Genomic DNA, 144,179 nt, shown 5'->3' with positions numbered 1-144,179 from the left:
CAGGGTCCTGTTCATGCTAGCAGAGTCCCACAGCATTGCAGCCTGTCCTTACCTACCTTTCCTCCTCCTCCAGATGAGAGGACAGCTCCTGCAATGTGCCCACAAGGATGTGCTGGATTCTTCAAGGTCAGATTTCCAAAGTGGCTGCGGGATGTGAGGATGAATACAAGCCTACTCAGAGCCTAAATAACTGAACACTTCGGCAAATCCCACTAATCCCACCTTGCTTTTATAGCTCATATGCATATCAAATCTATTCCTAGGAAAACCCATCCCCCAGAAGTCACTATTCTTATGCAAACTCTCACACCAAGGGTTCCCTTTTCCTTACAGCAGTGGGTCTGCAGGTCAGGCAAATCCATTAACCTCAGCTAGAACAGCCCTCACCCTGACGCTGCATACAGATAAGTACCCAGAGCTGAGAAGATATCAGCATTGTCTCTCATTGATAAACCTGGCCTTCCCCCCCTCCCCCCCATGAAATCATTCACATTTTACAGGTTTATGCTATCTAAAGTGCAAATGGGACACACAGGTGCCTCCAGCCCTTTGTGAGGTCCTATAAACTCTCTGCTCCCTGTGGAAAGTGTGGGGTTTGTGCTGTTAGATCAGCACAGCCACAGGTGAGTCCTGGTCTCCAATGTAAAAAGAGCTATCAGAATTCCATGGTCTGGATCAGATGCCAGGCTTCTTGCAGATAAATATCATTACCTTTTTTTTTTTGCCTTACAAATGCATGAAATATTTTCTAAGCATAGTTCTCAGTAAAACTTTTCCCCCTCTCAGTAGGGGAGTCACAAATTCCTCACTGAAAAAAATGGCATTTTTTCAGAAATGCAAGCAAATATTGGCAGAAATTTTATGTACTTTTCCCACTATCCATTCCCCCTCCCCCCAAACACCCCAGCATTTAAACCTAGCACTTCTTGCTGTTCATATCATAGAGTCAATAAGGTTGGAAAAGACCTCCAAGATCATCAAGTCCAACCTGTCACCCAACACCTCATGACTATTAAACCATGGCTCCAAGTGCCATGTCCAATCCCCTCTTGAACACCTCCAGGGATGGTGACTCCACCACCTCCCTGGGCAGCACATCCCAATGGCTAACAACTCTCTCTGTGAAGAACTTTCTCCTCACCTCAAGCCTAAACTTCCCCTGGAGCAGCTTGAGACTGTGTCCTCTTGTTCTGGTGCTGATTGCCTGGGAGAAGAGACCTCCTTTCTCCTCCTTTCTCTTTTAGCTTCTTCCACTGTAAAGAGAAGGGAAATGGAATTGCTGAGAAGGGAGAGTAAGAATTATGCAGAAAAATTCTCATGGAAGTTTTTAAAATCCAAAGTTGGGTTTGGTTTTTTTACTCCTTCCCTGATACATGTTTGGTAGATTGAAGCGTTGGCCTGTAGATCAACTTGTTCTTTGGACTTTGTATGCAAAGAGCACATTCAGCCAGCGGTGAGCATCCAAGGTACCTGGCAGAAAACAGCATCAGACAGAACAGATGGCAGCTCCTGGCCATGCCAGAGAGAAGAAATGGCATTGCCAAAAGTGCAAAGAGTTCATTCAGGTCTATTGCATGCTTTGTGCCAATCTTCCCAAACCGTTGCCAGAAGAGTCCTAATTCTCTGCAAAGTCATGTCCAGTGACCTACAGCTGATCCACAGGATTGTGCCACTCTTCCTACTCATTTCAATTAAAAGTCTGATGGTCACATAGAAAAAAAAAACTTACAGAGATTGTTGGTTTCAGGGGTGTGCAACATGAAAATAAGATGGTGAGCCATGGAAAAAGGTCTGACATTGGTTAACAGTCCTGCAGGCTTTAGGTGTAGTTGCACAAAGCGCTGATCTCTCAGGAACCAGTTACAGAGCACCCACCACAGAAAGGAACAAGTGTCACCTTCAGGCTCTTTGTACAGAGGAAAGGGACTAAATTAGCTGAAACATGCCACCAAGTAGGAAATCTAAGCCAGAGGTGGAGATGAGCAAGCAGGATTTGGGTATATCCTACAGGAATTAGCTCTTTTAAATACCATGGTCATTAGACAGGACTACAAACAGCCTTAGGACTATCAAAGAGGAGATTATAGAAATCAGTATGAGGAGCTGTCTGGGAAAAATAAGAGCCCAGAGGTACAAGATGGGTGAGGACAGAAGGCTGCATGCAGAGTGCCCACTCAGGCTGGGTGGACCCAGGAGGATGCAGACACCAGGGCACAGGGCACAATGAATGGATGGAGGGATGAGGGGAGCAATTGAGTCCTGAGGTCTCAGCAGGGCAGAATCACCTCCCTTGATCTGCTGGCCCTGTTTCTTTTGATGCAGCCTGGGATACAGCACACATTGCCAGCTCATGTCCAGTTTTTCATTCACCAAGTATCTCAAATCCTTCTTTAGAGGGCTGCTCTCAATCCTATCATCCCCTAGCCTGTATTGATACCAAAGATTGCCATAACCCAGGTGCAGGGCTTTGCACTTAGCTTACACATTAAGAGGGGGAAAGATGTAGGGAACACTAATGAGCTACTTCAGCAAGCCCCCTTATTAATATATTGGTTTCTTTTACTACTAGTTGTACCTGCTTTCATAAAGAATGGACTTTCTAAGGTTAATTCTATTCTATTCTATTCTATTCTATTCTATTCTATTCTATTCTATTCTATTCTATTCTATGTTAAAGTGAAGTTATTCTGAAGCTTTCCTTTCCAATTTCTGCTTTGGATTTCACTTTGGAAATCTAACAATTTAAAAAGAAACAAAAGCCTCTCTCAGAACGATAGCAAAGGGCAAAGTTATTTTAGGAATACAATTTTAATCAGTGCAGTGCCAGCATTTAAATCTACTGCTGTACTGACATCAGTGGGGGGAGGGAGAAAAATTAATTAAAAGCAAGGAGTCCAGAGGGACTGGCAGTTTTGGAAATGAATCCACACCTGTGTCACCTTAAACGTAGGATTACTGCAATTCACCCTCCGTGCGGAAATTGTGGGGGGAGCAAGAGCTGTCAGCTGGCTTGTTAGGAAGATTTTCACAGCTAGAGCGTGACACCTCTGCTCTGTGATGTATAATGGCTAACAACTGATTTCCATCTGACTCCCTGCATTAGGGACTCAGCAAATGAGTCACCTCACTCTTTATTTCCACGAGGCCGTGGTGTCCAGATTACTGAGGTGAGAAGACAAATGAAATCAATAGCGTCTCTGCTCCTAAACAGATTCACTATTAAAACACAGCATCATGGGAATGGAAAGGGTACAGCAAACAAGGGTAACCGCTCACCAGATGTGGGTGACATGTGCTGCCTACACTCCCTTGTCACTCAGGGCCAGGAAAGCAGCTCCTCTGAACTGCACTAGTATCTTATCTCTGTGTGCCTGGCATTTCCCTGCCCTAGAGGCAGACAACACCTCATGTTTAGCATCCACAGGGAGCAAGAGCCATGGGCAAGGACCATCCCTTGGCTCTCCAGGCAGGAAAGTTTGCTTCAAAAGCATCTCCCATCCCACACCAGCCCCCTGTTACCCATCAGCTCCTGGGGAAGAAGCAGCCACCAGCCAGGCTAGAAGAACCACAAGAACCACTTGGACATGCAAAAGCAGCATCACACTGCAGTGTAGGAAGCTCAGGAGATTCAATCTCAGCCTTTGCTACCACGTGTGCTGGTGCTTCTTAAGCAGCTATGCAAATCAGGACAGCATTTGGGTGACATTTCAGAACTCCTTGCCTAAACCACTGGCCTTCCACGAGACAAAAATCACTCTGCAAGCCTGAGGACACTTCTGCTCATCAGAAAAAGTTTCTTGTTTCTCTTTGCTACATGTTGTTAGGAAAGGAATTCTTTATCCCTCTCTTCAGCCCATAACTCTGTAGTAAATGGTTGGTGATGTTTTCCAACATAAACTCAGCAGTCATTGCTGTTTCAGAGAAATTTGATTTCAAACTGAACCTGAAAAAGAAAACCACTTAAAGTTTCCTAAACCTTGAAAATATTTTCCTAGACAGCTCAAAATGAAACATTTCTTTGTAAAATCCTTCTGAGGCATCTATCTACCCATTTCTAACAGGCTTGAACAGACCACAAGTGAAGTAAAAAGTTGCACTCTGTATCAAAACCCAAGATGATGGTAATATTGCACTAAACTATTGTTTTTCTACCCAGTTTTTTAGCAGGGCCATCACTCAACCGTGGGATATTCCTCTAGGGCAAAAACCAGAGTTGTATCTGCTAGGGGCAAGGTATCAAAGTAAAACCATCTCTGAGAGTGAAAGGACCTGTAAGAATAGTTTGATGCCCCAAAACTCCTTCCATCAGAGCTGCATCAGCCCACTGCAGTCTGGGGAGCACTTTGCATGCTCCTGCACAGACAGGAGCTGAACACATGTTGGTGTGTGAGCAGCCAGGTGAACCACTGCTGCAGCTGATGGGAGCAAGAGAGCTCCTCCATGGGATTTTCTTCTCAGAGAGATGCAAACATCTCCAAACAGAACCCAACCTACACTGACAAAATCAGAATCATAGAGCCATTTCAGCTGGCAAAGACCTTTAATATCATTGAGGTCAACCATTATCCACTATCTAAATTATTCTTTCACAGACCAGCTCAAAGTCCTGTTTCCCTGGTAGAGGAACTGGAGGCATCTATGTGTCTGCAGCATCTTTGTAACCCATCTCCTTGCTGCCAAGTACAATATTGCTGCAGCCAATAATAATACTCAGACACATTTCTAACGCAGATCACGAGCACTTCAAGCATGAATCTGTCTTCACAGCACCTCTGAAAGAGAAGGGAAAGATGGAAACAGCAAAGCAAAGTGAACCTGTGGAGGTCACGGAAGCAGCCTGCAGTGAGGGCTGCAATCAAGCAGCTCCAATCTCTCTGTCATGCAGCCTGATCATGCTGTCCTGTGTTCTGGGTGTGCAGAGGAGCAGGCTCACTGAACAGAATTTACCACACAGTGGCTTTTGTAGCACAAGGAAAATCTCCACCTACCCTGATACTAGGGCTGTGATAGACTATTTTTAACTCAATATTGTTCAATCTGACAGCTTCTTTGGAGAGTGCTTGAGTATTTAACCATCTTGGATTCAACATTTTCATACAGGAATTGGCAGGAGGCAGCAACTATTAGAAGCCCTTGAGTCTTAACATATTTGGAGGAGTCAAAGGAGAGCTGGAAGTTTTCCATTACCCACTGTCCCTCTACCCAGGATGACCTCCCCAGCCTGCTCCTTGGCACTACCACAGCTGCATTGGCTGCCAGAGGATGAGCTCTAAAGCTATAAACCACATGCAGAGTCTCACATGGAGACCTGTACAAACAACAGGACAGGAGAAACTCAGACAGGTGCCCTTTCTGCACAAGCACATGATGCGACCAGAAGCTGCAGGCGAGAGGTCTGAAGCTCTGGCCAGCATTACTTAAAATTCACAGGCAGCTGGCTAGCTGTTACCAGTCTGGTTGCTTTTATGCTAACTTCTGTTAAATTACCTCCCTGGTGCCAGATAACACCAGAGATTTCACATGCCATTTAAACAGAGGAGACTCAAAAGTCAGCTGGCAGAGCTGATGAAAAGCAAATCACTGAGTCAGTTTACTACCAATGAGCTCTATTAAGTGACTGTAATGCAGTTCATAGCCCTGGAGTACTCACTGTCCCTCACTAATCTAATGGTAGTATTGACAAGGATCATTTACACAGCTTCCCTTAAAGGTTACCACTATTTGTCAGGGACTCTCTGTGCTCCGGACGCATGTACAGTCCTCATTCAGATCCTAGGCTTGTCCATTCTCACCGCAGAGCCACCATTGCAGGCAGCACCAACTCCTTTCCACACAAGGTCACACTGCTGCAGCCAGGTGCTAGGCACCAACATCTTCTAAACATCTGCTAGGGATTAACAGCAGGTGGCCCAAACCTATCCTAAGGGTCAAACTAGTGCAGAGAAATTGGCTGTTCGACAGCAGTACTTTGCCACCAGGTATCAGTAAATCTGCATAAATGCTACCCAGCTGTTTCTTGTGGTCAGTGGACATATCCTCCAATGATCTGGCCATATCACAGCGTTGTAGTTTTATGTCCTTGATCATTAAGTGCAACCACAGTTTCATTTTACATCTTCTATGTTAAAAAAAAATAGTGAAATATATCAGTAGTCCCTCAGGCATCATCTCTGAGCTTTAACAAGCAAGAACTAGCCTTGGGACTTTAAATACATGGATCTTTCTGGCTAAAATGCCTGCTTTTCAGTGCTGTTCCTTCTGGTTTATAGTGATGATCTCAACTGTCCAACCATCACTACCTCTATTTGGAGGCAGTCTTCTCTCTTCAACATGCAGCTCTGTCCAGAAAATGAAGGAAAACCACCGCAACAAAGCCTTCCCAATGCAGATGAGAGCAAAGACAAGAAGAGCTAACACAGACAACAGGCACTTTAATCCCTATCTATACTTCCAATGCAAACAGATAAATTACAGAGAGCTATTTGAAGCATAGATTGATCTTGATCATTTTAAAACAGCTTAAACTGTTTTAAACCCCCAAAAGCTGCTAATGCTCTATTCAACTTCCCACCTCATTTCACAGATACAGCCAGAAGCTCCAAAGTGGTGGGAGCCACTTCTTGGGATAGTCTTGCCGTGAGGGAGGATCAAAGGCTCAGAGAAGTCCTTGGGATGTAATCTCCAGCAAAGAGGGATGAGATTAGGAGAGAGGCAGATAGGGAAAGACTCACACTTCTGACTCCCTCCAGCCTCTCATCTTTGCTCTGTTCTCCAGGGAACAAACAATTTGAGCAACTTGCTTCTCGAGGCAGAAAGTGGCTGGATTTGCCCCTTCCTTAGAGGCATTTGCTGGAGAATCCCTGAAACCAGTGTGCAACGGAGCTTGCTCACGCCAGCCCCAAAGCAGCTATTATGTACCTGGTCCTGCCCAGCCCGGGGGCCTCTGGCTGCTTCGGAAGCTCCAGATCCGCCAGTAGCCTCGTGGTGGAGCTACACCGGGTTTGTGGTGTTCAGTGTCTCCATCTAGTGGACAAGTAAATAAAATTAACGTACCACTGCGAGGCCTTTAACCATGAGCAACCTGAAATCCCAAACACTCCTCTCTGGAAAAACTATGGCACCATCAAAAAGAAGGAAAGACAGCAACAGCAGAAAGGCAGGTAAATCAAAATCAAAGGCTGGCAATAACAACTAGCAATAATCCCCCTCAAAAATGTGTGCACATCCAATGTGAGTGAAATTTCCATGAGGAGGCAACCACAGGGACCAGAAACCCAGGGCCAGCATGCTGTCACCATGACTGGGACAAATTGGAGACAGAAGGCCAAGCCAAGATGATTTTTACTCGAAAAACTCCATGGTCTATGAATGCATGTAAGAAGGTGGCCTCACCCTTCTGAGAAAGCATCTGCCTGGATTCATCACACCTCCCAGCCTCTTTACTACGTTTTTCTGTGCAAAAGCACCATCTCCCCATCACAAAGTCAGCACAGGCACAGGGAAGTGGGTTAGGACCTGTCTAACGTGGAGACTTCAACTGGCTGGTTGCTACACCATGAAATCTGCCTTTATGGCCAAAGCCTTGATTTTCTGTACCTGTCAGACTTCTGAGGCATTCTTGTGAAGAGTTTTGTGTGCTGATGAGAGCAAAAAACGGAGGCTCTGGGAGCAGTCAAGCTATGTTCCTCCCCTGTTAGGAGAGGGAAACTGTACAAGGTCCGCACACAGTCCCATGGAAAGAAGCTTTTCCCAACGTCGTTGCTGTGTCACAGTGACAAATGCTGCCTGCACAAGGGCAGAAAAGCACAGGGTGCCAAGGAGGGCAGGAGAGATGTCCAAGGACTGCAGAACAAGGTGGTGTTTGATGCTGCTTTCCAGAGGTGGCTTTGTAGTCCCACTGAATGGGTTCAGTCAAAGCAAGCTACAAAATATAGAGCAGATATGAAGCTTCAAGCCAGACTGGCTGAGCAGAAGAAATAGCCAGCCTGCCCCAGGCTGTGCACAGTGGTAATCCCTGCTCACAGTGGGATTCAAACCTCTCCACATCTTCTGCACAGCCTTGGGGAACAAACCAAGTCCTGAAGCTGCCCTCATTTGCACCAGGGCCCAGCAGTCCATGATTGCTCCTTCCCAACAGGTGCAGAAGGGTTATTATTTTGTCATTATTTCTCTTTTTTCTCTTCCATACCACAAGCAGCCTGCAAGATCACACCAAGGAGACAGAACACATCCCCACAGAAAGCTGAGGAAATCCACTCAGACCATGGCAGCTTAACAGGAGGCAGTCATTGCTGATTCTGCTCCCATTGAGCAGAATATAGGAATAGCCATTAAGTTCAATAGAGCAGGACCACACAATTAAAGGAGAAAAGATTACCTCCCTTTTCATTTTCTTCTGCCAACAGAGAAAATGATAAAAAAACATTTCTCTTTTTCTTGCTATTCCCAGAATTTCCATAAATCTGTGCTCTAATGACCAATGCACAGACCTATGACCCAGAAGCTTTCGGGCCAGATGTTCACCAACAATGAATCAAACCTTCACAGCCTCGATGAGGAGCCCCAGTACAAGAGAAGGTCTTCTGGTCCCCAAACTGGGACAGCTGGTGCAATTGTATCCCAGATTCCCTCCACAGGGAAAGAGCAGGGTAGGATATCCCACCTTCCCTTCACTGATAGTATAACCTCTGCTCCGCAGCAGCAGCTGAGAAGATTAGGATGTCTGGAACCTCTAGTACTGGGGAACTGCTTGTGTATCCTTTGAGTACTGGAAACATGAGTTGAGCACAGCTGAGACACCAGCTATTGGCTTCCGGTCACTAAACCAGCCCACACCCTTTTTACCCCCTGGAAAAACAGGGTACTTGCCCACTTACCTCACGTGGTGTTGGGGCGGTTAGTTTCAGGAACACAAACACATCCATGGCCCTCTCCAAATAGCCTCTACCTAATCTATCAGTCAGTACATTTCTAAGTTATTGCAAAACAGAGCTGCTGATACTGCCAAGTCAAACCCTCCAAGGATAGGAAATGCAGAATTAAAGCTGGTCAGTCACATGCTATTTTATTGCATATACAATTGGTGCTTCAGTCTGTGCACCTGGAAAGAGCTGGGTTACACCGTGAATGCAAATGTTGTCCATGGCAGGCTTCCCATGCTTGCTGCAGAAACCAAGAACAACACAGAAGATTAAAGAAAGAGGAAAAATACTTCCACTGCTTAAAAATAAATGCTGTTTAGAGATACTATTCTTTCTGAGTATATGCCAGAAGGACCCTTTCTGATACCAGTGCCTTCAGACCAAGACACATGGGAATGGTTGATAACCCACTGAACCATCCTAGCTTTCCAGACACAGGTGGATATTCAGTAGCTGCTGGGGAGTGCTGGGATGGATGTACAGCAGCATGGTGTACTCATAGCTGCTCTTGTGGGTGAAGATTTGACCCAGGCTGGCTCTCAGAGCCTCAGAAAAGGCAATAAGCTTCAGAAGGTACTTTCAGCAAGCTTGTACGTATTTTCTCTCTTGCAGCATGGGAATAATAAGATCACCCAAACTCACAGCAAAGCTGGGAAGATAAATTAATGCTTGCAATGTTTTTGCAATATCATAAAAATGTCCAAATAACACACACACACACATATATATATATATATATATGTGGTTACATGGGTTAGTTGATTAGGTGGTGTTGGGTGATAGGTTGGACGCGATGATCTTGAAGGTCTCTTCCAACCTGGTCTGGTCTATTCTATTCTATTCTATTCTATTCTATTCTATTCTATTCTATTCTATTCTATTCTATTCTATATAAAAATCCAGTTCTTCAGAGTGAAGCAAAAGCAATGGAAATTGCAATGTGCAGTCAAGCAATGTAGCCTTGGAAGCCAGGGCAGCCAGGTCTGGATTCCCACAAGAGCACCCAGGCTGCAGGCAGCAGGTCCATCTCTCCCTGGTCAGCTAAACTCCCCCAGCTCCCAGCTGCTGCTGGGCAGCCCCTGCCACGATGGCCATTCCAGGTATCCAGCATCAGTGCCTAAGCAGCCACATCAAATATTCACTGGACCAGATTCAGGCTGTGGCTAGACCTGGGGCACATGGTTGTGCTAAATCAGGAAGCAATTCAATATATCCACGAGTGCAATATACACTAAGCACCACCAAGCTCACAGTTCAAGGACCTAAACTCTGTCCATTGTCTGCAGAGTGCTGTGAAGAGGAGAAACGTGAGGACATTCTTTTGGCAGAGAGTAGAATCCTGAACATAACTCCACTTTTCCCTACTTTGTGTTGAAGCTGTTAAAATTCCCTGAATAGTTAATGTCCAGCCCTGCTTTCAGGGCTGACTTCAATGTGGTTTCCAAAAAAAAAGAAAAAAAGTAAATGTGCTGAATATTATTCATTTCTCAGAGAATCAAAAAGCTAGAGGCCCTTTGATGGGGTTGCTTGCATTTTTAAATCATCTACACGCACACTGGTTAGGAGAATTTGACAAATGTGGTTATATATGTCAGTCTCTCAGACCAAAAAAAATGCATGATCTGAATGCAAAAGTCTAAATGTTTGGAAAGTTTTCTTTATTTCTCGTGTCTTTAACCTGAGTCTCTCCTCCCACGTTACACAGCGTTATGCCACTGCCTGAAGAAGCATAAAAATGAAGCACAGAATACCCAATAACCAAAAGAAACCAAGGAACTGATGTCTGCAACCTTCCAAAAATCAACTTCTGTTACATGCAGTAAAGAAAACAAGAAAGTAAGTTCTCCCCAGTGTGGAGTGGAGTGGAGTGGAATGGAATGGAATGGAATGGAATGGAATGGAATGGAATGGAATGGAATGGAATGGAGTGGAGTGGAGTGGAGTGGAGTGGAGTGGAGTGGAGTGGAGTGGAATGGAATAGAATAGAATAGAATAGAATAGAATAGAATAGAATAGAATAGAATAGAATAGAATAGAATAGAATAGAATAGAATAGAATAGAATAGAATAGAATTAACTAGGCTGGAAAAGACCTTTGAGATCATCAAGTCCAACCTACCACCCAACACCATCTAATCAACTAAACCATGGCACCAAACACCCCATCCAGTCTCTTCCTAAACACCTCCAGTGATGGTGACTCCACCACCTCCCCAGGCAGCACATTCCACTGGCCAATCTCTCTTTCTGGGAAGAACTCTTTCCTAACAGCCAGCCTAAACCTCCCCTGGCACATCTTGAGACTGTGTCCTCTTATTCTGGCGCTGGTTGCCTGGGAGAAGAGACCAACCCCCACCTAGCTACAACCTCCCTTCAGGTAGCTGTAGACAGCAATAAGTTCTCCTCTGAGCCTCCTCTTCTCCAGGCTAAGCACCCCCAGCTCCCTCAGCCTCTCCTCATAGGGAGGATGTAATATAAATAAGGATCTTTCCCTCTACCTGGGTTCTAGGACAAAGAATTCAGTGACTTTTTGGAGAAATGTTTATACCTCAGTGTTTGTCATCTGAGCTGGTGTTAGTGAACTAAACTTGTAGGAGCTGATGGTGAATAAATTCTGACTTAATCAGAACACTTGCTCATAGAAACAACATACTTAAAGACAACAAACAAACCTGAACACAAGTCACAATACAGGCTTATGTCTTGGAGTATTTAGTCAACGTTCAGGTGAGAGTCATGCTCCATGCTGAAAAATTGCTGGTGGTGACAGATCATAGCATCCACAACAGAGGATTTCTGATATTCTGGAAGTTCCAATGCAGTCTTCAGACCAGCTCAGACCTGGCTCTTCTGTAAATTGGAAGTTAAACACCCACAGGTATAACACATACCACTGCAGCACCCAACACTTTGTCAGGCAGACTGCTTAGAGCAAGCAGAGAGCTGGGCACTAATTAATAACCACATTTAGACAGGAAGGTGTAGGATGACCCAGGCTCCCCTGACTGGGGTCTTTGCTGGCTGGATGCAAGCCAGTTGCAGTTCAGAGGCAGTTTAGCAGTGTGGCTGCTGAGCAAACATGCCCTGCCTTTCAGCTAAAGGTATTGATTCCAGCAATGCACTAATATCACATGTACAGCTGTTGACTCACAGCTGGCTCTCATCTGGCCAGCTCATACCACAGGCGGAACGGATATGTCTGTCTGCGCCTCTCTTCAGAGGCATCCTCTGGTTTGCACGCTGGATAGGGACCCACCTAAATTATCTCAGACAAGGCATGGAAAGATGCAAAGCACTTTAGAGAGTCTAGGTGATCCCATGCCAGAGAACATTATCTCCTGCTAACAGTGCACTCTGCCACAAATGCTCTTTTGGCATTCAACACCTAAGACAGGCTTTTCCCACAAAATGCAGCAAGAACACAATGCTCCCTCCTCACCCACACTGCCTTTTATCTATAATCTTGTGATTAAAGACTTCATGTGAGAGGTGGAAGAACTCTTTTTCTTTTTTTTTTGCCTGAAGGTTTTTAACAACCAGCTTCTAATATTCAGCACAGCAGTCTAGCCATGAAGGTACCACAGTGAGTATTTGGAGGGTTTGCTCTGTCCCTCCTCCTAAAAATTGCTCCACTTTTCTTGAAGCCGTTGGGCGAAGCAGTTGGGCAAAGCTGAAGAAGAGTCAAGTGGTTTCACACTCAGCTGAGGGTAGGGGGAGCTTTACAATAAAAACATTTAGCCAGTGTTGAAAAACCTAAAGGGGAGATTTTGAGACCATTTGTCCCAGAATACCCTGAAGTGGAGTAATGAAGCTTTCCTGGGAGACAGACAAGCACTTTGAGCGCCAGCCAGCAGGGAAATGGATGCAAGTTTCTCATATCTCAGATAAGTGCTTTGGACTAATGTTCAAGTATCTCAATGAAGGACAGTGTGGCTAAGACTCCCTGCTCTCCTGCACATGGCAAGAGGAGGCTCTGAGAGCACCTTGGGGGCAGGACTCAAAAGCTGGGAATACACAAATCATCTTGCTTGTCACGCAAATAAAGTCCAAACACACACTGGGGCAAAAAATTTAGGATACACTCAGCCTGAGCACAGGTATGAGAGAGAAAGTTGTTCCAGGCCAGCGCTTCAGGCAGCCCCTTGGGGTCCAATAGTCAGTGTGTGCCTTTACTGTAAACAGCATCAGATAAAACATATTTCTTCTCCTTTCTCTTGTGCTCTCTTTCTTTTCTGACTAGCCCATGAATTTTGAACCCTTTCTGCTCAGTGTCTGTCTGAGCAGCAAGAGGAGGCACCAAGAATAACCCTCTAATCTCTATCCACTTCTTATCCCCTGATACCTTCAGAGGGAATTGAGGATGCCTTTAGTTTCCTTTTATCCCCTGCCCAGACACTCTCATATGAAGCTGAAGCTGTATCTCTCTTCTGCTGTAGAAAATGCTAATGGCTTGGTTTGTCTTGTTTTCTCAGAGTCAACCATCATATTAATTTTAAATGACAGAGTTGGGCCATGTGAAAGAGCATGTCACATTCTTTATTTTTAGCAGCATCGCCCATTCAGGTCCACAGAGCCGCTTCTTACCGAGGCTGTTAGGAAGTTCTGAGTTGGAGATAATTCCCCTGCAACTCCAAAAGTTTCCATTTTAAGATAACTTGTTTCCAGGGATTTGTATAACTTGCGAGGGAACAAAAGAAGCAGCCAGAAACATGGAATTTGGCATTGACCCAGCCTTTCATTCATAATAAACCTTTAGAAGGAAAAAAACCCAGAAGACAGCGATGACTCAGCAGAGGCATAATTCACAAACCAGAAAGGCCTGCTTCCCTGCCTCACAATTGCATTGGGAGGTACTTAATCACAGCAAATAACATAGTGGATATTTTAGTTTTGGAAACATACGCTGTTATATTCGGCTCTTGAAATTGCTGTAACACATGGTGTCTCATCTGAAATATCCTTGTCAGATGTAATTGGCAGAAGTCATCAGATGAAGCCCACGTCATGTAATTAGGTGTATTATGTTAGGCTGAACCGGTTACCTCAGTAGCAATGCCACAACGTATGCTAACAAGATGTTTTAAGACACAAGCGGCTTCCATGACCTTCTCCAGGCAGTAACTCTCATCCCCTGTCATTTATTTTTGGCAATAATCTATTAAAAATATGTTGGCCAACTGGTCTGGGCCCTTCTAAGCCTCTGCTTCCAAGCACTGCTGGTGGTGCAGATCCCTACACCTACACAGCCCAGCTCAGATCTCTGCTTGAGCACCAACGCTGGCACGGGATAGGGGGTGGAGGTTAGGGGCTGTGTCCCTGCACCCCACCTCCAGCATCACGCTGGGCGTTCGCGGCGTCACATAGCCGAGCTGCTGCACAGACTTGCTGGCCACATTGTGAAACACCTCCTCCATTCCTGCAAGCCAAGAACCCAACACCCAGATCCTTTGGATGCTCCTCCATCACATCAGCAACCAATGTATTTTCTTCCTCTCCATTCTGTGCGGTAGTACTGTCAATATGTGGGATAAGGCTTTTGCTCCCACGGTGGCACCAGGTACTTCGTCTAAAGGGAAGAAGGAGCCTAAATTTTACACTCAGGAAACACCATAATGAAGAAGGGCAATGGCCACAGGATGACTCACTACTTCCTGATGATATTCTGGTTTTTGAATAACAGTGTGGGGTGGGTGTGGGTGTCTGGTTTTTGGGTGGGTTTTTTCAGGTTAACAATCTGAAGACGCCCCTCCGCTCACCCTGTGGTGCTCCTGGTTTCCTGTCAGTGTCACGTGCGAGATGAGTTTATGATGTCTTATGTGCCTTGGTTTCTCTAGCACCTGTGGTGCAATAGCAATACTAGCAACTGAATTGAAATGCTAGGAGGAAAGATATGGCCACCTATTTCCAGGGTTATACATTGCCAAGCTGTATCCACACACAGGAATTTTTGGCACTAAAGAGATACAAGCCATACACTCTGGACTTCATTTTATGAGTGAAAGGTTATTATTTCTCTCCTAGTTCATTCCCCAGGAAAGCAGTGCCTATTCACTAGGCTAATTATTAGAGTAAACAGTCACACCCTTAACTGACCCAGTTACACCGCTGGAAAACCTGGGGGTAATTTCCAATGCAATTTAGTGCACTTGCAGATGCAGTGGCCCTGCTCTCTGCCACTACAAGGAGGTGTGAGTCTGAGTAGGGCTCTCTTGGGTTTAGAACTGGCAGCTACCCTCTGCTAGAGCTGCCTGCAGGATATTCTGGGGATTCACCTACAGATGCTGCCATGTTACATGCAGGTGACAAGCTTGAAGGAGAATCCTAAGTTTCGTAACTCTCCTTTGAAGCTGAAGGGATTGCCAAAGTCTGCTTTTCCCACTTACATCTTGACAGCTAGACTGGTGTTCAGGCCCTAAATTACTGCCTACAGCTCATACTCAGGTGAGTAATAGTATCACATAGGGTCAAAAATATAACACACAACTTTGTCTGGCTTCAGAGAGAAACTTATTTACTACTAAAGACAAACTTCCACCCTAAAAACTCACTGATTCCTTTTCAACACAGCCTGGCTCCCTCCTCGATGCAAATAACACTGATTCATGTCACACAAAGCCAAGATGGTCTGTCCCACAGGAAATTATAACTCTCCCTGATCTGATTTTATTAAATCAGTAAGCAAATCTGAGTTTGCAAAATGAAAGCTTGGACACAGAAATACAGAAGTAGCCGACCCCAAAATGGGAGAGGTGGAATTTAAGATGTGCTACACTGGCCAGTTCCTGTCTCCAGTGGCTGCTGTTGGTTCTCATGGGGGGAGATATTGAATACAGCAACTCAGAATAATCCTTTCCCCAGTCCAGCCATCCATGACTTAGAGACCTGAGTATTTGTTTGCTGCAGGGAGACTAATTTTCCCTTTTTCATTTAACACCTTTGAAATGATTGATATTATTTTTCCCCATGCCATTCAGTAACAATTAATTCTACATAATTATATAGTGCATGAAGCAGATTTTCCTTGTGTTTATATTGCACTCTATTTAACAATTTCTAGGTGCCTCTGAATCCATTGGACTGAGAGAACAGCATGCAAGCTGAATAATTTTCTTGCTTATACCTCTAAGATTCTATTTTAAAATTGCATTATTTGGGGCACATTACTTTATCTTTTCCAAGCCAAAGAATGTCAAACTACTGTGATTGGCTTGGAGGTATTTTTAATTTCCCCCAATTCAGCCTTGAATTGGACCAATCAGAACTACTTCTAGTTGATAGGGTGGGTATATGAATTCATACAGTGGTATTATTATGCTCTTCTCTTCTCTTCTCTTCTCTTCTCTTCTCTTCTCTTCTCTTCTCTTCTCTTCTCTTCTCTTCTCTTCTCTTCTCTTCTCTTCTCTTCTCTTCTCTTCTCTTCTCTTCTCTTCTCTTCTCTTCTCTTCTCTTCTCTTCTCTTCTCTTCTCTTCTCTTCTCTTCTCTTCTCTTCTCTTCTCTCTTCTCTCTCTTCTCTTCTCTTCCTAATAATTTGTAAGGTGATGCTTACCTTTAGAACCCTTCTCAATAACAATGTGAGATTTCCCTGATAATTATCTGCATCGTTTCCAAGCTTTTTTTTTTTGTCTGAACAGTAGCAACCAAAATAAACCTCCTCATTATCCAATTAAAATTAAGGGTATTTTGTTTAAGTCTTGGTTTCCTCTATTCTAACAAACAACAACCACAAAAAAACGCTGTCCCCTTGCTCTGTCCTGATTATTTATGATTGTGTGTAACACCAACCCTAGCAGGAGTTGTGTGAAAATTAAACTAAGAGTAATTTCACCAAAGCTTCTTTTCAGGATACTGAGCAGCCTCACAGTTGCATCTTTCAGTGAGAATCAGTTTTGTGATGTTCTGAAATGTTAACAACCCAAACCCTTGCCTAGCTGCAGTCCAGCATTAAACTGTGTGTGTTAACACAGTGCCTCACGGCTCTGTGGTGCATGTATTTGAGCAGCCTGACCCTTCTCAAACACTGCCAGATGCCAGTGATACTGGGGTGCTTTGTTAATGGCTCTGCTAGTTTAGGCCACTTCTATTTAAACCAAGTCCAACCCTGTGGTTCTCGCTGTGGGACATACTCAAAATACACCAAGCTAAAGTGAAACTAAAAGGGTAGAAATCAGTGTAAAACAAAAATAGCTTTCAGAGTTTCATACAAACAGAAACCTTTAATTCTCATGTATTATGAAACATCTTAACCATTAGCCCCTACCTTTTCTGGAGCAATTACCCTGTGTGTTAAAAAACAACTATCTCAATACCTTCTAAAGGAAGGAAACTGATTATTTAATGTATACTCCTCTGACACTACTATTGCTTCTTGAATTCTCAGGGAACAGCTTCATTTTTCAGCAACAGGAATGAGCAGGAATCACAAGGAAAGCTGATGACCCTGTGGCAGTGGCAGGGTACTTCTAGTCCCTGTTAGCCTGGGATGTGACCAGTTCCCTCACCATCAGAAATGAAGCCTTGCCCTGTGTGCAAGAAAACCTAGAAATACAGCCAACACCCAGGGGAGTGTTACCCACTCCCTCACTCCTGCACTCTCCATCACACTCCTCCTCAGCTCTGCTCCCAGGTCAACATGTAAACATTGAATTACTAATGCTGGGGCAGACACTGCAACTTCACCTCCAACCATGCCAAGTGTTCAGCGTTTACTTTCTGGTTATGATGGACTGAAGATATTTCTGTCAGGTCCACAGCTCAGCAGGTATGGGAGGGGCACTGAAATAGGTTGGGTCCATAAGACACTGCAACATATGGCTGTGCAGAGCCCTTCAACTGCTGTCAGTATCAGTTTGGACTGTTATTATTTAATTTTATGGGATTTTTTTTACACAAACCTTAATATTAGGTTTCTGTGCAAAGGATTGTTGGTCATGGTTCAGAGCAGTGATAACAATACATAGTTGAATCAATGGAAATGGCAACCACTTTCTTTCTAGATTTCTCTCTTCCCTTCACTCGATGTTATTCCTTCCTCAAGCACAGTGACATCCTGGCCCTGCTAAAATGAACATGAGAACTCTGTGTGGTTTCAGCAGAAGCAGACTTCACCTTGCCCAGGATCTGGGAGAGAGTTGGCATGAGCCCTCAACTTAAAATGCAGGAGTTCCTGGTTCTTCTTTGAAGTGCACATTATTACCCTGCTCCCCTGCCCACAGCCATCCATCAGCCCTACAGCCTACTTATTCTGCAAGCACTCTGTGAAGGCTTCTCTTTTTTTTGAAGCAAACTTCTGCTTCCTCATCCAGCCTCCACATTTGAAGTGTTTGAGCACCTTTAGCAGATTTCTGTCCAACTTTGGCAGCCTCTGTTGGAAGCTGCACAGAGTTAGTCACCTGCCAAAGAGAAATTAATCACTGTGCTGCTGCCTCCCTCCTGTGTGATGGCAGAACTTCAAGCCTTTGGCTCCACCAGCAGCGCCCGTGTGCCTGTTTCAGACCTTTTCAACTCCCCCCATCATGTCTCCCACCTTCCCTCTGCTTGTAGTTAAACTCAGGTTATTGTTAATTGGTATTAGTGATGAAATACACTTGCTCTTCTCCCTGCCCTTTCTGCCAACAAGGAAGCACTGTGATTAATACCATCTTCAGCTCCAGGCTGAGTTACTCTGATTGAACTACATGGGTAGGCCATGCCAAGGCTCTGGCTTCACTGTCATGGGACAGGCTCTGTTCCAAGCAGAGTGGATAATGCCCTGGGAACTACTTACTGGACTAAATGATCTCAAAGGTCTCTTCCAACCTGGTTAATTCTATTCTATTCTATTCTATTCTATTCTATTCTATTCTATTCTATTCTATTCTATTCTATTCTATTCTATTCTATTCTATTCTATCCTATCCTATCCTATCCTATCCTATCCTATTCTATTCTTTTTTTCATAAAGCAATTGTGAAGTTGCAGCTACCTGGTAGAGAACTGAGACTACCCCAGTCTGGAGCACAGCAGAAGAGCAGACAAAAGATCTGAGTGTCAGGCTAGTAGTAGAAGTAATAGCACACAACAGATTTACGGGAAGTAGATCATAGTAAAAAATGTTGATAACATTTTAAATTCAGATTAGAAGTCTTGTTGATAAAGGCAGCAGCACTGCAATATAATTCCCAACTTCTCTAAGACTTTCAGCTTTGAGTCTTGTAAGAAATGACTAAAACTAAATGCAGCTTCACATGCATTAGAAGAGAAAGGAATTTAGCTCTTTGATAGGTTTTAAAAGATAAAGGGAATGAGAGAGGCAGCAGTGTCTCTAGTATCTGTTCTCTGGGACTGGGTCATAGCTCTTTGCCATTTAATATTTTAGCAAAATGAAGGAAAGATAAAACCATTTCAGAGAAATGGCACAAGCATTAGAAGAGTATTGTGTAATCAAGAGGTGAATTAACTGTCCCTCAGTAAAGGACTGTGCAGGTAAATAACTATTTTTGAAAGGAAGGGGAATCATCAGTGGGATAAAAATGAGAGAGCTCAACTTCAGTGAAGAAGATGGTGAGGAGGAGTTAAAAAATATAGCCCCAGAATGGGGATTTCAAATCTCAACAGAACTGGAACAGAGTCAGTCATCAGTTCACCCTTTAGCCACTTTGTCTTCCAGACCAAAGCAGGAGCAAGTGCTAAACAGAGAAAGGCAAGAGAAAAGAAACAATTTCTCATGTGAGATCACTGCAAGAGAGACAGAAGAACTGCTTAGAAGTTTACATATATTTTTAAGAGTAAATCCACCACACACTCCCCAGCCAAGAGGAAACCATTGTGGAGCAAAGTCTGGTGCCAGGCACTGGTTTGATGTAGTAGAGGCCCAGCAGGGCTCTGGCAGGTGCTCCTTGGAAAATCTACTGACATTTGTACATGTTCAGCACTCCCACAGAGAGACCCTGGCTCTGCAAACTCGCACTTGGCAAACTTGCATTTCACTTGAAAAATGCAAGAAATTTGGACGGTATAAAGAGGTGCATGATTTGGGGAACACAGAGAAGCTTAAGAGAGTCTAAGCAGCTTTGGAAAGAGGTGCTAGGCTATGTATTGGGGGGGAATGGTAATTTAAAAATAAATATCATCTCTCAGAGAACAAAAAACATAAAGAAGGGAGAGGAAAAGAAAAACCAAACCCACATCAAACCATGCACAGAAGGACCACAGCAATGGTACAATCATCTGTAGCATACCTTCTCCAATGAGTCCAGAGAAGAGCAACAAAGTTGGTGAGGGGTTTGGAACACAAGCCCTATGAGGAAAGACTGAGGGCGCTGGGATTGCTCAGCCTGGAGAAGAGGAGACTCAGGGGTGACCTTATCACTCTCTACAACTACCTGAAGGGAGATTGTAGACAGGCGGATGATGGTCTCTTCTCCCAGGCAGCCAGTACCAGAACAAAAGGACACAGTCTCAGGCTGCACCAGGGGAGGTTCAGGTTGGATGTTAGGAAGAAGTTCTATACAGAAAGAGTGATTGCCCATTGGAATGGGCTGCCCAAGGAGGTGGTGGAGTCGCCGTCATTGGAGGTGTTCAGGAGGAGACTTGATGGGGTTCTTGGTGCCATGGGTTAGCTGTTTGGGTGGGTTGGATTGGTTGATGGGTTGGACACGATGATCTTGAAGGTCTCTTCCAACCTGGTTTGGTTTATTCTAAAAAAAGGTTTATTCAACATGCATGAGATGAGTACAACAATTCCTCGGCATCCCAGACTATGGGAAAAAAAATCCCATCCATAAACTGTCTAAAGCAACAAGCTTGTGAAAAGTGCCCAGTGAGGATGGTATAAATAATCTTTTAGAAGTCTGAGTAAAAGAATAGAGAGGTCTAGCACCGAGCACATACAAGAGTGAGGGGGAAACACAGTTGTTCACAGATGTCCTGAAGGATGGTATTGGCACGGGCTTCTTACAATCACATAGCCAAAATTAGAAACCCGAGAGCTCTCCACTTCTCTGCAGGTGTTATTAAAAAAAAAAAAGAAAATAAGAAAAGAAGTACACTCATCTAGGGAAGCAGGCTGTGCACTCAGTGAGGGCACCAAAAGGTTCACGCCTTGATTACAGCCCGTGTTAACTGAAGCAAACCACAAAACATTGCTGCTCTTTCTGAAGGGGCCTGGCAAACCTCGCTTTACCACAAAAACATGGAGCTCATTTTTCAGCTTCAGATGTTCAATTTGTAAATTGAATGCAAACCTCAGAAAGGCTCAGTTGCTGCAGAGATGCTTGAAAGAGCTAGAAATATGCTGCAGAGAAAAACAAAACGAAGCAAAACAAAAGGCAGGCAAACCAAGAGCTAGATATCAAACCCAACTGCTGCAAGTCACATTTAATGAGAACTGTGATTTTGAGAGCTACTGCTCAAGGTACAACCTTGTAGGCAAGGTTTGGGCCTTATTTTCAGTTCAATGAAATGATCTTGTAATCTGAAAAGAGATAAAAAACATATGTTGCCCAGGGAGGTGGTTGAGTCATCGTCCCTGGAGGCGTTCAAGAGGAGATTGGACATGGCTCTTGGTGCCATGGTCTAGTCATGGGGTCTGTGTTGATAGGTTGGACTCGATGATCCTCAAGGTCCTTTCCAACCTAAGTTATACTGTGATACTGTGATACTGTTTAAAGGCACGTAGATGGTTAATCCTCAGACACAGTAGGAAGGTATTGTGAAAGTATGAATGAAGCTTCTTTGGAGGTTAAGGAATCCAGGAAAAACAGAGGGTAAGCAGGATGGGGATGCTCATGTTTGTTTCACTAAACAAGTAAAACAAAAGCATCAACTCTTGACCAGATACAGCTCTTGACTCTTCAATCTTCCTAAGCAGCTGCCCCACACCTTTGGACTGAAATCCATCTCCTGGAAAGCACCAGCTGAGAGCAGCAAGCCTGAGGCACATCACCAGGATGAAGAAGGTCAGCCCACGTGGTCACACCTCAGCACAGTGCCTTCCAGCCAAAACCACCTCAGAGAGTAAAGTATCCAAGCTGCTGACAAAAAAGGCTTCTCTTTACAGGCAGTTGCAATACAAAAGCAGTACCATGGAGGGTAAAAAAGAAGAAGTTGACTATTGGAATTTATTAAATTCACCACCAGTGAGACTTTCTCAGAGGGAAGGAAACTGTGTGTGCACTAAATGCTTACCTCCTTTGTGGTAGCAGTAAATTAGGTGTTTACCCCTTCAAGCAGCAAGTGGAGCCAACACACCTGTTCCTTCCAGATTGTGCCTGCTTTTTTTTTGGCATGCGATACCTTGAAAATGGCTCCAGTGATCTGCTGTGGGAGGGCCAGGAGGTTTGCTAAAGCAGGCTGAAGCATTTGTTTCTCAAGGAAAATTAACAAAAAAGGAAAAAAGCAGCCAGGCAATGGTTGTGCTGGCTAGGAGGACACAATGCTCTTTGCTGCATTTTATTATTGTTGGTATTGGTTCCATGATGTACTGAAATGGGATTAAAAGGAAAACTGAGGAAATGGGTGTAAAAGCAAACATGTCCTATGCATTGACTATAAAGCCATAAATCCTGTGTGGATATGGCTGTACCTTTCCTCATGGAGCAAGTGGTGGCTTCAAAGAGACATTATGTGTGGCTGGCTCTATCACTGTCCTGTGTGCCACTATCACCCACTACCCATCCCTGGGGAGGACAGGGAAACGGATGTGGACAGACTGACTGTGAAGGACAACTAAAACACATTCCCTGACCTGCCAAGTGCAAGCATGTACACCCTCCCTGCATGAAGATAACAAGGCAAGACCAGGGGATGGAGATGGTGTAAACATGGAAGCTTCATTTTGAGCATTTGCATTTCTCCAGTTGGAGCTCGCATGAGGAGTCACCAAGCTGCCATGGACTGGCAGGTGAAATTCAGTATGTGGTGAAAGCCACAGCTGGATTCAAACAACTTTGCCTGCAAAAATGATGGGCTGAGAGGGAGGGACATTAAAACCTGAGGTTTTAATTCAAAGCCCTGTGAAAATATCACTGCTTTTCTCAGTATCAGTCAAAAACTGCCTTCAGTGTCAGAACTGGTGTTAGGGTGTGCAGGCAAGCCAGCTCAGTCCTAGACAAAAAAACCTGCAGAGTGAAGACACAGACTTAACAACATAAAGGGTTCCTGTAAAGAAGCCAGACTGAAAGGTGGATTGAAATTCCCATTTGGCCCATCAGCCATCACATGCCTCCTCATCCCTTGGGTGTACAGAGTACCTCAGCCCTCAACAACAAGTGGGAAAACAGCAGCTTGTCCTCCAGGCACTTCAGCACCCAATGGAGCTACAGCACTGGTCCTGCAACAGCCAACACCCTGAGTGCAGAAACAGCTTATACCAGCAAAAAAAAGTTGTTTTGCTGGTAGGAATTAAACCAGTTTGCTGAACAGATTACATTATAACAACAACAAAAAGGCCTTTTGATGGTAGGACTGAACTCACAGTAGGGATTGTGCTGTTGTAATTATACCACTGCCATGCCAACAAAACTTTTTAAGTATAGGCCAACTCCCTACATTTTTATCTTTTCAGCTAAAACGATTACACCAAGGCAGAAGTTAGGAAATGGGTTGGCAGCAGGCATGGGGAACTGTCTTGGCCCCTTAGAATGGACCTTGTCTTGCAGTGAAGAAGTCCCACAAGGGCAATTTCCCTGGGGAATCACAGTGACACACCAGCTCTGGAGGTGTGCTGGGGGGACTGAAAGTTGTGGTCCAAGGGGCATGTCTGGGTGGCAAATATATATATATATATATTAATGAAGATTTAGGTGAGGGGTGTTTTTTAGAGCACCTATTTTGAAATGTTAGCAGCAACTGTGTTAACCAAGCTCGATGGTTTTCAATTGTCTGGAAGGGATTTTGCTACTTGCACAATGACTAAATGGTGTGCACATGCAGATACAATCAAATCGTAATCCTTCAGGAAAATCTGATACTTAACTGCTCACTATTCTGGATATGCCAATTCAACAGCATACATGCAAGACTCAGATACTTGAGACACGTTTAAGGAGGAAAAAAAAAAAGGGTGGAACACCTTGGCAACAGCTCTAATCCTTTTGAAGGCTCCGGCATCTGCTGAGTCAGGCTCTCGCTCCCTACGTTGTAGTTTACAATCAGCCAATGAGTCACAGCAAATTCCTGACTTCACTATTTCACATACTACAGTAACCTATTTTTAGGGTTCGGATCCTTTTAATTAACCCTCTTTTTTAGTTGCTGTTGCTTAATAAATAAATAAAATAATAATAAATAGTTAAAAAAAAATAAATAAGTAAAAAGGAAATAAAAACAAAGGACCTCTGAGCTCCCAGCTCTGAGCTCAGCTGTAGGAATCCTATCCTCAGAAACACTATTCTCAAGCCACAAGGTGTACTTCACTCAGACAGTCCTTGGAGCCTGAGAAGAGACTATGGGGATGCAAAAAACTTTGCAGAGGAGCCATGGGACCCCTACATGAGGAGTCTGGAGGCAGGATTGCATTAGCAAGGCGCTCTGCCCCACCGGATAGACCTTGCTCCCCAGCAGACTAATTAGCCAGGGTGGAGCCCCGTTCTGACACAAATCCATGCCAGCCCTGGTATGTTTCTACAGTGCTTCCCAGTGCCATGCAGGCACGGTGGTGTGGCCTGGAGCCAGTCACCAATTCTGCCTGATTTCCTCATCCAAAAATTGATGATGCAGCCTACCTGCCAGCAGAAACTCCCGTTGTGAAACTGAGTTTGCTGATATTTGCAAAGCATTTAAAGGTGTGTCTTCATGGGGAAAAGTGTGCTCAAACTCCAGGTAGGTCATAGGAGTAAACCTATTTCTCATTCCAGCAGAGAAACACCAGTGAGCAGCATTTCACACACACAGAGTCAGGCTAGGATTTCTCTTCAATCAAGTTAAGTCAGGTTTCATTCCTGGCCTTGCCAATTATTTAAATCCCATCTACCCACAAAAGCCTCCAACCCTGCTAAGGTGGAGTTGTTTGTTCTCATTGCCTGGTGGGAAAGGGGGTTACACTGCACTTAGCTGCAGTCATCACCTGTGTGGACAGGGATTCACTCTATGGGAATGGGGCAGTGCATCCTCTGGCACATCCCTGTGCCGCCATGGTGCGCACTGAGCCCATGGAGAGATCCCAGAGGAGTCTCCTGGGAAGAATTAATGTGGTGTGTCAGGCAGGAACTGCTCCAGCCACCACAGGGCATGCCACTAGAAACCTTAGGGGAGAGCTGTGTAATGCAGGTATAGACACCAAGGCACTCTCTTATGCTTGTCCAACAAAAGGGGATTAGCTCCAGGGAATTCTGCATCAAAATATGCCCTGCATTAACCCAAACCAGGGAACTGAAACCAAGACCACATCTCTCTGCTTCATGAGAACACTAGAAGGGAAACGCTGAAGAAATGCAGTGTGACTATTCATGGAAGAATGATTTCTGTCTTTTATCCAGAATGTTTCTAAAGTTTAGTATAAGCATCAGCGCACTTAGCCATTACGGATCCCCTTTGCTCATCAGCAGCTTTTCTGTCTCTAGGCAGAACTTGGTATCTGCTTAACAGTGCAGAGCAAATTTACAGGACAGCTTAAGGTAGGAAACAATGAATCTCACTTCAGCAACTGATAGCACGTAATTGTGTGCAGCTAGAGATTGTCACACTGAAGTGCACCACAATATGCGAGTGCTGGGGCTCAAATCTGTTATTGTTTAAATAAACAGCAAAAAATTAGAAATGTTTAAAAGTTGAAATAAATTCCATGAACTACTTCCACTTCAGTGAGACAGTGAGATTCTCTATTACTATTTTTTTCAGTGCCCTTAACCTGTAGTTCTTAAACTGCTATTTTCTGTGCTTCCTTCCTATTTTCCTCCCACGATCGTTCTGTGTTTTGTTTTTATTTCCAGCTTCATTATGTGATGCTCGAGTCAGGGGGTTCTCACCTCACTTTGTTTTCTGCAACTTCTCAACATTAATACAGCTTTGGAAATGTTACAGAATGCCAGATGAAAATGAGAAATATGCATGTTTTAAAACAAAACTAAAACCCCTCTAAACTTTCAACGTGTAGGTAATGCCTTTCAGTAACAGGAAAGCGTACAAGCAGAGAGCGGAGTTCAGAAATGCTAACGTTTTACCCCTAATTTTGTCTTTAAATGAAAATCCCCCAAATCTGACAAAGCCCAGCGTTCCACTTCAGATTTTGATCTCTAAAAACACATATTTTCATTGGGGAAAAAAAAACCAACTAATATCTGAAGGGAAGCATTAAAAACAATGCTGTTTATTGCTGAGGGGATGGAAATGAAATGCAGTCATGTTTACCGAGGAGCTGACTGCAAGGGGGCAAGGTCATAATTTACACATAATTACTGGTTTGCACTATCGTTTAACCACTACTGAGATAAATATGTTTTTCTTCCTCCCCTCTTCCTATGCAAAAGTAGTGTTCAGCACACTTGTTATGCATTAGCTGTTCTGGTGCAAATCACTGTTTTCTGTGGTTTGTGATTCGATAGTAAACAGTGCTGTCAAAAACAAGGTCTGCATCTAGAGATAGCTCTGCTTTTTCTTTTCTCTTTTTTTTTTGTTCTTCTAGATAATATTTTTGGTTAGTAAGAATGTGCCATCAGCACATAATTACAGACATACCCACTGTGACAAACAAACGTGGAAATATGATTGACTACAGTAAAACAGGAATATTTTAAATATGGGGTGTGTCTGCCTTTGTATAGCGCATGCAGTCACACCAGACTCCTTTGTAGCAACTCACACAAAGAATATCCAGCCAAGTATTCTGGGCAAGCCTATAAATTATTCTTCTTTTCCCAAGGCTTCCTGGGTAACCTTTGAAGAGTTTCAGTCAAGATTTTCAGAACTGGCCAAGGCCTCTGCTTACTTTGGTAGTGCCCACTTCGAAAACACAGGGTGTCCAAAATTAGCTGAGCATCCCCACTCTAGGATTCAGTCCTTGGCTAAGGGGAGAGTTGGGTGCCAGGAAACAGAGGGACACAAACTCACTAATGATGCCAGAACTATCTCCTCTGCTTCAAAGCTATTTTAAAAATAGCAATATTTTGTGTTCTAGCATTTGGTGGTGGCATCCCAAACACTCCAGCTAGCACAGAGCTATACAAACTGGAATCAAATTTTGTTGTGGCCAGGGATGAGTTATTGCTGGCCACCTAAGGAGTTATAACTCACCTTAAATATGCTGGACTGGTCACACTCATTTCAGGGCATGGCACACAGTTCTGTAACTAGTTTCTAAAAATGCTGACAAAATGTTTTCTGCCTCATTGATATCCCCAGGTTTTGTTCCAAACTCTTTTTGTTCCAAGCTTGCTTGTTTCAAGAAAACTGCAAGGTTTGAAATGAGTGTGGGCTCCTGGGACTGCACCTGCTCCACCTTGGCAGTCTGTGTAGTGGCTCTGAGATCAGACTCAAAGCCTGATCTTCACACCCAAAGCCTGAGCTTCACAACCAAACCCAACTACACCTCCAAATTCACAGGGAGGATAGTTTGCACAGACTACTCAGTCATCTTGGCTCAACAGCCAGCATTTTTAATCACTCCTCCAGCTTGCATTTATAGAGACTTTCTAGAGACAAGATTAGACTGAAGCTGGAACAAAATAAATTTCCAGTTTCACCACAAGACAGAACACTATTCTCTGCTTGGCTCTGAGAGGCTGATTGTGGGTGAGCTGGTGTAACCCTCCCATTCTTCCCCCACCACATGTGCCAAGGGCAGAGTACTGTGGGGGTTATTCACACAGCATACTCTGGAGCATCTCCCCACAGCCAGGCTGGAGGGATAGGAGGGTGGTTGGTTATTTGAATATGTCCAGGCAGTCCCTCCTGCCTTCTGGGAGAAGAATCGTGCCAGAACTTCCACAGTCCGACAACCACCTCCATGCCATGCATGAAGAAGGTTTCCCCTGGCTGTAAATCAGGTACAACTGGGCTGTGTGCAGATGTGGGTAGTTAATGGGCCAGCTGCACATGAAAAAAAAACCCTAATCCTAGTCCTTGATGCTGGAAAGACATAAGGAAAGGCTCGTGCAACTTTAATTCAGCCCTTTTCTAATCTTCAATTACAAAATCACATACAGTATTTTCCATGGGACCCTGCCTCATTCAGTTCACGGAATAGATGGTGTTCACTTAATGAGCAGCTATTCAATATTTTATTTTCCTCTCACTCAGTGTGTTGCCTTAGGCATGATTTACTACATGTAATTCAAACCTAGCTGTGCAGCCAAAATTATTAATTTCAGTGCAGCTTTTTTTTTTTCCTTTGGTACTCATCCTCACAGCACTCCTGAGTACTACACAAATAGTAAATATTGTATTCTCATAATACCACAGCCAGGGCCTTTTCACAATACCCCAGCGTGAGTAAATGGGAAAGAATGGTGGAATTATCTTCTGTATTTCACAGGTGCATAGAAGAAGCAGAGAGAGACATTACTGTCCAAAGAATCAAAAATTTGGGGCACTTCCTCGACAATTTGAGTCCTACCTTTTAAAAGGCCTTTATATAACGCAGAATATTTATATACTGAATATGTGAGGCAGGATTCTCAGTGAGTTAACCTGCATCCATCAATGCTTGGGGACAGAGAAGACCTTCTAAGCTGTGGACTAGTCCCATCCTATCACAGTCAGCTTTTTAATAATCTTATCAAATTGGACTGAATAGAAATTTGGTTTCTTGAATTCCTATTAAAAAGCTGAGAACTCACTCCTCTGATAGTCAGAAACCATTTTCTAATGTTCAGCCTACATTTATTCATAGCCAGATTACACTCATTTGTTCTTATGCCAACATTGTCCTTCACCTTAAACAGTTCCTCTTCCTCTCTGGCATTTGCCTCTGCTGATAAATTTAGAGCGAGCAATCACTTTTTCCCTCTCAGCATTTGTCTTGAGGAACTAAATGAGCTACAGTCCCTAAGCTGTCTCTCTCAAATTAAGCTGCCAGGTCCCCTGCTTACCCAAGGAATTGCTTTCCATACCTGCTGCAGCTTGTGTTTATCTGCTCTGAGCATGGCTGACCGGGCTTGTATGCACTGCCAGGCTGGTCTGTGTTCACCCAGAGGAGACTCAAGCAATGAAATGGTAGCTGGTGGTAGCTAGAGCGGTTATGAGCACTTCCCTGGTTGTCCTGGGAATGGTCATTTGTACCACTGGATTTCACCTCACTCCTCTCCTCCCAGTCCTCTGGATTATCACTGTGTACCTCTGCTCCAGGATCCTAACCCCAACCTGTGAGGATGATGCTGCCCACACTTTCATTGCAGACTAGTGAATGTGTATACACATATGTATGTATGTGAAGGAGCTTTGTGAATGTGTCTGCTCTAGACATCAATTTTAAAGACCCCCACCAGAGGGGGAAAAAAATAAAAATGAGAGCAACTGTTAGGAAAGCACAACAGTTAGATCTGCAGGTGCAGATCATTAGACATCCTGATTTGATACCTTTTGAAAAATCCCAGTACTCAGTGGCTGTCAAATGTTGGTCACCTGTTTGACATGAAATAAATTGTATTTTGGTTTCTGAGAAGATTACACTCATTATTACAAGTAAGGCCACTTCAGTTATGACTTATATAGGTACCTTTTGGGGATTCATGTGCTTTTCTCTAACGGGTGACTTGATGCATGCAAGGCTATTTGTAGTCACCTTTATTTCTTCAGTAAAACATCTGTCTTACATTCACATAAACACCTGGTGAATAATGACCAGACAAATTGAACACAAGTGGAGAAACATAACACAAATTTGACAACAAAGAGAAAGCTGAGGCAAGAAATCCAAGGAAGGAAAACAAAAGTGAGGTAGTGACTGTGTGACACCATGACTTGGCTGAAATAAATCATTCCTAGCTCCACAGACTGCTTGCTTTTCTGGCTGAAAATTCTACATACTTCAAGGCATTAATATCACTAGGAGGAGGAGGATGTTCCTTTCCCAGGGGCCAGAGGCAGGTACAAGTGCATAGGAGTTGATGAGAGAAAAGGTGTAGGGAAGAGCAATGTTAGTGAAGACATTGAGGGTAAGAGAATGGAGGACCTACACTGGAGCAGGGTACTGGAGAAGGGAGAACCCAGCTTATAGGTCCTTCGCTGCTACCTTCTCTGAAGGACAGACCTGTTTGTCAGTTACCTGGCTGAGTTCACTGTGGCACCATTGCAAGCACAAACTGAACAGATCCAACTATTTCCTTTTTAAAGGAGACAGTTTTGCCTGCACAAAGGTTTGCATCAGCTTCACCAGATCAGGCTTTTCAAATATTTTAGGTAAAGTGCTGCTGCCTGCTGACAAGATCTGATGAGGAGAGAAAACGTCTGGTCTTGTGTTATTCCATTGTGTCCAACAGAAGCATATTTAGTTTCTCTCCAGTGGCTGATACCTATTTTGGGGCCAGCAAAAACCAACTGCCTGACAAACTCATACTTCCTATGCCCCTTATTCTTCCTTGGGAAGTATCTTCAGCTGTGAATATGTATATATACTCTAACGACAGTCAGCTGTCAGGTCTGTAAACATACATTTACCTCCCATTAAGGGCTATTTGCCCCTTTTTGTGACCTTTCACCAGCTTTCCATACCCTGGCCATGTGGCACAGATGGTATAATCCTGTCAGGCTAAGGCAGGTGACAGTGCTGCTCAGTGTTTAGTAATCAGTGACTGTAATTAGCCAGACTGGACGCAGGCTCAGATAATAGGGCAGTCAACCAGCTGCCAGTCATCAGGCTTTTCCTGAGGACACAGGAGATGGAAGAGGGAATAGTATAAAGAGGCTGTGCATTTTTCCAGCACACTTTATGCAGACACACTGGTAATGCTTTATATGGTGTTTGTCAATTAAAAAAAAAAACTGGAAGAGAGAGAGAGAAAAAAATCCATTTTATTCCAGAGTGACTCACAAAGTGTGGTTTACATTATGTGGGCATGCAGAGCTTTCAGCTGGATGTTAAACCTGATGGAGGTGCTTGGAGAGCGTTTAGTAGCACCAAGGCTTTCTCCTTGGAGATATCTTGTCAAGGTTTCCTTACACAGATATGTTCACAAGCACACAAACTGCATGGAGGAAGCGTTCCAAGCCTCCAAGTTCACGATCCCTAAACCGCCTTGTTTAACACAGGAAAGCGCTGTACAAGCTGTCTGCCTTCAGAGAGGAGGATTTAGACAAACACATTTAAACTCAGTTGTAGTGAAAGTCAAGAAAAACTTTAATTAATTTTAATTGCATAATTACTGTTAAAAAAATATGGTGGGCTATTGAAACTACTGCCTTTGGGGAGCTGCTAGAAGAAAGATTTTGGTTTGGTTTGGTTATTTTGGGGAGCTAGGTGACAGAAGTTTTACTGGGTTTAGTTCTTTTTTTAGGGAGGGAGGTGACAGAAATATTTGTACTAGTTTTAGTTCTTTTTAGGGAGTTAGGTGACCACCCTTATTAAAGTACACATTTAGCTGAGATGTGAGCTGTACATGCTGTATTTAGGAGAAGTAAGCAGTGGGCTGAAGCGACCATCTTTTCATGTGAGAAATGACTCATGGTCTCCTGGATGGTAGAAGATTCTCCATGATGAGCAGATGCTGGTGCTTACAGTTTGTTGGGTGAAAGAGGTTTTATCACCCCAGAGATAACCAGTCATCTCTCACTGAGCGAAGGCTGCCTTTCATTGCCCTAGAAGTGCTCTTTTTCCCTCTATCACTATTTCCTTCCTATTTTTAAACATGTGGCTGTAATTACAAAGACCCTAACAATGAAATACACTTAATTAAAAAAAAAAAAAAGAAAGAAAGAAAATTAAAAAAGACATGAAGAAACAAATGCACAAATCACAATAAATCCACTTCTCCCCATTTTTTATTACATCTATTCCAATGGCTTCTCTCCCTCTTCCCCTCCCAAAATGACACTATTTATCTGTACAGAGCAGATACCGTAATCTTTGGGGGGAACTGCTGAGAATAATTTCAATTTCCATGCATTTATGAAAAGACATTCTTAAATAGGCCAGAGAGAGAGAGAGAGAGTGAGAGATATTGCATCTATAAATAAATTATTCCGAGGCGGGCGGCGGGATGGGGTTACACATTGCCATTGTGCGGGGAGGCTTCGAAGCCTGACCCGGGAGTGCAGCTGTTGTCTTTGTGCCGGGCACTCTGCCTCTGCCATTGTTCCCCCGATTACAACAGGCACGTCGGGGGCGCGGGGAGGGCAGGCGGGGCTGAAAGGATGGCTGTGCATTGATAACGCCTGGCACTATCACCGAGGGCAGCGGCAGGCTTCTTAGCTGCGGCGCTATCGGGGTGCGGGTCTTTTGAGTCACACCCCCACCCCCCCGCCACCCCCACCTCCCCTCCCTGAATCAGCAGTTTCGGGAGATGTGAATGCGTTCACCTCCTGCATGTGCCAGCTGGATCTTACCCGCACACACACACACACAGAGGCTTGTGTCAACAGATGGTGTAAAAGGGGACAAAAAGGACAGTATTTGCAAATGGAATATGTAATATCAAACAGGTGTGGAGGTAAGAAGATGGTAATGAATAAGGAAAAGAGTGCTGCAGAGATGGGCACGCAGAGCGGCACGGAAAGAACTCATCACTTTTAACATGCTCTGCTCAACAGGAGGAGAAAATGGCCACAATCTCTGCCACAGTCATTGTCCCCAGTAATGTAGATAGGTCTCCACCACCAGACAGCCCAGCCCCAAGGAGCTGGTGGAGGTGGCATTCCTGCTGCCCTTTCATCCCTTGCATCACTGCCTGGCTTCCAGTGGCGCCTGCCAAAGCCTGACCTCTCACCCCCTGCTACAGCTAGGGTGGAAGGAGGCTGGGAAGCCCAGACACCAATATCAGTGATCTTTCCACCACTTGCTACCCGCCTGCTCAGGGCAGTGGGGAGAAATACTCCAGGAGAGCAAACTCCAAATCAGTTGTACTAATCTAGGGCCATGCTGTCATTGCAGATGCAATGGTGACATCTGAGCTGGGGTTACTGAGAGTCAGCACGAAAGGCATTCGTGTTGCAGGAGGTGTTGTGGGGCCTGCACCTAGATGTAACAATGTGATCAATGTCTGCTGCCTTCTGCGGACCTGCCGGCGCCTAGGACGGCTGTCACTCGTGCCATGCCAATGAGTCTGCCCATCTGACATTTAGGGCTACAGAGCACATGTGGTACCACGAGCCAGGCCACGGAGGAGGGATATGAGAAGCCTGCCTGGCATGCAAAACTCAGCAGGGCCATTCGCCCCCAAAAGTCAACAAAGGCATGGAGTACGTCATGGCCAGTTACCTGTTTGTTTGTACCCCAAGATGTGCACCCCAGTTCACAAAACAGTGTGGGGGGGGAAAGCCATGATCTGCTTTTCCTGACACAACATCTCCCCATTACTTTGGAGAATTTCCCCTTCCTAAAATCCAGGGAAAATCTTCCCGTTTCTCAGCAGACTGCTGTCTGGTCTTTCTGAGCTCCCCCAGTTGATGAAGCAAAGCAGTCTTAATTTTTCTATCTCTGTCCAGTTTCTCCATTTATTTCCAATTAGTATTGGTCTCGCTATGTGACAGAGATAGGAACATGTCAGTGTCTCTGTAAAGACTTCTAACAGAGACCAGGAGTTAGGGATTTCTGATGTCAAAGCCATGGCCACCTTCTGCAAGCAGAAGCAGAAACTAAGGTGTCTGTTACTGTGAGACTGGGACTCACACACTTGATGCTGCATTGGTGGTTTCAGCTGTTGTCTGCAAACTGGTGTCCACATTGTTCTGTTGTAGGTAGCTAACTTCTATTCTCTCTTTGGTTTATCCCAAAGTTATAGTGTCTGTGGTGTATGCATTATGTACAAATTCATCTTACAGATATTTGTATATTTTATTTGCAAACTGGTATGCATTTGTTTTATGTAAAAGATGAGTTTCCTGCTCTCATCACCTTCACACTGTTCTCTCCAGAAGTGTGTTCAGCCATAACAGCATTGTTATTTCCTCATTTGTCAGCCGCATACAACACAATTAACTCCCCTGTTCATCTTGCCATCTTGACCTCATGTACTCAGCTTGGTCATTTTCTCCTTCCTCTCCCCCAAATGAGTCAGTCAGAGGATCTTCTTGATTCCTCCTCCAGTTTTCCATGGAGGTTCCAGCAGGTCCTCACTATGACCCCATTTTATTTTCCAGATCCACGATACCAGCCTCCACCATAGGCAATTGTATTTTAATCACCCTTCTCCCAACACATTCTAGTTTAACATCTCTCTGTGACTCAAGTAATCAAATGTAAGTTGCTGGAGAGCCTGCCTTAATTCCTTCTTCCTCCAATGTGGCTACAAAAGATGTAAGAAGATGCAACTACAGTGAGGCTGCCATCCAGTACACTGATCAGTACTGTCTCAGTTTTAACTTGTACCCTTTCACTTGCACATCCCTCTCTTGTATGACATGTGAAGGTCTCTGTACATCACAGCTGGGACCTCTGTCCCCCATTGTCTTAATTATGGACTCGATGTGCTGCAGATATATAAATCATGGAAATTTAATCAGGCTTATTGCATCCCTCATCTGCCAGCACAGAATGAATTGAAAGCTGTGGCGAAATAAAGGCTATTCCAAAGGAGAGGGAGCAGCAGTGCTACATTATGCTCTTGAGCATTTTCCCAAGACAAAGAATGTCTGGTGGACCTCTTCCCTCACACACACCCAGATGTAATCCCCAGCTCAGGCTAAATCTTTTATTTAAAAGTTATATTCAACGTGAAAGACTCAGGAGCCAGGCTGACAAGCTGCTGTGGTTTGAAGGCACAGAAGATGGGAAGGGAGGAAAGCCCACTCCTTTCCAGGCTGCAGTGATCCCTGCTTCCTTAACAACACCACCACCACGGTGATCCTGTTCGCAGCCTTTGCTCACCTGCTCCGTGCTGGTGGCAGGAAAAGGGGAGGAGTCAGTCTCTGCGTTTAAGCCAACCTCGATAAAAGCCTCGTCCATGAAACAGCAAGCTGCCATCTTCGTATCCAGCTCTACCAGTTAGGGCACAGTAAATACTACCACTGGAGTAAGAGTTTAAGCAGACATGTGGGGCGACTTGTCAGGCAATTTCCAGCTGATTAATCAGATCCTGTAATAGGTGTTAAATAGTAACATCTCCTTACAGTGCTGAGAATCTGACTTATCCACAGGCTATTTCCTAATAGGAAATTGTGGCTGATAAAGTGAATCTGCTCAGCATAGGGTGCAGCTATAGAAAAGCCAAATACATGTCCAAACCAGGATGGAAAATCATTCTTATCTTGACATGAGGATCTGGGTGAACTGCACTAAGCATTTGCTGTCTGAAGGACACAGCACACTGAAGTTTTTCATCACTGTTCATTGCCAGAGCCTGTATGATTAGCACCTATTGAAATCAATTAGTTTAATCACGGTAATATCCTCCAGATCTGGATGGGTTTGTAAGACAAGCCCCAAAACCTTGTCCCTACTGGGAAAATTATCCACTACTGACGTTGGCTACACCCTAACAGATGCAGATGAATAAGTAAACATATTAAGCTGCTGAGGTAGACTAGGACAAACAGCACTCGGCACTGCTTAGTAACCACTCTGTGTTACTCATCTGCCAATGTGTTGGCTGCTATTTAACTTGTTATGTCCTGATTGACACTTGGAGCTAAACAGCATTCAGCCTTTGTTCCTTTTGCGAGGAAGGTATGAAGTCTGAGTATCTGTGGTTTCCAAAATGGCATTTCAAAACAAAGATGAAAGAGTCATTAGAGTACAGCAGAGTACAAAATCGATGCTGGAAAATTATTTTAACTTCCAAACACTCCTATGAGCATAGCTGCATGGGATGGAATACAACACAGATTATAGCCAGTACTAATAAGTAAAGATGAAAGCAGATACTGTGCAAAAACTTGGGGAGGGGAGAGGGAAGGCAGAATTAAGCACTAAATCAGACCAGCAGAACTGTCAAATGTGTTAGACTATATTCACAAGCATTCATGTGTGACATGCAGGCACAAAACATAAACATTTGTTTGGTTTGTAAAATTTGGCTTTGTAGACTGAAGGGTTTTGTTGTGCTTTATGGTTTGGGGTTTTGCTTTTGGTTGTTGTTTCTTTTTTTAGGAGAAGGGCTTTTATCTACACGCTGGAATTTTAAATGTCTTATATCCTGCAAGGACTGTTTGAAGCAGTTCCAGAAGAACTGCTTTGCATTAGCAAGTGCTGACTCAACAATCTGTAGAAATGTATTGAGTTCATGACAAAAAAAAAAACCCAACCAAAATAGAATTATTTGGGTTTACTTCTAAAAGGTTACATAATTTCACGTAGATTTGCATCGCTTCAGTCCCTACATGCTATAAAAGTTAATGTCTCAAATATGTTATCACTTGAAAATCACAATAAGAAAGCCAAAACAAACTGGTTTGATTTCAGTGAAGTCTTTGATAACAGTTCTTTTGATGACTTCAAGTACAGCAATTCCCAAATGTAATTTCTCACTAAATCTTGAAATTTCAAGGTTCTCTTTAAATTTGGGGGGGGATTTCTTAAGGAACATAAACATTGAGCTTAGGCAAATGCTGATATTATTGTGCCTAGCAGACCAGGGGTTTACTTGAACCTTTGCCTGTGTAGTTCTGTGTGACATAGGTTTGGATATAAGTTTGGACACAAAGTCTGTAGAGCTGCCAGAGCACGGCACTGGAAGCTTTTTGGGCTGCTCTAATATATTCCAGAATCACATTTAGTGCTTTTCTGCAAAATAAGCAAGTCTCCACTTACACTTTTTCCCACTCAGCTCAGCTGTGTAGAAGGGTTTAAAAAGACACTGAAAAGACATTCTGGCTGCACATTGGTAAACAGCAGGCTCAGGCACATCCACTGACCTTGGGGCTCTGCAGTATGGTGACATCCCTGCTCTTGGCCTTTTTCACACATCAGAAGAGAATGGTGTGAGAAATAAGCACCTATCTATATCAGCTGGCATGTAAAAGATATGATTTATTTACATTTCCACAGTGCTGTAGACATGGCTCTTTATGGACTTTTCCATAGCCCCTAATTACTAAGTTAAGAGCAGGGGGCTAAAATCATGTGCTTTCACCACAGGCTACAAGGGAGTTTGAAGCCAGCAGCTATGTCAGAGAGATTTACTCTTCTTGCCCATGCCCCTGGTTTTTCTGTTCAGCCAGCCTGCAGCAATAGCCTTGAGAAGGACAGACTCTCCCTTTCATCCCTTGTTCACCCTCAGTTCTTTAGACTTAGTTCATATCAAGTATCAAGATCTGAGCAGATAAGATTATCCTACAGTCACAAACTCTTCAAACTCAATAAGCATCATCTGCTCTGAGTAAGATCCTAACTCCTCCACTGTCAAATCCTTCCAGTGCTGCTATATACGGTAGGAATAGTTGTACTCAGCCCAAAGTCTACCTGGCTCAGGAGCCAGGCTCCAACAATAATCAACAGCAGATGCCTAGGGAAGAACATGAAAACTCATTGGAATATGCTGCCCAGGGAGGTGGTGGAGTCACTGTCCCTGGAGGTGTTCAATAAAGGATTGGACATGGCACTTGAAGCTATTGTTTAGTTAGTCATGAGGTGATGGGTAACAGGTTGGACTTGATGATCTCTGAGGTCTTTTCCAACCTTATTGATTCTATGATTCTATGAACACACACTTATGGTTTTCCCAAAAGATGTATTAGGGGTCTTCTGTACCAGCAGTCACATCTTTGTAGATCCAAAAGGGGATATCCCTCCATGGATTTTTTCGTGCTCTTTACACCTGTGCTAACCCTCCGCATTCATAACACACACCAACGCGTTCCACACCTAATTACAGACTGTGTATGGAAAAAGGTCGTTTTGAACTGCTTATGTGCCAGGCTCAGACACCTAGAACTTGTTGGAAAGAGGCATGGAACAATCAGTCTCACTATACTTTTCCCTCGAAACTGAAGTCTTACAAGTCACTCTTTGTATGAAGGCATTCCCATACTTTTCTTCCTTCCTTCCTTCCTCTGAACTCTCTCCAGTTCTCCACTACCCTTTTGAAGAAAAGGGTACGTGAATGCTGTCAGGATTTATGCATTTTATTTTGTTCTCCATTTATTTTCTAATAATTCCTAGCATTCAATCTACATGTTTATTGCTACTGAGCATTAAACTGATGCTTTCATAACAAGTCATTATCATTCCGAGATCTCATTCCTAAGTGCTAACATTCAATTCAGAGCCCATCACTCTACGTGGAGAGTCAAGATTGCTTTTTTTCCAAGGTATCACTTATATTTATCTACATTAGACTTGTGATACCAAAATTTGCAACACAGTCAAAACTTCAAGTTCAGCCATAAAATAAATAGTTTAAATAATAACAATAAATTGTGTTTTATTAAGAAATAATCATTTGAATCTATTTCACTGAAGCATTTTGTCGTAGGGTTGGAAGGGTAAGGCCAAGAAGCCTCCTCCCTTCCCCCTTGTAAAGTAAAGGGAAAGAAAATTGAAGGGAAGGGGAAAAAAACTCACAGCTGAATTAGCAAAGCAGTGGAGCTGTATATTTACAAAGCAATGTAGGATATGCAGGGAAATATATACAGATTTACAATATTTACAATATATACAATGATATACAATAAAGTAGCACAGAAATGAGAGTTCCCCCCTCTGCTGATGGGGTTGCCCACCTCCGCTCTCCCCCTCTCTCCCCCTCTTCCCCAGAGCAGGTTAGAAAGAGAGAGAGAAAGAGAAAAGGTTAGAAGCAGTTTTGTGTTAATTGGAAAGCAGTTAATACAGGCCTTTATCAGTTTTCAAGGCCAAAGCCTTGGCCAAAAGCCCAGGAGCTGCAAGCTGCTGCCCGAAGGAGAAGCGGAAGCAAGACTGAAGATAAAGTGCTGGAATGCCCAGGATACCCTCCTGCACTCCCAGTTCAGAAGGTGCTTCCTCCCACTTTACCAATGAAATTAGTTTAGATTGTTCTTTTCGTATACCAACTTCTGTCCACCATATTCCCTTTCTTAAGGGGACAGCCCCAACCGGTGACACATTTCCCACCAATGGCACCAAGACAATGTAGCATCAAGAGACCTCTGCACATCATTTCTTTGCCACTTTTCTTTGAGCAACATCATTCTCTCTTAATATTCTAAGGAGACATCGTGTTATCTCAAAGCCCAAATTCCTACAGACAAGGGAGCAGAAGAAAATCCCACTTTTCATTAACAACAATCAAATACATTTCAAGCTTTAAGTAAAAAATTAAAGCTTAAAAATGTCTTACAATGGGATGGCCAAGAGTAAGAATAAACAGCTGAAAAAGACTTCACTTTTTTATTTTTTCATTTTTCCATCAATTTTAAGCTTATTTCATGCATAGTTTTTAACTGGATAACAGAGTTATAATGGCAAACACGGGATGCATATATATTTAGAGTCTATCATTCAGAATGGCAACGTGTGATGTATTACTGAAACAGCCTAGAGGTAATTGAGGTTTTCTTTCTTCTTCTTCTTTTTTTCTTAATCTTGAGAAATCATCTAGAAATGCTGTCAAATGAATCATATCATCAAGATCATACTAGTTCTTGAGAACACCTTGGTGAGAAAAGATTTAATATGTTCAGGAAAAGACCAAACAGACCACAAATCTTTAATAGCAGTCTGATGTTGGAGACTCCTATTTAAGACTCGATGGTGGTATTATCTCATTACCCAAATGAGAGCTCTGCCCCAGAGGCTCTTGACTTCCAGTCTCTTTGCAAAGAGCTGTTCCACCATCAGACACCAAGATCCTGATCTGATGCACTCCAAGTTAGGAAAAACAAAGCCTGAAAAACACAAGCATTAAGGGAAAAAAAAAATCCCACTGATTTCATATAAAAACTTTATGACATAAATCTACATAAACCTACCTATGACATAAACCTTTGTGACTCCCTTATTTTCTTTTGTGGTTTTTCTTTTTACTGTAGTCAGATATGTAAACAAATAAATACGGATCAGGAATGCAAATACTATTGTTTATAGAAGCTGTTAGACATTGTTAACCATCCAAAACATACAGAGTTTGAACAATTTTGAGTGCAAGTTCTACTCTTCTCCTCTTAATTTTCCAAGTTAAATTCTTTGAAAGTACCACTTTTGTTAAAGAGTATTAAAGAAAAATACTTTAAAGCCATCTTGAGAATGAATAGCTTCTCTTCTATGTGCTCAGAAGCTGTGAGCATTATAACAGAATATATATGCACACACTCAGTGCTCACAAAATCTGTTATTTTCATAGCTTCCCTGGCATGATATAATCTGCTTTTAAATTATGACAAAGGAAAGACTTTTATTTTTTTTTTCAGATGATCATTACATTATGTGGCATACAATAAATGTAAATCACCTTATTCCCCTCCAAGATTCACGTATTCTGCCAGGAGCACTGGATAGGATCTTACCCAGTACAAACTCAAGAATTCATGTTTCAGGTCTTTTATTTATAGTAGAAGGCAAATTACCTCTTACCATGCTGTACTCCTCTTTTCATTTTATAAAAGCAACCCTTCTTTAATCTGTCAATTAAGTTATGAAGTATGAATTGTCACATTACTAGTACATGTTATAGTCCCTGCTCTAATAGCTTTATCAGTTGCACTTTTAATAGTGCATCCCTGCAGAGAAGCAGGCATGAAGACCAGTAAACCTTGGCAAAGCATTCAGAACATACAATGTATTTAGAATGGAATGGAATGGAATGGAATGGAATGGAATGGAATGGAATAGAATAGAATAGAATAGAATAGAATAGAATAGAATAGAATAGAATAGAATAGAATAGAATAGAATAGAATAGAATAGACTTGGTTGCAAGAGACCTTCAAGATCATCGCGTCCAACCCATCATCCAACACCACCTAATCAACTAAACCACGCAACCAAGCACCCCATCAAGTCTCCTCCTAAATACCTCTAATGATGCCAACTCCACCACCTCCCCAGGCAGCCCATTCCAATGGACAATCACTCTCTCTATGAAGAATTTCTTCCTAACATCTTCCTAACATTACCTCCTGGCTCTTGGACCCAGTGGTGGGTAATAACTGAGTTTGATAACCAGACAAATTAGTGAGGGCGAACACCTCTCATCTTTTTCACACAGTGGGATCTGTCTGCTGGACACTTGTCTGCCACCTGAAAGAGAAGACACATGGCTTGCTGCACTGGGATAAGGAATAAGGAAGACACTCCTGTCTACATTATGAAGGTAAAATCTTATTTTGGTGAGATTCTTTGCAGGGGAACAACCTACCATAACTGCCCCACCCCAAAAGTCCTGTCCTCTCCTGCTCAAACACCAGTGTGTGGAGATACGTTAAATGATTTCTGTTTGCCAGAGATGTCTTCAGCAAGTCAACCTGAAACTCACTGTTGTAATATTTTCATTAACCACTTTGTTGCTGAGAGTTTATTTAGATTGGTTTAGTGGGTAAATGTGAGATACTGCATGACTTTAATTTGCCCCAGCTACCCTATTGTGAGAAACTTCATGACTTTAATATGTCCCAGCTACCTTACTTCCTCTTAGGTGGCTTCTGGTCCACCCAAGATAACCACTGTTCCTGTTGTGGGTTCATAAAGCACTATCACCACCCAGGCACAAATAGCATACATTATCTACACAACCCTTCTCTCATCAACCACTGCCTCCTGTTCTGCTCTAGGACTTTGGCTATCCTCCAATTTACAATATCATCATTAGATTATATTTAAACTCTGTATACAAAGTTCTCAGTCATTTCCTCTCAGGTTGAGAGGTTTTGAGATCATGTTTTTGAGAGCTAAATGGCTCTATGGATTTTTTAGTGTTTGCACTTTCTGACTTCAACACTGCTTAGGAGTCCTGACCAGGCCAACAGACAATGACTGACTGTGGTCAGCACTCCTACTATCCCCTGCTATGGGACATACACTGGGCAAGAGACTTTACAGACCCGCAGCAAGTCCAGTGAGCCAGTGGCACAGCAGATTGCTCCTCCACAAGAGAAGCTATTGCAAGCACAACACACTGGGTTTCAGATTTCTTTCCCAGCTTCCTACAGAATGATGAATGAACCAAGTCCGGCTCTGTAAAGCATTTTGTGGCCTGGGACCAAGATCAATAAATTAACAGAGAAAAGACCATGGTCAACAATCACACTACAGAGGTTACACAGTAAAATTAAAGCTTACAGTGGAGAAGTTTAGGCTTCTCCTGAGGAGCAGTCCTGAAGATCTAACAAAAATTAGGGAAGTGCCTGACCCCCTTTTCTCCCAAATGCAAAGCATATGACTTCAGTTACACATACATTTGCATAGCACAGTGTATGTTATTGGAAAACAACTCATCAGGACTAGCCCACATTATTCTAACATGCACATTTCTTCCGCTGTCAAAGGGATGGGGGAAAAAAAAAACAGATGAGTAGTCATGCTTTGCTTTTAACCTTATGATAAGGTTTTCAGATACTGGGGTAGTAAGCCTATTTTGAATAGCAAGCATTTGCTCAATTCTATTATTCTACAGTTTCTGTGGGAGATTTCTTGTCACCTTGGAAATTATACACTTGGTTCTAGAAAGAAAAATTAGCTTTACTCAGAGACCTAAGTAATTCAGATATATGGCATGCAGCATCTAAACCAAAAGTCTAATACCAACAAACTCAGAAGTAGATTTTATGACTGTTAAATATAAATGCTGCAAAGGATTAGATTTACTGTTTTGCTCATATTGTGCTAGTCATTTATAACATTCTGGCACTGAGCAACATAAACTTATTTTATGGTTCTTTTCATCCATTCTCAGAAGGATTCCAGGCTCCTAGGTAGGCAAATTCAGCACAAGGTTTTCTGGGATATAGGCACTGCACATACAAAGGTGTTATTTCTGATGGATAACACTCTTTTAAGGTCTTTTCATGATCCATTAATTTACGAATTACACGGCAGAGTAGGGATTGTGAAGGGCTTCATTTCAGTTATATGTTGATCTTTTTCCCTTGAAGCAGCTTTTTATCCAAAAAGTAAGGACTAAAAATAACATGTTCTCTTAGATTGACTGTGGCAGGCCTGATAGAATTTAACTATTTTATTCTTTACTAATCAAAAGGTGGGGAGTTGAGCCCATCCCTATCTATAAATAGGAATACACATAGGGAAAAAAAAAAAAGAAACAAACAGCAAAGAATACTTCTTTAGGCTTGCTTCATTCACAGCACAGTTACAAAAAGCAATGCAGTCATTGTGGAAGGCAATTTACAGTAAGGGATGAATTATGTAAATATTGCCACAAAAAGATTAAGGTTAAAAAAAAAAAAAAAAAACAAAAAACCACTCAGAAAAACTTTTTGACAATGTACTGGCAAAGTGGCTTTGTGGGACTCAGATTTCTGCAAAGCATCCTACCTCCATCTGGTCAGTCCTAATCCAATTCAGGTAAACCAGAAGTAAGTTGCTACTGGCAGGTTATTTAGAGGTCGCTCAGAAGTTGGTCTCAAGGTCTGTCTTGTTTGTAGAGTATTTGTGGTTTCCCTCATGACTTTAAGAGACCAACTAGCAATGAATGTAATTATGGAAGTATTCCTACCCCCTCAATGCTACTTTCCTCAAAAACTGAAGCACAAGGGAAATTTCCACTGCTAGCCTAAGTCAGCTTTATAGCTAATACCTCAACATGTAGACCTATTATTTATTTAGAATCCTAGAATCATTTCAGTTGGAAAAGTCCTTTATGATCATCTAGTCCAGCTCTTACCAAACGCTGCCAAGACTGGTGCTAGACCATGTGCCTCAGCACCACATCTCTGTGTATTTTAAACACTGCCAAGGATGAAGACGCAACCACCTTCCTGGGGAGAAGTGGTCAAATTTCTCTTTTTCTCCTATTTCCTGTTCTTACAGAAGATCAAAATGAGAATCTGCCAGTGAGCTAAAGAAGTGATGATGAAATTCAGACCTCAGGAGCTTTTTGATCCAAGCAGCAACTGTGAATATTTTTCAGAATTTGGCTGAGTGCTACAGAACAGAACAGAACAGAATAGAACAGAATAGAATAGAATAGAATAGAATAGAATAGAATAGAATAGAATAGAATAGAATAGAATAGAATAGAATAGAATAGAACAGAACAGAACAGAACTGGACTAGACCAGAACAGGCTGGAAAAGACCTTTGAGATCATCAAGTCTAACCTATCACCCAACACCATCTAATCAACTAAACCATGGCACCAAGCACCCCATCCAGTCTCTTCCTAAACACCTCCAGTGATGGTGACTCCACCACCTCCCTGGGCAGCACATTCCAATGGCCAATCTCTCTTTCTATGAAGTGCTTCTTCCTAACATCCAGCCTAAACCTCCCCTGGAACATCTTGAGACTGTGTCCTCTTGTTCTGTTGGTGGTTGCCTGGGAGAAGAGACCAACCCCCACCTGGCTACAACCTCCCTTCAGGGAGTTGTAGATAGCAATAAGGTCTCCCCTGAGCCTCCTCTTCTCCAGGCTAAGCACCCCCAGCTCCCTCAGCCTCTCCTCATAGGGTTTGTGCTCCAAACCCCTACCCAGCTTTGTTGCCCTTCTCTGGACATGTTCCAGCAATTCAACATCTTTCCTAAACTGAGTTATTTCAAGAAATCCAGATTAGCTACAGTTAAGAGACCTGTTTATTTATCTGACAGGGTGTGGCAGTATTGAAGAAACCCAGGGTGCCTTGAGAGGGAGTTTCTTCACTTCCTTCTCATGACATTCAGAGGTTTCTGTTTCACAATGAAAAAAAATATGTGACAAAAATGCTGACAATACCTACAATCAAAATTCTCTTGCAAATTACACTGGTCTTTCAGTATCAGCTAAGAGGAAGCTAACATAACTTTAATATGACCACAATCACTCTTAATTCTGAAAAAGCAGAACCCTCTTCTTCTTCCACACGTTGCCCCAGAGGCAGTCGATGAACAGTCAGATCTTGGTTTCTTTGAAGTTTCCGTAACATTTTCAGGCATTACAACTGATGGAAACGTTCTTGCCACAAGCATAATTGTCATCAAGAGATGAGATACCCATTTAACATTTGTCTAATAATGCTTTTAACAAAACTTAGGAAACAAAAAAGCAAAGGTTTGTTGAGAATCAAACCCAAACATAGTTGCCTGCTCAATAGTGTCACGGTTTAGCTCTCCAAAGGGGCTTCTTTACATGTCAGTACATCTGTGACATTTGGAGAAGAACAAAAATATGAAGATTCATTATGAAGGTAAAACTGCCTGAAATCCAAATATCAAGACCAATTTGCTCAAATTAAGCACACAGAGGAAATTTTAGGGATAAATGGCAGAAAGCTGCTTAAGCTTACCTCAAAACACTGGAAATGAAAATCGTGGATTCTAAGCTACTGCTTCATTTTACTCACACTCAGAAACTGTTCTTCAAAAGGATTTTATAGTTTAAATTTCCAGTAGGGTGCAACATGGAAACTGGACATATCAGCCACTTAAAACTTATCTTCATAACTTCAGTCAAGTGGTGGGAAAGGGGAGGGTTGGGGGGGGGGGGGGGTGCAGGACGTTCATCTAGTCTGGGTGGATCATCTAAGCGGATAATTTAGTCTCTGTGATATCTAAACCATGGATGGCCTATTTATTTTAAATTCCAATGAAGGGCTAATTAGCTCTAATTACAGTAGCAGGAACACTGATGTTGCCATTCACACACAAAGAACTTGGCAGAGACCAAACCCCGCTTACACGCCGGTCAGCAAAAAGAAAAGAACGCGCTGCACTTTGTCACATCTCATTTGGGTTGCCTTCGAAATGCTGAGCTAGAGGCAAAAGATACCACGGTTCATTTCCAATTCCCTGTCTAATCCTCTCAGCCTTAATTTATTTTAAAAGTTTAATCAGAAGTTCATAAAGCCCAGCTATAAATTTTTAAATTAAAATGTATAAAAAAAAACCCGAAGCACCTGCAGGTAAGCTTTTTGGGAAGTCACGGCTGGCCCAAGTTTCATTATGAACAGGGACGTTAGCAGTTCGCTTTACTGTGGTGAAATGTAACTTTCATTCCCTCACCGTTGCTTCAGGGATGTGTCATTTGTGGGAAATAAATAGAAGGCTTCTCCTGCACAGAAACCATGCTCCATTCAGGGTCAATGAAAATCTGCACCTCGCTCCGGAGTTTGCTGGCAGTGTAGTAATAACTTTGCTGTAGAAATCATCACAAACTGCAAGAAGCCTTGGCACTAATCATGAAATTACTTGTAGATATTTTTAATGCACAAACAATGTGAGATGTGCAGAAGGAGAAACCTCACGAGATGTGCAGAAGGAGAAACCTCACTAAATCTGGGCTTTTGAATTTACTGTTGGTTGATGCAACTGATGGTATTCATAGTTCTTTAAAGAAGTCAGCCAGCTTGGGAATGCAGATTGCTATAATGTTCTAGGATTTCCAGAAGTCGAAATGTTTTGACAAGATCTCTCTCTGAAGGCTCTTAAAGAAATGAAGTTATCAGAAGGATGAAAATTCTTTAGCAGATTAATGATGTGTTGGAGCACAGTAAAAAATTGTTTTCACCATGGGAGAGAAGCTCTCAGATATCTGCACTTGAACTTGTTCTCTTCAGTATATTCATAAATGATCAGGAAAAGGGAATTAATAATGAGATGGCAAAGTTCGCTGATGATGCAAATTACTCAGAACAGTCAATACTTCAAAAGGTGTCATTATACTGAACACAGTGATTCAGCAACAATGCAGACATTATTTAATATCAATAAATGCAAAGCAATACACACGAGGGGGAGAAAAAGGCCTAACTGCACACACAGAGTGCTAAACAATACATTATTTATTATCACTTCAGGAAGACTCTTGGACTCCTTCTTGAGATCTTTCTGCAAACATCTATCCAGTGCTTGCTGGCAGGCAGAAAATGCAAACTAAATGTTATAAATCGTTATGTAAGGATGAAAGGTCCAAATATTATAACACAGTATAAAGCCAGACCATATCTGCATCCAAAAGGCTTCATCAAGGTCTGGTTGATCCATGCCCAAAGGTATATTAGAAGAAGGAATGGTGCAGGCTGGACAGCACAGATGAATAGCAGTATACTACTACAACTGTATGAGGATGGATGAAAGTACTTTTCAACCTGGAAAAGAAATGACTCAGAGGAAATAACTGTATATAAAAGCGAGAATAGCAGAGGTGGTAAGAAACAATTGTTCACTATTTCTCACATCACCAGACTTAGCAGGCACCCAATATCAGAGTTTAAATCAAACAGATATATTATTTCCATACAATTCATAGCTACACTGTACAGTTTATTGTTACAAGAATGTTGTGGCTAACGACAGTATAAGGGGAGTAAATAAATAATTAGAACAATCTATAGCAAAAGGATTCAGCAGGGGTTAATAAATATATAATGCTCTTAAATCTACAGTTAAAGTAGTATATGCATTGCACAGAGCTAGAAACTGGGGAAAATATCACTCTGGGCTTGTCCTATTCTCAATCCTAAGAAACAGTTAAGATATTGTAGCCTGTTCTGATTTACTGTGGCCATTCTTATCCTATTATTTAGACCCAAAAGCCAGAAGTTTCATGATCTAATTATATCTGCCTTCAAGAAACAACTTAAATTTGGCTTCTATTTTCAGCATCAGTCAGGAAAGCCATTAATTCTCTCTTGCAATAAATAGGGGCTGAGCATTGCTGGCACAATTATTAACTCCTTCCTTCAGCAAGCATAAACTGCACTGCTGCAGCAATCCTTTCTGACTTCAGAACAAACTCTGCTCCCTCATCCTCCTTCATCTGACTCTGCAACAGTTGATCTCTTGTCTTGCTCTTCATTGTATTTATCATATTGTACTTCACTGATTCTGCATATAGAGGAAGCTTTTGTGTTCTGTTAGACATCTGACAGTACAGTACATGTAACCTTTAGTCACATTGGATTGTATTTGAAAGCAATATATCAAATTCTTTCACATCCTGCAGCACAGTTCTGTTTTTCTGAACTCCCTTTCATTGAGCTTTGCCTCCCTGAGCATTTCAGAGCATGAAAAATTACAAACCATTCCCAGGATGTCACACATGTATGGATCATATCTTTTCAACATCATATTTGCCAAACAATTTCTATCAACACTTTCATTGATTAGATCCTTCCATTCATGTCTGTGGTTATGAAAATATGGTTTTAATTCTAAAATCAGTTGGTGGGTGGGTACATGAAGCTGCAGCTGAAAAAGGAAGAGGTGAGGGTGCTCCATCATGCCCAAGCTCTAAGGCAGTTTGCACCTCAGCACTACTGTGAAGGCAAGGTGTGCAAAACCAGCTCTCCCCTAAGCAGGTTTGTGCACAAATTAAACCAGAGAATAAACAAGAGTAATAGATAATGACTGAGCTTTTTAATAGAATTTGTATGCTTCACTTCCACAGCATTTTAATGAAATATGAATATCTAGTTCTTCTGGGCTCTCTCAAAATCACCAGTCTGCATCACCAGATGCATAAACTATGACTGAATGCTTTCTTTTCGCATTTCCTAGTCACAGGGCAGATGAACCACAGTCTATATAAACTATAAACTGCACTTAAAACAACTGAGTAAAGTGCAGAAATGTCTGGATTCACCCAAAATACAAGGGATAATTTGTAAAAGCTGTAATTCCCAACTAGCCTCCAGAAGGTAGACAGCAAGTGAGTAAACACCAGAAGGCTGGTTCTAAGAATAAATCACAAATCCATTTCTAGACACTCTAGAGCCTTCAAAACACTGATTTCACAGCAACAGACACAGTGGTACAAGAAATGCATATTTTATTTCTTCATCTTTTTGCATCAATGAATCCAAAACTGCTCTGCAAAGCGTGCATAGATATGTCTGTCACAGGGCAGAAGCTCTGTAAGCAACAAAGGCTGAGAGGAAAGGTTGGCAGGAGACCTTGCAGAGCAGCAGCCCTCCAAAGATGCTGAGCCCCATGAGCACCAGGAACGTGGGCGCTCCAAAGAATGTCACCATAATTCAGGCTGACCTAGTTCAATTTACTTATTCTGAATAAACAACCTTAAAGACAGAGGTTCTTTAACACCTTTGGAATAAAATGTTCCTTCTAAATTCTCTAAATCCTGTAGAGTTTGGGTAAAGGAGGCTGATTTTTCAGGCTAGAGGCTGTTATGACAAGGGCAGATGCAGAAGCTAAAAAGGAATGTCACACAGCACACAAGACTGATGTGCTTTATGTGTTTTTTTTAAGGAGGTCTATTTATTGAGAGATTTATTCTGATGGTTGTTCTGTGTTAGCACACTCTGCTTCTTCATGTTGATAATTAATGGCAAGCTTCTCAAATGCTGGCTGAAAATTTTCTTAGGTAGATATTTTTTTTAGCTTGGTTTCCCGAGGAAACGAAGCTTGCGTGCATCACACTGTCTCTCTGTCATGTCTGCTCAGCTTCAACTAAATTGAACAGTATAGTCATTTTTAAAATAGTAAGATCTTACAACAGACCTGTACAACATTCAGCACATCATGGGAGGCAGCTCACAAAGTCATTAATTTTGTTGCCAGCAGAGGAGAAGGGCAGTCGATTAGATTTGGCTGCTGGCAGCTACTGACCATGCTGGACACGTACAGGTTGGCCACCATGCATGCATGGATCAAAATAACTTCAACACCATGGCAGAGGAGCTAAGGGGAAGTGAAGCATCTCACTACAAGGACACAGAAAGATTGGAAGGTACCCTGGTAGGAGGCATTTTGATGTCATGAACATGAGTGTACCATACTTCAAGAAATACAAAGCCTGAGCAAAGCAGTCCTCATTAGCTCTGCCACTCAGGGAATTACCTGGATCTGTTGGGTTTTTCACTTCAGCTCTCTCAGTCCATCTATCTCCAATGTTCCAGGTGGACTGACACTTGCAGACCCTGTGTTCAAATCCCTGTATAAGCACAAAGAGCCCCAGACAGCTGCTCAGGCATGTTAGATGATGGCTGCAGCATAAGCCCATAAACACATACATATCGTAAGTCAATGCTATATGTGATGCAAATCAATGACATGTGATAAACCATATGATAGATGATACGTGAGATGACTGATGTAATAAGCCAATACATTTATTTACAGAAGCAACTGTCAGTTCCGCTTGCAAACAACAAGCATCAAATGGAAATGTGACTCTCCATTGGACCCACAAAGAGAATACATAAGGGCTCACATAAAGCAGAGGCTGCCTTTCCTTCACATGCTTGAGGAGAAAACATGCTGATATTGATGATACAGCCACTTTCTTTTCAGAGCTTCACAAGATGATAATAGGTGTCTGTTGACAGCCTCAGCCTCCCATATGGGAAGGAGGATGGTAGCAAAGCATGTGAGTACTTTCACATGTGTGCAACAGATAGTAGAGTAAGACCAGAGCCATCTACCAGCATGTCCACCACACAAAACCTTGGCAGAACTGTTTGCCTCTTAGATGATGACAGCAAATCATCTTAGCCTGGCTTCCAGTAACTCCTGACATCCCTCTTTCCGTTACAGCTATTTCAAATTCAATAAGAAAAGCTACTGCATCCTCCCTCTCTAGTACTGCAATATTATCAAGGTTTCTTATTTTTGCTTTGGAGGGGCAGGGTTTTTAAACAAAAGGTTGGGAGGGCTGCAGAAGGCAAGCTGGACTCAGAGTCAGCACTGCTGCAAGCACAACAAACCCTTTGTTAGCTGCTGCAGGCAGCCAGCAAGCAAAGTGGCACTTGAGCAGCCTGCATGGCAGCTCTGCAACTCCATCAAGCATCACAACTGGCACCAGCTCATTTTGGAAAAAGAAACAGTTTTTATCACCTATAACTCTTACTGTAGCAAAATTGAGAAGGCAGGACTGCTACAAATCAGTAGAATTTAAACCAGAACAGGGAACCTGCTCTCTTGTGTATGACATAATGCTTAACTCATTTACCACAGCTTTCCCCAGTGAGTTGGGTTATGCAAAAAAAAAAAAGGAGAAAAAAAAAAATCAATCTTGAAGAAATTAAGTTAATATGAATGCCAAAAACGACTGTGCTGCCTCTGCCCCAGGCTGCAGTAATGATAGGTGATTATATGAGATATGCCCAAATGACCATAATTACGATCTCATATATGCCTGGATGTCATAAAGAAGAGGAAAGCAAAAAGACCTCAAAGTCCTTGTACCCTGAGTTAGGGAGGAAACCATCTGATCCCCTAGAGAGCTGGAAGATAGCAGCTGTCTGACGTAGAGGACACCAGTGCAGAGAACTGGATCCATCTCTCCAAGGTTTTGTAGCCAGCCATGCCTTTTCCTAAGGCTTCAAAGAAAAATGAAATTAAAAACACTGGAATTAACCTAGGGAACCAGTCTCTCTCTTTCTGCAGGCAGCCAGCTGTAGCCCTGAAGAGCAAGACCACTTTTTTTTAGCCATTGTCTTAACGCTGAGCTGAGCGCGTGGAACATGTTAAGGGCAATGAGAGCTCTCTGTTCTCCTCAACAGTTTAAAAAAGAAAGGAGAGATAAAGAACAAATATAAATTCACAGATGTACAGATTGTACACAAGAAATTACCTTCACAGCCATCTAAAGAGATGCTCATAAGCCTGTTCCTATAGTCAGATTAAAGTGTATCCAATTGGATTAAATTCCTAGCAATGGCAATCTTACCACCTACCTACACTGGGAAATTATTCCTGTGTGTAATCACCCTCACTGCACCTTTACAGCGATTGAAGTTTTCAGCCATTGGATCTGTTCTGCTTTTTTCTGCAAGACTGAAATCTACACTTGATTTAGTTGTTCTTTTGTTCCTCGTACCACTGGTAATGTCTTATTGTCTTAAGTGCTACTGGCCAGTAGTAATTCCTTATTACCTGTATCTTCCCTAAAAGTAATTTACATTTTGTAGATTCAATTTTCCTTCCCAGTTATGCCCCCCCCTTTTCCATACTTAACATTGATTTCTTGTTTAATTATCACCTTTGTGCCTTCTTGACTAAGCTAGCTTTCCTCTCCAAGGTAACTTACTTCTGTGCTCATTAAAGTGTAGCCTTTAGAATACCCAGCAGGATTTCCCTGAGAAGACCCATTTTCCATTAAAACTTCCCCTTTTAGCACTCAGTTAAGGAAACAAGTTGTTCTGATGAGCCAGTTGATTTTATGTTTCACATAATATCACCTGGTGCCAAAGTTTGTTTCCCACAAAGCAGAGGGGGACTGCAATACCCTTGAGTTTTTGGCAATCCGTGGCTGACACTGCTTGGTGCATCAGAAGTCCAACTATGATTTGTCTCATGCTTAATGCAGACATTTCCATCTTACAATATCTGAATTAGCCTTTTTGAAATTCTTTTTTAAGTTTTCAAGGCCAGGCTGGATGTGGCTCTGAGCAACCTGATCTCAGTATCACAGTATCACAGTATAACTAAGGTTGGAAGAGACCTCGAGGATCATCGAGTCCAACCTATCAACACAGACCTCAGGACTAAACCATGGCACCAAGTGCCACGTCCAATCTCCTCTTGAACACCTCCAGGGATGGTGACTCCACCACCTCCCTGGGCAGCACATTCCAATGATGAACAACTCGCTCGGTGATGAACTTTCTCCTCACCTTGAGTCTAAACTTCCCCTGGCGCAGCTTGAGACTATGTCCCCTTGTTCTGGTGCTGGTTGCCTGGGAGAAGAGACCAACCCCTTCCTGGCTACAACCACCTTTCAGGTAGTTGTAGAGGGCAATGAGGTCACCCCTGAGCCTCCTCTTCCCCAGGCTAAACAATCCCAGCTCCCTCAGCCTCTCCTCATAGGGCTTGTGTTCAAGGCCTCTCCCCAGCCTTGTTGCCCTTCTCTGGACACGTTCAAGTGTTTCGATGTCCTTCTTTAACTGAGGGGCCCAGAACTGGACACACACACTCTCGTGTGAGGTGTCCCTGCCCAGGGCAGGGGGACTGGAACTAGGATGATCCTTGAGGTCCCTTCTAACCCTAACAATTCTGTGATACTATGGAAATATTATTTCCCTTTAACATTCTAAATAAATTAAAATGATCACTGTTTTTTCATAGCTTGATATCTGCATGTGCAATATAATCCTGAGATGCCAGTTGCTATTGTGCAGGCAAACTGGAAGTGTTAATGGTGGTGGCTTTGTTTGGTAGGTTTGGGTTTTTTTCTCATTCTGGCACCTGGATTACAAAATAAAAAGAGAGTAGCAATGAATATTGATCAACTTTTTATTACCAGGTACATCAAAAATTATGCCCCAGTCATCCTTGTTAAAAAACTGCAGCACTTGAAAATATTTGTAGATACCTCCTGGCTCCCCTAATCCAAAACAAATATATTTCTTATCCCACCACAAGTTACTCTGTTGTACAGATGAAGCTATGTGCTGTACAAAAAGAACAAAAAGGCCCAAGTGCCTCCATATTCAAAGAAAAACAAAATTATGGTAAGTACCTTCTTTAAAAATTAAATTCAGGTAGCCCCACTTACTCACCAGAACTACCAAGGTGAAGCCATTCAAGTCATGACTAATCACTTAACTCCAGGCAAGTTCGTTCACATCAAAGGAAAGAAACCAAACACAAAGACCTAGTATGTTGTAAGGATCACAGTGGAACTGGGCAAACACAGTTTCTTCTCAGAATTTTGAGGGAATACCTCTGGACTTTTCTATTTCTGAACCGAAACAAGAAGCAAAGAGAGTGCACAAATGACAAACAACCCCCAAGAAGGTATGACACCTACAGTCCCCAGTCTGAGAAACATCAAAACTATACTAAACAAAAATATCACTGTGGCAACATGGGAGTTTGAAGGAACCCCAGAATATGTTGTGGCTTGTTACTGCCTCCTCCCAAGGGCTCCACTCAGGGTTGTGAGCAACATGGGGCCAACTGTTCCAAAGAAGGGAAGAACTGAACCCAGGTTTCCTGCAGGTGAAGGCTAAAGTCATTGGGTTTTAAGGTAAAATATGGAGAGCACCTCCTTTTTGCTCCACAAGCTTTGGGAATGTCTGTGCTTTGCTTTCATTATATCTAGCCCCAAATGAAATAGTATTATTTAGAGTAATAGGACCTGGGATTGCTGGTGGATCACAAGCTGAACATGAGCCAGCCTGGTGCTCTTGCAGCATGGAAGGCAGATGGTATTGTGGGCTGCCGCAGTAACTGCAGCCAGCAGACCAAAGGACATGGTAATTTTACTCTCCTCAGTTATTTTTTAGGCCACATCTGGCATACTATGTCTAGCTCAAAAGAGACATTTAAACATGGGAGAGGTCTAGCAGAGGGCCATCAAGACAATTAGAGGACTAGAGAACTTAACAGATTAAGAAAGATTGAAAGAACTTGGTTTGTTCTGCATGAAGAAGAAGAAGAAGCTAGGGGTTGAACACAATCTTCCTACACTTAAATGGTTGTTACAGAGATGATGGAGATTCTTTCCAAAAGATTTCCAGTGACATGAGGCAACAGGCACAAGCTGCTCCAGGGGAAGTCCCAAATCAGAAGAAATTCTTCACCCATAAGAGCAACCAAACTTTAAACAGATTGCCCAGAGAGGTGAGAAAACTCCCTGGAAATCACCGGACTTGACACATCTCTGATGATTTCATTTAATGTCCTGCTTTCAAGAGGAGCTGGGGAATGATTATCTCCAGAGTTCCATTGCCACCCAGGCTTTTCTATATGACTCTTCAATTATCAAAGTTTTGTTCTGACTAGAAAACACAAACCAAACAAAACTACTCAGTGACTCGGTGCCACTAGAAATGCATCATTTTCACTTTGGACTCTCGACTGAGAAGCAAATTTGTGGTGTAGCTTTAGATCAGCTTCATCAATGGATTCTCTCTCTATTCACCTTCACTGAGGACCTGCTTTTGATGTCTTGTACGTTATGCCTTGAAGTGTTGATAGGCACATTCATTGCACTCCTCTCTATTTACAAACCAAGCATACTATATGCTGTTTCCCTCCTCGAAGAACATTTACTTATCTACTGCATGATAGTGTCAGCACTATGCAAACCCCTCTGTATTCTACATCCATTACAAAATAGATAACTTACAGAGCTCTATTGGTAGCCATCTTCCATTTGCAACACTAGACTTTTTAGACCAATTCTCCTCAGTATCTTCGGTGACTACGTTGGGTGACCACAGGGCCATCTCTGAAGCAAGAAATCAGTACAAGGAAACTTAACAGGTGAAAAACTGGCAAAGGAAGAAATAAAACAGCACAGCCATGCTACTGTGTAACCTGTTTCACTTTAATTCATGTCCATGTGACAAATTTATATTTTATTAATGGTGAAAAAAGTTTGGTTTATATGTTAGAATAAAAAGCAAGTATTTCTCCACCAAATTGGAGACTGTATTTTCACCTCTAAATGAAATCCTAGCAGATGAAAAGAATATGAAGCAGGAGAGAAGCACTACCATTGTACGCAGCATCACCCAAGGCAAAACTGAATATTCTGGTTGTCACAGCAAGGTATCATCTAGCTGCATCCTCCTAATAAGGCTGTCTTGAAAATATATAATATCCAATGGACCTCTTATAAAAGGACTGTGACAAGAAATATGAAAACCTAGAATTTTGGCAGAAGCAATACATTTGCCCTTATGCCTTCTTCCACGCTTCTAAAACAGAAAGAGAGCGTGCTTCTATCCTGCTCCTGCTGTAATTCTCTCATTAGTAATATCATTGCTGACAGCACTGATGTCCTTACTTATGAGGGATGTTTGAAGACTTGAAAGAAGCTACAGGAAAAACTGGTGATACAGAAGTTTTGCCTTACGGTTAGAAACCGAAGCACCTCATGGAGATTTGCTTAACAACAAAAGAGGGCTGAGATGCCTTGATCCCAGCCTTTAAGTATGTTCATTGAATAATGTCCAGCGCTAAAGGCTTTTTTGAACCAGCAAAGATTCAACAAGTTAAGTCAAAGCTAAAGTCAGACCACAAATAAAACACTTCACCTGAGCACTGAGTGTTGGCATAGATGCTGTGGACTCTTTGTTCTCTGAACTCCTTAATATGAACCAGACATCTTTCTAATAAAGTTCACCTTGAAATAATGGTCTTCAAGCAAGACCTACAGAGCTCTGTAGTCAGTGCTAAGGTTGGGCTGGATTACATCACCCAAATGATTGGGCTCTTCTTGTCTTAAAGTCTGTGCAGCAATTACATAGAGACATGCTCGTAATTCACCCTCAGCACATTTTGTAAATAATTATTAAAGTGTTGCTACAGCCTTGCTGACATATTGGAAGTTATTTTCATGTAAATGGGTTGCTTCTGTGGAGAACATTTTGACCACTCTCCTAGGACGCACGTGTTTAAGGAATTACAATTTAACTAGGACACAGGAAAATTCACGCGCAGAAATTCAGCGGCTGATCTGCTCAGTGCTTAGCTGCAGAGGTCCTACAGAGACCAAAAAGTATTCAAGTAATTCTCCAGTGTCACATCTCCTTGAAACCACAAATGCTTTTTATGAGAGCTTAAGAACCTCTCATATCCTACCAGTGTTTAGCTGTTGGGTATATTAGTTTATGAGACTCAGCAAAGAACAGACCTTGTTTGTCAACCTTTCAATAAACCCCTCACCAACTCAAACACTAGCAAGAAAATAAGAACAAAACCTCCCATAGCTGTTATCAGGAAGCATATATATTTATTACTTTCCGATTTCCCCACCACTTGACAGCCTACTTGACAACCATTGAATTTTCATTACTTTCATTGATTTGATCAACTCCTTTTAGTTCCGAACATGAATAAGCTGCGAAGTGAAGAGCTAAAATGAAATTCCCTTTCATAAAGCATTTGTCTTCATACAGAATTCACCAGCATAATTACACCCCTATAGCTCTGATGGTATAACTCCCCATGTGGATGCTTGAATTCTACAGGCATTCATGCAAGATTAAAAAGCATCCACAAGGCATAATTACACTACTATAGTCTCTGGTAAATTTCCTCATATAAAGAAGACCTTTCAACGTTGAAAGGAGAGGTTATTTTGGAGGGGGGGTGGGGGGGGTGGGTATGGAAAAAAGAAGGAAAATTAAAAGGAAGAGCTCTTTGATTTCCTAATGCAGAAATGTCATGAGGTTCCCTGTTCTTCAGTTACAACATACTATATAAGCACACACCAAGAAAAAGATTACAAATATGAAAACAAAAGTTCCTCGGATGATTAATTTTGACCGACCTCTGGTCAAAGCACATTGACCCAAAATGATATCACAATTACTCAAGGATATTTACCAAGGTTTGGGAATTTTTAAAGATCTAGGTAATTTTCCCTTTTAATATCAAGGGTACAATTGATTTGTGGCATATGTGATCATCAGTTCTGCAAAGCAGCTTCTGTAAGCTATACTTAAGCAGCAAACTGTTTTCTGCCACTGCATAAAAATGGATCTGAGCTCTCAATAGCATAATGAGAGAGGAAATGACAGAATTACAGTGGCTTCTGCATTCTCTGTACAGAAGATGAACATAATAGGTCTGATCTTACCCTAGTTCCTTCACCTTGTAGCTATGTGGTTTAGAAAGCAAAACTTCCAGTGGCCAGAGTTGAACTTACCCGAAAAAACCCTAAACATTTGAGTGTAGAGGAGTTAAGGATTAAAGCAACCATAATTCTTTTCAGTAAAGCTGTGCATAAAGGGTTAAAAAAAATAAGAGTCTGCAGAAATAAACTAAATTTAACTCCACATTTCCCTCAGGTTCTCATTACAGAAGAAAATTAAGGTTGTCTGGATGACTTCAACAGTGCGCTTTCTCTTTCAATATATTTCACTTTATTGAAGTGCAATATTTTCAATACATTTCCTAGCTTTCAATTATTATATTTTTTTTTGTACAGCTAATGCACTTCTCAAGTATTTTAACATGGATAGTCTGATACATTCAACTTTTATGTAGCTCCTTGGCAGGGATTGCTCTTGGATTTCTCTTTTTCTTCTTTACAATTATTAAAAATGTTCTATGGGAGCACTAAGAAAGAACCACACAGATATTACAGTGTTAGCAATCAAAATATACAAGGTGAAAAAAGGGCATATTGCTTCTCAATGTCTGCATTTAATCGTAATAGCAGGAACGGTCAGAAGTGACAAAGCTTAACATTGATTTACAATTGATCATCTGAGATGTAAATTGTTACGAGAGGACTCAAGACTTCTTGTTTCTGAGTTCCAACCAGAGCTAGGCATATTCAGAATAAGGAGAAAAAAAGAGACCAGCACAAAAAAACAAGTGAAAGCTTCAGTATGAGTCACCCTGCACTGTTCACAAATACAATAAGTTAAATATAGATATGAGATATATATTTATTTATTTTATATACATATACACATATATATATCATATATAGATATATTTACTTATTTATCATATATATATGATAAAAATGCCAGGGGTGGGAAAGATACCTGGGACATAACTGAAAACCAGTCAGGTGTTGAGATGTTCCTCTGCTCATGACAGAGTCAAGTCAAATTTGCATGGTGTCCAGGCCTGCCTCTTCTGCCTCCCAAGGGCACAGCCTCATCACTGAGCCAGTCCCAGCATTCCTGCCATGGATGCACAGACTCAGCAAATGGACAGGAGAGCATCCCCTGCTTGAGCAGCCTTGCTGCTCGACTGGCTGAGCTCTGCTATGGCAATGGCTGGGTTCTTTCAAGTTGTTGGCCCCACCTGGGTTACAAGAGATATACTCACAGTTAGGCACAATTCTGTGGTTAATGGTTTTCTTCACTTTAATCTACTCTAGTCTGTATGTAAAATGTTGATTATGAATTTTAGTTCTATGAGGAATTTGAAGGGTTTATACTGCTAATTTCTGAGATAATTCCATATTAATTAAAGCATCAAATTTCTCACGGAGTCTGCTGAAAATAATTTTATGGGAACAGTGGGTGGTGGTGTAAAATTAGGGATCATCCATCTTCCATTCAAAGAGGAAATACAGTCAAGCACAAGAGAATATGTTTTCACATATAAATCAGAGAGGTTGCCTTTGCTTTCACTACAACACAGATGCTATGTCTCAGAAGGGGAATCTGCTCCTCTATCACCTTTCTGAGGCTTAATAAGAAAACTTTAATAAATCCTGTAGCAATTTAAAGCACTTCCTTGAACAGCTTGACAAGGTGCAAACGCGTACTCCTGTTCAACCTGCTATGTGGTCCATACGCTCTTGCAGAGGAGCAGACCTAGCTGCAGACAAATGCTTGTTTTTCCCCCCTGCATCTGCACTAAGGGCTAACTCCAGGATTCAACGAACTTAACTTCAAAGCCTCCTTGCTCCATGTGTCCAGGGTCTCCTTGGGTCTGCAAATACAATCAGACTACAGTACACAGCTATTCAGAAAAGACTATCCCAACATTAGGAGCGTAACACAGTTATTCTTTGCTTAAGAACCCCAAATTTCTAGAGGCCTATACAATGATCACTGAGATCATTCCTTAAAATTTCCAGGAGCCACCCACACCACAATATTCAGGTATGCAAATATACAATGAATATTCATGCAAGTGGTGGAGACATCTCCAATCTTTAAAGCAGAACCCAAACTTACCCCCAGGGCCATGATAGACATCTTCATGTTTGGTAAATAGTGGGAGCTGCATCTGTGCTGTTCATAGAAGAGAAAAGACTGTATTCTGACAATAGTGGCTCACACTGATGGACAAAAACTCTTCTGCATACAGCACGTAGGAAAACATCAGCAGTAAAACCTCAGCATTCTCTGTCCTCAGAACAATTTTGGGTTATGTCCTAGAAATAGAATTAAATTAAGCAGCCACGTTCTAAGGACTGTTAAAATGCTATCTGATACCTGAATGCACCAGCAACAGCACAAGCTTTAAAATCCTACATGCCATTTTTAGAATTAAATAGAGATTGACAGTATCTCTATTTTGTAGTGCCAACTTTTTGAACACTTTGCATTTGTCATGAAACATATGATGGTGTTGGCAGCAGTTCCAAGTTAGCACTGCTGCCCTTTGTGAAAGCCTAAACAACGCATTAGAGATGGTCTTCTCCTCAACAAATTAGAAGTGAATTATTGCTATTCTGGACAGGAGGTGGAAAGCATACAGGATTCTGTGGGACACACAAAACAAGCACTTCATAGTTTTGTAGGCTGTACACACGGAGCTCTTCTATCACTTTTCAGCAACTCCAGCTTACGTTGTATCTACAGACTTAACACTGAGATGAGATAGTCACAGTATTTAAACCTTCAAACAATCTACACTGCATATCTGCCAGCCTCCTGTTCCTCAGAATGTTTCATCTCAGCTAAAAATTATCAGTTCACAGGGATAAGAGCGCAGAGGTATACAGCTGACTGTAATGCATTTCACCAGACAGCCTTTATGATTTTTTTATAGCTGAACTTTCTCCTATCCTTGTTGTTCTTGCCAGACACATGCAGAACATTTTGGAGACAATAGCAATGCCCTGGAGGTTTACATGCAGTGTTCAATTCCCAACAATTTTTAATATATATATACACACACACACACATATATACACACACTTCTTCTAAACTGAGTTTCATCTCATGTTTTCCTTCACCCTAAATTACAACTAACGTCCAGAACTTGCACTGCATAGCTGAGAAAACTAGCAGAAATTGCCACACTCAATTAGCACAGCAGAGGCAGCAAAACTAGAAATAGGATTTAATTCACTTTAATTCACTAGTTGGTTGCCATAAATACTTGTCTGTTAAACATGGAATTCTGAATACTCCACAGACATTATTTTCCTTTCATGAAGATGTTTGTTTACTTTGGCAGTGATTCTCTTGGGAGAAACTCTAATGACTTCCACTACCATAAAAAACCCAAAACAAAAAAGAAACAGAAACTGCCACTAGCAAGCAAGAAAATATTAGTCTAATGTGCTGGTTAAACTCCAGGGCAAAAAGGAGTAAAAACAGAGTAAATCACTGCTTTGCATGCTTGCGACCAGAGCCCATATCCTTCAAGCTGGGCAGGCATCCTAGCTCTCATGATGGAATTGAGGCTTTGAATAAAAGAAAGCTGCCCATCTCTTGTGAATTTTAATATTTTTAGCTCTAAAAACAAACAAACAAAACCATAACATGGGCATGGGAAGAACAGAATAAAGTAAACTCTCTCAATCCCTGCTGTTAAATATTCCCAATTCAACACACAGTGACCTAAGAAAGGCTTCTTTCCCAATTTTGTTAGCCTTGGTCAATTAATGTTATGTTTTTTTCTTTTAATGAGAAAAAAAGCACCAGGGAAAAAAACAAAAAGGTAAACTACTGTGACTCAATGGACTGCTCAGTGCCTACCTGCTTCCCAGGAACACATGATTATTATTTTCAGAGTTCAAAAAAAAAACACAAGAAACCAAAACAAAACCAGAAAAACAGTAAATTGATGTAAATCTTCAGACCTCTTTTTCCTGTGAAATGTCAAACCTCATCATCTCCCTTTCTACATGAATAACCTGCAGTGCCAGACTGCTTTCCACATTTCCATGGGAGGAAAAAGTCATTAAGAAAAATCAATTTTAAGATTAAGAGGAAGCAGCTCTAGCAAAAATATGTGAATTGTATATTTTTGTTACAAGCTAGAACAATGTGCTGTTCCTGGAAGGCATTTGCAAGCCCATTTCAAAGCTTAAACAGAGGAATGAAGCAGACACATGTCACAGACCACAGGACAGCAGACTGTGTGCTTCCCTAAACAGCCTGATCCTAGGGCAGATTGAGGCAGATCTCTTGGCAGAGCCCTTGTGATGAGCACAGACAGAGTTACCTAAATACAGAGCGCTGACAAAGAGCCTAGGAAGAGGAGAAGATGTGGAAAGGGAGAAGAAAAGGCAAAATAGTAATTATAAAACAAGCAACTGATATCAAATCCCCTGATTTTCTTGTAGCTGTAGAGCCTTAGAAGAGGGGTCAAACGGAGCAGTAAATCACTGTAAATGGTGAAAGGCCTATAAATATTGTGGGCTGTGGAAAGAACCATTTGTTGCACTACAAGGAGCCGATGAATCTCTACACTGAGCCACTTCACAAAAAACCAGTTTTCCAAAGCCAGGACTATCTGTAGCCATGAAACTATAACCTGCAAAAATAAATCAGAGAAGTTTGGTTTAGTATATTTCAGTGAAAGCAAAGATAATTTTCATGTGCACATGTTATTTGCAGCTGTGCCTGGTAATTTATAGAAGAGATGATAACCACTCAGGGACAAAATTCAGAAGCCACTGCCTTGGTGAACCCTTTCATGTCACCCAAAATGGCAGCCAGAAGAGTTTCTCTGCAATCCTTAGAATTTATTTGATTTGTCTTTATACAGCATTATTTTATACAGATTATTGTGATTTGTCTTTGTATTTTCTCTTCCACAGCACTGCTGGGGCAATTTGCCGCACAAAATTTAGCATGCAGTGGATGATGCAGAACACCAGTCAAAGAAGATGATCATTGTCTTTCAGGCACTGACAGACCCAGGAGCGTTGTCAGCCCCAGCTCCACCACAGGCCTCCCAGGTGAAGCTGATGCCTGGCACGTTTGTTACAACGAGTACACAGAAGCAGGTTGATTAATGGCTGCAAGAACCATAACTTAGGTATATTCGGGTTCACTGCAATGACAACTTGTTTTGCAACATCTGTTCTTTTTCAATTCACCTATGATGTAGTGATACTGCATACAGCTTGGCAACTGCTTCTTATAACTGTTGTCTAGTCCAAGCAACTCATCCCAGCTCTCTGACTCTCCAGCTTCCTTAAGTCGCATGCTCTCTTCCTCAGGCCCAAGAACATGGTCACTCTCCATTAACAAACAGGGAATATGGAGTCCAAGCATCCCCTAAAGTCTGGAAAGGGAAATCTAGGAACTCCTGATTTACAAATGGTTGAGGTAACTAAAGGAAGCATTATGTATGCTTAGCATGTTCTTACACATTTGTTTAGGCACCCATTCTCAGACACTATTACCTTCCTACTAGCCCAATCCAAAAAAGCTCTCCAACTTTCCTTGGAATGAGCCAGCTAAGATAAAAGAAAGCAGGAAGGAATTAAGGGATTTTGAGGGAGAAAAAAACAAAAACAAAACCCCACAACATTAAAGCAAGAGGGTGAGAAGGCCAAATGGTCAAAAATCAAGAAACTGGGAACTGAAGAGAGAAAACAAACAGCACCAAGGACAGGACTCAGCACTTCCTGATAGCACCAAGTTAGGAGACTTGATTTGGTGGAGAAGGTAGAATATGTGGCCCAAACACACATCAAGCAGTCTTGCATCAGAGGCAGAAGAGACAGGGTATACAGCCCAAACGATTCTTGGTTTAACTTGGTGCAGCTGTTCTTGCTTGCATCAAAGTCAAGAAGTATATTCTGCAAGACCAAGGAGCAACAAAGACCTCCTAGATTTTGCAGCAAGATATAGCCAGAAGTATTCCTCAGAATCAGCTGAAAGCAAGCTAAATTTTCTCTCTAAAGGGTATCTGCATTTGGGTAAGTCAAATCATCTTTTGACGGCACCTGTCTTGTGTTTGTAAAAGATTAGGCAGCTAATGTAGAGCAGATGATTATTTTTTTCATTGTTAAAAACAGGTAAGATTCACCCCATGAAAGTCATTTCAGTGAACATGCATGACTGGGGTACGTAGCTACCATGGCAGAGATCAGCTGTCTCAGAGGATCTGAGCACCCTCATGTTTTAGTCAGTTTTAAAGATCTACTTAGACTACTTTGAAGGAAGAGTTGCTAGAATTGGAGCTCGATTTAAAGGTGAGAGTCACAGAATTGTCTCTTACATAAGAACCAACTCAATGAGTTCCTACACACTTTGTAGAAACCTGCAGCCAGTTACAGGAGAGACACTGTGCAGCGTTGCTTCCACCTTTGCAAGATGCCTGAGAACGCCCCAGATAGAGGACAGCTTTTGTTCAGGCTTGCACATAACCTAATGTCAGGCATATGACACGAATGCAAAGGGAAGCCAGATGCTACCAGTTCTGCAGCTCACAAAGCTAATGTTTATGAGGACCATGCTGTGATGCAACTCGCTATTCAGACAGGAACCATTACTCGGCCAGCAACATTTACTCAGCGTGCAATCATCTGCACGGCCTTGGTCTGCACTCTTATTTTTTACCACTTGTAAATGACAGCGGCTGCAGAATTCCTGAAACAGATGCCAATATAATGAATAACTCTGGAGTACTAAGCCATAAACCAGCAAAGATAAATATGTATCAGTTACTCTCCTATGCGGCAAATGTATTATCATCTTAACCCTGCAAGGCATGGATACCCAAATTTGGACACCCATACAAGCTCATGATCACAAGAGAGAGAACTGCAGATGCTGAACCATTTTTTTTGTTCCCTCTATGTTTTTTATGTATATAACAAACATACAGATTGAACAAATAAGAATTGTTACACCAGGTCAGACCAAAGGTCCATGGGCCAAATGGAAAGCAGTCATCCAGTCTTTGACAGTGGCCACTAATGGATACCTAGAGAAAAGTACAATAGGGTCAAGCATATAATGGCACTTCCCCAATGTACTCTCGCATTCAGTAGCTGTGTACCAATTCTCTCACTGCAGAACTACATCTTTTGCAGAGAACAAAGGGAGCAGACTTCTTTTTGCCTTTTCAGGGATATCTATGTCTGTAATAGTGTCACATTTACTGTTGCCTAACTATTTATTTGGTTGCATTAAGCATTTCCCAAGAGCTGTGCTTCAGGTAGAAACTTCACCTCTAATATTGTCTGCCCAGGAAATACCTCAGGAGGCATCACCACGTGCCACCACACCTCAGTATGACCTTCATCTGAGCTCTTGTGGCTCTCCGAAGGGGTTCAATAAATGAATGGTATAGTTTAATGGTAGGATTTGGGTGGACAGAAAGGAGTGACTGACTCAGCTTCATCTTGGGTCTCTGACACGCTCCACAGGGCCAGGCGTGCCCCTACATTACTATCACATAAGGAACGGGAGGCCACAGCTGTGTCACCTTGGGCCTGTCACCCCGGCCCCACGCAGGCAGAGCAGATGTCTAGGGGACATGGAAACCCCACACCATAGCGACCAACCCCACATCAGCTGCCGAGGGTAGGCGCACCGGGCGCGGGGCGGGGCATGAAGAGGGGCGGGGCTCCGCCGGCTGCGTCTCGACATTCACAGCACGCCTACCGCGCGCTCCTGCCTCCTCGCTCGCGCCCCGCCCGCCCATGGTGCGCGGCCTGCGTCAATGCAAATGAGAGGCGAGGAAGATAGGGGCGGGGCGTCCCTCCTCCCTGAGCCGCACGCATACAGCAGGAGAAACCACCCCGCGGGCCCTATCTGAGGACGTAAAAGCCGGTCGCACTGCCGCGAAACGAAATAAAAACACTATGTCACCTATTTCCCATCGTCGAAGCCCAGTGAGTGTCCTCCTCACCCAAAAGGCCAGCAGATCTTCAGGACATTGTTTAAAGACCGTCGCCTACACCCCCAACTCTTGCTTAATTGGTAGCGCTCACCCTTGGTCGCCTGCGCCGTGCGTGCGGGCGTTGGTCAGCCCCCACCCCACCTCGCCCGAAGCAGCAGGGGCCGGGCACAGTGGGAGGGGTCCTGATGCATTATTCATGAGGGGCCGCCCCGGCGGCTCATCACTGGGGTTGGCCGGGCGGGGAAGGGGCTGGGTGCTGTGACGTAGATATGACGAATGTTCCGGCATTCTTAAGGGCGTTGCAGCCGGCTTCGCGCCAGTAGTAGGGGGCTGGGGAGGCGGCTGGGGCTTAAGGGGAGCCTAGGTACGGAAATCAGGTCTGTCAGCGGTGTGGGGGTGCCGGCAGCCTGCCTCCCTCCCTGCCAGTGCCAAGCCTGGAAAAGCCGTGCTTTGCCCCTGCGTTACGGTGTAGCGGCGAGGGGGGTAGGCAGGGGGGAGGTGTTCGGATGGAGGAGCGACCAGGATCAGGGGGCAGCTGTCAGGGGGAGAACGACCTGTCCAGGGGCATTTGTGGTGATCTAGCGGATTACTGTGGGTGAGGCCGTAGACGGGAAGGGCTGCCCTACCGGGGGTCCCGCTAGAGTAAGAAAGAAAGCGGGGAGGGGTAGGGGGGGCGGGGAAGCCCTGATGAAAATACGATCTATTAAAAGGCTCGGGTGTTTTTTTTAAATACGTAGTGGAGATTCTGGCAAGGAAGAAGGCTTTATTCTAGAACGAGGCTATTTTTTTATTCGTACGAAGGTTCGCGATTGGCGGGTGTTTAACCCCCACCCCTCAAAGATTATTAATTATCTTTGTCTCTTCAGAGTCCCGGGGTGGGGGTGTTCGCCCCTCTGCTGAGCCGGTGTCAAGGGAAGCCCCCCCCACCCCCGTTGCCTGGGGGACCACTGCCTCAGGCTCCCATAGAAGGCGACCCCCAGTCCACCGTTGGGTCTAAGAAGCACCGGGTCTTTGCCCTCACCAGCAGCAACGGCAGCCGCTTCTCATTCCTCCTCCTGCCCCTTCTCACCCGCTGTAACAGGCACCTTTGGCGGCAGCGGCGGCGCGTCGCCGCCGCCTTCTCTGTTCCCCTCGGCGGCCGCTGCTGCGCATCATCAAAACATGCAGGATGAGCTGCTCCTGGGGGTGACACAGCAACAGCCAGGCAACGAGAGGCTGGGCAGCAGCCCTACATCAGGACACCCCCCTCTCGGCCACCCCTCCTCTGACTTTAAACCTAGTCTCAGCCCCCATCAGGATTTAAACAAGCAGCAACCGCAGCAGCAACAGCCGCCGCCTCCTCAGCTGAGCCAGAAGAGGAAAGAGTTTAAGCAGCAGCAGCTCAGCAGCCCAGCCCAGCTCGGCAGCAGCCACCCCCTGAATAACCACCACCCCCCAGACTATCATCACCACCCCCCTCAGCAGCAGCAGCAGCAGTTCAGCCACCCCACTGACAAGTACCAGCAGCAGGAGCACAGGCAACAGCAGCAGCTCCAGCTCCTCAGCGCTCACCCCCTGGAGCCGCCGCGGACGGGGGACTACCCGCACCACCGGCCCGTGAGCCCCGCTGAGCACAAGGGCGGCGCGGACAGGGGGGGTTCAGAGCGGCTCGCCCCTTCCTGCCCGGGGGGATCGGTGTCCGCGGACCCCAATGTGGGGGTGGCCGCCGCCTCCTGCGTGAATCCGCCTCCGTCTCCTCCTCATCTGCAGGCGAGAGCCAAGCTGCCCCCCATGGAGTCCCCCCCGAACAGCCACTTGCTGGGCAGCCCCGGGAACCTACTGCCCGGCGGGCTAGGCTCTGGCTTTAGCAGCTTGCAGAGCCCGGAGATCCCCAGCCCCCATCACCAGAGCGGGGGCGGCTCCTCCTCGGCGGCTTCCCCTCCTCCTCCGCCGCTGCCCGGCTTCGGCACCCCCTGGTCGGTGCAGACCTCGTCGCCGCCTCCGCAGCAGACGCAGCAGCCTCCAGTCTCCAGCGGCGGCGGCGGGCAGATCAGCGCGATGCCACCCCCAAGCCCGGAATCCGAGACCAGCTTCTACCCGGGGATCCCGTCATCGATCAACCCCGCTTTTTTCCAGAGCTTCTCGCCGGTGTCTCCTCACAACCCCTGCGCCGGGCCTTTCAGCAGCCCCTTCTCGGCCGCCGCCCCCCCGCCGCCGCCGCAGATGAATTTACCTCAGCAGCAGCAGCAGCAACAGCAGAACCGGAGATCCCCTGTGAGCCCCCAGCTCCAGCACCAACACCAGGCGGCGGCTGCCGCCGCCGCCTTCCTGCAGCAAAGAAACTCCTACAACCACCACCAGGTACCGGGCTGAGTCGGGAGGGCCCGGCAGCCGCGGCGGGGCGGCAGGGAGGCCGGGCGAACCGGCTCCGGAAGGGAGCCCGGGGCGCGAAGGGGGAGACTGGGGCGACGGGGAGCCCCGGGGCGGGGACGGGATCGGGAGGAGGACGCAAGAACGTGAGGAGGGGGGACTTCGTTCCCCTCATTTCGCTGGTCGCAGGACCTGGGAGGCTTCTCTCTCCCCGCTGCCGGCGCCGGGTGAGGCTGTGCGGCGGTGACAGCCGGCGAGGCCGTGGGGGCAGGGCGGGGCCGGGCTCGGCCGCTGTCGCCCCGCCACGCTCGGCGGACTGAGGGCCGCTGGTGACCGGGCACCTGCACCCCCTGCCCGGCGCGGAAACGGCCGTAGGGGTCGCGCCGCGAGGCTGTTGGCAGCAGCTCGCCCCGCTCCCGGCCGCTGCCCTCCGGCCGTTCCGGGTGGCAGGTGGTGGGGCGGCCGTTTCGACCGCGTCTCCTTGGCTGTGACCGGCCCTCCTTCGTGCGCCGTTGGCTACCCGGAGTCGTCGTTTCTTTTCGGGATTAGAGGAGGGAGTGACCGTTCCTTTTCCTGTCAAGGAGTGTCACTGTGGAAATATCCCACTGGCCTCGCCGCAGGTGCCTGTAGCGAGTGCAGTGTTCGCGAAACAATGAGCCTGACAGGTCCGGCCGGCGCCGCCGGTGCCTCATCCTCGGGAAGCCCCTTCCCCAGCCTCAGGTCTTCCTTCGCACCCCATGGGCGTGTTCGTTTCGATGGACACAGGACACCGAAAGTAGATTCAGACGGGAAAGCTGTCAACCTTGTTGCCTTTTGGGGGTTTTACCCGAAATTGCTTTGGCTTCTGCCCAAAGACAGCGCAGTGTTTTGGGTTACCATAGTTCTGGTGCCGGTGTCAATTGACATGATGACCCCGTGTTAAGATGGAAGTTTACCTTTCTTCCCGGAAGAAAATACTCCTAACAGATTGGGGGCAGGCAGATCCGAGTTAATATTATTATAGTTACATCTTGCTCCGGACATACACTGGGTTATAAAAGGCCAATGTTATATAGGCCTCATCTTAATTTTCTTGCATTGTAGTATTAAATCCAGTCAGTTTTGATGTGTAGAGTTGAATTTGTGAAGGATTTCTGTCGGAAATAGATTTTCACGTTAAATGTGTGTATGTGTGTTCAAGAGCTCAACTGGATGCATCATGATTAGGAGCTAGTTGTCCTTAACAATACGTAATAACCTGCTTCAAACAAATTCCAAAGCAATTCTCCAACAGTGAGGTGTACGTGAATATTCTCTGTTACAAGTTGTAGGTAAACAGTGCCATGACAGCATAGATGGCAATATTAAAGGCTTGTTAATATTTGGCATTATCTCCTAATGCTTGTTTCACAATAGAGTGCCTGCCTCTCCCAAATGTCCAACCAAAGTATTCAAGTTTTACAACATAATTATCTGTAATTATATAGAATATGATGTTTTCCTGATTACTTGACAAAAAAAAAAAAATTACTTTAGTGGGGGAGTGGTTTGTTTTCTAGGAGGGTTTTGTTAGAATGACAACTTTCTTCAGAAAGTTATATTTTACCTAATGGATAATGTATTGATGAGCTTCACATTTTTAAGTTATTAGAACTGCAAGCTGAGGGCTGCTTGCAGCTAAGCTTAAAGTACTGCATTTTGACTCCACAGAAGAGCTGAATTTAGAATACATACACACACGTGCTGTTTCTCTTTGAGGAAAACGCCTGTCCAAAACCAGTCAGATTTGAGAACACTAAAGATAAACCCTGTTCTTCACTGTCAGGCTCAATGGGTCCACCTCTTGGTAGTATGGTAACGGCTGTAGGTCACTTCTTAGCACAAGTTGTGGTTTAAGAATAAAAACTTGTCATTCTGTAAAATATTCCCTCTAGAGACGGCTTACATTTTCATATTGTGAAGTACAGTGCACTTGTTTAAGTACAGAAGCGCTTTATATACCGTGTCTAAATAGGAAACAAAAAATCCTCAAGAAAACCCCCAGGTTCCACCCTGCAGAATTCCACAGATAGTCCCATTCATTGCTCCAGAAACGTTTGAGCAGTAGCTTCAGAATAATACATTTTAATGTGGAAACGGAAGATGACTCCTTCAGACCGATTCTCGCGGCAGTAATCGGTGCTCTTTTTGCTCTTGCGTGGTAGTGCTGAGACAATGATGCTCAAAAATCAATCTACAATCTCATTTTTTTAATCTTAAAATTTCTACTCACTGTAGTGAACTACTACTCACTGAGTAGAAATAATTATCACTAGTTTAATCGTTATCTTAATGAGAAACGAAGACAAATGGACCTCTGAGCTTCTTGTGTTATTTTTATGGAGCTGTCACTGTATGATAACAAGTAGCGTGTAACAAAGTGATCTCAGGGATTTTTGTGACATGGTTATACACCTTAGGATGGGTTGACTGCATAGCCTTAAAGAATTCTGCTTATTACTAAAATGATAATCTAAAGGGCTTGTACAAGTACTGTGGGGTTTTTCTGGGGGGGAGGCAGGATATATGCGGGAATCAGAACTACAGGATTTTTATGATGCTGTATTTTCTTCCTGCCTCAGTAATTAATTTACTTGTTATCAGGAAAAGAGTGGGTTATAGAAATCTTTGAGCATTGATTACTTGATGGTGGGTTGGTTGTTTTGGTGGGGAGGTGAAGCAGAAAAAAATTTACAGGTATTCTCAAAATAATATACACTAATCTTTCTTTTTAGCCTCTCCTGAAGCAGTCACCCTGGAGCAATCAGAGTAGTGGCTGGAGCACAGGAAATATATCCTGGGGAGGAATGCATGGCAGAGACCATCGTAGAACTGGAAACATGGGAATTCCAGGAACTATGAACCAGATCTCACCTTTGAAGAAGCCCTTTTCTGGTAATGTCATAGCTCCTCCTAAATTCACTCGCTCCACTCCATCACTGACACCAAAATCCTGGATTGAAGATAATGTTTTCCGAACTGACAACAACAGTAATACTCTCCTTCCTTTGCAGGTAAGGATGGTGTGTAACTGGTGTGCTCATAGTCTTGCATATCACTTTGGCTTCATTTCGCTTTAAAGGAGAACGAAAGAGTGGTTACAACCCTGATGCTTGGTTTGAAAATTTGACATCTATTATTTTAAGTCCAAAATTGCAACTGAGGTCAACCTTTTCAGTGTATTCAACAGTACATGATTCTCATAGTTAGTTGTAATAGTGGCTGTCAGGAAAGATAAAATCTGCAGCTACTGATGCAGCAGTGGAGCAAAATGTGCAAGCCAGCAGGTATTTTCTGCCAGTGGTAATGCTTATGTGCTTATAAATCCCTTTGAAGCTTAGGAATTTATGTTTTTTACTGCTTGTACGTAAGTTTTCTTAGTTTTGTAGATGGCTTGTGAGTCTTTCTCATGTTTATCTTCCACTGTTATTCTAGGCTCATATTTGCATGTTAGTGAGATTTTATTTTTCCTCCACATTCTAGCAGCTTTTATGTTATTTGTTTTTGCTGGATGCTGTGTGATTTAAAGCTGTTAAGAAGGAGGATGTGTCTTAGAACTAAAAAGCTGGGTTCACCCCTGAGTTTTGACATCTGTGTGACTTTGTCACTTAATGCCAGCTTCAGTATTGGTAAAATGCTATTTTCCCCATTCTTGCCTATATTCATTTAGTTATAACATTTTTTGTTAGGAAGACGTTCAGTGTTTTGGATCCCTCTTGCAGCATTTGGGTTTCTTTCCCTTGTTACGAAAAAAGATTGGACAACTTGTTTTAGAAGCGGAGCATTTGAAAACAGGAAGCAAATTACTCCATTAGTTCTTCATGTTGCTTAGTTTTCACTACTCCTCTGTCAACTTCCAATTTTTGTCTCATGCTGAGCAAAAGTAAAAAAATAAAAATATAATCTGCAGAGAAAATAATTGGAAGATACTTTACCTCCACATAAAGCTGTTGCAGTTGGGTTTTGTTAGATTTCACACAGACTAACCTTAGCGTTTCGTTTGTTGTACCATATTTGAGTTTGTGCAGCTGTATTTGCATTAATTAGCAAGCTAATCCTTATGTAGCTGTAATAATGACAAAAGGGTGATCCCCAGTACCAGGTTTCCCACTAGAATTTCTGTTCTTCTTACCATTCTACTATGACTGGTAGAGTTCCATTTGGCACAGGAGGCCAAGTCCCGACTTTGTGCAAGTGAGCTCTGATACGGCAGTGTTCTTGAGGCTAATGGTGACTTTTTTTGACATACCTAAATTCTGCTCCAGGTGTATGCATTGGACCTGAAAATTTGAAATAAGTATTTTTCTATACTGTAAAGACTGTTCTATTGAGTTTCCTTGCTAATTGGAATATCATCACCAATCATTTTAGTGTGAGAGGAAAGATAGGGAAAAAAGGTGCCACCTTTATGTATTCAGCTTCATCTGTTAAGAACTGATCGCAGAGAGGTAATACTTCTTGGTGGGGAGCTCCAAGAATAGGTGAAAGCAAAGACTGAGATGTCTCCTGGAGATGTTAGCCTAAGGAACAGGGTTAAAAATATTAATGCCATCATACATTGAAACCGCAGTGTCATGGACATTGGAGTTTGTATGCAGCTAAGCACCAACTGTGAATATAATGACTCCTTCAATACACCTTGTGAGTTGCCATGGCTGCTACTTTGAACTTTCAGAAGCTTCTACATTGGTCATCTAACATAGATTAAGTCATTTTACGTCTAAACAAAAGTCTTGTCCATTCAAACTATAAATAATTTCTATGTAGGAGAGCAGGAAAAAACCCACTTGCAATCTAACTGTACAATAAATGACATTAAATGTTTCTATTTGGTGATTGTTGGGATTTTTATGACAAGGTCTTTTCAAAGCGAGAAGGTGGGCATACTTAATTGTTGTTGGTCTTACTATGAATGGCAGAGCCACCAATTAAATAGGCCTATTTGGCTATATTTATGCTGCAGGTCTATCTTAAATCTCCTTTACGTGTATGTAGTTATAGTTACAGGACACAGAAATAAGTCTCTTTGAAGGGTTGCAGTGTTATCTACTGCTATTGTGGAAACAATAGATGTTTCTGTAAATTACTTTGCTATGCTGAAATCATGTCCTTATTTTTCAATTATTATTCTGTTTTTATGTGGTTAATTCCTTGTGGTGACTGCTGCATTTTGCAAGTCATAATGAAAAAGTTAAATAGAGCTTGGAACTCCTGCTTCTTTTCATCAGGACTCGTGTTGGCAATTGCAATGCTGTTAAACGCCCATCTTGCTAATTTGTGCTGTGCTTGTCTCCTTCCATAAAAGGCTGAGGTATTTAGATTGAGGATTCTTAAAGATACAGTAGCAATTTCAGAAGATACTAATAGTAATTAAATTTGTGCCATTTGGAAAGTCTGCATATGTAGAAGTTACCTATTTCTTCCGAGCTTCCATGGAGCAAACACATCTTGGCACGCGCGTTGGATTCACACTGCGTCGTTCACAGTTCTGCAGGATACTTCTCTGTGTGGTCACACATCTCTGGGGACAAAGCACCTCTCCTCTGAACTTTAGCTAGCTCGAGCTTAGCAAATGAAAACAGCTTAGAACAGCCAGTGTCCTCATGACTGACTTTCTGTAGATCATTAATGCTCTGCTACTACTTTCTGAAATGAGTATTTCTTGCTAAGTCTGAATGGCATTCAGCCGTGTTAGCTTTTCATCCAGTGTCTGTAAAACATGTACATGATGCAAATAAGTTACAGAGGAATCATAGAAATTCAAAGCTTCTTCCATTCAATGAAACTTCTTTATCCTTTGGTGTTTGCACTGATGGATGGGTCCCCAGTATAGAGCTGACATCAGTTCTGATGGAAAAGAACATTTCTTGCTATTAAACTAACATACCAGTGACAATGATGCCATTGCTGGCAACCAGACAAGTACTCCTGTTTGTTACCTGCAGGGGTGAATGCAGATTTTTCTGTACTTCATCATTGTATCTGAAACAACCTATGTGAAACTGGATTCACAGTGGCCACATTAGTTACAGCAAAACTGCTTTTGCTTAGAGCAGTTACAAAGGCCATTTCTCAGGGGGATTTTCCAAAGTTCAGGAGTTTTTGTTTTGAAGTAAGTGTAGTTAAACATTGTGGCAACCCCGATTTAAACACAAGGAAAATAAGTCAATACCCAACTTTTTCTTGTGTGTCTCTCAGCAGCTTTTTTCCTTTTCCCTCCATCAGGTTTGTAAGATAAAACAAACATCAATTAAAGTTCTTTCATAGACAACATTCTGTTTACAAGTTCTGCCACAGTGCTCACAGCATTTTAGATACTTCATACAGGGAAGGGATTGTTCCCTTGTACCAGAGTCCTTAAGGAAAAATTAGAAATCTTGTCAGGTATTCGCACCATCTAACTTAAGCATTTAATTGAGGAGCCTGTTTCTCTCTCCTTAGAGAGAATCTAGGCTCCTTACTTAGATAATCTAATTCTCCAGAAGAACATACCTGACAGCACTGACCTTATACAGCCCCTGGGATTCCAGCTTAGGCACTTGCATTGCATATCAAGAAGTTAGTCAACATGAATATTCTCTTGCTCCCTGCTCTAAAGTGTTTTCTAAAAGAGGGTACAGGGTGCAAAGCTAAAAATGTTTCTAACCCAGATACTGTTGTTTTCCTGAAAAAAAAAAACCTATTCTTCAGGCATCTCTGTGGCCAAAACAGAAGCACAGAAATCAGTGTGCATTTATTTTTAATTTGCATTCCTTGGCTGAGAAAAACCTTAAGCATTTCTAAATTATTTTCCTTTAAATTGCAGTGTCCGCTAACTCTCTTTTGATTGCAAGCTTAATGTTTCTTAATATCTTGCCAATAAGCTTACTAAAGCCTATTACAACAGTTTAATAATGCAATTCAGTATTATACACTTCAGCATTGGAAGTATTTTCGTTCTAGTGAAAGCAGAGCATTCTATGAATGTGGGTTTAGTTTCTGTGTCGCTTTTGAGTTAAGGAAATGCACTGCGTGTCCGGGTGTTTGTCACCTTGATTTGTCCTTCCTGTTTGTTCAAATGAGCAGTGTGTGCAATGTTGCCCTAAAAGCTGGGCTTTTTTTTCTTCAGTATTTGAATACAGCTCTCCCATCTGTAGGTTTGTGTGGTAAGGTACCGTCTCCCTCAAATCCAAACTTTTTTTCTTTCTCTATTCTTTTTTCAAATGTGCTAAAGCTTTTATTTTTAAAAACCCCAAATGCTTACAAAGCAAAATGGAATTTGAAAGCTCTGCATCACAACAGGGGTTTAGTTTGGGCTATTTAGTTTGAACTGCTGTCATGTTGCCTCTGTCTTACAATGCTTCCCCTTCAGAGGGTTTCAGATTCTCTATATGACCGTTCTGGTGCAATTTGATAAACACATCTCATACAGCTGAAATGGCTAATCCAGGTGATACACATGCTGATCAATATGACACCAAGAGCAAGTTGCTCAAGTTGAGTTAGTAATGCAGCGGTTAGACTCCCATACAGGTGGTCTGCTTCTTTAGAAATGCTGAGCATTTGGCAGTTGATACGAAATATGGAGGCATTGGGAGTATCTAGCTTCTAAGTACTCTTAATCTTCAGACTAGTGTAATTGTCCATGCACTGATTTATAAGCCAGGCTTTACCAGTTTATTTTTACTGAGGCAGTACCTGCAGCAGAGGAGTGTCTAAAGGGTTTTTAATGTGTTACATTGATTAACCAAGGCTGATTAAATGACATGCAAAACCAGTTATTTGTGTCTGAGGACCATACTGGGGATATCTTTAACTTGAGAAAGTTGTCTACTGCCATACTTTAAAATTCAGGATCAGGACCTTTGGATGTTTGTGGGAGATTCACAGATGCACGATTCATAGGAATCTGTTAGCAGATAGTTTGTAAGGCTTTCCATACAAATGTTTTCATGACTTTTTATGAATTAAGGATTCTCTCCTGCTGTTAAAATTTGCTTCAGTTACACAGCTCTTGCTATTAATGCAAGTCAAAATCGGAGTGGGGAAAATTCAGCAAAATATTTGCAGCTGCAAGAGTATAGCAATGATGTACACGCTGAGTAGCATATCTCATCTGTCTGCCAAAGCACAGTTGTTCTCCAAGTTAAAATGAGTATGTTCCCAGCTAAGATCTATCAAAAAATGTGCATTTAATGTATGGGCTGATGTACTGTATAGCTATTTGTAGATGGGGATGGGTGAAGTGGGTTAAAAAAGAAAAAGGAAGAAAAACCAGACAAACCCAACAAACAACACTTCAAACAGCTTCCCCTTCAAATGTCTAATTTTTCCTTTAGATATTTTGTTCAAGCTATTCATATCCAAACCTTCTAAATCTGCCTCATAAATCATTCTTGCAAAGCCTTTAATCATCTCCATAATGTGTCTGGTTTGTTTCCAGTTTATGGATGTATATTCTTGAGCTGAAATACTCCAGTATGGGCATGGTACAGGCTGTTGGGATTTTTTCTTTTTATGCTTATGTATTTGGGAAGTAGGTGTTTCTTTGCCACTGAAGCTGTTCTTGGTGCAATTTAGGCTCAGTTTAGCTAGATTACATAGCTGGTTGTGCCATTTTAACTTTGAAACACTTTTTTGTCAAGTTGACCATTCACAGATGTCTACCAGATTCTTTACCACTAATGACACCATGGAAAGTAACCAAGCAATTTCATGTGTCTACTTTAAGCCTGCCTTCCTTGCTTTTTTTGTAGAGCTAAAGTGTAGCTGTCATAGACTTCCCTATTAAATTTTTCATTTACACAATTTATGGTTTCAGCAGGGGGGGGGCTTATGGTTATAGTATGTCCTCGATAAAATGAGGAAGACTTGATGTTCAGATGCAAAGGTGATATTTTAGACTATGTAATACACTAATTGTTAGGTTATTACTGCTAACAGTAACACTGAATACTTTTTAAAGGTATTTCAGATACTTTCTAAAGTCTGTGAATGCTTTATTAGTGCATCAGCTGTCACATTTTTATTCAGGTCACCTTTAAGGCTAAAACATTGAACTTGTTTACACTTTAATTTGGGAAGTGATTCTTTTATAGAGTTTGTCTAATTGAGCTTGCATAAAACTGAGTTAATTCAGTAAGGTCAGAGGTAGAGAGTCATCTTTGCAGGCAGCTAAGACCGTACTGCCCAGGAGCTTTGATTTTTGTGTCCAGCCTTTCTGACTTTCTGTAGGATATGAAAGGATGTTTAAAGGGGCATATTTCATAGCTTATATTCATATTTCAAAGTTTTGCTGAGTCTACACCATGTTGAAAGTCTCTTTTTTTAATTCAAGCTGTCCTGGAGATTAGTAAAGCACAGTATCACAGTATAACTTAGGTTGGAGAGGACCTCGAGGATCATCGAGTCCAACCTATCAACACAGACCCCATGACTAGACACAGACCCCATTACTATGTCTGAAATTCAAAGTTGTTTAATTTTTTAACTATGAATATCTATTTTTAGTGTTTGTGGTTAAAGAGGAGCAAAATTGTCTTCACTGTCAAAGAGTTTCTGTCCTTGTATTTGCTTTATGTGTAATTGACAATATATAAGCTTTGAGATGTGACTGCACTGAGTCTGCAAATGCTCAAACAGGATAGTCTTTGCATAAATTGCATGGATATATTTAGAAGCCCCAAATAGATTATGCCAAGACAAATGATTTGTCCAACAGTTTACTGTTGAAACTTGATCTTCAGAGAGAGCTGCCCCTCTCCCATTCTTTCCACACTTAGGTGTAGGGGCAGAGGACTTCTGAAATGCACACTCTGTAGATGCGTTTTGCATGACACTGTGAGCAAGTCCTTCTAGCTCTAACTGTACTCTGGGTAGAATACTTCATCCCTCTCCTAGGTTGTATAAATTTGTAAAAATGCAGAAATTACAATTTTTCTGCAAAATTCCCTGCATAGTCTTAACTTTTAAAGTTGAGGTGACAACGGGCTGCGCAGCCATGTACCTCTGAATGTGTAGACAGTTACACCACACTCGCATTTTCAATTCTGTGTATGAATGCAGTTGTGATTTGGGTGTTGGAAAGGTGAGTTGAGCAGGGTTCAAACCTTTATGCAGTTAAAAAGATGTTAAAAGCTACTCTGAGAATTTGTAGTGCTTGGGGGAAGCGAACCGCTGGCTCTGAGATAAAAGCTATCATTATGTTGTGACATTCCACTGAGACGTGGACCTTCTGACACAGTAAGAGTTCACTTGCTTAGCACAGGGCTGATGAGCCACAGAACTGAGGGAAATGCAGAATATTTTATGGGAAGTCAGCCTTGACAAAAGGGCCTTTTGGAGTCAGGATGGTACAAAACTTGTACTAACATACATGATGTGTCAATGCCTTCATGCTGCTGCTGAGCCTCAGTTTCATTATTTCAACGTGATTGATAAGCAGTTCTCTTGTAAACCAAACTGGAACTACCCTTAAAACAACATGGAAATAGTTCTAATTCCTGGGACTATTACCATGTTGTTTTAGAGGTAGTTCCAGGTTGTTTTAGAAGATAACTGCTTATCAAATATGTTGAAATAATGAAACAAAAGATAGTCCAAGAATTAGGACTATTTCCATGTGCATTGAAAACTCCAAAAGAATCACATTCAGCAGTAGTACTTTTCATGCTTGTCCCAAAGGTCAAGGGAAATCACAGTGGAAGTTTTCTTATCAAGTAGAGCATGCTAGTCAAACTGTCCCCTTTCAAACCATTGTGGATTTTTTTTTCCTGTGGTAGAAGTTTCTAGAAAATCTGTGTGACCTACATTGTTGGAATACTTTTAAGTTCTGCTTTGAAACGAATGCTTCGTATTTGCATAGATAGCTGTGCTCATTAAAGATACACACATATTTGGGGAGCACAAAGCAGTGGTTTAGCATTATAAAGCCTAGTTGTACAAAGGTTTAAAGTGAGCCTTGTACTCAAAGAATTATCTATTCCTTTTGAGATACTAACATTTAAGATAATGCTGCTTTATGCTATGTACTTCATCAGTGTGAATTGGAATAGAAGCTGAAAGTCTGAAGCACTTACTGTGTGTATATACTACCCAAACTCACAAGTGGATGGTGAGATAGCAGAGTACAGTTTCCATATTTAAATCCTGCTGTATTGTAGCGCATTCATGCTTTTTTATATGTACAGTGCACTCCTATTGCATGTTTCCAAAGCCAGAAGAGAAGTAATGCAATTCAAAGAAATAAACCTCTTTTTCTTTAAAAAAAAAACCAAAACCACACAAAATAAACAAAAACCCCACCTTTATAGACATGATCTTTCTAAGGTGTAGAGAGGATGGGAAAAGTGTATTCTTCTGGGGTTGTTCAGCCTGGAGAAAAGGAGACTCTGGGGAGACCTAAGTAGAACAGCCTTCCAGTACCTGAAGGGGGACTGCAGGAAGGATGGAGAGAGGCTGTTTGCTAAAGTCTGCAGTGACAGGATGAGGGGCAATGGGTTCAAACTAGATAAGTGCAGATTTAGATTGGATATTAGGAACAGGTTCTTTACTATGAGGGTAGTTGAACGCTGGAACAGGTTGCCCAGGGAGGTGGTTGGGGCCTCATTCCTGGAGATATTCAGGGTGAGGTTTGACAGGGCTCTGGGCAGTCTGATCTAGTTCAGGATGCCCCTGCTCACTGCAGAGGGCATTGGACTAGGTGACCTTCAGAAGTCCCTTCCAACCCAGACCATTCTATGATTCCAGCAGCACAAGGTCTTTCACTTTGAATACACAGAATATGCAAAACAGAATGATGCAAGGTTGAAGTTACAATCATTGCACCACGTCAGCCAAGTGAAGCTGTTTACAAATGAATCACAGACACCTTACATGTTTTGCTTTCCCATTTCTCTGTAAGACCCACAACCAAATGGGCTGCTTTTAGGAACTGACCACGATGGAGCCCACCCTTACAGGCTTCTGCTTCTCAGATCAAAATTAAGCTTACAGTAATGACTGTCAGATAGTCAGGTGTTACTTCAACATACATCTATAGCAACATTTAAAAAGAAAGTGTTATTTCATGAGTCTGCAGCAGTGTCACACATACAGTTCAGTCCAGTTTTTACCATTGCTAGTTCTTTTCCCCTGTCAACTGCAGAGGTAGCAAAGTGTCTTCTGTTTATTCAGCACTGGTTTTTGCAAGAGCACTTACTACCTACCATGTACTGACTTCAGCTGAATTTAAGACATCATTAAAAATCCTGATGAGTTACCTTCTGAATGTGAGGGGACAGAAGGAAACAGATCCGGCTTTGTTACTGCTCCCACCTTCTATAGAAAGCAAGTTTGCTGTTGTAAGCAGGTTCTTTTCATTGTGCTGTTGAGAAATACACCTGCAAGGGCGTGGAAGCAGATTAGTCACTGTGGTTTCATTCTGCTGCTACTCAGGCCAGTGAGAAAACTGAATAAAAGCCAACCAGTCCCAAAATAAGGCTGCTGTGAGCTAAAATAGTACTGGTGACTTGTTGGCACTCAAACCCAGTTGGAGGTTGCCTCACAAAGTGTCAAAGGCATTTGTTCTGGGACGCAGAGGAGAGAAGAGGAACCTGTTTTAATGTATCATTTAAATTATGTGAGAAAATAAATTTTGCTTACCCAACATGAAGTCATTGCTCTTTGTAGTTGTTTGAGGGGGAGAGAGCTGAAAAAAAGCTTCTCTTTCTTCATCCTGATGTCTATCACTGGCTAAACTTTCTAAGAAAGACTAAAATAAAACTCTAGTTGCCTTGTGCCTTGTTTTACAGAACTGTTTAGTAAGCCACAGACCCTGACTCATAGAAAACCTCTTTTTCAGAGCTTGCTTTTTCACTTCCCAAACACAATGACTACCTGCCTTCTGAGGGACATAGTTTGAAATTGTTCTATATTTCGCTGAACTGTCCTGTAGAATCAGTGAGTGTGGGTCAGATGCTGCTGGCTCATGTTCAACTGGCTGTCAAGCAGTACTCCCAGGTCCTTTTCCATCAGACACCTTTCCAGCCACATTTCCCCAAGCCTCTAGCATGGGGTTGTACAGGATGCAGCACTTGGCTTTGTTGAACCTCATACTGTTGGCCTCAGCCCATCAATCCAGTCTGTCTAGATCTCTCTGGAGAGCTTCCCTACCCTCCAGCAGATCAACATTCCCACTCAATTTTGTGTCATTTGCACACTTAACCGAGGGTGCCCTTGATCGCCTTGTCCAGATGAACAATAAAGATGCTAAATAGAGCTGGCTGTGATACTGAGCCCTAGAGAGCACCACTAGTGACTGGTCACCAGCTGGATTTAAGTCAGTTCACTACTGCTCTTTGGGCCCAGCCATTCATCCAGTTTTTTACTCAACAAAATGTGTGCCCATCCAAGCCATAAGCAGCCATTTTCTCCAGGAGAATAGCATAGGAAGGAGTGTCAAAAGCTTTGCTAAAGTCTGGGTAGACAACATCCACAGCCTTTCTCATGTCCAATGAGAAGGTCACCTTGCCTTAGAAGGTCAGGTTAGTCAGGACTTGGCTTTCGTAAACCTATGCTGACTGGGAAAGAGCACTTGGTTGTCCTTTATGTCTGTGATGGCACTCAAGATGATCTATGTCATAACCTTCCCCAGCACCAATGTTAGGCTGACAAGATTGTAGTTCCCTGGATCCTTCTGGTCCTTCTTGTAGATAAGCATTACATTTGCCAATCCCCACTCAATTGGGCCTTCCCCAGTTAAGACTTCTGGTAAATGATGGAAAGTGTGTTGTTATCACTTCTGGCTCCCTCAGTACCCTTGTGTGACTACACCCTACTCTGCTGAAGTACTGCAGTGCAATCAGAGAGAAGACAACAACAAAATTAAGGCATAATTACAGGATTCTTTTAAGTGTAATACAGCTCAGCCAGGAGCCTTGCAAGTAGAAGTGATTAAGGTTTTACCCAAACTATTTTAGTCTCTGAAGGTGTCCCAGAAAGGCCAAAGAACTTAGAAGTAACTTTTTTTATCTCCTTGTAACTTGAATTAGTTTGTATTAGAAAACATGGGAGAAAATACCTTATTTGAGCAGAAAATCAGTGAAAACAGTTATGATTTATTACAACTTTTATTACTTTTAGTGAAAATAATTTTAAGACATTGTGGTAACTCTTCCTAATCTTCATGTGCCAAAAAATTTGTTCTGTGTCGGGCTGATAATGTATTAGTAGTCTTTGTGACAGTTTCTTTTCATACTTTAGTTGTATTTTTCCAACCCTTAACCATTTAGTGCTGACCATTTGTGACAGGCTTTGTATACAAAGGGTCTCAGGTTAGTCACTCAGAAGTCAGAAGTGCAGTCTCAGCAGAGGCCTGAGGGCCTTTGTCAAGCACCAAGAAAATGCTGGTTTTTGTATGAGGTGACTGTCCTCCTTGTCCTGCAGTTCCCCTTCTTACTCACTATTTAACTTCTACATGACATGAAATTGAGTTCTTACAGACATTAGTCTCCTTCATTTAACAGCTTAATGCTTAACTGTGCTGTGGATCACTAGAACTGATTCAAGCAGTTCTTCTGAAGGAGATGGGCAACCACAGGTTATCAAAGTGCTTACACAGAAGTTCTGCATGGTGCATCTCTATTTTTATAGTTGGGTGCTGTTAAACTTACTGTTAATAAACTAAGGTTTCTTAAGCTTTTGTATCATTGTCTATCTCCAGAGTGTCTGAGCATACAGCCTTCATGAGGCACCTTTGTCTTCCTGTTGAGTTTCCTGCAAGTTTAAGTACAGAATTTGTCTTCCAGTACTAAGGATTTTGTTCTCTTTTAGGATCGAAATAGAATGTATGACAGTCTGAATATGCACTCTTTGGAAAACTCCCTTATTGACATTATGAGAGCAGAGCATGATCCACTTAAAGGTATGTTGTTATGCTAAATTAAGAAAAAAGGGTCATCCATTCTGCATATTAATACTGATTAATTCTGATTGCTAATTTAGATTCTAGGTTCGATTAAAATAGCAAATGAATTCGCAACTCACATGAAAGGTCAATCTTGAGCTGTGTTTTATTGAACACCTTGGTTTACAGTGGTTTAAAACTTGAGATTCAGTTTTTTTTTCTCCCTCTCCCTTCTATCCTTCCCTCTTTTTTCCCAAGAAATTAGTAGTTCTATTTGAAATTTCCTAACCTGCTGGAGGACATTCTACCTCGGTTTGTGCAGGCATGTTCTGGTAGAGGTAGCCAAAAGAGGGTGGGTGAGGAATCAAGCCACTAGCAGTGTTAGCCTGTTAATTTTCCTTTTCTTTGCAGTGGAAGCTGAAAAGGAAAGTAAGTCCACTGATAAATTCAAGTTTTGTGCTTTCAGATACTTTTTTTTAACAGCTTCTAGGATAGTAATGCATCTAATCATGTCATTCCATTTTGTCTGAAGAAGTCCAGCAATAGGCTTTTCTTTAGAATGCTGCTTCTTCTTACCCTTCTGGGCTCTGTCAAATCATTTCACTACAGAAGTAAGCATGTAGCTAATATTTTTGGGCATTAATTTTAAGTCCTCTCTTCACTGTGCATTAATTGACTCTTGAATTCTGTTTTTCCATACTTAGGTGGTGTTTACTGTTGACCTTTAGGGTGGGGAGCCCAAGCCATTTAATTTGGCCTGGTCAAATATTACTTCATTTGTAATTAAACAATCCAGCTTTAAAATTGTGCAAGACTTCAGGTTTGCTGTCAGAAAATTAATCTTGGTATGGAAGCAATTGAAAATAATAAAAAAAAAATGTTTCTTTTTATATTGTTATTTACTTCCATCCATTCTCCATTTCTAGAAGCTTCTGTACTTCATCCATATTACTCACGTTCTTCTAATTTGAAAGACACTTTGCTAGAAGTCTGCTCATGCTTCCCTTAAGATCTACAATGATGTGCAATAGTGTTGTAAAATTTAAAATGTAAAGTCAGAAGTTCAGGATTTTTTCAAGCTGAAAAGCTCTACAGAGCATTAGTAAGTAGTTAGCATTTAGTCAGCCAGTAAATTTTCCTCCTCTTTAGAGTGGAAGCTGAAATTAAATGTTCTTACATCTGATTTCTTGGGTTTTACTGCCTACAGAGAATTAATTCCAGTTTTAACAATTGTATCATTTAAGTCCATTATTAATTCAGTTTCTGTCTATTCTGCCTGTTGTAAAACATTACTAAGTAACACAAAGGGGTTGAAACCTGTGAATATGTCATCAAAGACAAGGTAATGAATTAGACCATCCCTGTTTCAAAGCACCGTTGCTTCAATTTGGCACACTCAGGTGGTGACTAATACTTCTTTGGTTATTTGAACCCAAATCTACCATCAGGTAAAGCTACTGTGAGGCATAAAATTAGAAAAGGAAGATCTTGTGTGTCAAAATACTGTCATTGGCACCTCTCCCATTCCTGAAAACCAGTCTTGTTTCTGCACTTTTTTTCTGTGCACTCTGCTATGAGAAATGGAAGGGGTTGCTCTCTCCCCCTGCCATCCTGCTGTTTGCCTTTTGGCTTTATCGTGCAGACGAGTTTTTCAGAGCCACAGCAAGCACAGAAAAGGCCCAATTTTATTCTTCACATTTTATTCTGATACAAGAGATGCCAACAGTGGATTACCAATAATAATTTTCCAGTAGAGGAAAAGACAAGACAGGGCTTTAAGACTTCTTCAGTGAATTGAAAAACTCAGGGAAGTTCTGATAATCATTCTGTTCTTTCCAGGGACATGAGTGTGAGGTTTCAGTCTGTGGTTAATGGACTTATTTTTAATTTATTATTTCTTTTTCACCATCAAACTCCTTGGGGTGAAAATTCAGCTAAGTTTTCTGTTTGAACCAGGACAGATGGAGGCCATACATACTCATGTATGCAAAGGAAATGCATTTTTTTTTGTTCGAGTGCCAGAGAACAATGCACACGCCAGCTGAACTGAAACAGAGTAATTGTGTGCTGTTATTTCAATTGATTGATTAAGGATTTATTTTTTTTGTTCCCCCCCCTTTTTGCAAGTTGTTATTTTAGCTGAAACAGCTACATTATTAACAGTAAAGGTGGTGGAAATGTTCCTTATGGTCCCTGGAGGTGTTTTAAGACCAGGCTGGACGAGGCTCTGGCCAGCCTGATCTATTGTGGGGTGTCCCTGCCCATGGCAGGGGGGTTGGAACTGGATGATCCTTGTGGTCCCTTCCAACCCTGACTGATACTATGATACTAAAAGTGGGTAGAAGAGCTCACATCCTAGAATGACCTTTTAGTTCCTTTCTTCTCCTCTTCTGTTTAGTCACCATTAGTTGGCATTTGTGTAATTTCCTAGCTACTTTATCTTTTTTTTTCCCCCCCTACAAGTCATGAAACAGAGTTTGTTTTCAGTCTCTATGGCTTTTCTTTTCACCACAGAAAATCTGACATTTACTTAAGAACCCATCATGCTTGCAGAATACACAGGATTAAGACTGTTGTTCATATTTATTGTTAATAAATAACATACTTAGTGGTAACTCAGGAATATTTTGTAACTAGGGAATACTTCTATAACAATTTTCAAAGTAAGTCTAAGCACACTAAACCAATCTGTCTTTTATATCTGACCACAGCAGTAAAGTGAAAGTCCCTGGAATTTTAAGCACATGTTTTGGATTTATCTGCTTACAAATATCTGGAGTATGACTAAGCATCTTGTCTCAGATGCTGCACAATGCAGAACAGACACTGTGTGTATTAGCTCACAGCTTTAAGTTTGGCATTTCAAGAGTCATTTTAGAAGGAAGTCAAATTTCACCACTTTTGCTTTCACGCACTTGAAAAAACTTTATTTCAGATATGATTCACTGAAAGCTAAGTTTATGCTTGCCAAGAATTGTTTATGGATGCCTGCTTTCAGCTTCACTTAGACAAAGTGCAGTCATTACTGCAGACATTATGAAAAGAAATCATATTTAGCTTTCAATAAGACAGTTTTTCAAGCTGGCTTGATCAGGAATAGATGCTTGACTTCAGTAGTCACTGCAGCAGAAATGTTGTTCACATTAAAACTGATCTTTCCCATGCAGTTTTCTTGAAATGCTTTTCATAGTAAGACATTAAGTAATATTTAAGATTAGCCTTTTCAATCAATGGAGTATAATCTGAACTTAAAAAGAACAAAAAATAACTTACTTTTACATCATGGTTCTTGAATACACTTTTTATTCAGCATCATTCAGCAACCTGCTGATGCTTATTCAGTGAAGTAAAAAGCATTGGTGACTCAGCAACACCGCTGAGAGTATTTTCACATTGCACATGGTAGCTTTTGTTTTCAAAGAAATTTGGTTTATGTTTTGTGTTATGAAGCTGTAAGATTTAAAGTTATGCAATTATTTCCAGCGTAATACAAATTACACTCAGGAAAGAGTGTGTGACTGGTGGAAAAAAATGTATGGAAGGAAAAACTTCCCTCTTAGTCATATAAAAGGCTTTGAAATTGCACATACAGATTGTTTCCTCTTGCTTTTGGTGATAAAAGAATATATTTAAGAGTGACAGACTGATTTGCCTAAATAGATCGACTATCAGAGACAATACATTTGGCCTCATTATGTCTTACATAATTCTTACACAAGCATTGAAAGTGTAGTATCCAGGCTTTCTGTAAGTAGGTGTTGTCCAGACATGGTTTTGTGCTGTGGTCCTAACTACACTGATTTCAAAATCTAAGCTTTCTGAAGCTGCTGCAATCCTCTGCCATTCGCTGGTCTCTTAAAGTAGTTTGAGAAAAGCTTAACATGGAAGCTTTTTCTCTCCCAGTCAGGAGATCCCTTGGGATAAAAAAAAAAGGAAGATGAGAAAGGAATTTGTGATTCTCAGTCTTCATTTAACTTTTTCAGAGTTTTATTTTTTTTAAAGGAGGGGGAGTAAACCTGGAATAGCAAAGCTGTGAAACCGTGAGTCAGCAGTGTTCAAAGCAGTCATTATTCTTAAATCCATTCCAAATGTTTTAATATGTGGGGATGCCTCCAACAGTTTACTGAAATAGAAATAGAAAGTATGCATTTCCAAAAGTAGACATGAATTTGCCTTGAGATGAGAAGTGAGTAAGCACAACTACATCTGTATGCTCAGAAGCAGCTATCCAAAACCCCTGAAATTTCCATTGCCTCCCTGAGTAACATGAGAGTACAGCAATGTAACAAAAGCTAAGTTTGTTACTTCTTCCTCATGGTTTGGTTTAGCAAGACTTCTAACCCAATTTGGTGGGTAAATTGGCTCTCCAGAATTTATTTGCAAGCTTCTATTTTTTTCTGTCATTCTGTTAATCACATTTAGATATGGTAGAGAGGGCTAAATTTAACAGAACTCTAGCTGCATGAGAAATGTGAGACATGCCATCTCCTTCTTAGCAATACTATTTTGAATCCAGCCATAACATGAGAATTTCTAATTAGTGGCAATATGATGAAGTTACAAGTTTGGGTTTACTCAGAGAAAATGCCTGTAACATGATGCTTCATGCTACAGTACCGTGAATGTTTGGCATTGTGTTTATGCCAGATAGCAACACACTACCAACTTTGGATGCTGTTAAGCTAGGTTCTGTAGACAGTTGGTGAAGTGGTGACTTCTCATTTCTCAGGGGTGCTGTATGTCTATTATTTAAATACTGGTTACTGTCCAAGTAATTTGGAGTTAATTTTAAACTAGTAAAGTATCTTTATATATTATTAAAACTTCTTTCTTTTGTTCTTTTTTAAGCAGGCAAAGGCCACTGGAATTGCTAGAATGTCTAAATAGCTATTGAATGGTTTATACAATTCTAGATTACTGACATGGAAGTAGGGTTGGATTAGATAGCATTTGTGGTAAGACAGTTCTCAAAATGGTACTTGTCTTTTTTGAAAGGCATTGAACAACCAGCAGTGAAAACAGCTGCCTGAAAGAAATAGGTGATAGTAACAAAGTAAATTGTTACAAGATGGTGCTCCCAACTTCTGTATTTTAAGTGAGGCTTAATAAATTTTTATGTCCATTTAAGTAGAATAATCTGTAAGAAATAGTGTAATCTGAGCCTCTATATTGGACTGACCTTACTCCCAATTCCATGCATGAAGTGTTCTGAATTTATGTATATCAGTGAATTCAGGTGGACACCCTAGAAACACTGAATTTTGCTTCAGCAGCTTAATCTGAGGGATAAGAAGTTAACATATCAAATAGCAGTGACTACATTTGAAAAAGTAAGCAAGTCTTCTGTGTCAAAAGTGGTTTTAAATTTGTAAGACCAAGTACTAGGCAAGGTAGAAAACACAAATCTTTAGTTCACCAGAATGCAGGAATAGGAAGTATGACTTAGTTGAAATAACCATATAAATAAGACTTAAAAGAAGTATCAGAAGCTGTACATGTACTGAATGCTGTGTTACTCCTTCCTTTCTAACCCTCAAGTCAGTCATTATCTGAGCAAGCAAATTCACCTCTGTAACACAGCAAGATTGAGTTTCTTTGTGTTTGTGAGGTCCATAGTTTAAACCTGCAGTAGTGGGCCTAGCTCTCTAGGGCACTCTCTTCCCACCACTTAATGAGTATTATATATATATATATATATATATATATATATAAAGGGTTTATTATTTCAACTTTTTTTAGTTTGGTACCTGTTTCAGATTTTTGAAACTATGGGGGGAAGGGGGGGAAGCAAAAGACTTCAAAACCAGAGCTGTAAATCCAGAGTTTACTATCTTGCAAGACAGTTTTTCTCAGCAGATGTTGACACTGGTGGTCTTTTTCTTTCCTCCTACACCTTGAATGTGACCTCTTCCTCTGTAGTGGCATTAATCTGTCCTTTTGCAGGAGGCTGCCCTTGCCTTTCACCACTTTGCCCACACTTTCCAATTCCAGAAGAGGAAATAGTTTCTACTTAATCTGCAGGTGTTCTGATACCATCCATTCTTATAATAATGATATTTGTGGGAAGATAAATAGTACGTGGCTGTATAAAAATCTCTGTGCCACAATGCCTGTAAATCATAAGGCTGAATAAAATACCCTCAATAAAATACCCTAAATGACCTTAATCTCACTGTTTTGAGTGTAAGAGTTCATAATGTATATCTTTTGCTCCATTTTTGGGTTGAAAATTACCATGTTGGTTTCTTAAAGGTGAAGAGCAAAACTTAAACCCTATTACTTGGAGATTTGCAGAAAGAAAAAGAAAGAAGTGGTGGTATTTGACCCCAAATGTGCCCTTGGGACACAACTACTATTATGAGAAATTTCCAGTCTTGCTGCTATTGCATGGGTTTACCAACAGCAGAAAGGAAAAAATATCTGCAATGTGTGACAGGAATGGTTAAGCAACCTTACTATGTGGATTGCTGATTTAGTTTTCTTCTTCCCCCCCCCTCTTTTACTTCCCTTCTGTTTCTTTTTAGAAAGAGTAAGCCTTATTAGAGGACAACAGTGTCTTATTAATACTTATATCTTGCAAGCCATCTGCATGTCTGTTGCCCATTAAACCTGAGCGGATTCTTCTCTGTTCCCTCAGAAACAATCGTGTTTCTCTTCAAAAGATTCAAATGTTTATGTTACAGTATTTTTTTAATAGATGCTTTCAGATTATAAGCAAGCAAGTATGTTTGAATAGCAAGATGGATGGAAATGTATTTTTTTTTTGCACATTAAAGCACACTTCTTCCAAACACAGCATCTATTGTACATGTCTCTCTAGGTCAGTGTGCACTACTGGTATGTTTGCAGCTTCCTGTAAACAGAAAATGTCTCCTTTAATAAAAAGCAATTTGTAGTGAATGGACACTTCAGTTGTGTATTTTAAACCATTCATTCAACTATTAAAGTCTGACTTTCAGCAGTGCAGTAAAATAGAGCACTTGAAAGATTTCCATGTCAGGATACAAGGTGTTTCAAGTAATTTTTACTCTATATAAAGCACTGAATTTTGTTAATTCTGTAGATAAACCAGTCCTCGAGTTTTGCCAGGCTTACTAAGGACTATTGCATCTAGTGATTGTATGTAATACACCAAGATAGAGTCATAAACTGGTTGATAAAATTTTAATGCCTTAATGCTTAATAACATGATTTCTTTTTTAAATGGATTCAGCAGAGAAGCAGTAAACTGTAGAAGTGCCACTCTGTTAAGCAATGTGCATAGTACAGTTATTCACAGTCACTGTGGAGGAGAAGACTAAAGTAGTCAGCACTATTTCTGGGTGTCATGAAACAAAAAGTGGCTTTATCCTATTGGAGCTGATCCCAAAGCACATTGCAGATCTTATGACCAGAGAATTAAGGTTAAGAAGTCTGTTCTTGTCAGCTTTAACTTGGGTCAAGGGTATTGTTGGTTAATGTGCTTGGAGTTAAATATTAGCTCTTTATTTCCCTTAGGAAAACTGGAAATACAGTTTAAATTCTAAGCAGGGAATTTTCATTACTTTTTCTAGCATAATAGCTAAACCCTCTGCATCTCTTTTGTTCTTTGGGGCTTTTTTGTTTTCTCTTAAGGTCGCTTGAGTTATCCACATCCAGGGACTGACAATCTTCTGATGTTAAATGGTAAGTGCTAATCTTCTAACAGTTTCTAATTATCTCTAGCTTAGCTTAAATCTGACATGTTGGTATAAAATTATACTATTATATTCTGTTATTGAATTACTTGCCTCCAGTCTTCAACACTGATGGGACTGTTGCCATTTTTCAGAGTTGAATGGCAAGAGCTAATCTTGCAACAGCCTTTCATTATATCTAGCTTATGTGAAATCTGAAATACTCATAACAATGCACTGTTCCTTTTTGTTGTTGTTGTTCTCAAGCAAACCAGTAGCATGTACTCCTAAGAACGTGACATCTGTTATATGGAAACAGGACTTAGAAAAGTAAGACAGCCAGAGAAAAAAAAAGACAGAGGCATGGTTTTCTATCTTGTATAAATAAAAGGTGGACTATAGACTTTATTTTACACTTACGTGAAATACCGTTTCTTGTTTTTTTGGTGGTGGTTTTGGAACTGGCTTTGGCAAATATGTTTCCAACTGCAAAATGTGCTGAAGTTAGAGTTCATGTTCACGTTCCTCTCCCAGTAGGTCAAACTTCATGAACATCTGCTACTCAGTGAAGGCATGAACTTTAGCCTTTGTTCAAGGCTAAAGAAGGAAGCAGAGCTTGGTAATCCATCTAAGTCAATAATAAATCAGGGGGTTTGCACACAAATGTTTTCTACACTGAGAAAAATTACAACTTCTCTAGATTACAAGCTGTTCTACATGAAGCAAGAACACTTTTGTCATTGACTTGATAGTTCTGAACATTACCAGTAAAGACCTAACTACAGAAAAACACAAGCAGAATAGTTACTTCAGGTTTGTGGTTCTGGGGAGCTCTGGTTTTTTTATTGCCTTTCTACTCTGCACAGTCATTTACACTTGTGCAACTGGATATAAAATACGAAGTATCTAATTTAACTTGTGTAGCACTGAGTTTATATTTTTAAGGAAATACCTGGTTCCAGTTAAGGAAAGTATTGCACAAGGGACATGTGAAGGATTGGCTCATTTGATATTGATTGAATAGTTCTTTTAAGATAATGGAGTGTTTTGAGAAGTAAAAATAGCTACTCACCTGTTGACATGAAATTAGTCTTTAGTCCTAACAGGCTGTAATCTTGGTTCCTGTACTTTGAATATTGATGTGCTTGATGTCACAACATTTAAGACAGTTAACTTCCTGTATTTGACTGCAACTGTAAGACCTATTCTGCAAGCTGCTTTGTTTGGGTAGTACACGTGCAGTGGTCATGATCTGCTGATTCATGATGAAGTGTTAGATGGAAACGTTTTAAAAACTAATCAATCTTATGAGCAATTGCAATGTATTTAAATGCAATCAGTGTAAGAAGTTATTACAACATTGCTTTCTTTATTACTTAGAGTGGGGAGTTTCTCTTTTTCTAGTTTTGAGTGCTAAAAAAGCATGTGGGAAGCATTGTTACTCTATGGCATATCTAGGGGGGAAAAATTTTGCTGTTAGCATGGACATTGTAAAGATGCTTCTCAGTGGTACCAGTCTATCCCAAACACCTTACCACAGAGCTAGAATATCATATTTGTTACTGGAGCTGGTGGGGTTTCTGCTGTAGTTGGAAGCTAGTATGTAGTGTAACTCCTGCCCTCTTTAAAAGCTGTAATATTCTTTCCGACCCTCAACAAGAGAGATAAAAATAACAGTTTGGGTATCTAAAAGACAGGTGCTGCAACACCTGATTTTTAGGTGTACCCTTTAGAATTTAATTCAGAGCCTTGGTTTAGACACTTAAACTTTGTGCTGTGTACCTGGATTGTCTGACGTACCCATCAGGGCAGTCCAGTGCAATCATATATATGGTTCAGAGGCATCTCAGGTTGAGTGTGTGAACTGCAGCTCCTTACAGACAAAGAACTAGGAGCGCTGAGAGTAGGTTCTGGGAAGCTCCAGCTGCTCAGTCTCTGCATGACCTTTCTTAGCAGGAATTGAGGGGTTCCCTCCAAAGTTGCAGTAATCAAAATTGAACAGGTTGAACACTGGCTAATGAAGTTGTAGACTTCAGTTTCCTTCTCTGCTTAAGTGGATTCAATATTTCTTGTATCTCTGTGGTTGGTTGGAGGGAAGAATAGGAAAGAGGAGAGTTAGTAATCCACAGACATATGTTTGTGCCTTAATTATCAGTTGTAGTCACTACAAGGAGGAGCAGGAATACTAGACCTTTGTTAAAGTAAAGCACTGACATTTGTAAGGATCCTGGACCCACCTGTATGTGCATTAATAATTAACACTAGATCTTGATCCTCACTGGATTTCAGTTGGCTTGATTTTAGTGGACTGGTATGTCTAGATCCCAATAACGTTCTGGCATGAGCCAGGCTGGAACTCCTCAACCCTTTTAAAACTGAGCACTTCTAGATCAAACTTAATTTTAGCTATTTTTAATTCTTCAATGATAGATGTTTTCCGGCTCATTTAAGGAGTACTTACTGAACTGTAACTAATATTAATATTTACAGTTTTCCTTATTTAAATTAATGAAATTAACTGAAGGAAAGATGATTAATGTGTTTTAATAAATTATATATCTGTTTCAGCTCAAGCTAGGAAAAAAAGCAATGCATTTTTAATGACTGTTATCTCTCAAAAGTCAAAAAGGAGATACTTTGGAATGGGTTTACCTGAGTTCGACTTTGTCGATTTAGAACCTTTTTATAGCAATTAGTGATGCAAGAGTCCCAATTATTGGGGTGCAGGGTGGTTTTTGCCCAATTACAGGGTTCTTCCCTTTCACAGTTTCAATGCCTTGAATTTTTATTTTATTAGTCTAGCAGGGAAGCATTAGACTTTCCATCTCACAAGTGAAAAAACGGTTATACTTCAAACAGAAGTTACGAAACCTCCTTTATAGGAATTGCCAAATGAGTTTCTGTAGTCTGTTACTCATGCCAAACCTGAATGGTTGAAATGATTTCTTTCAGCTTGAAAATCTATAAAGATGTGATTTCTAAAGAAATCTTAATGTCATTTAGGCACCCAAATACAATAGAGTAAAATGGGAATTAAACACCTACCTCTTTTACCTTAGACTCTTGGGATTTGTTTGCTGTAATTGTTGATGGATTTCTTTAAATGACAAGTAAGTAGTAAAGAAAAAGGCTTCATTACTTCACTGTCATTGTTTGGTCATTAAATCAGAAATGTTACTGACAAATAATGTTTTTGTGTATATCAACTTGTCTTAACTATGAAAATACAAGAAAAAGGCTTGACCTGGTTTGGTCAGAAGAGGGTAAATATTACTGAGACTTGTACCAAAGGATCATTTTTAATATACATGTATATATTGGTCTTTGAAAGAGAACATGGCACTGAAGTAATTGCTATGGATGTGCTGCACTTGAAGTTTTCCTGGTTACTCTAGATTTATTTGGGGAAGATAACAACAAGGTGGACAGTGTTAGACAAGGGCTTAGTGATGCTACTGCTAATGCTGTGTGGGAGTCACTCGCCAAGAGTCATAGGAGATTTGTACATGCCACAATACTGACAGAAAGCTGCACGTCTTGCAAGTGCCTGACTTCACAGGGAAGCAAGTTCAGCAGCAACTAATGAGAGACTAATGTCACAGAGGAATACATAATGTTTTGTGGATTCCATTTTAACAGGCTGAATTTAGGTGTTTCCACTTGGTTAGATGTCCAGCTCTCGTTTTGAAAAGTGAGGGTTTCTGCTTTCTCCTACTAGCAGAAAGTTGGATAATCCGAAAAACATGAAGCAAAGGATTGTCCTCATCAGTAGTAATTCTTTCAAATGAAATAAAACAAAATTGAGAGTGAGTTCAATGCAAGTTGGGTAGGAATATGATGACTGCCATGTAAAGAAGTGAACAGTTTAAGGGAGAAAAAAAATGAGAGAGTTTTTCAGAATCCCATAAGCAATCCACTTGAATTCCTAGTAGGAAGAGATGAAGACAACCAATTCTAAAGAATTATTCACTAAAACCATTGAAAAATCCTATGCAGATGGGAGGCACCAGGATATAAAGGTTTAATAATGTGAGAATGGAATGGTGAAAGACGTTTATGTGTCACGGGGTGTGTAAGGTTGCACATATTTCAACGTCACAGAACCACATTGCTATTTAGGAGAGAGGTGTGTGTGGAGTCCTAGTAAAATTAAAACAATAATGCTGAGATGCAGCAATCTTTATGATTAATAATAATCATAAAGAACTTTATGATTAGTAATAATATTCTCCATTCGGATAGCTAACTTCAGTGCTGTAATTATTAAAGTCATCTTCCTCAGATACTGAGTTGATGTAATAGATAGAAAATACTCTGTGTAAATGTAACTTAAGAAATTGCACACAGCTTAATAGCTTTTGTATTAGTAATCTTGTCTGTTTTGAGTTTCCTAGCCTTCAGGCAGAGCAGCAGTCGGTATGGTCTTCTGAACTGTGGCTATAAGCATGATCTCTTTAAGGATCTTGCAAAACTCAGAAGTTAGGAAAATCTTGGATTTACTTGCAGTCTGTCAGAAATCGTTGCTTTGCCTTTGTGCAGTGTTTTTTGATACAATGCTATTTCTTGTGACTTGTGCCCTGATTTTGTTTGCTGCCACAAGGAGTCTTTTGTTTCAAACAAAACCTTGCGGTTAATTTTCTGCTAGGTCTTTTCATGGAAAAAGAAGGTCACAGCTTATAGCATTTGTATTGTCACTGCAAAGGACTGTACAAACTGTTCCACGGACCAGGATGTTTTCTGTGATTAATTTTATGCTTGCTGCATGCTTTTTAAAGTAGTATTTTCCTTTTGACAGTTTGAGTTCCCTGTGTCAACCTAGATAGACACTTGTGTAAGATATGAACCACATTTGTGAGGGTGAATGTAAAAGTTACCAGAGTTTATGTATCCATAATCAACGTGAAGTTAAACCAAGTCAAAAGGAAGGGTTGAAGTATTTTGAAGTATGTTCTGTGCAGCTGAATTTAGTAGTCAAGTGGTATGGTGTTTAAGCGAGACTTCAGTTTCATGCATTCTCTTCTACAGCTATCAGCAACAAGTACTGATGCAGATTTTTTGCTTCTCTCTTACCCACATAGTTCTTTGTATCTTAAATATTTTCATATGTGGGCACAATATAGTTGCTTGACATTTTACAATTTGTCCTTTGTTTGCATGCAGCGAGGAGTTATGGTCGAAGACGAGGTAATTCACTTCTGTTTGTTACAGTACTATTAATGCTGATTGAGCTGTTAACTGATCATTACGATTAATTAATCCAGACTGTTGATTATAAATGCTTATCTGCATGTTATCTTAGTTTGGGGAAGATGGAGGGAAGGAGGGGTGCAGTCTGGATTGTTGTGATCATTGATCCCTTTTTAGGGTTTTAATTATAAATCCTTTAATCAGTTAAAGCACTGTAGTTCTAATCATAATTTGGTTAATGCTAATGGCTACTGCTTGCAGTTGTTGCCCCCTTTAAAAGTATAGAGTTTGCTAGTTGTTCTAACTCATCTTTCCTTGCTTCTGTAGCAGAGGTAGTGTACAGAGTGAAAACTAAAAGCCTTTCATATACTTAGCAAAAAATCTAGTAGAAAACTCTTAGAAACAGCAAGGAGATTTTCATAGTACAAGTCAATATATGCTCACTGATCTTGGAAAAGCTAAATTGATTGAACTGTGAGGACGTGACTTGCTGTTGTTACAGAGAGTGTGTGAAGAGTGCAGCAAAAACATCAAGATCTTCTATAGCTTCCAGTATTCACAACATACACATAAGTTCCTGTGTCTCTCTTGATCTCTGCGTTCATGCATGACTGACTGCTTGGTAGCCCTAATGTAGAGAAGAACACTGATCTGCGTCGTGGTCTGTCTTTGCAACAGTACAGTCGTGTTGTGATGATTCCTGGCAGATTGTACTTAGTTCTTTTCAATGTCATAAAACAGAAAGAAGCAAGTGCTTAAAATGACTTATCCTTGGTTCACAGTCATCGTGAGAAATGGGAAAGCCTTGCAAATTGGCTTTTTGCTCTTTTCATCTGAGAGACATTTAAAAGCAAAGAGAAGGGAGAAGAAAGTATTAGGCGTCATACAGAACATGTAACTCTAATTGTGTAAATCCAATTCCTCTGTGTCATCACAGCTCTCTGAGGAGCTACAATGCTTTTAGCAAACCTTTACCCATATTAAAGTAAAACTGATCTCTCCAGTATCACTTTGGAACATGATCTGGTAGTTTCATTTGTACTGGGAAGATAGCCTTAGATACTTGTTGTTGTCAAGTTTTATCATGGGTTTGCTGGTGGAAAAAATATTCTGAGGCTTAGTATTTTACTATTTTTTTTCTGCCCTGTATAGTTGTGTATACTGTAAATTGACATTCTCTCAGAAGTACTTTTAGAGAAACACAGAAGCAAAATTTTCTTTGTGTGTCTTTTGAAGTCTCAGTGTAGAGACTTGCAGAGGTAAAGAGCAATTCTGTGTAGTTTTTAGAGATATAACCCAGCTGAATTGCAGTCATTTTGGATTTAAGATGTTATGAATAACTCATATATTAGTGAAAATTCTTTAAATCTCCAGTTCTGCAGGCTCCTGCAAGTTCCTCCAATTTGGGTCTCATTTCTTCCTTTAGCCACTTTGACCTTTCACTGTCACTATGGTAACATCTCCATCAGCTCCATCATTCACATCAGTAATTCAGAAATCAGTTGTTACATCCCCCTTTCTCAATCCTGTAACCAGTCTTACCAGTAAGAATCTGCCTGGCTGCTTCTTCCAACTATGTTAACCTTAAGTTTCTTCCTTACTTCCTCACTTGTCTTCCTCATTGAGCACCAGCTACATGCTTCCACTTTTAAAGGCACCCTGCTGATGTCTTAAGTAGCTGTTAAATGCATCCTGATGATGGCAGTCAAGGGTGCCATCACTTGCTCCCTGCTAGTCATATTCCCAAACACAAATATCTCCATTCTTAATGGAAAAAAGGAGCCTGCTGCAGCTTTCTGCATTTGCTGTACTCCTCTCCATCAGGTGCCTATTTAAGACATAGATGTGAAATGCCACCCCAGAGGTGGGGTTCCAGTGGTTCTTACTTAAGTACAGTCTTGTGGTCCTGCTTTTTATTTTGTGATCCTTGTGAACCAAAATAATTCTGTGATTCTAGGTGTTCCTGATAGTACTTCTCTGAGAAGGGACAAAAATTCTAGACAGATAAGGTACAATGGACTCTGCTGTCAGGGACCTACTGCTCCTGCCTATGGATTTGCAGTGGGTGAAGCAGGAAGAAGTTGGCTCTTTAAGATGTAAATTGAGCTTGCTTTCCATAAGTGTGCTAGGTTAGGGGTTTTCATGTTGTTTGCTTGGTTTTGGAAAGCAGTTGAATGAATTAATAATTGTTTTTAAAAATTGAGTGAAACAGGAAAAAATGGACTTCAGAAGAAATGGTGATGTGGGGTATTTGTTTCAGGCTTTTTGCTCTTAAAAGACAGTCTTCTGAATTTGAAACTGTCATTAATTTTTATGTTGCTAATATACAGCAGTAGAAGTTTAAATAAGCTAAGATCCTTATCCTGGCCTTCTGAGTCTTTTTGGTTTGGAGGTCTCCAAAATTTGTAAATATGAAATAGAGGGGAAATAAGTGGAACAGAATCAGCATGTTTTCACTCTCTCCTGCCATTTTTACATCTCTTCTGACTGGTTTGTTTGCATTTGCCAAGCCATCTTCGTTTCTATGCTTGCTTTCCAGGGTATCTATAACCTTTTTGCAGATTGCTACGTGTTAGGAACCACCAAAAGGCTTCCCTCCAAAACTGTGGTAAATTTGAGAGTGAGAAGAATAAATCAGCTCTGTGACTCACTTGGAAAAGTGTTACAATTTGCACATTTATTACAATTCTCTTTTGCTTTCTTAGAAACAAAATCTGTTCTTACATTGCCACCATACTTGTTTGAAACTTCTGCGTACCTGTTTTTTTCTGTTCCCCTCTTGTTCAATTAAAGTATAATTTTATAGACATGCAGAAGTCATTCAGGTGATGAAAGTTGCCAATTGGACTTGGAGATAAACCTAAGACTAACTAGTGAAACTCACTTAAGCAGCCCTTAATGTGATCTCATAAGTAAGACCCTTTATAAACAAATTGCTGTCGTGCTGGATGCAGCGGAGTAATTACAATATCGTAGTATGAAGTAGTATTCTTACAGCAGTGTTGGCTTGCAATCTTGAGGTTCCTTTTTGAAGCTGAATACATTTTTCATTTTCTTCATTTTCCATTAACCTAATGCCTAATTTTCTAATACCTTGGTATTTTTGTTCTTACTTTCCGGACTGCCATTTCCTCATTGCCTGAGATTACAGAATCGTGTGCCTCTGCAACATTGTTTTAATGTATGTTGTTATCTTTTCTTTTTAAGGCCGTTCTTCCCTCTTCCCAATAGATGATGGTTTGCTGGATGATGGTCATAGTGATCAAGTTGGAGTCTTGAATTCACCTACCTGCTACTCAGCTCACCAGAACGGAGAACGAATTGAGCGCTTTTCTCGGAAGGTGTTTGTTGGAGGTCTTCCACCAGACATTGATGAAGGTGAGGTGCCTGGAGAGAGAAAGAGAGAGGTTTTAAAAATCCTCAATGAAGTAGTAGAAATAATCCACCCATCAAAAGAATGTTGTGCTGTAAAAGGCTACAACTATACATCTTTGTCATGAGAGCTGAGGGATATGTTGAGCTTAATATCATTTGATGCCATCTATCTCCTTTGGTTTTGAGATGGTTCAATTGTTTCTGAGTCGGCACTTGCAGGTTGTAGGCTTGCTTGTGATGCCTGGAATCTGTGTTCTGCTTAGCCTGTGTATCCTCCTCAAATACATCTGAGCCCTTCATAGTGTCCTCTGGCTGTGCCTGCTTTATTCTCTGTTTGTAGAAAACTTCCATTCAAAATTGAATTTCAAATTCTATCTCTACTATTACCTGAAGAACTCAGAAGTGATTTAGAAAGGTTAATATTATTCCTGTTTGTAAACAAAGAAGCTAAGGCAGAAGAAGGTCAAGCAGCAGAGCACCTTGTGTGCTCTGAATTGTACATGACTAAACAGTAAATTGTTTTATTTGTGTTTAAACCAAATTCTGAATTTAAGGAAGTATCACACCAGTTTCCACCACTGCCCTTAGTCACCCATGTGCTTCTGAAGTGCTCTTGTTAGTAAGCAATAAAAAGCAAACCTAAGCCTAAAATCACCAGAAATACAGTCTGTAAATACTAACACTTTGGAAGATGTGTCAGTTTAAGTTTCTTCATTAAAGTTAGGAATTCTTTTCCTTTATTTGCATGAAATGATAGCCTTTCCTACAAACAAAGATCTTTTCTTGACAGCACTTTTCCAGCTGAGTTATATCATCTCTTTTAATTGCAACTATTATACCTGGTTTTAGATGAAATTACTGCTAGCTTCAGAAGATTTGGACCTTTGGTAGTAGACTGGCCTCACAAAGCAGAAAGCAAGTCCTATTTTCCACCAAAAGGTAAGAGAGTTGGAAGATTTTCAACTGAATGCAAATCTCCCATCTTTGTCTACAGGTTGTAATCTACAGTGTCTGCGAACAGTTTCATTCTATGATTTTAATGTGTGTTCAAACACAGTTCCCTGTATACCATGTCTAAAATCTGAGAGTGGTGTTTCAGTGTTGTGCTCCCTTCTATGCTGGACTTCTTCTGAAGCTCTTTCATGTTCTGATTTCCCATAGTTTGGATCAGCATTGTATAATGTCAGTAATCCTAACTTCTGTATTTGCATTTCTACACAGTTTCAACAACTGACTAAATGTTAGATAAAATTTTCATGAGAGGTTTCAGGCAGGATCCAGAAGATGCATTTGGGTATCTGATCAAGATAACCAATGTTATGTTAATTTCAGTTTTTAGAATGTGAACTTCAATTGAAGCACTGATGATCTTTTCATAAAAGATAGAATACTGTTTTTTAACTAGTTCTAGTGTTGCTGTTTGACTAGGGTTTTTTTTCTACTGTCACTTAGAAAGTGTTGGAAAAGCCATTCTGTACACTAATTCTGTAGCATAGCTCTGTTCTTGTACAATCCCATATTGATACTTACAAAATAAAAGCAAAAATCAGATGGAGAATCAAGGCAGAGGGTATTCATTCTGCAGAGAATGCAGGAAGTGATAAAAGTAGGTATAGTGTCTGTATATACCTGATTTTTCATTTCTTTACCTGACCATTTATGCTAAGGAAAGGCAAAAATATTATCCCAGATGAGTCCTTTAATGAGTGAGAAATGGAATTGAAAATATTTGAATAGCATTTATAAACACTACAGTGGAAATTTCTAAGGCTTTTTGATTTTCAGCCAGATACACAAAGATACTGTCAAGTTAAATTTGATTATCCTATGGAGTATAGCTCTCTTTGTAAATTACCAAGAGAAGTTCTTGAGGAACAATTTGAGGAAGATGCATCTCATAGAGTCAGTGATGAATAGATAGAAGAGGGAAGATGTAATTTACTCGAACCCGAAGGGAATGGATTCTGACATTCATTTCCAAGGAGACCTCTCTCAGTATCTGAACATCTTTAAGTATATATTTCCAGACTTCCTCATTTACTAAATCTTTTCAGTGTAGGTGGAATATTTATAATTACCACAGTAATAAATAAGTAAACAAATCACCTCTATTGTAAGCAGGCCTTCTTAAAAGCAGAGAACACAAATGGAAGAATTTCAGGCTGTTCATCAGATTAATCCAGGGCACACTTGTGAACTCAGTGTTGATTTCTCATCATTAGCAGATCCTTACTTGAAATTTAGTACCACTTACTCTTCTTCAGTCTTAAAACTTTATTCTAGTTTTCAGTTCACTACATAATTCACATTGTCTTGTAATGCATCCTGACCCATTAAAAATGCAGTGTAGGTTTCTCTTTGTAGATGTTCTGGAAATAGAGCTTGCTATCAACTGCTGAGCATTACTGTGTTTGTATCTGTTCTTTTCAGTGCAATAGATATGGCCAATGATTATTTTGTAGAAGAATTTAGAAGAAATTTGCCTAAGTTTTTTTCATGTGTATAGTCAGGACCTGTGTTTAAGAAAACATCTGAAACTGCTGAAGTTAGGCTAAACACTAAGAAAACTTTGAGATGGATCAGCAATTAACAAATGGGCAATGTGTACTATGTTAGGCCAAGGAGTTCTCTGGTTTTGTTCTTTTAATCTCCAGTTTCTGCTTTGTCACTCTGCATGGAGTCAATGTGTGCATTTTGGTTTGTTCAGTCTCATTAGAGATTGGACATAGTGCTTCTTTCCAAAGGCATCTGGGAATTACCCAGATCTGGTCTGCTTTATGCAATAGGTTTCTGTGTGGTGAAGAGATACAGATTGCTTTTCTTGGGTTTTCTTTTTTTAATTCATGTTCCATTTTCCAGGCTTTGCTTCCTTACAGGCTCTCTGCTTACAGAAAGCCCTAAGGGAAGGCCAAGTTCATAATAAGTACTTCCTTGCTTGAAGAAATACAAAAAGTGTCCTGATCCATCAAGGCTGGCTGCCTCCTGAGAAACACCAACTGCTTGTGCTTAGCTAATTACAGTTCGCATTGCTTCACCACAAAATTAGGCCCAAAGAAAACAGTAATATCAGAAACGTCACACAAATCTCATAAGGAAACTCTGTCTTGAAGCAAGGAAAAAAGTATTCTATTGAGATGGAAGTCTGTAAGTGATCTGCCAGCTGTAATGGAGAATTCCTTCCTTTCTGACTTGCCACTGTTTATTGTAACTCCTGTTATGATGTAGTTGGCAAATACACTTATTTGTGAAACAGTACACATGTCCAAAGCAACTTGCTGAGGTGGGAACTTATGGTAATGAAACTCCTCAAGAAATGGTGCTGCATGTGCTCTGAATTATTTCTGGTTGGTTTCAGAGAGAGGATGGTCTGATTTAAACAGGAGGGTATCCCCAGCCGTTTCTAATTGTCTGGATATTTCTCTTGCCTTCTATCCCACCAGTTACGCAGTAGCTTCATTTACTTAAAGTTTTTTACTGCTGATTTAGAACTGACTGAAACCACTAGGCTGTTCTGTTTCTAGTTTAAGAAGCAAAAAAACCCAGGCCCATCCAAATTCTGTTTAACTTGTTGCCAGCTTAGTCAACCATATTGGGTAGGGTTGAGCTCTGGATTTGAGCAAGTAACTGTAGGTGTCTTCATGTGTGATTAGTGTTTAAGCTCCCTTTAATCAATGGGAATCTGGCCAATACAGTCAGTGGAGTATAGAGGCCTATTCAGGTCACTGTAACATAAGTACATTAAGCTTGATTCATTTACCCAAACTAAGGATATCTAAAAGATTTATGTGGGTCTCACAGATGTGGCATGGCTCCTGTTGGAAGTCCCACACCATTTTGGAGCACCAGCTGAAGCTGAATCAAAGTCTTACAGAGGATTAACTGTGTTAGACACCTCCATGTCCCACTTGGTCAGCTGAGTAACATTCACCACTGACTGGTGGTGACATAAACTGGATCTCTGTACTGCAGCAGGAGCTTGAACCCAGTCACTACAGAAATATGGAATTCCTGTTTGGATCTTGAAGCAGTTCCTGCTCCCTCCTACTGAAAAGTGCCTCAGCTAATAGCTACATTACAGCTGTATCAGCCTGTATTTTTTTCCACTTCAAGTGTATTTTGCAGTTAATTCTCTGTCAAAGATGACTAAATGGAACAAGTGAACAATTTCTACTTTAAATATTAAATTTAACTGATATGAAGATGGGATCTCTTCAAAGAGAAATAGATTAAATGTTGTATGTCCTTCCCAAAGGTGAATTATTCCCATCATCAAATGCTGCTCCTTTGTCTGTATTAACCTGCAATTTATACTGATTCCTCCTGATCTACATTAAGGCACAGCATTCTTTGGGCAAGAACTGCTCTATACTGAGGCCATTTAGGGTCTGGGAAGAGTCTATTGGGAAAGTAGAGGGACTGACCCCAAAATAAAATAGAGCTATACTGACTGGCATGGACTGATTTTCCCAAGTACTCTGAGCCACTAGCAGTAACAGTTAACTGGAGTTGGATAGAGGTTAACGTGCTCTCTGATTTCTACAGACTATGCACAGCAGAAGTCCTTTCTCCTTCTGGTAAACTTCCATCCTACTGTGAAATAAAGAAATTACACCTTGCTCAGAAAATCATGTTAGCTACCAGTGTGAATCTAGCCTAGAATTAGCTTAGCTTTTAATTTGTTCTTTATGTACAAAAACCCAGAAGGTTTCATTTGATAATACAGCCAGGACTCTTCAAACTTAATCTGAGGAGCTTTCTCTTTCCAGTGTTGACCTAATACATTAAAAATTAAAAACAATTAATTTCTTGGTCTGGAGCAAAACTACAGCCAGACCAAATTGATAGTACAGACTGTACCCTAACTTTCTCTGTGTATTCAGAGGAGAAGTACAGCTGAGTTTATACACAAAGCTGTCTGATGATTAAAATTAAGTGGGATGAACCTAGACATGAGTACTTGTTTGCAGGCAAGGCTGAGAAAGCAATAATAACATAAAGTGTTGGTATTGCTTTCCTTTTATTTCAAGTGTGGTACAGTAAAGAAATCCTAATTGTTGCCTCAACAAGTTCTTGTATTTGAATTTTTTTCTCTTTTTAATACCTGAAGATTTACAGGTGGTAGACCATGGGGAGACAATGACCATCTTTATGTACCAGGAGCTGTATGGCAATATCATTGATTTGCTTTAGAATAAGCACTGATGGAAAATCAGCATCTGGCAAAGTACTTTACTTACTTCTGGCTGTGAGTCTCAGTGTGTGTCTGATCCCTTAGTATCATGTGCATTCAGCCCTCCCTTTGATGAATCCAGTTTTTACCCTCTCATCGTTCTTGTATTGAGCTCTCCGTTCAAACAGGAATGTGTGCGCTTGGTATCCATGCAAGTAAGGACAGTTTGGTGTGGTCTCTCCCATGCCAGTCTACATGTGCCCTTATTCAGTGAGTTTTGCATGGCTAATACACAGATTTTAATTCTAAGATAATACTGGAAGAAATCCCATTAAAACAGATTTTAATTACTAATTAATCTTAAGGTAACCAAGTTGTGGCTAAAAAATACTGTTCAGCAATGAATAATGGACTTCACAAGGAAATTTTTCAGCCCAAGCCCAAAGATTCCCTGTGGCACATTTGTATGGAAACTAAGATGTAGAGAAAAGTAGGGAACAGGTAAAACCTTGTGTTCCCTGTATGTCCCCTTGCTATGATAGTGTTGTGGTATGAGGGGTAGGAAATGCTACTAGAAAGACCAGCATAGGTTTTACAGCTTTTTCTGTAAATCTTGCTTCTGTTCCCATAGATTTCTCTATCTGAAGTTCTTCTAACATACTCTTTAATGCTCTTCAAGATGCTCGCTGCCATCTTTGCCTTGATGACCTGCACTGTTTGTCTGCAGTCAGAAATCGCCAGTGGTTAAACTAGCTTCTCTCAGAAACACAGGGTCATTTCCAAAAGGCTTAGTAAAGCAGCCACACTCCCTCTTGCCAAGCCCACTCTAGAGCAGCTGCTTACAGTATTTATTTTTCCATCCAAGTCATAAAATGTAACTTTGTGTGAAAATTCCATACTTAGAAGTAATCTCAGGAAAGAAACTATGATTTATGGTCCTTTTAAAGTTCACTTTAGACTACAACCCTAATTGCGCTGTCGAGCACCTGTCAAGTAAAAAATTGTGTATGTTTCATTGTACAGTAACTGCTAAAATATTCTAATGTGTGTGGTTCTTTGCTTCTCTGACTGTCTGATTTTACTGCAGCAGTAAATAAGCATTTTAATTCCTATTTTTGTAGCGTTTAGGATGTTTGCTGGGTCGCTTACGTAACGCAGCACTTTGATCTAATCTCTAGAATAGAGATTACTCCTTTGTGCCAAGTCGGATTTTCATTGTGTAATGTCTGTTGCTGCCAATGAGTTATGCTCAGCCTAGACTTCCAGAGGATGATAGAGCAGACATGTTTCCTTTTATTTGGTTATTAGTATCTTTTTGAGCATTGTTTTAAGGATAGAATTTCTGTCATTCATAGCAAGGTAGTTAAAGATGATAGTTGATGACTAATAACAAAGAATTACTTTGACTTTACTTCAAGAGCAAAAAAAAAGAACCACCTTTGTCTGGAAAAGTCACTGGCAAAGGTGATTAAGAAAAGTAAAGATAAGAAACAAAATATCAGGTGGTTTGGCTTTTTTTTCCAGGTTATGCATTCCTCCTGTTCCAAGAAGAGAGTTCTGTTCAGGCCCTGATTGATGCCTGCATTGAAGAAGATGGAAAGCTCTATCTGTGTGTTTCCAGTCCTACTATCAAGGACAAGCCAGTAAGTAAACAGTGCATGGCCTGCAGGCTGTAGGTGCCATCTGTCTAAAGCTGCATTTGAAGCGATGCCGATGAAAATAATCAAAAGCAAACTACTGTTGGCAGAGCTGAACATCTGGAACAGTGGGGTGACTTTAAAATGGTAGTGTTTGGAATTAATAGGATTAAACCAGAACACCTAGACGTGCTAAAGTGAGAGGATTGTGACTGACATTTTACGTAGGCTGATGAACATACATCCACGATGCAGTGAAACTTAAAGAAGCATACTGTTTCTTTTCCCTCTTTATAGGTTCAGATCCGTCCCTGGAATCTAAGTGATAGTGACTTTGTGATGGATGGGTCCCAGCCACTTGATCCTCGAAAAACAATTTTTGTTGGAGGAGTCCCTAGACCATTAAGAGCTGGTGAGTATAATCTGTGGCTGTCACTGAAAGCAAGCAATTCCTGGCAGTAATTTGAACCATGCAGAGTTATGTATGGATAGGTATAGATGCAGAAATGTGAAAACAGAAGGCTCTGGTGATAGTTACAACCACAGTACAACGCCTGCGTATTCTTACATGCCTCTAGTAACTCTTTTCACCTGGCCATAAATCCCTGTTCATCACTGAGATTTACTGGAAACTTCACGTCTAATGCTGTCAAAAAGTGTTTGGTCATATTTGCAAAACTGTGGTGTAAACTATGTCAGAAAGAGTTTGTTTGTAAAATTCTGCTATGCAAACCTCTCTGCTGTGTCTTGCTCTGTTTGTACTTGCTTGTCATTGTGCATTAGCTACTCTTCCACTGCTGTGAGGTTGCAGTAACTAATATGGACAGAGCAAAACCACAGGTGATGAAGGAATAGGAACAGGGGGGAAAAGAGGAAGATATCCAGAGAGCTAGCACAGTCTGTATGGCACAGCACTATAAGATATTACAGGACTCTTCTCAGAGTGTATGAAGGAAAAACTCAATGTTTCTGTAGCTGTAGAATGGTTCTGCAGCTTGGACAGTGTGCTTGATGAAATTGGCTGCAGTGGCCTTTGACAGTGTTTTTTGGTGACCTAGTAAGTAGGTTGAAGTGAATGTTGGAAGCAGAAGCATAAGACAGAGTGGTTCAAATACAATTTTCTATTAGAATTACTCCTGGAATTCATTAGTCTTCCATAAGCAGTGGAAATTAACTGTATTCCTACAGAAAGATGAGCTTTCAAGATGGAAGGTGTAGAGAGAACAAGAATAGTGCAGATTTGGTGAATAAAGAATATTTATTCTATCTTGGACCTGCAATGCTCATGCTTTTCTGTTATTTTACTTCTAAGACTACTTTTGACTGCAGTGCAGGCTGTGTAAATGAGCATAAACACAGTATGTTCCAAATGCAGATTAATTTTTCTTTAAATTCAGTCCAAATACTCCAGATTACTGTGCTGGATGTCTGTGATAAATTTAATGGGTACATTCTTGGGCTTAGCTTTCAAATGCTCTGTATATGGGAAAATGAAACTTTTACAGCGCTGTGAAATAAGAATCCTGACTTCAGAAAAGCAGTGAAACTTCAGGAGATTTTTCAAATAGCTATTGAATATCAATGATGGCACCTTTATAACCTAACACAGAGGGTACTAATTCTGCCAAAATGAGTATTTTTCACCTAAATGAATTTCAAAATGGAATTCAGTATAAAATATCACTAGAGGTTTGCTAAAACACTGGATCTGTAAAATCTGAGGGGCTTGTTTCTATGAACTTCAGTGTCTATGCGAAGTGTAGCACTCTAGAGATAATCAGGATCTGTGTAGCTGATGAAAAAGATCATCCTCAAATCATCTTCAAATTCAAGTAGGACATAGGGCATCAGGATAGAGAGTATGTACCAAGGAATTTGTAGCATGTGGCTCTATTTCATGCAGCTTACATTCTGTGCCTGCCCAAAAAATCTTTTGCTATAATCCCCTGAAGAAAACTGCCCTGGGATTTCAGTTCCAGGTTATCAGGGGCTTCAAGGACATAAATTTCCATTGTTCCTTGAATGTATGTACCCACTGTGTGAACAATCCACCTGCCGAGTCTTTCATAGATTATATGATCTATTTTGTGTTGTTTCTCTCATATCAGCCATTGAAAAATTCATGACTACAATTAACTTCCTAGTGTCCTCCAACAGAGGCATATTATAGAGTGCTATAAGAACAGTTTAAATGCACAGTGTTTTGTTTCTCAATAGTGGAGCTGGCCATGATCATGGACCGTCTGTACGGTGGAGTTTGTTACGCGGGAATCGATACTGACCCTGAGCTGAAATACCCAAAAGGTGCTGGCCGCGTTGCTTTTTCCAATCAGCAGAGTTACATTGCTGCCATCAGTGCTCGGTTTGTTCAACTTCAGCATGGCGATATTGATAAACGAGTAAGTCACCCAGAAACGCCAACCAATGCGTAGGAGGGCAGCGGTCTAGAAAGGACCTCCTCAGGGTGTGGTGGCATTGCACCTGATTGGCTTTCATGGCAGTATTCGTAGTGCTGTGGTTCCGCGAGTTTCAAGAGTTAGACCGTGAATGCCGCCAAGCAAGCAACACGTATTGCACAGAGCAGCAGTTTGTTATTATCAGAGAATCATAGAGTCACCTGGGTTGGAAGGGACCTCCAAAGGTCATCGAGTCCAACCCGCTCTGCAGTCAGCAGGAGCGTCCTCAGGTTTCCCAGAGCCCTCTCAAACCTCACTTTGAATATCTTCAGGGATGGGCCCCCAACCACCTCCCTCGGCACCTCTTCCAATATTCTACTATCCTCATGGTAAAGAACTTCCTAACATCCAAAGATCCTTGGACATACATTAATGTGTGTAGGCAAAGGGCTTCTCTCCCTTGTTCTAGTGAAACCAAATACTCTGATAACTCCTCTGTCATTCATAGGCAGCTCTAGTATTCATTGGTTTCAGATTAGCTTTATATTTGCAGCTGCCCTCCATTTCAGATGTAATTGTCAGTGCTCAGCACTGCAGAAAATCAATCAAGCTTAAAACCTAAAATACAAAATGGCTTGTCCTTTCTGTTCAGTATGTACCAATGTACATTTCTGGCTGCTACAGATGTTACTGCCAGCTAAAGCAAAACTAACTTACTAAGAAGACTATTCAAACTTCATTACTCCTAATTAGAAATAGAAGAGTAGCAAAGAGAACTGGTATTTAAATTATGTCAGTTTTAAGTGTCACTGGTTTTGATGTCAAGAGCCACAGAGGTAGTCACTGGTATTAATAGATGTTCTTCTTTGTAAAAAAAAAAGACTTAGAGGAAGAAGGGTTGAGTAAGTAAAGTAGTTCAAGGTCCAGTCTCCTCTGCAGATCAAAGACATGGGAAAAAGAAAGTAGTACAGTTAACAAAAGCCTGCTGTAGGGAGGTAGCATGTGCTTCTCTCCTTTCAAACAGGCAAAGTAAGACAGTTTTTCATGTCTGGCAGATACCAGTTGCCTAGCGAGCTGAAATCCCCAGACGTGGTCCTTTCCAGAGAATGAGTAGGGCTGGATGTGGGTTGTGATGTAGGCTTGACATTAAGACATGACAGCTACATTTTGCTGGTGGGATTGCTGTCCTTGTGACTTACAGCTGGCCTGAAGTAACAGCTCTACTTTTTGGCTATCTGAGTAACAGTGACCCTGACACTGTAACTGTGTCAGGGAAAACAAAACTATGAATCACCTGATTATTTGGACGAATAGGAATAAAGGTCAGAACTCCTTCTAAAGAAAAGCTAAATGGGTGATTTGGCTCCAGAATTGAGCATAGCTTAGTGTCTTTCAGGAGCCTCTGGATGTAAAGTGATCTAACTTTAGAGGTGGACCGTTGTGTCCCATCCAAACTAGTTCTCCCTCAACCATCCAAACAAACTCTGCCTCAAAGGTGGGAGACATGAACTTGAACTATTTAAACTATGAGACACTTTTGTCTTGACCTTCGTTTCCCCAGGGGAGTGTCCTTTGCAACAGTGGAGTAAATGGTAGACTGGCAGTGCCATCTCACAAGAGAAAGGAAATCATGAGCCTGCCTTTGAAGGCAGCATTTCCAAGTAGGTTGGTTTGGGTTGTTCTGTGATAGATCACCAGATTTCAAGGCTCTTTTGAGGCTTCTGAATATCCATACTTGCAGTTTGCAGAGAAAGGGGTAAAACTTGTTATTGTGTGATATAACAATGGAATACTTAAAGGAAGATGGGCAGTAAATCTCCAGTAAACCAGTGGGAATGTGCTACAGGCCTCATGGAACCCCAAATGAAAACACCACAAAATCTACCTGCTGGTCAACAGATGAGCAAGTAATTTGTATAAATCTGTAAACCACTGATTTTTGTAACTGAGCAAGAGAGTCCTACTTTACTGAAATCTTGGAGGCAGGCTCTTTTCTTACCCTTTGCCTTAGCACAGCCTTTCTATACCAGTTATGTCTAGTTCCTGTAGCTCTGTTGTCCTTGCACATTCTTTTCATAACCAGTTTTCTCTGTGTAAAAGTCTCTGATCATTGCTAAATTTTGCAGTTCACCTGTTCTATCCTTCTGAACTTTAGTTCAAAGTATTTATAGCATTGTTTTTTTTTTGTACACACCTTTTCCTACCTTAATTGGAAATCTTAGTGTCACAGTCACTTAACAAATGTTGTCTGTGATCTTACCTTCTTCCTTACCTAAGTACTCTGCAGCTCTCTGCAGTTCTTTTGATGTGCAGATATATTTAGTTCCTCGAACAGATGTTTTTCTTCAGTGAAGTGCTCTTCATCCTGTTTTACCATGTATGAAAGCTCATTTCCAAACATTTCCTTGAAACTTGTTTGGAATTTCAGATCCAAACAATTCCTTCAAATGTTTTTAGCTTTCATAAGCCAGCAGTCTGCATGCACTGCACGTGATACTTCCATTCCCCGAAGCGTTTCTCTTAATACCTTGGAAATCATCTTCATACCCATCTTGGTATTTATGCACTGAAGCTTGAAGTGTGTGCTGCTTCATGCTTTCAGTAGTTTTGAACCTTGAACACAGTTACTGCATGAGGTAGCTGTTTATTGGAAATGTTATTGTAATTTGTGATAAGGCAGGTTGTACTGAAATAAGAAGAGGTTGTGCTGAATATAAATTACTGGAGGCGTCTTACTCTCATTTTGAACATAGATGCATTTAACCTGGCAAGTGTGACCTCTACTTCTGAAGCTAAGGACATGAAAACTATTCTGCTGTAAAACTATGGGATGGGTAGCTGTATGTGCATTTTTTTCTTCTGGAGAGAGAATGGGAGAGAGAGCATTCTGTCTGAGTACAGTACAAGAAGTCAAGGTCTGTATGTAGCATTCTTCTCAGGTAATGGTATCTGAGAAAAACAAATCTCCTACAGCAGTGATTTTTTAGTAGGAACTGGAATAACTCTTCTTGCCAACAAAAGGCAGAAAACACCATCTATAAAAGTGAGGAAAATGTGGAAGACTTTCCTTAATGATGGAGTCAGCTCATTTTGTCTTTTATTATGAAGTTCCTCTTTCCCATCTGATCACAGCCTGTAATAGTTCAGTCGTGCAGAGACACAGTGCAAATTCACCACTGGACACCTGCCACTTTTCCACTCTGGCAGTCAGATGAGTTTGGGAGGAAAAAAAGCTGTGTGAGACAGGTGTTTCTAGCAGTCTGTAGACCTGCAAAATGATCTTTTAAAAATATTTTCAGGGTTGCATTGAATACAAATTTCTGTGTAGCTCAAAGCCCCAAAAGAGAAAGTAACAGATGACTGAAGTCTATAGCTCCAAATTTAACCATGTAGTAGAAACAGGGAGTGAAATTACAGGGAACAAGAAGTACTGAAAGATCTGTAATCCAGACTGCAGAAAGGACTTCCAATTTGCACACAAAATTAGTGTCTGCAGGGACTTACTTTTTAAAAGGAGACTGTATAAATGGGTACATTCTTGTATGTTAATTTTTCTCTTTTTTTTTGTTTGTGTGGGGTTTTTTCTGCTGAACAGGATAGGATTGAACATCATGTTGGGGTTCATTCAGGAGTTGATGAGATTATTTGAGAGATTTTGGGGCTTGCTAGCTTGTTTTCTATACATCCTTCCATATTCTCATTTGCCAAGAGCATCCTTCCAGAATAAACTAAGAAGTTAGCCATTGGAATGGGCTGCCCAGGGAGGTGGTGGGGGTCACCGTCCATGGAGGTGTTTAAGAGGGGATTGAACATGGCACTTGGTGCCATGGTTTAGTAGTCATGAGGTCTTGGGTGACAGGTTGGACTTGATGATCTTTGAGGTCTCTTCCAATCATTGATTCTATGATTCTATGAAATTCTGATGCAGCTATTTATTACATGTATGATGTACTTCTGCCATGAAGTGTTCCACTTACTCTGTAGATCTGCAGCTGATAAATGATTAAGAGTAGTAAGTGACTTGTTAGATAAAGGCATTAATATGCCTGATTTATTTATTTCTTAACCAAAGAAAGCCCTGAATGCGCTCTTTAAGCAGGAAGAGAGATTAAGTAGCATTGTTTCTGCTTCGCTCCAACAGGTGGAGGTAAAGCCATATGTGTTGGATGACCAGATGTGTGACGAATGCCAGGGTGCACGATGCGGTGGGAAGTTTGCTCCTTTCTTTTGTGCCAATGTCACTTGCCTGCAGTATTACTGTGAGTTTTGTTGGGCAAATATCCACTCTCGTGCAGGACGTGAATTCCATAAGCCATTGGTAAAGGAGGGGGCTGACCGCCCACGTCAGATCCACTTCCGCTGGAATTAAACATGGTGAACCAGCATCTCCATAAGGAAAGAAAGGGTGCATGTGGCTTACTGTGTTTGAAGATACTGACATGCAGAAGAAATAAGTGCATTCTTCTGCTTTTCACCCCAGCTCTCAATACATGCATCTTTATCAGCAGCCAAAACACACTACAAGCCTCTTGTTTTTCACCAAAACCCTACATCTCAGGCTTACTAATTTTTGTGATATTTTCATGTTAAAATAAAATGTTTTTTTGTATTTTCTCCAAGTTATTTTTATATGTAAAGTTAAAACTAGATATGAGAATGTTTTTTGCGTAGGGGCACACAAGTCTGCTGCTATATTTCGTGGGTGAAGCGTGCACTTATTTCTAAACATGGGTTTTTAAACTTCAAGATCTGCCCCAGTAATTTACCAAAGGTAGCAAAATAGTGAAGATGGAATATGTCTGCTACAAAAACAAAAAAAAAAAGGACTTAAAAAAAAAAAAAAAGGACAAAAAAAGGAAGAAAGAAAAAAAAAAAGCTTATTTTTATTGTCGTTGCTATTTTCTGTGTATACATAAACTAAAAATTAGGGTTGATTTTTTGCTCTCCATTTTGACTTGCGAGAAATAATACCTCAAGATAATCTGATTTATTAGCTATTTTTAAACATTTTTAATCACAAGCTGTATTAGCTTTGCTGCTATATAGGTGTTATGTGTAATGCCACCTATTAATACGGGATTGAAACGTTTTGAGACACACTGCATTACAGATTAAATGCAGGCAGCACAATATGGCCTAAACTGCCATAGTTTTAGAATGTGAAGAAAAAAAAAAGAAGAAAAAGGAGTTAAAAAAAATAAAATTGCATGTTTACTTACCTGTATACACCATATGCATGCACTAGAACTATTAATTAACAAGAGGTGAGTTATTGCAGATGTTCAAAAGAGAAAAATACAAAGGCTCTCTCTCTCTCTCTCAACTAGGTAGCATGAGCAAATTGACAAGAATCTGTTACAGACACACAAAAAAAAACCACAAAAGCAAAAAAAAAAATACAAACCAAACTTGCATGCATTATTGTGACTGAAGTAAAGAAAGAAAATAAAAACAAAACAATGTCCTACATGTGTACAATATGCAAATTAGTTTTAGACTAGAAAGTGCAGCCATTTTGTGACCTGGTCAGTAGTGGAACTCAATTTTACGCAGACTGGATGTAATATTGTAATCCCTGTGCAATTTTGTGACGTGTGCTTCTACTTAACGTGGCGTGATGTAGTGTAGGTACAAGGTTTTGAGTAAAAAAGCTAGCGTTGGAGAAGAAGTTCTTTTCAGCCCCACCCACCCCCACACCCCACCCCCTTTGATTGTTCATGGTTAAGATTTCCTCTACAAACCAAAGATGGCCAGCACACTGCTAACCAGTCACCAAATGTGAAACCCATGACAGATGCATACGAAAATAGACTTCTAGACGAATGCATAATGCTTTAGAATTTAAATCTGAGTAAAGTCAAAATGGAGAAGGTGTAATATACAGACGGCTAGTTGCATAACAAACTAACATTGTACCTTTGAGACAACAGTGAAATTTGGCTTGGGGGAAAAAAAAAAGAGAGATCTTGCTTACATGTTTGACCTGTGTGCATTGTGGTCTTCTGTCAAACTGGGGTCACTGTTGCATGAAAAGTAGCTACTTGACAGTCAAGGAGTAGTGTTTTTCTTTTAATGAAGGAGTTGTAGTAAAAGACATCGCTTGCAGATTTTGCAAGACAAACGTAGTTAGAACAGAGGCAATACTGAACTGAACGCTAAAAGAAAATCCTAGCAGTGTTTGTGTCGGTCTCAGAGCATTTTTAATGCAACTAGCCCCTGCTTTGTAACGGAACAAACAGTTACTCTGCAGTCCAAGCAAGCTCTCAACAGTCGATGTTGCAATGCAGAACTAAGAGCCTGATGCTAAAGTTGAAATTACAAGGGTGTTGTTCTTCACAATCCCTTGGGACAATCCTTCATATAAGCAAAGTGTTGATCTTATATTGGTTGTCTATGGTGTGCTTTTTTGTACTGTACAATACGTGGTTCATGTCTAACTCTGCTGTTTTATTGTGGTTGTGGTTCCAGTTTTTAATGTTTAAAGTTGATGCTGTTTTAAGAAGAGCTTTTTACTAATTTATTTGTCGACGTTCCCTATTTGTTACCTAACCATGATCCTCCAGATTTTTTGGAGTATTCTTTTCTAACCTTAACCCTGCCAAACCTTGATCCATTTTGACATTTGTTATGCACTATTTTTATATCTCTGTGAGAGATTTTTCCAACAGTCAGCTATTTTAAGGCACACTTTTTTTGACTGATGACATCTCCTTTGCTATACCTCAATTTTTGGAATTTAGAAAAGAAATCAGTAGTTTTGCAATGTTAATTATTTAGATATAATTTAATTCTGCAGATTTTTTTAGACTTTATTTTCATATTTTCTGCTTAATGTTTTAAAATTGAAAGAGCCTTTAAATATATTACATAATAAACACTAATACGAGAAGAGCGAAAAGAAAAAACCCAATTGAACTAATTGGAGATGTTGCAAAACCGCTTTCCCTGTTCCAATGGAGCTACAGAAGTTAAGTCACGGGGGGGGGGGACAAAACAGGGATGCCCTTTTTTTGGCATGGGTAAAAATAACTGATTTTGCTTGTCACTTCATTTCTGGAGCAATTCAATGTATGGTTATAGTACCCTGCACCACCTCCATTTTTTATGATTTTTTTTTCCCTTATTTTCCCCCCCCCTTTTTTTTTATCAGCTATGTTCTTATTTTCTTCTCTGTTGAACACTGTATTTGATTTTTGTTACATTTATTTCCCCCCCCCTTTTTTTATCAGCTCTGTTCTTATTTTCTTCTCTGTTGAACACTGTATTTGATTTTTGTTACATTTATTCCCCCCCACCCTTTTTTTATCAGCTATGTTCTTATTTTCTTATCTGTTGAACACTGTATTTGATTTTTGTTACATTTATTTTTCCTCCCCCTTTTTTTATCAGCTATGTTCTTATTGTTCTTATTTTCTTCTCTGTTGAACACTGTATTCGATTTTTGTTACATTTTTTTGGGGGTTGCTTTTATTTTTGTTTGTTTATTTTACAGATCATATTTATTTTTCCTATTTTTGTAGAAGATTGATTGCTTAGTTAGTTTGATTGTATTTTTGTATTGCTTTTTTGTTGGAAAGCTTCTTCACTTTGGTTCCCCAAAACGTGCATATTTTGCTGCCCATGAAGTATGACTGTGGAGGAATTAAATAAGAATAATAATAAAAAAAAAGGGTAAAAAAAAAAAAGAGGAAAAAGAAAAAAAGTACTTTAAAAAAAAAACCACAAAAAAATTCCACACTTTTTTGTTAAGAAGGAAACATTTAGCATTTATATATTTGTGTATGGGAAACACTTGATATTTTATCCCTGTCGCATCTGGCTGCACAAAGCCTCTCCTCAAAAGATGCTACAAAACTTGAATATAACACATTTTGGAAGGCTGACTAACCTCGAATTCTGTGTTGTGATGTGCAATACTGTTTCTAATGTTTGTATAAAAAAAAAAAGAAAAAATAATAATAATTAATAATAATAATAATAATAATAAATAACAGTGTAAACCTTTTTAATGCAAATTTATTTTTTTCATTGCATATTTTGCAGATTTTATCCACAGTGTCATTTTTTACTGTCAGAAAAGATTACCCCTTTTGTCATTGCAACTATTTTTTAAAGAATCCAGAAATCTTTGTACTGATGTAAATGATTGTAGTTATTTTGGATAGTGTTTTGCTAACTAAAAGGAGAGAACTTTTTTCATGCATATTTCTATTTTGGTTTCGGTTCTTTGGTTGTTTGTCGTTTGTTTGGTTTGGGTTGGTTTTTTTCTTTTTTAATTCTTTTTATTTTCATAGCAGTGAGAAAAAAAAATAAAACGAAATAAAAATACTTGGAATAATTTTTTCATATTCTGGTCATTAATATTATTTTGTATTTTTATGTGGGAAGAATATAATTTTGTGACGCTAAACGGCCGAAAAGTTTATTTTCCGTTGGAGTTATTTTTGGAGCTGAAAAAGATAAAAACGAAAAAAAAAAAAAAAACAAAACACAAAACTCTTTGTACTCTTTAAGAAGAAAAAAAAATAAAAAAAAAAAAAAGCAACTAGTTTCTAAAATTCCGACTTTCTGTATAGGATTCGCACAAAGTGGTTTACGGAGCGTTTGGATTGTAACCTGTAAATGGTTCTTTGATATGCAAATTGATTACTTTCCGTTGATTCTTTTTTTCCTTTCTTTTGTATGCCTGACGGGGTGTTAAAAGCAGTGTAATTTTTTTGTTGTTGTTGTTGTTGTTTTTTTTTATTTCCATTTCTTTTGTTTTCTAAATAAAGAGGGAAAAACTAAAAAAGAGAACCCATGCTTTTACGGACACTAGGTAACCGCCTTTCAGCTTACCGTTTGTTTTCGGTTTCTTTTGGGTTTTGGTTTTTTCCTTTGGGTCAGATACTTTTTTTTTCGGTTTGGTTTTACTTGTTATCTTCCAGGTGTCTAAATCTCCAGTCTGTCTGTTGTACTGGTAATTTAACTCTGTAATGGAATAGTTTGCTGCCAACTATTTATATTAAGTAATTTTTAAATATTTGTAATATTGTTGACTGACTAATAAACTATTAAGTTATTGGCACATTTCTTTGGGAAGCTCGTGTCTTGTGCAACTCTTTAACAGCGTGCTGCTAAAGGATGAGCAGAGGGCTGGAGCACCTCTCCTATGAGGACAGACTGAAGGAGTTGGGGCTGTTCAGTCTGCAGAAGAGAAGGCTCCCAGGTGACCTCATTGTGGCCTTCCAGTATCTGAAGGGGGCCTACAGGAAGGCTGGGGAAGGACTTCTTAGGATCTCAGGTAGTGATAGGACTAGGGGGAATGGAATGAAGTTGGAGGTGGGGAGATTCAGGCTAGATGTGAGGAGGAAGTTCTTCACCATGAGACTGGTGAAGCCCTGGAATGGGTTGTCCAGGGAGGTGGTCGAGGCCCTGTCCCTGGAGGTGTTTAAGCCCAGGTTGGATGAGGCTCTGTCCAGCCTGATCTAGTGTGGGGTGTCCCGGCCCATGGCAGGGGGGATGGAACTAGCTGATCCTTGTGGTCCCTTCCAACCCTGAATGATACTATGATACTATGATACTACGAATTATTGTCGGGGCTCAAGAGGAGATTGGATGTGGCACTTGGATGGGGTCTAGTCATGAGGTGTGTGGTGATAGGTTGGACTCGATGATCCTCAAGGTCTCTTCCAACCTTAGCGATACTGTGATTATTATTAGGACACAGTGTCAGGCTGCGCCAGGGGAGGATTAGGCTGGGTGTTAGGAAGAAGTTCTATACAGAGAGAGTGATTGCCCATTGGAATGGGCTGCCCAAGGAGGTGGTGAAGTCACCGTCATTGGAGGTGTTCAGGAGGAGACTTGATGGGGTGCTTGATGCCATGGTTTAGTTGATTAGGTGGGTTGGATTGGTTGATAGGTTGGACGCAATGATCTTGAAGGTCTCTTCCAACCTGGCTTATTCCATTCCATTCCATTCCATTCCATTCCATTCCAGCCATGGTTTAGTTGTTTAGGTGGGTTGGATTGGTTGATAGGTTGGACGCGATGATCTTGAAGGTCTCTTCCAACCTGGTCTGGTCTATTCTATTCTACTTCTATTCTATTCTACTTCTATTCTATTCTACTTCTATTCTACTTCTATTCTACTTCTATTCTTCTATTCTATTCTACTTCTATTCTATTCTAGTGGAAAAGCCTTTTTAAAGTTGAAAAGTCCTTTTACAGCCCAAATGAGCACATGAGATGCTGAGAGCCCTTGTTCCTGAATTGTTTCGTGGAAGCGGCTCTGGGGCATAAACTGTTGCATTGTAGCATGAGTGTCAGATGTGAAACACCTCTTGCTTCAACCTGATCTTAGACCTTTGGCATCTTACATCTGAGTTTTGAGTTAAATGAAAATAAGGGAGGCATCAGAGCAAGAAGGGTAATGAAGGAGGAAGAGCTAAGGGACAGCTAAGGGAAAAACCACAGCTCTCCAGAGTCTGGGGACAGGAGGAAAACAATTGTCAGGCTTAAAGTTTACTTGAAGAAAGTGGAGGTTCTGATAAGTCACCTCTTAATGGCAGGAGAAGAAAAAAACAGCAAAACTGAAGATGGCTTTGGTGCAAATTAGAGTCCTGTTATTTACTGTATTTCTCCAGATGGCTGAAGTAACTTCTAAACTCTACAAACAATGTGTCTTACACAAGGCTCTCTCTTGGTGTTTGCTGGGAATTTTATTCATTTCAGATATTCAGATACTTAATCTGCTTTACAACCCCCACACTCCTGCTACTCAATGCCCCTACTATATCCTTCCCAGTCGTGTTTCTACAGGTTTGGGGCAACACAAGTCTGCTTTTACCACATTTACAAACTAGAGAATGCAGGAAATTCTTCAGTGTCATTCACTGAATTGAAATAGTCTTAAGGCTATTTGCCATCCTTCCTAATGCAAAGAGGCCAGAGTTGGTTGAGGAAAGCAGTCCAAGATCTGGTTCAAAACCAGCAAGAATAGTGAGGTCTCAGTGCAGGTGAACTGAAATCTTCTTGTAGCCTTTCACTGTTGCTATTTTTCAGGTCTGTGGATTCATTGTGGGGAATAGGAACACTTTTCTCTGTTGCTTGATTGGAACAATCAAATTTTCACTGCTGTCACCATAGATGGTTTCTTGCCTGTGCCATGCGAGCAGCTGCTTTCCCGGGCAGTGCTCCCCCTCCCATGGCTTTGTTTCTTTGTTCCCATAGATTTGTAGGGAATTTCCTTGGAAGCTCCCTTCAAAAGCTTTCTAGTCATGAGACTCAACTCAGAATGAGAGGCTGACCCTGATGTCAGCCCTTGGCTGAAAATCTCTTAACACCTACACATGTCTGTGCACGTGTGGTACCCCGTGGCAGAGCAACCACCTTCTGGAGAAAGGCAGCACTGGGTTACCCATAGACATGGGGCACTCAGCAGCGCATCTTGCCCAGCTTTGACAAGTCTTTGCAGGAGCAGATTCTCCAAACCCTCTGTTGCACCTTCGCCTGGGAGTGACTTAGCAGAAACAGGTTGAGCCTATGCTGTAATTCAGGCCAAGGGCAACACTTCTCTGATGCCCAACTATTTGTGAATCCCAGTCTGCACTTAAAAGCCTCCCTGTGAGACAGAACAAAAGGGAGTTTGACCATGACAGCAACCACATGCTGCACCCACTGCTGGATATCCCACTCCTGTGTAGGGATAGTGTGGGGAACAGAGACCATGCCATTGTTAGCCTTGTCTCTGCTTCATCTCCCTAAGTACCACTTAGTGCCTTTGGTTTATTGGGTTTTAATCCAGAAAATCTTCTATTAAGTGTGATAATGTATCTGTACTGATACATTAAACATCATATTAACCATGCCTGTATGCAGTGTTCCTAAATTATCACTGGGGAGCTCTAAATCCATCACAGCATCTCAGCTGTAATAGGACAGGGAGAGCTGCACCCTACGTGGTAGGCGTCAATGGCAATTGCCTAGCTTTCTATTTTTGGTGGTGTCAGAAGAGTTAAAGATTTATTTTCCACAGGAAGAACAGACTAAAGCAAACAGCAGTGACAGTAATTGCTCTGGCTTGTTTTATTTTTATTGTCAGTAGTGGGTTTTTTATATGTCATCACTTTCATCAGCACTTAATTGCTGGCACAGAGCTGCAGCTGCTGAATTACCTTTTTCATACGATGTGAAGGGCTGTTCTGAAGAAGCTGTGGCCATCACAGAATTGAGGCTATGGGGTTTCTTTTTTTGCTTAACATGGGTACTAAACTTCTCTATCTTGTGTTAAATGTAAGATCAGGTTAGGAAGGACCTCCAAAGGTCATCTAGCCCAACTCCCTATGCAGTCAGCAGGGACATCCTCAACTAGATCAGGCTGCCCAGAGCCTTGTCATGCCTCACCTTGAATATTTCCAGGAATGGGGCCTCAACCACCTCCCTGGGCAACCTGTTCCAGTGTTCCACCACCCTCATGATAAAGAACTTCTTCATAACATCCAATTTAAATCTGCTCCTCTCTAATTTCAAACCGTTGCCCCTTCTCCTATCACTGCAGGCCTTTGGAAACAGTCCCTCTCCAGCCTTCTGGGTGCACCTCAGCCTGGGCAGGGGTAGGGGCTTTTGGTAAATCTGGTTGCACTGCTTGCTGATGTTGGGCTCAGACATAAAGCAATGAACTAGCCAACCCATTGGCCTGAGTCCCAGTACAGGTGAGACCATATATTGATTTAGTTCTGCTGATTTGCTTTGTGGCTAGGGCACAAGGTTGGGTGTAGGGAGCAGAAGAGGAGAAGTTTGGCAGCCTGCTGACTAGTGGATCAAGTTGAGAAAGGTTCATTTCTCATCTGCATGCAGTTATAAATTCTGATTTTATGAACCTATTGCTATCTACAACCCTTTCAGTATAAATAAATCTTTCCTGTTGTGCTGAAAAAACAAGTGATATCTGCATCCCTGGAAGGCAAAGCCCAATGCCAGCACGGTAACATGCAGACAGGTTGAACCAGTTTGGCATAGCTGAACTTCTGAACTAGAGCTGGATCACATCCCACCACTTTGAAGCATAGAAAGAGGTAGCCACATGACTTTCCCCACTAAACCACATAAAAACACCCTTGAAGACAGTGTCTGGAGCCAGCTTAGACCTGAGGGCCTGAACATGACAGATTGGCTTTTTCCAGAAGCAGTAGCTGGGTTATGTGGCAGAGAGGAAAATCTACAGTCATGGTATAACCATGGGATCAGTGGGGATGGCTGGAAGGCAGAGAAGTTTGAAGAATCAGCTGTGCTGGCATCCAGAAAGTCTGTACTGCCTGTATCTGAAGGGCAAGAGGGAGATGAATGGTTACAGCTTTGATCCAATGTTGCTCCCCCCAGCAAATCTCAGCAGAGCCAACAAAAGTGCTTTGTGTGCACTTGCCTGAAGTCAGCTTTTCTAAGTATCTGAAGAGTGGAAGTGATGAAGAGACTGACTCCAGGAACCAGCACCTGGAGAAGCCTCTGTCAGGTCCCTCCTCACAGTGCACCAGCCCAGTCCCATCTGTGAATAGCTTGCACTGCCATGGCCATAGCTAAGTGTGTTTGCAGCTGCTGTCACAAAGGCTTGAACCAAGGCTGGGTTGCCTGGGGCATGGACACAGATGGAGCAGTTTACTCTGTGCTCCCTCTTCGGTGAGGACAGAAATGCCTCTGGCTGGAAAGACACTCAGTGGTTTGGCTTTCAGCCGTCTGTGAGGGCCTTTGCTGGAGAAGGATACTTGATGTCTGCTGTCTAGAATAGAAACCTGGAGACTTCAAAGGCCTCTCCAGCTTTCCACAGTGAAGTGGCAAAGATTGGATTTGGGGTGTTCTCCAATAACCTCCTACATCATCATTTACTTCCATTACTAATCCTCCAACAGATTTCAATGACCTTTGCAAAAAACCACAATCAGGCTGGGCTGGCATATTTGCTAGAGAAGATGCTAATCAATATCTATTTTGTTAGGCAATATGGTTATGTCTCCTCTTATTGTGATTTATTTCCTTTGTTGTTGTTGTTGTTGTTGACCAAAGGGGGTTGCATGGGTGATAACAGTCCTGAAAGTGGCAAGGGTTAATAAATTCAGATGAGGTTGTCATCTTATTACCAGAGTGCACGAAGTGAAGCACAGCCATTTAATTAACCCAGTCGCAATGAATTTCATGCAACACGCAGTTAACACTTCATCTATTAAAACTGCAAAGCAGATGGTAGTGAGCAGTTTTGTCTGCTGTAAATAGGGGACCAATTTAAATTACTTGCTGCACAGAATTTTATAGGACAAAATTATCTGGATATTAAAGAGCAAGATATTTAATAAACTCTTCCTTTTAAGTCGTGCATGGATCAGACTCTTGGTCCAATAGCAGAAAACTCAATTATTTCCATCCAATTCCCAACATGAAGAGCTTGGGAAGGGAAAAAAAAAAAAAGAGACAGAGCTGTGATGAATTGGCATTTCTTCAAACTCCAAAGCCTTCAGTCATCCTCTCAGCTGAAGAATATATAGCTCGTTGTAAAGTTTTACCCTACTTTATCTGCCTAAGATTTTTCTTATTCACACCAATGGCAAATCCTAGCTGACTATTAAAAGGCCACATTTCCCAAGAGACTGCTAGTTTCCCTCTTGGCTCTTGAAAAATGGTTGTAATAAACATTACCAAATTTAACAGTTTCCTTTTCATTTCCCAGGCTTAGGGAGAGTGATGTGAGCACATGGCAGCACAGGCAGGCGAGGGGCTGGACATCAAAGGCTTGGAGTGACTCGGTGCCTGAAGCTCAGTAGCTGCTCTGCTTCCCTGCCTCTTATCCTAGGGATAAAAAGCCAGACCCAGCCAGGACTGTGTGATACAGCTTCACACGCACATAAGGGTTTAGACACTTCTGGAACTTTCCAGCTCTTGAAACTTCATGCACAAAATTATTGCCTTCATATAAAATATAAGACAGAGATGGTAGGAAGAAGCACAGAGGCTCTCCTAAAGTCATGATTGCTTCAGGCAGGACTGCATGAAACCCATTTTTCAAAGAAGCAAATGTTTGTTTGAAATCAGAACAGAATCCCAGGAAGAAAAGGAAAGCCTGAGCCAGAAGAGCAAGTAGGTCGCTGCACGTCCAGGAGTGTGTGGCTCCCACAGTCCCAGACAAGGGCAGAAAATTGACTTTCCAGTTCTTCAGAGAAAACAAATCTGATGGACCAACCTGCTTCACCATTCTCCTTCTCCCTTCAAAGAGAGAGGCTTGACAACAAGGCTCTGCTTCTGGTGAATAAGGTTCATTAAGCCCACAGAAAGCTGGAGGGTGTGCATTCATTTATTTGAATGACTCTCGGAGACTCCTTTATTTGAATGACTTTTTCCTTAGAGAGGCAGAAGGCAAGTGTGTCCTTTGTCACCTCCTGTGATTGCTCTGTCCACTGAACCGCTAGCAATAGCTCTCAGAAAATCTCCAGAGATTCAAGGCATCACAATCCATGACAAAGGACATAAATTGCTCTTTTCACAGATGACATCCCGCTTTATCTCGGTAAAACACAAATCTCTCTTCAATGCCTGCAGAAGTCCTGCAGCATTACTTCAGTGGAGCAAGGCTTCATGGACACATGGCTAAATCAGAGGTGAACCTTACACAGTCACCCAGTGAGGTTTTTCATTCTGACTGACCTCCAAGGGAATTCCACTATTTACTGGTACCAGCCCCATCCTACTTACTGAAACTGCCATGGTTGGTTTTGAGCCCTTCATATCAAGGTCAAGTAGGACTTCTTTTTCTGTTGTGGATAGAAGTACAGGTTTGGCTGTATCAAATATGAATCATCTGTATGGTCCCAAGCAACAAGCAACATGCAAAAGTGACCAAGGATCAATCTTCTGAGGCTCAGAAAAAAAAAAACAAAAGCAAAATGAAGGTTTACTCCCAATGGGAAAATTTATTGGTGGTCAGCTTCATGCCCCCTCTGGGGAAGGGCCTGCAGAGCTCCCAGCACAGCACCTCTGCCTGAGGAGCCACAGCAGCACTTGACTGCTCATCTTCCTTCACAGGTGGTTTGTGGCTGGTTGCCTGGGAGAACCAGCACTGGTGAGGCCACACCTTGAATATGGGTTCAGTTTTGGGCCATTCACTACAAGAAAGACATTTAGGTGCTGGACTGTGTCCAGAGAAGGGCAACAAAGCTACTGAAATGTCTAGAGAAAAGGTCTTACAAGTAGTGGCTGAGGGAACTGCCTGTTTTTTTAGCCTGGAGAAAAGGAGGCTTAGGGGTGACCTTGTCACTCTCTACAGCTGCCTGAAGGGAGGTTGCACTGATGTGGGTGTTGTTCTCTTCTCCCAGATGCCTAGTGATAGGACAAGAGGAAATGGCCTGAGGTTGCATCAGTGGAGGTTCAGATTGGACATCAGGAAAAATTTCTTCCCTGAAAGGGTGGTCAGGCATCAGAACATGCTGCCCAGGGACATGATGGAATCACCATCCCTGGAGGTCTTCAAGAGGCTTGTAGGTGTATCTGAAAGAGGCCTACAAGAAAGCTGGTGAGGGACTTTTCAGGGTGTCAGGTTATGATAGGACTAAGGGGAATGGAACAAAAATAGCAATGGGTAGATTCAGATTGGGTGTTAGGAAGAAGTTCTTCACCATGAAGGTGGTGAGACCCTGGAACAGGTTGCCCAGGGAGGTGGTAGAAGCCTCATCCCTGGAGGTTTTTGCAGCCAGGCTGGATGTGGCTGTGAGCAACCTGCTGTAGTGTGAAATGTCCCTGTTCATGGCAGGGGGGTTGGAACTAGATGAGGTCCCTTCCAACCCTAACAATTCTATGATTCAATGTGGTGCTTCAGGATATAGTTTAGTGGTCATGGTAGTTGGGTTGTAGCTGGACTTGATGATCTTAAATGTCTTTTCTAACCTTAATGATTCTATGATTCTATTTTAAAGTTCTGTCACCTCCAGGCTCCCAGAGGTCACCACAGCAGCAGGACACAACGCTTAAAAGACAGAAAGGAGAAGGCGCTGGTGCAGAACATGATCTTTGTTCAAGCATGTAACCAAATAAACTTTGAACAAGTTTTGAATAAATTGAGCAAACTCAAAAGTTATTTAATCTGTTTTCAAACATACTATGAGCTATTTCCTTCCTAACCATTGCTGCTGGAGGGAAGCCAGCTGGAGGAGACAGTGTCCTAAGTTGCAGGAGCTACAAGTGGGATCTCTGCCCTTCTTCTTCACTCAGAAGAAAAACAAACAAAGGTATTTTAATACCAAAGTTTGAGAGTGGCAGATTTTTACTGCTTTTAACTGCTATAATTTACTGTCACTGGGTGAACACCAAAGCACATCAACATTCACAGCCTAGGAACTTCCCCCTTTTAAACATCACTAAAAGGATGGAAATCAGCACTTTCAGACTTGGGAGATGCTAGAGAAAGACTGTGAAGTATTAAAATATTGATAGGACATTGATGGATATTAACTGGATATTGATATTTTACTGAAACTGATGTTGATTGGACATCCACTTGCCAAGAGTGGTGAGGCACTTCAAGGCAAAGTGACCAGTTTGGGCCGACTTGAAGTCAAAGTCAGGCCAGAAACTACCTCTGTCTTCTGGCTGGCAAGTCAGTGTTTTACCAACAAAGTGCATTGCTCTTCAGTATATTCATTTATAATGTAGATTGGGTGGATATGGGGGAAATTTCATCCTTTAGAATGACTAATAACTATGCTAATGTGTTCAGATAAAATAAGCATTCACATATGCTGAGAGCCTTTATAGTGTAATAAACTTCTGTTACCTTTTGAGGCGTGCAGCACTTTGATTTTTCATATACTGTCTCCTCCTTGTTTCAAGTGCAATAAAAACAGATTTTTCAAAAAGATTGCAGATCTGGAGACTGCTAAACCTCATGTCAATAGTGCTTGTGTGAAGTGCTGACAAACTACTCCAAACAGTGGGCTCAGTGGCTTGGGTTTTCTTTGGCTGGCTGGGTTTTTAACTCTCTGACAAACGACATCAAACCAGTTTGAGGACTTGGACTTCAGGGATGGCAAAGAGCTTCAAGGATATTGATTTCAGTGGGTCTGAGGCTCCCTGTGTACAGTAACATTCATCCTATTGGAAGATTCACAGATTGCATTGGGTTGCAAGGGACCCTCAGAGGTCATCTTGTCCATTTCATACTGTTCTTCCTCAGAACACAGACAGACTTGCACAATATTTTCAGAACTTTTTCTCTCTGCTGTTGCTAATCACATACCAGTGACCTCTGCCATCATCTCTGACACTTAAAGCCTTACCTCTGGCTTCAGATCCTTTGCTACCTCCATCCCACTGCAGCCACAGACCCCAAAGTTACAGCTGCTGAGGTGCAGGTGAGGCTGAATGTTTCAGGAAGCACATCACTTTTGTCTGAAAACATCTCCAAGTGGTGCTGCCACTGGTAGCCAGCCCTGGCGCTCAGCAGCTTGCTCCATAGTGTCACAGCCCTTGCCCTCCTCAGGGAGAAGTGTGATGCTCTTCTTTCCTCTTGTGCTGCTGCACTTCAAAGGCAGAGAAGCAAGTGAGAAGTCATGGAAGAAAATAATCTCAGTGATACACAAAAATAAAGAAGAAGCTGGTATTTGCTGCTAATCTCAGCCTGCACTGTAAAAAAATTCAAGACAGAATGGAGAAAATAAAGAGTCATTCAAAGAAAAAGATACATGGCAAATGCAGTAAGATTATTCATGTGATCTTCTCATAAGAAGAATGAAATGTCAAAAATATTCAGTCTGTGAGAGGCAAGAACCAGCAGACACACAGCAATGACTGAGCAGATACTAAAAACATTACCAAGAACAATAGAAGGGTTTGGGACCTGCTTCAGTAAGACAATGCAGGATAGCTAAAATAAAGAAGTATAAAGCAATGATGTCTCACTCTGCACAAAAGCACAAGTCTCACCAACAACATTAAACCAGGAAAGTGCCCTAAAATAGGAAACAGGGCCTCTGTAGCCAGTCAACTTCTGTGAATGAGAACAGAGAGCTCTAGAAAGGGACAACTGCCAGCACAGGAAAGGGACAACTGCCAGCACAGGAAAGGCACAAATGCTGTGGAGGACATCTTCAGGGAGAAATTAGAAGACAAGTCTGCTGAAGCTGACACAGAAAATAGAAGGAACTCTGTGAACATGCAGATCTTCGTATGTCAAGCAAAGTCACCTACCTGTTCCCATCTCCCTGGTCATGCACAGGTTATATTTGGGACTGGAAATTCTGTCATTCACACTCCACAAAGTACTTCCAGTGAGAACTTGCATTTAAATGGCAAAGTTCATCAGTCACACTGGGAAGCAGAACTGCAGGGTGGAGATGAGGTGACTGACGTGTTCAAGTCTGTCTTTAAACACTTGCTGTTGCTATTTTATAAGCTAAACTTAAAATCCAGGTTCCAATGGCTGTATTCTTTATGCAGAGGAGCTATGGAAAATAAGGGGTTTGGGGAGGATTTCCAGTAGTTAACATTTCCCTGCAGTCATGAAAACAGCCAGGAGGGAAGATGGCACTGGATGGCCCATCCTGATTCGCTGTGCTGGATGCCTTGGGGTGGTTAAAATCTTTACAGGAGACAACTGGGTTATGTTCCTCAGCCTGGCACAAGCTCTCTGGACCAGTGTAGATAACAGTCTTCATCTGCTTTTTTTCCCAGCTCCTTAGCAGAAATGTCATAAATAAGGGCAAGATGTGAGTATTTAGGAGGAACATTCCCTTATCTTTTAATTAAGAATGTTACAGAGGTGTGTTTTTTTTTCTCTCAGCAAGGTAAGTAGAGTAGTAGATTTTTCCAGTCTAACCTTTTATAGGCCAGGCATGTGATACGTGGTGAGAGCCATGAGAGGCATTTAAATTACCTCTTTTGAGTTCTTTTTATGCTTATTTTAGTTTCAATAGAATTTGGCCTGTTCCATATGTCCTGATTCACTACAGGATGCTTTTCTTGTCAGAGGAGTGGCTCTGATCAAGATGGTACTGACCTCATTTGTGAAATCAAGCATCAGTATATGGGGAAGTGCTTGCCTAGCACAGTTTTTAGCATAAAAACCTATTAAAAATAACAGGTTTGTGCAGGTTCTATTACGAGCAAGCCAGGAAAACAACCCAAATGTTATGTAATGCCCTATCACACAGGCATTTAATCTTCCATTTGCCTGTTTGAAATTTTAATCAGGAAAAAAAACCTCATCTGAAACGAGTACTAGTGAATTTTTAACAGTCTTAGGCTTCTGTTGATGTGAAAATAAATGGGGCTGAAATTGTAATAGTAAGACTGGATAGCTCTTGTTTTCATCTCTGTGAGTGAGGAAAAAAAAAATGATGTTACTATTACCTACAGCTTAGTATTATCTGCATCTTACTGTTTCCTGTTCACAGGTAGGGAAACAAAGAAGTTTTGCTCCGTCAAAAGTGACTAGACATTGTCAAGGTGTATTTGCCATGTGAATAACTCAGCCCTTCTTTATTTTAAACAGCTGTAATGTTTGCAAAACTATGCCTTGAATGTTAACAAAAAATAAAACAGAAAGTGAAAGGGTGTGTCTGAAGTATCCTCAATAAAGAGCTGCTGGTTAGACTACAGTCCATGGCTATATTTAGATACAAGTCTCCCTAAAGAATGCAATCATCAGGGTGAAATATTAACAGTGGCTTTTATGGCACTGCTAGTTCTCTTTTACTTCCTCATTCAGGTGCATGTGGAACAGTGCAAGCAAGCATCTGGGCAGGGAGGGTTGAGGACAGGCTGAGGAGGGAACTCAAGTTGTGCCAGGGGAGGTTTAGGCTCGAGGTGAGGAGAAAGTTCTCCACAGAGAGAGCTGTTAGCCATTGGAATGGGCTGCCCAGGGAGGTGGTGGAGTCACCATCCCTGGAGGTGTTCAGGAGGGGATTGGATGTGGCACTTGGTGCCATGGTTTAGTAGTCATGAGGTCTTGGGTGACAGGTTGGACTTGATGATCTTTGAGGTCTTTTTCAACCTTATTGACTCTATGATTCTATGATTCTATGTGTGTGGGTAGGTATCAGGGTAGGTGCTCAGGGATGAGGTGTAACACATTCGCCCTGCTCAAGTAAACTGGGAGAAGTCACTCATACCCTGTGGCCCCTGGTGAGCCCTCATTGGCATTACGGAGCCACACAGATTGAACTAAATCTTTTCACTGAGTTTTTTCTCCTGGAGAAATAGCCATGGAAGACAACTGCCACTTGCCTGAGAAAGCTCTTCTGAGGGGTGCACAGCTTTATGCACAGCTGCGCCCAGACCTGATGTCGGGGGAGGGAAAAAACAAGTGCATCTCTACTGCCTGAAATGAAATCAGTCCCTGAAATACACCACATCCTAACTTCAGCCAACACAGCCATCAGCAAAACATGCCAGAGTGGACACACTTGAGCAATGCAGCAATGTCGGCAGCTGTGGACTGTGGGCTGCTGCCCGTGGCTCCTGCCAACGCGTGGTCCCTGCGCAGCCAGGCGGACACGCGCCCGGGTGGCACAGCCTCACAGCAGCTGTGATCCAGCTAGAAGTCCAAGGGAAAAACTTTCTGGCACAGACAGGCAGACTCTCTCTAGCCTGCAGCAAAGTGTATGGGAGTTAGCTGGTAGGAAAAAGTGAGCAGCAGTGCTCTTTTGGATCAGCCACTGGAAAGAGAGAGGCCACATGGGCTGTTTCTCAGCTTGAGCATCCTAGTCAAACTCTGCTTCAAAACAAAGTACAAAGCATACCTAAAATCTGGCAAATGGTGAAGAAGATTTCCCAAAATAAGCACACAGTGAGGGGATATTCATAGAGTTACTCACTCTCGTGTTTCAGGAGGCTGTGTGCTCACCAAGTAGGACTAGGAAGGGCTTTCTATGATGCACCATTAAATATAAAGGTCAAGAGGGCATTTGCATTGCTGCGCAAAGCATTCATTCAATTCAGTACCTCACTAAAGGTGGATCCATGGCACCCTCTCTTACAGCAATTCCTGCTACAATAAATTTCCAGGAATATGGGGAATGGTGTTAATCCTGGAGCTATGGCAGCTCCTCCAAGTCACTTGTCCCAGCTGTTAAAAAGCGGGGCTGCAGATGCTTGCTGCCTAGTTTTCCATTGCTGTTTTCTAAACGTGAGAGATGCATACGATTGAAGTGTCTAAATCTAGAGATGCTATTTTAACCTCAGGGGGTGTGTGAGAGAGAGAAAGGCAGAATGGATGCGTTTCTGACTTCGTGTTTGTAACAGTTCTGCAAACACTTAGGCGAATTCATAGTCAGAGAGATAGTGTCAGCGCTTCATTTAAACGCCTCTTTAAGGAGCCGCATTGCCGTATGTTGGAAAACTAATCATCTCTAAAAGAGGCAGGATCTAAATGTTTGGCTTCTCACACGTGTCAATTGATATTTTCCTTCATTTGACCTATTTATCTTAAAACATTTATAATCTGTTAGGAGGATGTCCGTCGCCGAACGTCCAACTCGGTTTGTTTGTTTTTGAAATCTGCTGTTCGCTTGCCAAGAAATTAAACAAGCAGATGCCACTTTTTGAGGGGCTCCATTAAATGCAATGTCTTACATACCATCTGCTGGATCTGCAGCAGCAATTAACAGCTACGCACTATTCCCAGAGCAGAGCTGACAGCAATTGATGGTGCTGGGCTACTGGCAATTTCTCCTTCCTGCTCCTCATCCTCTCCCTTCCAAACGCCTGCGATACAATATTCCTGCGTAAAGGACTGGGCCTGCTGAGACAAAAAAAATAGGAATTCTTTGTTCTTCAGGCTGTGATGGATGAAAGCCCTTTCTAGGCATTACAGTTTTTAAACAGCACTGATACTGACTGAGCCAATAGATGGTTTCAAAGGCAGCAATGTTTGTCCTGCACGTTTTGGGATTGGTCTCCTCCATACTGGTGTGCAGCTGCTCTGAGGAGCCAAGGTCTGGGGCTGCAGACAGACTGCCCTTCTGCATTGCTGGTTTAAACCCACATGGGTGGGAAGCCACTGATAATTGCTTCCTCTGATATTGAGCTTGAAATACCAGGGGAGGCTCAGCCTGGTGAGCAATCATGAGTCATGAGTGCTGGGCGTGACTCATGTCCATTGTCTGACAGTCAGGTAAATGGCTTTCTACCAGTAAAAACTTCTAGACTGAGTCTTTTATTGACAGGTGGCTCTCTTCTTGATGGGCTAACATGGAGTGCATGGGTTCACTTCATTGACTGGGCTGTCAGCTTTCAGCCTACAGCCTAGCCCCTTCTGTTGGCTGGACAGATTGATCACTTACCCTGGACAAGAAGAGCTTTCCAGGCCTTTTTTTCAGTGTCTGTGGTGATGGCACTGTGACGTTTCCCAGACTGTTGGGCCTGACTGTTATTTATGGCTCTGCCTGACAGACGTGGGGGCTTCAGGGGGCTTCTCAGGGCACCAGACAACTCTTTCATGCACTAAAATGGAATTAAGAATAAATCTGGGTATCTTCAAGTTTCCTTTCATAGTATCATAGTATCATAGCATCATTCAGGGTTGGAAGGGACCACAAGGATCATCTAGTTCCAACCCCCCTGCCATGGGCCAGGACACCCCACACTAGATCAGGCTGGCCAGAGCCTCATCCAGCCTGGTCTTAAACACCTCCAGGGCTGGGACCTCGACCACCTCCCTGGACAACCCATTCCAGGGCTTCACCACTCTCATGGTGAAGAACCTCCTCCTCACATCTAGCCTGAATCTCCTCACCTCCAGCTTCATTCCATTCCCCCTAGTCCTATCACTACCTGAGATCCTGAGAAGTGTTCTAATTGACACAGAAAGTCCACTTGTTAACAGACTAACTTCCCTACCCCTACAGCTTAGAACACCCCTCCACACACCCTTGTGGCTCTCCAGCATTAAGGTCTTCCTTTAAAGACTGTGAGTTTCCTCCTAAGCAGACTATGAGCTAAGCTTTTATTATCCACAGTACTGTCTGAAAAAAAACCAAACCTGATTGTTGCAGCAAAAGGGGCATTGCTTTATTTGCAACAAATTGTTTGCATTTCTACATCAGCAGAAGGATTTTTTTTGTCAAGCTTGTAGCCTGTGCTCAGTGCTGCTGATTGCTTCTCTGAGGCATGTTAAAAAATAAAGGGATCTTGGGGTTTAGCACTTCAGCCTGGCCACAGCATCAGGGCAGACAGGTGTACATTATATGGGAAATTAAAATGTCCATCCTGACAATGAATCTGCATGGTGATTATCCTTACTGCCCTGTATGCTGACCATCTGTAAAGGCAAGCTGAACTTGCAAAAAAAGCCTCTCGTAAATCAGGTGCCGTTTAAAGAAATCTTCCAATAGTATGCAAATCTGCCCAGGATTTAGGGATTAATTGAGGAGCAGACAGCTTAATACATTAACCTTTCACCTCTGTGGGCCTGGGTTCCAAAGCTGGCTTAGGTCAAGAAGTAAAAAATTAGATTGGTGATTTTGTCTTAGTCATTGCAAGTGCTGGAGCTCAGGGGAGCCTGGATAGCACTGCTCTGAGTGTCCACTTCTCAGTGCAGGTTTGCTCTGAGGGCTGAGTTTGTCTTCTGTGCTGTTGGTACTCTACTATGGAGTTACTAATTTAAGAATAAAATCAGGAGGCCTCTTAGCAGTGGTTGTCAGAGAGGTTAGGAAGCATTGAGGATGACCCTACGTAGTATCTCTCCCAAAATCAAGCCAGGTCATTGAAGGGATTATAGGGACACTGGGTCAGGCAGGGACAAAAGGGGACATCACTGTCAGCCCTGCTTCAGCCCTCCTTAGCCTGGTGGGCAACCTCATTTCTTGCCACTCCCCATGCTGGCACCCCACTACTGGTTGTGCCCTTCTCCAGGGCTTGCCACAAATCCAGTGTTGCAAAGAGGTTGGCAAGAGAGCACGAAGTCAGCAAGCACTCCTGAGTTCCTTTGTCTCTATCTGAACACATTAAAATACAGCAGCATACAATATAGCAGCATGGACTGTCCCTCTCCTGGCTTTCCTTCGCTTGTGGAAGATAGGACACTGCAGAGGTCCTTGATGTACTCTCAGCTGCACAGCACAGGGTATTTTGTCACTTGGCAGTGACCCTCAGCAGCCTGTCCTCACTGACTGTGAGCCAGAGCCTGCTTTACTAGGATGTTCCATCACTGAAAGGAAAAATACAGTGTCCATGAAGGTGGTGGAGTAGCCCCTCCATGCCTGGCTGGTGATGGCTGTCCCTTGCCTGTGTTCCTGGCTTTTATGCAGCTCATTTACGGTGGCTTAGCACTGACCACTGGTGGCAAAATGCAGAGTGATCTGCACCCATGTTGACTCTGAGGAAAGGGATTGAGCAATGCAAGCGTCAGCAGCAGACATCTCTCTGGGGAGATAAACATGCTCTGAATCCCTATTAAATAGCCCCAGAATGGGAAGTCACTTGATGGGATTGCCCCTTTCGGTCAGCACATGAGTATCCCTGCATGGATTTATGCCCTTCACACCCTTCAGACCACCCTTGAGAGATACCCATGTAAAAATAAAAATTACCCATGACCCTTGTCTTTGACTTTTCAACCTCTCTCGCTTTCCCCTGCACATGGCCTGTCTGCTTGGGCTTGGCCAGCTGACTAACGAGATTGGATGAGATCTCTGCTCTTGAAAGGACATTTGAAAATAATGTGATTTTCTGGAACCCACAAATACAGACCAAAATATCTACATTTCCCGTGTTGGGTTGTACTCTCTGCTCTGCTGGGAACTAATGTTGTCCTGGGGGGGGGTTTAACCTTACAAAAATGCATTTGCTAGTGCTGCGGGTCAGAGGTGAGATAAAAAACACACTGTGAAGTCCAGTGATAGAAAGCTTAATCATTTATTTTCTTGCCTGGGATCTTTTCACTTGTTCCAGCTGGTTCAAAAGTACTTGGAACACATCGATGACGATTACACGACTGGAAACAAACCTTTACCAGCAGCAGAACCAGACTGACAGAAAAAAGACAACAGTCCTTTTTCATACCACAAAAATGCTTCTGAGCACCATGTAAGTTCCACCGGTGCTCCCACTTGGTTTTTCCCTCCCCTCCTGACAGAGCTGTGAAATACTGTTTACCGGCAAACACTGTAGCTCACTTTTCCAGGGAATTAATAGGATTAAAGGGGGCCGGTTGCAAAGTGATGGCTGAAGTTCCAACCATTAAAATGCACATCGGCGTGCAGGGAAAATAAAAAGGCACTGAAATTCTTCTCCAGCCCAAGCACCAGGTGCGTTAATTACATTTCATTGCGCGTCGGTTTATTACTGCGGTCACTTGTGCCTTATGATCCGCGTTAACACCTGCGTTCCGCCGATATCTTGGTATTTCACTAAACAAGATGAATATTGGCCAGATGGTGACTCCAGTAGGAAGCATTTCACGTTGATTTTCCTACTCGGCACAGTTGCCTGTAAAGGAATCCTGAATGTCACACGACACCAAATGTTGGGGCTTTTTCCCCAGGTCAGGCCGCCTTTGGGTGACGAAAGGAGGCACGAACCCCGTTGCAATATAGCAATGAGATTCTAGACATGCAGAGAGCAGAGAATCTCAGATGTCCTCCCAGAAGTCCTTTCTTGCTGTGTTAGAATAGAACAGAACACAGTAGAATAGAATAGAATAGAATTAGAATAGACTAGAATTAGAACAGAACAGAACAGAATAGAATAGAATAGAATAAAATAGAACAGAAGTGAATAGAATAGAATAGAATAGAATAGAATAGAATAGAATAGAATAGAATAGAATAGAATAGAATAGAATAGAATAGAATAGAATAGCCCTTGGCAGTCAGAGAAGCAGCATAGTGTCACAGCACTTTCCAAATGGAAAGCTAATCTGGAAACTAAGCAAACTTCTGCAGTGGAAGGTTGCAATGGGAACCAGGCCTTTTTGCCTGTAGGAAAATGGACCTGCTGGAACAGGCATCGTCATCCTTAATTATCAATAGCTGTTAGAATGGAATGGAATGGAATGGAATGGAATGGAATGGAATGGAATAGAATAGAATAGAATAGAATAGAATAGAATAGAATAGAATAGAATAGAATAGAATAGAATAGAATAGAATAGAATAGAATAGAATAGAATAGAATAGAATAAGCCAGGTTGGAAGTGACCTTCAAGATCATTGCCTCCAACCCATCATCCAACGCCATCTAATCAATTAAACCATGGCACCAGGCACCCCATCAAGTCTCCTCCTAAACATCCCCAGTGATGGTGACTCCACCACCTCCCCAGGCAGCACATTCCAATGGGCAATCTCTCTCTCTCTCTGTTGTACAATTCCTAGCATTACAGTCTCAGAGTCCCACTTACAGAACTCCCAGAAGCCCTTATTAGATGAAGCAGCTAACAGAAGTCCTGAGCATATCCCTCACAGCATCTCTACACCAAAGCCCTAGCCAGAAGAAGGAGGGGAATCACTGTTGGAGGTGTTCAAAAAGGGATTGGACGTGGCACTTGAAGCCATGGTTTAGTAGTCATGAGGTCCTGGGTGACAGGTTGGACTCGGTGATCTTTGAGGTCTTTTCCAACCTTATTGATTCTATGATTCTAAGCAGTGAACTAACAGAAGCAGAAGTCCTTAGCAGCCCTAAACAAAGCTGTTCCTAATCTAAGCCCCCAAATGCCAAGATAATTATTGCTCAGAGTAGCTGTTTTTTATCAATCCCTTAACCAGTAAATTACAACCCCATATATAAACCAAACTCTTTTCCCAATGAGAGGTGCTAGCAGTTCAAGGAGGTGGCTTCTGCAGCATGTTTCAATCCAAGGGTGCCAACATGAGGATGTTGTTCTTAGCACTCATGGAATGTTACTGCTTTGCTCTATGCAGCATGCTCAGGAATTGTCAACTAAGGAATCATGCACTCTGCACACATCCAGCAGCTGCCCCCTGAACAGGGGCTGTGACAGCCAAAGAAAACCCAAAAGGCAAAGCATTCAGTTTGAGATCAACTGCCCTGTCAGTATAAGCAGTAGGGATCAGATGTCAGCCAGATCCAGGCCTTGTAATGTGGATCTTGCTTGTAAATCTCCAGCATGTAGCATAATGACATCGTTTGTTCCAGTGTTTCACCCTGCAGGGTGATCCTGCCCAGTGCAGAAACGCAGTTCCAGGGAAATCTGGGTCAGCTGAGGTCTGAAACACATAGTACAGATGACTCAGTGGTTTTCTAGTGTTGGGTTTTTTTTGTTCTCCACATTGCATACATGACCTTTCTTCCATAGCACAGGTTGGTTAATGTACAACAGGCATCCAGCCCTGGGGAACTTCCATGACAAAGAGTCAGAACCTAAGCCAAACCACGCCTGGCACCCTGCCCTGTGACCCAAGCAAGGAGCACTTCAGGAGAGGTGGGATGGGACACAGACCTCATGGCCCTGTTACTGGCACCATCTAGCTCTTGTCTAACATATCTGAAGTTACTTGCTGACCTGCAGAAGGAAAGAGCAACAAATCTCAGATTTCATGCTAGCATGGTATTATGCTCTTCAAAACTTGAATGAACCTTCTAAACTGTGCAATTCACATCTACCTTGAACCCACATCAACTAGAAAGCACAGCATCAGGGGACTCTTCAGTGCTCCCTGAGTGCTTTGCTGTCCTCCTTTGCCAGCACCAGCAGCTTTGTCTTCCTCTGGGGGTCTAGCAAACACCTTTTGCTACCATAAGATATGTAAAGGTGGGATGCTCTGAGAGTGTGCCTTCCAGAGTACAGTCCCTGGGCTGTTCTTGCCATACCTCTGAAACAGGCCAAGCTGGAACAAGGAGGCTAAGCAGAAAAAATGCAGCAGGATGTCCAATGGGCCAATGGCTGTCATACTGGGTCATGGAGCAGGAGTGTCATTTTGGAAACTGGGGACTTGCCCTGAGGGCAGAACATTGGCAGTGTCTGACAGTTGACTTTCCGAGCACTGCCCCTGGTGAAGTGGGCACAGGCTCAAAACAACTCCCCAGACTAGGCACAGTGTCCAGGTCAACACTCTGATGTGTGCAAATGAAGGCAGGATGTGAAGTTCAGAGCTTACCAGCCATGAGCTTAGGCCTATGTTCAAGACTGGTGCAGAGCACCCACCAACCCAGCTGGGTGCTGAGTCCAACCAGCTCCATGCCGGTGGCAGGCAGGCAGCTTCTCACCTTGCTGGCTTGCAGGGCTGGCTTGGAGCTGGCAGCTTCTGTCCCCTCCAACAGCAGAGCTCCTGGGGTTGATGACCCTGTTGTTCTCCACAGAGGCACACATCACTGGCTCCAAACTATGACAAGAAGAAGTCAAAAAAACACAAATGAACTGCCTCAACTTTCCCCCAGGCACTCGTTCCCCTGAGCTGCTGTTCTATAGAAGACCAGTATCTCCCTCTTAGAGGAGTGTAGGCAAATCCTATTACAAGTTGAGATTAACCATCAGTCAGATAACTCACCAGAGCAGAGATCAAATATAAAAGATGTATGTTCTGTGTCATCTGTTTAGCAACCTTAAATGAGCTCACGCGGGTGGATGGTGCTGGCCAAATGGCAGAACATGTGCTGCAAATGGAAATCAGAGTCGAAGCAGAATCCTGTGGGATACCCCCAGCAATTTTAAAGCAGCTATCTTATTACCTAAGCAATTTTCAGGGACAAGCAGAATTCAGACCCAGACGACAATGCTCTCCGGTCCCACCTTAGTGAAACTACTTCATTATTATTTCAGTAGTGCCTGGAGAGCTCTCTCTGCTGCTCTAGTTTCTCTGCAAAACCCCTCCCAACAAGCCACAATAAAAGACATCTCCTGTGAGGACAGGCTTATGGTTTAATTTAAGACAAGGCAGCAAGTGGAAGTAACAAACAGCCAGAGAGCCTAGGAGGGAGAGGTCTGATGGAAATGGTGGGAAGCACTTGTCCCTGGAGTCCCTGTATGTGGTACACATACATACTACATGCAGATTAATGTGTGCACAGAGGCTTCAGAAGCCCCTCAACTTGAATATAAGACATCCAGAAATAATTCATGGCAGGCAGGCATGCATAGGGTGGAGGGCTGGAGGATGGGAGAGATCTGCCCTGCTCTCTGCTGAGGACAACACATACAGGGTCTGACTTGGCTTTTCTTTCATGCTGTGAGCAGCTTTGGGGTCTGAAAGCAGTTCCCTTATGAAGTCACATACCTGACTGGAAGCTGTCTTGTTTCTCATTACACATAACCTCACAGCCTTGATCTGGGGAGCAAGAGAAAAAAGAGGTCTCTGCAAATTGTCCTTGATGTGGGCTTCAGGTAAGGAGCACATGAAAGCTGGGCATGGAGCCAACGGTGATGCCATTGAAAGAGATGTGCATCACCCTGCCAGCCACACAGGGGCTCCTCAGGCTCTCAGCAAACTCCCCTCAGGAGGGTCCAGTGAGGAGTGCCTTTGGAAAAAGAGGGAAACCATTAAGGAGACATGTGGACTTTCAGCTGAGGAGGTTGTCCTGCAGCTCCTTGCTGCCTGGGGCATGACCACAACCAAGCTGGGAAGAAATTGGGGCACATCAAAATTCACCCCAGAGGGATCTGTTTGTTTGCAAAAATCTGTGTCTCTTAAGTCTTGCTGAACAGCTCCTGCATTGCCTTATTTCTTGTAAAGCCTACAACCAGATCCTGGCTCAGGCAAGCCTTCCCAGGCATGTGGGTCGGGAGTTTCAGCCTGGCAAACCCTCAGGGGAATCAATACACCCCAGACCTCTCCTCATTGTGGAAGGGAGTGTATGGGGGGTGTGGGGGGTGTGTGTGTGTGTTAAGCCTTTTTTTCCCCTTTTCCTAAGGGAAATTAGGTGTACTGAACTCATCCCTTATCTTCCTGCCACCTGGCATCACAGTTGCAGTAGGAAACAGATTGCTCAGGCACATGCAACACAAGGGGGATACTCTAAAAGTAAAAGACAATCTGCAGAGGTACCGATGGCAGAAGGATGCTTTGAACATTTCCAGGTTTGTGTTTGCTCAGGGCTCGCTGATTCTCAGAGGAGGCACAGTAATACCATTGAAGTGCAAGCTGCTATGAAGGTGACTGTTGCAAGCAAACCCCAGTGCTTGTGTGGGAGCAACATCTTAAGAAGCAAAGGAGTCGTTTTTGAAGAGGTGCTTGGCAAAAGGAAAAACAAAAATTCATCTGGGTCAAGAGCAGCACATGCATTACCCTCAGATCAGGAGGTTCTTCCTTATCCTCCACCCCAAGGAGCACAATGTGCAGGACTTTCTCCTGCAGCCCTGACCATGTGCCATAAAAAAATCACACTGGGGGGGGGAGAAAGCCAGGCACATCTCTGGTGATGTCTACAGGCTTTTGACTTTGCTCTTTCCTTCAAACACCACTCGTGATGCTGAGCACTCATTCTCTTGGCCTATTTGTTCCTGGCAAACAAAGAGCAAATTCCCCTGGGTACAGCAATCCATTTTTAACACTCTGTAATTATTTAGAAAAATGTTTTGATAGAAGCAATGAAAAACTGGGCCATTCCAAGTGTCCCTGAGAAAGTTCTTGGAGCACTACATGAAATGGGGACATAGAGGCTCTTTATTGATGGCACTACTCCTCACACACCCCATCCCACCCCCACCCCACTACCCCCCCCAAAAAAAACAAGTCCACCTCTTCAGCTCTGGCATTTGAATCTATTTGCAGTTCATTGCACAGCTCCATCTGCCTGTCATCTCTGAGGGCAGAAGGCATGAAACTCCTGAGGGTCCGCTCCAAAATGGTGAGGGAAGGGAGAACACAAGGACTCTGCTCCATGAATGTTGTTGGTCCATAGGGCAGGTCCAGAAAATTGTCCCTTTCTGAGCTGTTGCCTTCCTTCATCCTCCCCAAAATCTATGGGAGCCCTATGTTAATGTACCCTTTTGGGAAGCCCTGCGATGAAGGCAAGGCAGCAGAAAATGTCAGAGTCCTTAGCAGGAGGCTCACAGCACTATGAGTTATATGGCCCAAAGGCATGAGGGCTTGATACAGACGAGGAGATGTGTCTCCTGCCATCCTCTGGCCAGCTGAGAATGTCACGGGTAAAATCTAGAAGCTAAATGTCAATTCAATTTTGCCACCCGAATGTATTTTTCTCTGAAGCAAGCACAGGCGGAAAACCTCCCACATGAAGACTGTGCACTCTGCAGCAGCCTGCACATGCACTGCCTGCCAGCTCCCAAACCTGTCACCCCCTTCTTGTCTTTCACCCCCAAACGCTGTTGCTCTGCATCTCTGATACTCCTCTGATACACCCATCTGCAAGGGTGAGCTGCTGGGATTGAAAAGGTTAGCAGCAGTTGGGTAGGAGCCCAAAGCGTTGGTGCTGAGGAACGAAGGAAGGATGCTCTGAGCATCATGAAGAGAAAATTAAACGGAAACGAAAGAGTTACAGCTCAGTTGTCCTCAAAGGACCCCTTATCTTTCAGGGAGTGTGTACAAATGAAGGCGGGGGGTGGGTGGAAAAAAGCCATACTCAGCATATTCACTGCCATCTCCTGGCGGACAGAGAAACAGCCCTGTCCCACCCTGCCCCACCAGCGGCGCGTCTTACAGCATCTCTGCTTCCTCAGTCGCTGTACAACCGCCGCCCCAAAGGGCAATGCGAAGAAAAGACACTGTGTTTGTTTTGGAAATGCACTGCATGCTAAAAGCAGAGGAGCATCAGGCCGGCTGGGGTTTGCTGAAACCAAGGACAAAAATCCTTCATCCTCTCTTGGGAGCAGGGCCCATCCCCATGATGGCCACTGGCATTTATGACACCTCTGCCACAGCTCCTCTGTGACGAGAACAATGTATGGGCCAGAATCACACATCTCTCCATACATTTTGAACCCCTCACATATAATTTGTTGCTTAGAAAAATCCTCAAGAGCATTCAAAAAGATTCTTGAAACAGAAAATGAAACAGGCCAAGGTGGACAAATTGGGGTATCTGCAGAGCAATGTGCCACCATTCCTAGCAGTACCACTGGTTCTGTGGGTTCACACTGACCAGAACAAATCATTCTTTTCCACATTGCCTTTCACACAAAAGTGACAAAAAATTCCAGCTGCAGAAAGCAGAGTATGCAGGAAAGAAGCCAGGGCTGCATGGCAAAAGCCCTGCAGAAAACTAGACTTACCCCAGCTGCCCTCCACAGGGTCAGCATCTCCCCTGCTTTTGCTCCTGGTTGCCAGCTAATGCTCTGGAAATGCTGTGTCGGAAGTTTAGGTCAAAGCCACGGAGGGAAGATTTTACTTTGCCCTCAAGACATGGATTAAAGTAAATAAAAGTGTTTGAAAATAGAGTGCAGGCAAGGTACTGATGATGAGACACAGTTTTTTGAAGGAGGAGCTTCAACCTCTTCCCCTGCCCTGTGGAGCCAGGGTGCAGGCAGCATTCCCTGCCAGGCTCCTGCAAACATCACTCAGCAGTTTTAAGCATGTCACCCCCAAGATCATCCTCTCCTTTTAAAAATGGACCTTTGAAAAGTCACCCCTCCAGCAGCACAGCGTGGGGAAGCAGTCCTGTGGCACACAGAGCCATTTTAAAGCTTCCATGTTGGCATGCATCTGATGGAGCTGGCATTTCATACACCTGTCAGGAGCTGAAACCTAACACACAGTGGCACTTGGAGAGGAAATATTGTGACAGCTTTTATTTCTGGTGAAATACACCGAAGAGAGATGGAGTCAGGCAATTGGGTGCAGAAGCAAAAGGGCAGGGGAGGGGGAAAAAAAGAGGATTTGAGATGAGAGAAAGCTCTTGTAGCACTTTTCCAGAATTGCCTTTTTTTCTTTCTTACTGTTTTCAATGTTTCCCATCTGCCTTCTATAGCCCCTGGATAAAAATATAGAAAACCTTTTAAAAGAGAAGATAAATCCTTTCCTTAGTGAGATGTAGGTTACTGATATATGTCTAGTTATAAAACCAACACGAGATCTCTAGCTCAGGAAAATTCCAGTGCAAAGAAAAGCAGATTTCCTTTGGATTGCTGCCATAGGGTGGGCTGCATCTCCACACCTGGGCAGGCCAGGATTGTGCATCAGGAACCCAAATATTACTAACTCTCTTTTTCACAGCAGGAAACCCTACCCCAGCACTGGGGCAGTCTGAGCCCAACACCACCATGAAGAAGTTTGTATAGGCAAGGACTGGCAGGGCCCTTCCAGGACCCACACTGAGTCTTCACATGGGTCTGGGCTTGGACACATGGCACCTGAGGAGTGTGAGCAGTGCCCACCCCAGCCACGGGCATGCACACACCTTATGCCTGAAAGTCAACCAGCAGTGACTGAGGTGAACCCCTCTCATGAATCAGCCTGTGCTTCTCAAAGCACTGCTCCCAGAGCCCTGCTAATAAAAGCTATTTGGGAAATCCTTTCTTTCCAGCACACCCACTTCCCCAGAGAGGAAATGCAGTTTGGTGTGTCATCATGGCACTAAGACACCTGATATCCCCTGTCCTCCCTGCTGGCTGTCACCACCCGATGTCCCCAGACCAACATGGGTTTGCTACCTAACCACATCTAGCCACCTTCCAGGCCTATGGCTGTGCCTGCAGGAGCTGCATGCACTCCCAGCAAGAAACAGGTCAGTCCCAGCACTGCTGCCTATGATGGACCCACACCACACAGCACAACAGAGGAGCCTCTGTGTCTCCAAATGCTGAGACACAGTGCCCAGACTGGAGCCGAGGCCAGCTGCAGGGTAGCTGTTCATCCTCAGGTCTTCCAGCATGCTGATCTGCTCCCAGCAAGAGGATGTGGGTGGGTGGCTTTTAGCACCAGAGCTTTTCTAATGCATGTCATTCAAGAGCTAGCTAGCACATCCTGTTGTACTGGCAGGTCTAAGAAGATGATGAATTTTAGGAAGGAGGAAAGAAAAGGAGAAGAGGAGAAGAGCTTTTCAGATCTGCAGCTACACCAAAGTCTCCTCAGAGTCAAGCGATGCCACCACAGTTCTGATCTAATTAGTGTTACCCAGCCTTTTTGCTTATGTTGCACCATTATAATTGCTTTGCTATGCACTAAGCAGAGATGAAAATACCATAGATCTTAAAAGAATAAATGATATATTGCTAATTTCTGAGCATTAGAGAGAGAAGTCACATCTGAACGATTAGGTTAATTCCTGAGATCCCTGTTCATATCATACAGCTACCTCAATTAATTTAGCCACCACACAAGCACAGATCCTACAAATACACTAGCTGTCATAGTTCATCATGTAATTCATTTTCTACTTCCTGGGTTACTTGCCCTTGCAAAGAAAATACTTTCTTGCACTCATTTGTTTAGCTGCTCATAAATATTTCAGAAGTCTGAGCTCGTTTCTGTTGGCTGTGCTGTAGTTTGTTGCTCCTTCTCTTTCGCAGAAGGCTTTCATCTCGGGTTCAGCCAGAGATACACATCTTGTAGGCTACTGAGAGAAAGATGTCCCTGGGTTATGTTACAGATAAGCCAGAGCAATTAATCTGCTTGAAGAAATATGAACTTGTCGACAAAGTTTTCCTCTGGAGAGCAGGACAGGGGCAGAACAAGAAGGTATTGTGCCAGCGCAACGAGAGGGGTGCTCGGGCGTCTCGCTTCGGTGAACAGCCGAGGGGAGGTCCTCCAGAGGCAACACCAGTTATTTCACAGTGTTTCACAGTGGGGAGAATGGTATTTGTTGCCTTCAGAGAAAATATTTTTGCTGTCCTGTCAGATGACAGGATGTGTGTTCTCAACTCAAAAGTTCAGTAGTCTCATGCCTCATTCCTATAGGGATGTAACCTTACGTATCATTTTTTTGCCCTTGTTTATGTGGGATCAGTAAACTCTGGTCTCCCAAGTTTTTATCCTTGGTGATATCTTGCAGTCATAAACTCTGTAGGGAAGTGTTATTAGAGCTCCCCTTCTCTGTTTATGACAAGTGAATAAAAAGAAACAGCTACTTTATATGGTTCATTATTTTCTATGCCATCCTCACGCTCTTCCACTGCTGTTCATGGTTTTCAACAAGGGTAGAAATGAGGTTGTCGACCTGGGCAGGAAAGACAACTCCTTGGTTTACACTTCAGGA

The 144,179-nt window shown here is 42.0% G+C and overlaps 1 protein-coding gene and 2 long non-coding RNA genes across 6 annotated transcripts; 1 reads left to right on the top strand and 2 right to left on the bottom strand.

Moving 5' to 3' along the window:
• Window positions 1–38,689: 38,689 nt before the first annotated feature.
• Window positions 38,690–66,455, bottom strand: LOC137446643 (uncharacterized). Of its 2 annotated transcripts, XR_010988685.1 has the most exons (7): window positions 65,439–66,455; window positions 64,448–64,548; window positions 59,607–59,663; window positions 58,458–58,722; window positions 55,079–55,180; window positions 49,843–49,936; window positions 46,199–47,132 (listed from the first exon to the last, which is right to left on the bottom strand). It is a non-coding gene; the product is annotated as an uncharacterized lncRNA (long non-coding RNA). The 2 variants fall into 2 exon arrangements; XR_010988684.1 differs by lacking the exons at window positions 46,199–47,132; window positions 49,843–49,936 and adding an exon at window positions 38,690–39,786.
• Window positions 66,456–66,478: 23 nt separating this feature from the next.
• On the top strand, window positions 66,479–117,186 carry CPEB2 (cytoplasmic polyadenylation element binding protein 2). 3 transcript variants are annotated; one of them, XM_068149458.1, is made up of 11 exons: window positions 66,479–67,809; window positions 70,572–70,850; window positions 82,627–82,717; window positions 90,314–90,364; window positions 95,515–95,538; window positions 98,749–98,919; window positions 99,766–99,855; window positions 105,611–105,729; window positions 106,021–106,135; window positions 107,941–108,122; window positions 112,261–117,186. In XM_068149458.1, the coding sequence occupies exons 1-11, from the start codon at window positions 66,631–66,633 to the stop codon at window positions 112,486–112,488; spliced, it is 2,529 nt and encodes an 842-aa protein (XP_068005559.1). In that variant the 5' UTR covers window positions 66,479–66,630; the 3' UTR covers window positions 112,489–117,186. The 3 variants fall into 3 exon arrangements, with proteins under 3 accessions (XP_068005559.1, XP_068005557.1, XP_068005558.1); XM_068149456.1 differs by lacking the exon at window positions 95,515–95,538 and having other exon boundaries at window positions 66,550–67,809; XM_068149457.1 differs by lacking the exons at window positions 90,314–90,364; window positions 95,515–95,538 and having other exon boundaries at window positions 66,550–67,809.
• On the bottom strand, window positions 70,786–73,333 carry LOC137446644 (uncharacterized). Its single transcript, XR_010988686.1, has 4 exons — window positions 73,250–73,333; window positions 72,241–72,356; window positions 71,969–72,116; window positions 70,786–70,910 (listed from the first exon to the last, which is right to left on the bottom strand). It is a non-coding gene; the product is annotated as an uncharacterized lncRNA (long non-coding RNA).
• Window positions 117,187–144,179: the final 26,993 nt, after the last annotated feature.

Source organism: Melanerpes formicivorus, unplaced genomic scaffold (genome assembly GCF_026170545.1).
Source record: "Melanerpes formicivorus ecotype bairdi unplaced genomic scaffold, bMelFor1.0.p_v2 SCAF_18, whole genome shotgun sequence".
Lineage (NCBI taxonomy): Eukaryota > Metazoa > Chordata > Aves > Piciformes > Picidae > Melanerpes > Melanerpes formicivorus.
This window is presented reverse-complemented; position numbering and strand designations above follow the sequence as displayed.

Excerpts from the sequence above, each read along its gene's own strand:
- CPEB2 (XM_068149458.1), top strand. The coding sequence starts at position 66,631 with ATGCAGGATGAGCTGCTCCTGGGGGTGACACAGCAACAGCCAGGCAAC. Across the intron at positions 70,851-82,626 it reads ATACTCTCCTTCCTTTGCAG|GATCGAAATAGAATGTATGA; the intron begins GTAAGGATGGTG and ends GTTCTCTTTTAG. Across the intron at positions 90,365-95,514 it reads CAATCTTCTGATGTTAAATG|CGAGGAGTTATGGTCGAAGA; the intron begins GTAAGTGCTAAT and ends GTTTGCATGCAG.